This window comes from Eubalaena glacialis, chromosome 11, assembly GCF_028564815.1.
Source record: "Eubalaena glacialis isolate mEubGla1 chromosome 11, mEubGla1.1.hap2.+ XY, whole genome shotgun sequence".
NCBI lineage: Eukaryota > Metazoa > Chordata > Mammalia > Artiodactyla > Balaenidae > Eubalaena > Eubalaena glacialis.
In genome coordinates this window covers 109208061-109352239 of record NC_083726.1, presented here as the reverse complement: position 1 = coordinate 109352239, position 144179 = coordinate 109208061, and the positions used below count along the sequence as shown (strand labels likewise).

The 144179-nt window shown below is 38.0% G+C and overlaps 3 protein-coding genes and 1 pseudogene across 4 annotated transcripts in view; 1 reads left to right on the top strand and 3 right to left on the bottom strand.

Moving 5' to 3' along the window:
* KLRG1 (killer cell lectin like receptor G1) overlaps window positions 1–48581 on the top strand; it is a 48875-nt gene extending 294 nt beyond the window's left edge. The window contains exons 2-6 of one of the 2 annotated variants that reach the window (XR_009702574.1): window positions 3191–3295; window positions 5205–5374; window positions 14356–14456; window positions 14787–14957; window positions 48504–48581. Coding sequence is in view for 1 of the 2 variants with exons in the window: in XM_061205547.1 (XP_061061530.1) it covers window positions 3191–3295; window positions 5205–5374; window positions 14356–14456; window positions 14787–14898 (488 nt within the window). In the remaining variant the exon portion in view is untranslated. Of the gene's footprint in view, window positions 1–3190; window positions 3296–5204; window positions 5375–14355; window positions 14457–14786; window positions 15581–48503 lie in introns of those variants that run through there. The other variant, XM_061205547.1, reaches the window with a different exon arrangement.
* Window positions 36987–52546, bottom strand: LOC133101756 (alpha-2-macroglobulin-like). The gene is given in 14 exon segments (XM_061206684.1): window positions 36987–37117; window positions 37910–38014; window positions 39161–39227; window positions 40207–40297; window positions 41311–41438; window positions 41609–41827; window positions 48561–48784; window positions 49567–49600; window positions 49602–49748; window positions 50371–50445; window positions 50786–50941; window positions 51789–51886; window positions 52087–52263; window positions 52477–52546. Coding segments are annotated over 13 exon segments (1605 nt in total). The 5' UTR covers window positions 52217–52263; window positions 52477–52546.
* Window positions 52547–63515: 10969 nt separating this feature from the next.
* A2M (alpha-2-macroglobulin) lies at window positions 63516–103595 on the bottom strand. The gene is made up of 36 exons (XM_061205536.1): window positions 103451–103595; window positions 101034–101217; window positions 98283–98442; window positions 98069–98121; window positions 96388–96408; window positions 95955–96123; window positions 95424–95508; window positions 93974–94094; window positions 93091–93205; window positions 92836–92945; window positions 90837–90998; window positions 89210–89437; window positions 88904–88967; window positions 87640–87782; window positions 86462–86611; window positions 84393–84560; window positions 83336–83444; window positions 81619–81739; window positions 78321–78549; window positions 77463–77589; window positions 76989–77110; window positions 76538–76589; window positions 74498–74581; window positions 74049–74225; window positions 73637–73724; window positions 72504–72660; window positions 71637–71711; window positions 71012–71192; window positions 69517–69740; window positions 67893–68111; window positions 67606–67733; window positions 66622–66712; window positions 65444–65512; window positions 64469–64571; window positions 63988–64029; window positions 63516–63651 (listed from the first exon to the last, which is right to left on the bottom strand). The coding sequence occupies exons 1-36, from the start codon at window positions 103534–103536 to the stop codon at window positions 63635–63637; spliced, it is 4434 nt and encodes a 1477-aa protein (XP_061061519.1). The 5' UTR covers window positions 103537–103595; the 3' UTR covers window positions 63516–63634.
* Window positions 99937–100322, bottom strand: LOC133101005 (non-histone chromosomal protein HMG-14-like; annotated as a pseudogene).
* Window positions 103596–144179: the final 40584 nt, after the last annotated feature.

The following is a 144179-nucleotide window of genomic DNA, read 5'->3' as shown; positions in this document are numbered from 1 at the left end:
AACCATTCACTTCTATGATCTCATCTATGAAACACAAGCTGGGGCAATTCTGTTACTCTTTACTGCTTCTGAACTAAATAAAGCAAGAATTTTGTTGGGAGAACTTAATCTCTTTGGTAATGTTTGGAGCAACCTTGGACCAGCTGTGTGAGTTCTAGGCATCTCTGTTTTTCTGACTATGAAATGAGGAGAAGGCACTAATAATTTTGCTACTGGGTAATAGTAAGATTTTGTCAGAAAAGCAGCTAATTCATATAACTAGGTTTCCCCTCCACCACAGTGTTGCACCAGAATGGTGATAGGGGTAGGAAGAAGGTATTAAGAACACTACAGATTAGTAGACCCTGTGACTTTTTGGGAATTTGAAGATGAAACAAACCATTTTTACATAGAGCCCTGAGAAAATACTTTCTGAGACAGGCAGATAACTGTGTAAGTGCCAAAATTAATATTTGATTTTATATCTTAGGCAGTAAACTCCCATAATGTATGTTCTTTAGTGTAGCTTCATAAGCTTTCTCTCTTTTTGCTTCATAGTCTTATTATTACAATTTTTAGTATTGTCCTTTGAAAGCATTGCTATAATTTGCTAAATCATTCTAGTATACTTAGACATTTAGAATTATTTCTATTACTATAAATTATACAGCATTTGACATTTTAACTTGTATATGTTTTTCCTTCTTTGGAGTTATATCTGTGCTAATTTCTAAATAATAGAAATGTTAAGTCAAAAAGAATGTACATTTTATTTATTTATTTATTTATTTGGCTGTGCCGGGTCTTAGTTGCAGCACGCGGGATCTTCGTTGTGGCCTGCAGGATCTTTTTTAGTTGTGACATGTGAGATCTAGTTCCCTGACCAGGGATCGAACCCGGGCCCCCTGCATTGGGAGTGCGGAGTCTTAGCCACTGGACCACCAGGGAAGTCCCCACATTTTAAAGTATAAGTGCAAGATCACACAACTGGTGATAAGTTGGAACTTGACTGTAATTATTTTGATTTCTAGGCAGGTGGTTTTTAATTTATATACCATGCACATTGCACATTCTTATTTATTGCCAGTATGTTCATTCCGACACCAGCTTTGTGGAGCGCTCTACTTAGGAATGGGAAAATAGATTAGGAGCATTAAAACAATATTAAAAATCTCTTTTCAAAAGTATTACATGCTCATTATAGGAAGTAGAGAAGCTATAAGAACATATATAAGAAAATAAAAATCACTAATAATTTTACAATGTGGTGATCATCACTATTACTATATTGATATATTTTTGCTTTTTTGTGCTGACTTTACTATACTAAAGTACTCCACTAAGAAGCCTTTTTAAAAAAAAATAAATTTATTTATTTTATTTATTTATTTTTGGCTGCGTTGGGTCTTCGTTGCTGCGTGTGGGCTTTCTCTAGTTGCGGCGAGCGGGGGCTACTCTTCCTTGCGGTGCGTGGGCTTCTTATTGCGGTGACTTCTCTTGTTGCGGAGCACAGGCCCTAGGCGCGCAGGCTTCAGTAGTTGTGGCACGCGGGCTCAAGAGCGCAGGCTCAGTAGCTGTGGTGCACAGGCTTAGTTGCTCCGCGGCATGTGGGATCTTCCCAGACCAGGGATCGAACCCGTGTCCCCTGCACTGGCAAGTGGATTCTTAACCACTGCGCCACCAGGGAAGTCCCTAAGAAGCTTTTAATATGCATATTTTTTAAAGTACATTAAAATTTTTAAATTTCACTTAATTTTTTGAATTGGATTGTGGTTACACATATGCAACTATTTTTGATACTTTACATTTAGTGTAACATCTAAAATCAACATTTATTTCATTAAATATTCTTCTATAGTACAAATGTATTTTTTTTATGTCACTAAAAATCAAGTGTTTTCGGATTTATCAGTCCGAATATTTATCATGCAGAACTCTCTCATTTTAAGGTATCTTTCACTATGAATTTCTTTTAAGAAGTTCAAAATGCTTCATAGATACACACATCTACAGTATAATTTACCTAAAATTTAAATATGAAACTGAGGCCCAAATAGGCAGAATTATTTTCCAATTTCCAAATAAAGGTTACCAAATAAAGGAGTCAAAACTAGAACTTAAATATCTTACTTTATAGGTTTTTGCTCTTCACCCTTAATTCTTACACTATCAGACTATGAGACCGCTACAATTTTAAAATAAAAAATTGGGGTAAAAAATGTTCTATTTTCCAAATGAAAAAAAAAATACCATTCTTAGCTATGCATTGTATGACACACAGTTAATATGAGGTAGTGTCCCACCCTTAAAGTTATCAACCTAAACTCATCGCTCTTCCAATTACAGCAGTTTCCAAAGCACTTTTGAGATATGTTATTTTATTTTCATTTAAATTGTATTTATTTCAATCCTGAATAGGTAATACATCATATAGTTCAAAATTCAAAAAGTACAGAAGAAAATAAAGTAAAAGGTCTTCCTCCTATCTCTGTCCCCATTGACCTATTTCCCCTCTCCAAGGCCAACAACGTTATCAGATGCATGTGTCTATTTTCAGAAATGCATATTAGCATACACTGTTTCACAGAAGACTGTTTTCTTAACTGTTTCCCTTAACTATATACCTTGAAAATCACTCCATATCTGTGAAAAAAATCTTGTCTTTATTCTTTTGTTAAAAGCTGCATATTCACTTTATGGTTATGTCAGAATGTATTTGACACATCTTTTATTGGTAGACATTTAAGTTGAATTCAATCTTTTCCTCCTACTAATATTGTTGCCATGAGTAACCTGAAAAATATGACATTTTGTACATGTGTGAATGTCTACAGGAAAAATTTCTCAAAGAGAAATTGCTGAGTCAAAAGGTAAATGCCTTTGTAATTTTGGGACACTGCCAAAGTGCCCTCCAAAGAGGTTGTTCCAATTTATATTCTCACCACTAAAGCATGAGACTGTGCAAGCTACAGTTTCAAAGGAAAAAGTATCTTTAACTTGGTAAGTAAAGTATGTTCCTTGATAAAGATAATGGTGGCTACCCTAGACTTCAGAGCATGTCCCTGACAGATCCTGGAAAGGAATCATTAAGGCCTGGATCTCAGTTCCAACCAGGCTGAATTACTTCAAGATCCCAGATATCCTTCCCTGACCTTTTTTCCTTCAACTTTTATTCTGACTCAGGATTTTTCTTTGAATTCTATTCTTACAGCTTCTTCTTCAAGATCCCCTCTCTCTTACTACGTGGCAGTAGCGTTGGGGCTTCTGTGTGCCATTCTAGTGACTTTGCTGCTTTTCCAGTGGATTCTGTGCCGGGGTAAGTGCTAACTTAAACCAAAATTTGTGTTATAAAAGCAACATAACATAACAGAAAATTTGAAAAATGAAGAACAGTCCCAACAAAATAAATCACCAACCAACATACACAGCATCTCCCAGGCATAGTCTTCTAGTCTTTGAGTACACGCATTTGTGTAAGTATTTATTTTTTTAACAGAATTTCAGTCAAGTCCTCTAAAATCTCCCTCACTCCACTTTTTTTTTTTTTTCAATAAGGCTGGGTATAGTTCTGATCATAGTATTTTATCTCTGGTGTATGTATCACATGTGCTTATAATTTTGTGTATTGCTTTTTTTTTTTTAACATCTTTATTGGAGTATAATTGCTTTACAATGGTGTGTTAGTTTCTGCTTTATAACAAACTGATTGTGTATTGCTTTTTAATTTGATATTGTATCATAAACATTTTCCTACGTACTACCATATTTAGTATGAAAATCAAATTGTAATTATAATATTGTGTTTAACTTTTCATATAATGTATCATAATTTAATTAAACCTATTCTAATTTTTTTTCCATTTACTGAGCTTTCACATTTTCTAAAATGAACTTTTCTAGATTTAGTTCTTCTAAGTCCTTAAATATGATGATCCAGAGAGGCTTCTGTTTTTGTTTCACAATCCAAAGTCCTAACTTAGGTTTTGTTATCTGGGGATGATTGTTAGTGACAGGTTTGACAGACTTTATTAATTAGGATTCTAAGGGTTCAGTCCTAGGACTTCTATCTCAGACCCAAGTCCTACTTTTGACAGAAGGAGACTCCTAGGGAAGTTGGGAATTTCTCCTTCAGTCTGGGTAAGGTCACAGTTGTATGGAAAAAGCACAGATCTATAAGGCATCAACTTTATAGCTCGATCTCCAGAATACTATGTCGCCCCCATGTCAGGACTTCCTACAGAAAGGTTATCTAATCTTTACATTAAAAAGGACTACTTTCCCCACTTTTTAACTCCCAAATCTAGAATAGATATATAATCTACTCTGCAATTATGTACCTACACGTGTGCTCACTTGACAGAATGGCTCACACTTGCCTGTTGTGGAATTGTGCTTATGGTGGGTTTATACAAATGTGTTTCGTGGAAGTAGAAAATCAATAGAATTATGGAATTTTGGTTGAAATTACCTCAAAAGCTTATTCAGTTCCCTGTCATTTTCACAGAACTATAACCCAACCATTTTACAGGAATGAGAGTGTTCTGTATTTAAAAGCTCTCAGTGAGGAGAATTGTATCACTTTTCACTTTAGCATCTGACATCCTTCTCTGTCAGGAAATCTTTTTTTTTAATATGTAGAATAAATTATTTTTGCTGAAGTATAAGTCTTTTATCCATTTTACAGTGAATTTTAGCCCATTTGTTATAAAAAAAAAACCCAAACAACCTTTCATTCTAGTTAAGTTTGCTTTTCTAGTTTCTGTCCTTTTCTTTGCACTATTATGGAGTGTCAGATTGAGGTTGGATATTCTAAAAGATTCCGCCTGATTTAAGCAATGTACATTATGCAGTTATACAATGTATGCACTGAGTCTATATAAATAGTACACTGATACATTCATGGAAATAACACAGTTATTTTATCTGTTGTGTATATATCACATGTGCATAATGATCTCTAGCACAAGTAAGGGACTCTCCTCCCAGTCCTCAGCCAGATTGCACCCATTTCCTTCCCTGTTCCTTCACATCCTTGCTTAGTGGAATGTATAGTAGTAGTTACAGAGGGTTGGACATTGTGAGGTATTTAATTTGAGGCCATGCATTGTACATTTCTCTAACCCTTAATCTGAAAGGCAGTGGGGAGGGAAGACATTTTACCTCCGATTTCATTGCCAAGACTGAGTGGTACATAAAGATGTGACCCAGGCGCTCTTTCTTTCCAGGTTCCAAGTTCTCCACTTGTGCCAGCTGTCCTAGCTGCCCAGACCTCTGGGTGAGGTATGGTGACCATTGTTATTACTTCTCAGTGGAAGAAAAGAACTGGAATTCTAGCCTGGAATTCTGCTTAGCCAGAGATGCACATCTCCTTATGTTTAAAGACAACCAGGAAATGGTAAATGCAAGCATTTAGCAAATGTAGGCTGTTTCGTTGGTGAGTGCTGTTCAAATGTATCATGTATCCTCTTTTGGGAGCAAAAGGAATATTATTTCCTTTCCCTCTCCTTTTTTCTGTCTTTCCCTTCTTTCCCCCTCTTCTGCCCCTGCCTTCTTCCCTCTCCTTCCCCTTTCCCTGCCTCACCCAACAACCCTCAGTTATAGACCTAGACGCTTGCATAGGCATGTATGCGTATATGTATGGGTATTGGAGGTGAAAGGATGGTGAGTATTACAGAAAGGAATTAGACCAGAAATACAGGTCTACTTAAAAGAAAGCATTAGATCCAGAAACACACGGGTCTGATAATAAAGAGGCAGCAGATTCCTAAGCGAGAGCTGGTGGAAGTTGGGAGGGAGGGAGGGGGAGAGAGAGCATGGGGACAAGGAGCAGGGCAAGGACTTAAATTCCTTCTTTATTACGTTCGCCCTTCATGCACTGGAATCCAGTAAGTTGTAGGCTAGGAAACCGTTGGGGTTGTGGAGAGGGCATGGGGAAGAAGCAGTTCCAGAAGGATGAGAAAGAAGGAAGGAAAGTGTGTGTGTGTGTGTGTGTGTGTGTGTGTGACTTTAAACTCCTTGCCGAGCTGAGCTGGTGGGCTCCACTTCCTACCGGACTCTTAGATCCTTCCTGTCCGGCCAGCGGTCAGGAGGAGAGCTCTGTATTAATTCTAGAGCATCTCAAAGGGACATAAGGAGTTGACATCCTGAGGTAACCTGGTACAAAAATCAATCACATTCTAACTTGTCAACTTAAATAATGTGTACAAGGAAAATCAGGAATCCTAGTTAGGTTTTTGTGCTAATTTCATGATGGTTTTTGTGTTTTGATATTGCTTTACATCTTCTTTTTGGAGTAGCATCACAGAGAAGAGTTTGTTAAGAATTCAACTATATTAACATCCCTTGGGGAAATTCTGAGAGGTAATTAATTACTCTAAAGCAGTTGGAGAGAACATATAGTCTGTAAATTCTGTAACTTTCTATTTTAAGAGAAGATTAAAGCATCTAGATTCTTGTTGTCTGTCAAAAGAATACTCATTCCTTTGAAATTCTGCATAGACTCTAACTTCAAATCAGTCCACCTCTGTAACTTACTTTTCCTTTATGCCTTGTGTAAACTAGGTGGCAGAGTGCACTGGGGTCTATTCATTAGACATATGAAATTGTGGTTTTATGGCATCTAGTAATAATAACCTTGCTTTCTGGATCTTTTTGCAGCAACTCCTATTCTCATTCTGATATAGCCGCATCTAAGTTCTTGGGCTGACTGAAATCAATAGCAGAAGTGAGCAAAGAGCTTGAAATACTATTGGGCAAATGCTGATAAACAGAGTAGTGAGTCATAATGCAAGATACTGCCTCAGAGATTGTGGTGTGGCAGCTACTACAATTGCCCAGTGTGGTAATGAGAGATGAGGCACTGGGTATCTGGGAGATGGGGATATTTCTGTTTCTCTGAGGCCCCCTGGAGGAATGGATGAGTATTAAAGGATTTTGTCTTTCCATTCTTTCTTTACTTACTCTAAATCCTGCTCTACTGTTGAGTAAGCTGAACAGAGTTTAGCAGCATTTCCAAAACTGGTTTATTTTCTCTTAAGACCCCTTGGTTCAAGTCAGTACTGGAGAGGATATCCTACCCTCTCAGTAGAATATCCCTGAGATATTTGATAGCAACTACAGATAAGTCTTGCTTCTGACTTTCCTGTGGAATTTTGCTTGGTTCTCCGGCCTAATTCTTTTTCTCGCCCACAGCTTTTGTCAGATCCTGTAGAACCAACTTGACTTATATCTGATTTGCTGACTCTCTTGTACTAGTGTTGTTATTCTTTTGTTCTCATGGCAAGATGTATATACTATTTTAAGATATGCTTGCTATTCCTAGTATCATACTTAGGTCTAAACAGCTACCCAAAAAGCACATGGGTCTATTAAAACTGAAGTTTTCTAACTGACATTCTGCTGGTGGAGAATACTGCTAGGGAATTAGGCTGCTATATGCTAAAGGCTACAAGGCTATCAGAAGTGTCCCTCTTATGCTGTTAAATAGTTCTTTTGGGACTTCCCTGGTGGCGCAGTGGTTAAGACTCCATGCTTCCAATGCAGGGGGCCCAGGTTTGATCCCTGGTCAGGGAACTAGATCCCACATGCATGCTGCAAGTAAGAGTTCACATGTCACAACTAAGGAGCCCACGTGCCGCAACTAAGAAGTCCGCATGCCGCAACTAAAGATCCCGCATGCTGCAACTAAGACCCGGTGCAGCCAAAATAAATAAAATAATAAATAAATAAGATACATAACTATAGTCCACCTCTATCTTAGATCAGTTATAGCAAAGTTTATAGCAAAAATAATAAAAATAGAAGCTACCATGTGTTGAGCACTTGCTATGTGATGGTATTCTATTATTCTTAATCTTCACAGCATATCCTATGAAGTAGAATTCAACCTCTCCATTTCATTACTGAGTGAATAAAATTCAGAAGAGTTAATGAGCAAGTCCAAGGCTACAAATCTGGCAGAGTCAAACTTTTTTCAGAGCCAGATTTTAAACTCTGCATCAACCCACCTTTTAAAGTCTTACAGAAATACTGTGTTTGACAGCTTCCAGAATCCACCTCATGCATGCTGAAAAATGAGATAACTTTTCCAATTATTTGTCTTCCAGTGCCTATTCTTTTCTATAGTCGTTTAGAAAATTATTTGATTTGAATCTGGAATGTATACTATATGGCCCTTGGGATTTAAATATTTTTAAAATAGTGAGGTGTTATTATCTTATTATCTCTTTTTTCTGTCTTGGACTTCAAGATCTATTTTATTTTTGAGAAAATAAAAACAAAATTGAAATTGAGAGCTTTGTTATTTCCTCAGTGTTCTGTTTATGTTACGGCACCTCTGCCCTTTGTTGCTCTTCTTGCTCTTTGAATTTATCTTTAGATCTTTAGATATGTTTACATTCTTGATTTTTGTTGTCATTTTTCCCCCCACATAGCTAAATTTATTTTGGATGTTAGCTTTTCTTTCTTATAGTTGGTGGTGTGTTATTTTAAAATATATGTTGACTAGAGAGTTCCCCGTGGAAATACTTTGGTTGCTTTACATCTATCCTGATGCTCCTCACCCCATAACATCTTTCTTCCTCATTATCCTAATTTGAGATTATATCATTAGACTTTATGGTTTAACAATCTCTCATTCAACTTGAACCATCATCCCTGTTAGAGTTCATGACTTTCGGATTGTCCCTATCTACTCCCTGAAATTTCGATATTGTCTTTTCTTGTATTTAGGGTTTACATCTAATTATTTCCAAGGTTTCCTGCTGTGGATACTGCAGTACAAACACTATGGTAAGATGGTTACTTTTCCCCATAATTTAAAGTCGATTCAGGTGATGGAAAGAGCTTAGTTTCTTTCAGACAGTCATGAGTTTGTTTTTACTAAATTACTTACTAGCTATGTGAGCTTCAGCAATCTTCTTAACCTCTTTGACTCTCAGTTTCCTCATGTACCAAGTGGAGAAAAAGATTTCCAGAATTGTTACAAATATTAAATGAGAAAATCTATGTGAAATTTTTTTTTTAACATAGTAGAAATCACTTAATTTTAGTTTTTCTTCTTTTCCACTTTAACTAATTCTCCTTGACACTCAAAATAAAGCCCAGAGTCAAAATAACTTTTGTTTTTCTCTTCTGTCTCACAGGATGTGAAATTTCAGTAAAATACGTATCAAAAGTAAATTATTATTTGTTGAATTGAGTAGTTCCCTTATGAGGAAATCTGAAATGATATGTCAGAAGATAGGACTAAATGGCTGGAAACACATGGTAGATGGTAGAAGAACTGTTTTACTGGAGGTCTTTGTAGTCTGGTAACGTGTGTGCCTTTTGTCATCCTTCCTTCATAAACGGATCAAACAGCCATTATGAACTTCACCCCAAAGCATACATATGTAGGTAGCTTAGGATATTTCTCACTACCTTTTATTTTTAGCTTAAAAAAATTGTGGTAAAACATGAATAACATAAAACTTACTGTTTTAACAATTTCCAAGTATACAATTAAATGGCATTAAGTATATTCACATTGTTGTGCAGCTGTGACCACTATTCATCTCCAGAATTTTTTTCATCATCCCAAACAGAAACTCTGTACCCACTGAACAGTAACTCCCTATCCCCCCTCCCCCCAGGCCCTGGTGACCACTCTTCTATTCTTTGTCTCTCTGAATTTGCCTATTATGTCCTTTTATAAATGGCTTATTTTATTTAGCATGTTTTCAGGGTTCATCTGTGCTGTAGCAGGTATCAGAATTTCATTCCTTTTTATGGCTGAATAATATTCCATTATATGGATAGGACCACATTTTGTTTACACATTCATCTGTTGATGGACAGTGTTTCACTATCTTTTTTCCTTTCATAATTGAAATTGTATTTTTTGTTTTGAGGATTAGTATACAGAAATTTAAATTTGCACACAATTCTTAACATACGTACCAAAAATCTAAAAAATCATGTAATTGTGATTCTTTTCTGAACAATTATCCCAGTGACTTTCCAGTTTCAAATCTGGAGGCAAGCTTTTCTTAACAGGATATCAAGTACCAATACCTTCAAGTGTTGATGCACTGTTACATCATAAGTCCCACTGATTCACAGTTTAATATCATATACACTATGTATGAATTTTCAGTTGTCCACAGAACATTAACAAAGTTACTAGGAAAACTGGGCTACCTCCACTAAAGATGTTACAGAGTACACAAAATTCTGACAGGGAGAGCCCAGATCAAGGAGTGGTTTTCTTTAGGAAACAATTCTACCAAAACCAACGGGAGAATGAAAGTAATTCAAAGTGTTCAAGACATATTAAATGCACGACTGACTCCAAATTGCCATTTAGTATGCTTTGTATTAGAGGGTGTCAAAACTACCCCCATCTATGGAATGTTAAGCTGACACCCAAGGCAATCAAAGCCCCTGTATGCAATATCCCACTATTTTCTGGTGAGACCGCCCAAAAATAAGCAACCAGCAAATGATTTCACCTCTTAAATTAAAACATTTAGCACTTAAAAAATGGGATGAGGTGGGATTCCCTCCTTCTTAAAAATGTGTCTAGAGCTACTAAAAAATTTGCATTTACGAAATACTTGATAAAAATATTCCTCTGGATTGTACAAGAAGGGAGACAGGAACCACTGATAAGGCCGGGTGTATGATATTAATCAGACTTGGCTTCTTTCTCTCCTGCTTCATCAGAGGCTGGGCTGGACTCTCCTCGTTTTTAGTTTCTCGGTTTTCTGCAGGTAAATCTTCGGCCTGTTTTCCTTTTGCTCCTCTTTCTCCTTTTGTTTGCACTTTTTCTGTCTGAAGATTTACCCTTTCCTGCCGCCTTTTTTGGCTTCCACTGTGGTTTCCACTTCTGCAGGAGCAGATTAGCTGACAACCTTGCCGATCTCTTGGGCTCCTGCTTCGCTGCTCCCTCGGCGGAGCCGACCTTTTTCCTGGGCATCGCGGGGGAGGGCGCGTGCTGGGTGCCTGTGGGCAGCAGCGCCCCGAGAGCCCTAGCGAAGCTGGGCTGAGGGTCCTCCTGCCGCCCGAGCTGCCGGGAGCGCAGCGTTTCATTCTCTTTTTAAAGGGAGTGTTCCGGTTTACAGAGCAAGGCTTACGAACTTTTAGTATTGTGAGCATACACAAAATTATAGGGAAAATTCTTATCAGTATTAAATTCTAGTAATTTGTAGCCTGTCACGTTTTCCTTAAATCTACTAATGTATCTGCATGTTTTTATATGATAGTAATCAACGTTTACATACTGTAGGATATATCTGAAAGGTCTGGAAACATAGGATAAACTTATTTTTAAATAGTATGTTAGTTACGTTTTCAAGTACTATGCTCAATGTGTTTTTATTCAACCTTCTGACACGTTTTCATGTGAAATACCTCTAAATTTAAAGCAACAGATCTAATCGATTTTAGACTTTATGGGTGCTCTGTACTGTACTTTTTTTCCCCCCTAATTAATAACTACATGTATTGTTTTAAATACTTCACCTGAAAAGGTGTCTGGAGATTGAAGAAAAAAATGTAAATGATACTATTTGAAAATATACTGTTTAAAAGTACATATTTACCCTAGGTTTCTAGGCTTTTTGGACACCACGTATTTATGTTTTGCTTTTATCCCATAGCATTATTTCATTCCTTTTTTTCCCAAACATTAAATTATTTTAGATATTTATCTTTAAAAATTCTGTATTATTCTATTATTGCTTAACTGTTTTCATATTCCTAGACAAAGTTTTGCTTATTTCCAATTTTTATGCAGCTACAAGCATATTTATATGAATTACTTTTCGTGAGGTTAGTTCTTTAGTATATAGTCCCTGAAATTAAGTTAGCCAATCAAAGACATGTCCAGTTTAGTAGCTTTGATATTTTATTAGTGTATCTCCATATGGATTGAAATATCTTAGATATATCCTATAAACCATGTTAATTTTGGAAGTTTAAGGAGCATGTTCTATACCTTAGTAATATTTTAATTACAATTTAAAAATATTACCTGCAAAAGCCTGTGTGTGTGTGTATGTGTGTGTGTGTGTGTGTGTGTGTGTGTAAGGCATAAATATTGACCTTAAAAATAAAATGGAAAGAAAAAAATGTATCTGATTTCATTCGTTTGGGTTCTGTCTTCATCTTGCTTTTAGGCTTTACATTTTTCTCTCTAAAATATAACCAACATTACTAATTCTAAAGTGACATAACACCTCATTTCTCTAGTTCACACCCTCTCTGGAGTACAAGGGTTCTGAGGGAACACCCTTGCAACAAACACCTTTGTTTATGCTTTTATGCTGCTTCTACAGTCACACACACACACACACACACACACACACACACACACACTATCCATGAGTACTAGAACATAGATAACTGCACTCTGGTTTTAAAGGCTTCTTTCAAGTGGGATGATTTTCAAGTGAAAGTGATATGTAAAAATTTGCACTGTCCAGCCTCACCAGTGAGAAGTAGCAAACTGGCATGATTATGTGATGTAGAATTGTATGGGTCTTGAGAGTAGTAGTTAAGTGTAGGGTTGGAGTTTGTAAGTGAGTATTATCTAATCCCAGCTCTTCAGACTCTAATTGAGGTTTTTGAGCAAGTCTTTATTCATTTCTGTGTTTTATTAGCTGTCATTCTTCCCCTTGAAATGAGGAAAAGAAAGAAATGGACAGTTTTTCTTATAATTCCAGTGGAAGAGTGAGGAAAACCTCATTTTTTCCTAATTTAAATTATCATTTTAAGCAAGTTGTTTAAGAAATGCATGAAAAGTTTTGAGCTGTTCTGAAAATTAGGATGTCATTTCATCGATCCTACCCAGCCTTTACTCTTCAGCCTACCTCCCTACCCCAACATACACAATTAAGTACCTGATGGGAGTAAAGGATGCAGAGTTTGTGTTCAAAAGGTTTTAATCTCTTGCAGCATAAGAATTGACTCTATATTCTTTAATTCTATAAATATTATTGAACATAACTTCATGTATTTTTCTAGGTGCTGAAGATACAGTGGTAAGCAAGAGTTCTTGCTATTATGGTGTTATATTTTAGTAAGAGGAAAGACAGACAACAAACAAACAAATATAGTGACATGTGCTTTGAAGAGAGTGAAACGGTGGGTTATGTTAGTGAATGTAGGTGCTGCTATAGATTGGCCAATTATGCAAGGCTTCTCGAGGAGATAACAGCTGAGCTGAGACCTAGACCTGAATAGTAGCCATGTGAAAATCTAGGAGAAGGGTATTCCAGGCAGAAGGAAAGATATGTAAAGACCCTAAAGTAAAAATGACCTTGGTGTGTTAAAAGAACAAAAAGAAGGCTCATGTCTCTGGAAACTAGTAAGTAAATAAGTGGTTGGCAGGGGCCAGATCATGTAAGACCTTGTAATACATAATAGGGATTTTAGATTTCATTCTATGTGAAAAGGGAAACCAATGGAGAGCATTAATCAGGGGCACAGTGTAATCTTATTTATTACTGGAAAGGATGAGCCTGATATAATGCAAAAGCTTAGCACTAGGAGAGAAAACTTGGATGCTTATTTAGTAAGGAACCTTGGGTAAACCCCTTCACCCATGTGAACCCGTTTTCTCTTCCGCAAGATGAGGATGATAATATTTGCCTACCTTCCAGGTTGTCAATAATTTTATAGCTGGAAAAAATCCTAGAAAATATCTAAGCTAAATCCTCATAAGGAAACTAAGGCTCAGCCAGATTAAGCAATTTGTTCATTTTCCAATGGCAGGAACAGAGCAAGTGGTAGACTCAGGTAAATTGTTTTTTTGTTTCATTTTCCTAAATGCCATACTGTAAATCCAGCATTTCAAATGATATTAGGAATGAATGCAGAGGGATTTTGTAAACCTTAAAGTACCATACAAATGTAAGACATAATTGTTTTCAGGATACTCTATCCTGAGAGAACAAAGCTATCACAGGAGATAGATTATTGGGGAAGGAAGTATTGATAAACAAGCTGAACTGATTTTTCAAATGCTTCATCTAGAAGCCACCACAGCCTTGTGTCCTGGCTTGCAGACAGCTGCCCTCTCGTTGTGTCCTCATGTGGTGGAGAGAGATTGAGCTCTGGTGTCTTCTTATAAGGACACTAATCCCATCATTAGTGTGGTCCCCACCCTCATGACCTCATCTGATCCTAATTACTTCCCAAAGGCTCTACTTCCAAATACCACATTGTGGTGTCAGAGCTTCAACATATGAATTTAGGGGGAACACAAACATTCAGTCCATAATAATGGTGTGAGAGAGGGTGTAAGGAATAACGGCTTGACCATGACACTAAATCTCTTCTATGACTTTCTGCATTTTTCTCACCTTTCTTCATCTTCTTCAACCTCTCCCTTAGTTCCCGCTCCGAAATTTCCTCAGTCAGGACTTTTACTGGGTTGGTCTGAGAAACAATTCTGGCTGGAGATGGGAAGATGGATCAGCCTTAAACGCCTCAAGGTAAGAGAAGAAAAATCAAAAAAGAAAAGGGGAAGAGAAATTATGTCTGGGGAAATAGATCAAGGATAGCAGATGGAGAGGAGAGGAAAGGGTGAGGAAAGGAAATAGGAAGCAAGGAAGGAAATCAACAGTGGATAAGGGCAAAAAAAAAAAAAAGGATGACATTTTAAGGAGAGGATAATGAGCAATTTTTATTCTGCTGTTTTGGGAGCTGAGAGAAGTGAGGTCTGAATAGGAGAAAGAATTTGCTCACTTTTTATCCCTTCATGCCTTAGAACTCGTTTACTCTGCATGTCACCTTAAGTGATAGATTTTTCTGGTTTCTTACAGAATATTTTCAAACAGCTTGGTACAGAAGTGTGGTACCATCAGCAAAAGTGGTCTCCAAGCCTCTAGCTGTGAAGTTGCTTTACCGTGGGTCTGTAAGAAGGTCAGACATTGATGAATGGTCAGTCTGTCATGTGGCTCCCTAAAAAGAGGGAGCTGGCCTCTGGGTGTCAGGTTAGTCATGGGTACATATTTAGTGAGTGCTACCCTTCTAGGATATGCATTAGATGTGAGATTAATGCTGCCTCCCTGGGATTGATGGTTTCTTGCTGGACTTTCTGAGAGTATTTAGATATTATCTTAACAACTTAAAGACTGGATGTAGGCAAATTTGTGAAATAGATGTGCCTTTAGTATTTCTCACTCTAGTGACTAAGGTTGCCTCCTTCAACGCCATCATCTCTGTCAAAAATGTACTTTTTCTACGTTATATTCTGAGCTCGGCTGATGAAATCTGTGCAGATATGTACTATTGCCAATGTACTAGAGGGTTTTTATGTGTGCCAGTGGGTTGACATGCTACTCCTCGCTGATAATATATTTTTATCCTAACAGTGGTCCTTTGCAGATAAAGCTTTATTCTAAAGAATGATGCAAATGGTGAGAAAATAAGCTGTGGAAGGTGAATGAGAGCAGGGTGGTGCTTTGATTCTCAGCTCTTCACACTTCCTCAAAGAGCTGGCCTTGACGGATTTTAGTTTTTCTGAGAACACATAGGTGTGGTTGAATAAACCAATGTGTGACTGTCTTTTCCATGTTTTGAATGCGATTTGCACATTAATTTCACAATAATGGTCAATCTGGTAAGGCATTTTTACAGAGGAAAATTTACAGAAGCAGTTTATGAGGTTGATCCCCCAATTATTTTTGGCACAAATTCCTCAAAAATGAGAAAAACTTTATTATTTCTCCTTAGTAAGGTTGGGCATAGATAAGGAGGCAAGGTGTTGTTTAAAGATATAGGAGGGAGTGATGAAGGAAACCATAATTCTGTACTGTTGATGACACTGGATTGTGATGTTTACTTGTCTTTCCCTTTTGTAGTATTTTTAGGACATGGGCTGTATCTTATCCACCCTTGTATCCCAAACACCTAAAATAGTGTTTGCTTGTATCAGTGAATATTCAATACCTGAATGGACAAATAAAAAAATAAGAATTAAAAAATTCTTATTCTAGTTGTTTCTATTAGCCCACGAGTTAATTAGGGGAACGTGAGCAAAAAACACCGTGTATCCGAATCCTCCCTTAACCCTACTCATGTGAGCATTCAACAGCTGGCTCTAAGAAGGCAGAGGACCAGTTTAATCTAGATATAGTCAACACTATATACATATATGTTTGGGAACAACACCCTTTATTCGGCACTAGAGACACTGTGTACAGCACTAGTCCTGGAGCCCATGCCGTGAGGATACTGCGGGACAACTGTGTAATGTTCGTAGAAGGAAGTAGTGGAAACAAATTTCTATCTCCTTATAATCTCTTACCTTTGGTTCTGGGGCCGAGGGGTATCTCTTGGTTATGCATATAATGGTAGTGACTCCCACTTGGTTAAGGATGTCATGATTCTGATTCCATTTGGGCCTTAGCTTGGCAACTACCGGGTGCACAGTGCATTTACTTACTCAAAGAGAAACACAGGAGTACAGCATTCACTTAAATCCTCCCCTGAACAGATGGGATGTGGACAGCTTTCCTCTGTGTCTAGGGTTCAGTCCTCTTGTAAGGCTTTTTGCCACCTGTCATCAGAGCTGGGGCTAGTTCCTCACTGTTTGTCTCCCTTAAGGATGTTACATTAGAAATAGCTTGTTTCCTAGTCAACCTGGACTCTTGTCCATTTTGTTTTTTTTGCTATATTATTGTACTTTAATAAATAATTTTTGGACCATAGGTACAGGGATTAGAGTTCATCAAACCATCCCTATCAGTTCATATACGCCCCTCTCAAGTTCTGTTCACCTTCTCCTTTTTCCTGTATCCCTGCTTCCATTCCTCTTTCTTCCACAGGAATATACTTTGATGTTTGATACATTCCTTGAGCTTATTTGTATCCTTAAAAAATATGTAGTTTTAGTCTTTGTTTCATATTTAATTAAATGTGTTTTCTGTATATCTCACTGCTTTACTTTTTCCACCAGCATTGTGTTTTTGAGATCTGTCCACGTTGCGCTATGTACTCGTAATTCATCCTTTTAGCTGCTCTACAGTCTCCATTTTATGTACCCATTCCCTTAATACGGACACCTAGTTTGTTCCCCCACTGTCACAAACAATGAGGGGATGAATGTTCTCTTACATGTCCCTATTCCCGAGTCTTCCCCATCTCAGGAAACGGCCCTACCATCCATTCAGTTGTTCAGATTCCAAACTGCGGAGCTTTCTGATACCTTTCTTTTTCCACTCACTAGTGCCTCAACACATTTTCTTATCTCTACCACCAAAGTGTATTCTAAATCTCATCACTTCTCTGCATCTCCACTTTTAACACTAGTCCAAGCCACAGTGGTTGTTCACCTAGCTTACTATGACAGCTTCTTTTGTTACTGCCCACCCTCCCAAAAAAAACAGTTTTATGGAGGTACAATTGACACACAATAAACTGAATTTATTTAAAGAGTAAAATTTGTTAAATTTTGACGTAATGGATATACCCATAAAACTGTCACCACAATCAAGATAGTGAATATATCACTATATAATCCTCATGCTTTTTGTAATTCCTCCCTCTCTTTCCTTCCTGTCCCCCACCCCAGGAACCCCTGACCTACTTTCTGTCATTAGAGATTAGATTGTATTCTAGAGTTTTACAGTACATAGAGTTTTACAGAGTCATTAAGTATGTACTCTTTTTTTTTTTTTTTTTTCTGGCTCCTTTCACTCAGCATAATTATTTTGAGATTTATCCATGTTGTCATGTGTATCAATAGTTACTCCTATTTATTGCTGATATTCTGTTATATGGATGTGACACATTTATTTATCCATTCACATGCTGGTGGATATTTCCAGTGTTTGGCTACTAAAAATAAAGCTGTTATGAACATTTAGATACAAATCTTTGTATGGAGATAGGTTTTCTTTTCTCTTGAGTAAAAATACTTAGAGGTGGAATGGCTGAATCATCTGGTAGATATGTGTTTAACTTTTTAAGAAACTGCCAAGCTCTTTTCCAAAGTGCTTGTACCGTTTTCTATTCCAACAGGCTATGAGAGTTCCATTTCCTTCACATTCTCAACCATACTTGGTATAGTCAATCTTTTTTTTTTTTCTGGCATTTTGGCAGGTATTTATTTTTCCAGGGTGAACATGCTTTCAGAAATTGACAGTAGTTGCTAGTCAGACTTCTACAAACACAAAGGATATTACCCAAGTGTCCACCAGGCTGGTTTCTCAATTTAAGCTTTGTGATCCTAGCTCAAAATGTTGTAAATTCTATTACTGTTTGAATTTGGAATACAGAATTTTGCCAGCGATTGCACTGGCATTTGAGTCAGTAGTGAAGTGAGTTTTCTCCCCAGGAGGCCAGGTGACTGACTTGAAGCAAGGGCGTGCTGTCCAAGATTGTGGGCCAGGTCATTTGAACCTCCTCAAAGGTGAAGGGAAACGATGTAAAGAAAACAACTTCATCTTGCCAGGAACAGTTGCCTTTCCCTTTGGTTCTCTCCTCTCTGACGACTGGATTTTCCTACTGTCCTTTTGTATCTTTCTCTTTCTTCTGGCAAAGGAACAAAATTTTCACACAGGTACACTCAGTCCTTTACTTAAGTAGCTTTTTCTAGATGAATTTGGAGCAGTGCCAGTGAAACTGAAGAAATACATGTTTTTCTGGACTAGTGATTAGATTTGCAAAGCTTTTTAAAAATAATTGTTGAAAACATAGGTCTGTCCATTTACTTATTTTTGTTTGTCTGACTCTCTGGGCCAAGAACAGTACTGTGCTACAGTCTTTTTAATTTTAGCTAGTCTAATAGGTACTTAGTAGTATCTCATTGTGGTTTTAATTACCATTACCTTAAAGATTAATTATGTTGAGCATTTTTCATGTGCTTATTTATCATCCATACATTTTTCTTTGGTAAAGTATTTCTTCAAATATTTTGCCAATTTATTTGTTTTCTTGTTATTGAGTTGTCAGAGTTCTTTATATATTCTGAATACAAGTTCTTATCAGATATATACTTTGCAAATATTTTTTTTCTCAGTCTGTGGCTTGCCTTTTCATTATCTTAACAGTGTTTTTCAAAGAACAGAAGTTTAAAATTTTTATGAAGTCTAGTTTATCAGTGTTTGTATTCTAATTTGTATTTTTTGTGTGTTGTCTAAGAACTCTTTGCCTAGTCCAAGGTCACAGATTGCCTTTATGTCTTTTTCTAGAAATTGTGTAGTTTTAGGTTTTGCATTTAGGTCTGTGATCTATTTTGATCTTACCTTTATGTATGGTATAAGTTATGAGTTGAGGTCATTTTTTTTTAATTCTTAAAGATGTCTAATTCTTCTAGCACCATTTATTGATATAACTACCCCTTTTTTCATTGAATTCCCTTGATACCTTTGTTGAAAATCAATTATCACATACATGTAGGTCAATTTCTGCATTTTCTCTTCAGTGCCATTTATTTATTTGTTTTACTTCTACTCTAATGTAGCTTTATACTAAGTCTTGAAATGGGGTCATATAGTTCCCCAATTTTGTTTTTCTTTTTCAAAATTCTTTTAGCTGTTCTAGGTCCTATGGTTTTTCCTGTAGATTTTAGATAAATATCCTGTTCATATGTTATTTGGTACATGTATGAATATATCAGAGGGAATTGCTGGGTCAATGGGTACTTTCAAATGGGACCACCAGTTTAAAGTCTCCAGCAATGTATGAATTAAAGGGCCTATTTCTCTATACCCTCATCAAGCAAAGGTGAAGTGAACCACAGGATCCTCAAGATCATGATGACTTTTCACTCCTGGCTGTATCCTGGAAAGGTGATGAGTTTTTACTTAGGAGAAGGTCTTTCATCTTCTTCACATTAGAACATCTATAAAACAAATCTTTTCCTTGCTAGTAATGGTCTTCTCTCATAGCAAAACTTCGATGATAATAAGGCCTTTATTTCAATATTAGTACTGAGATGGGGAAGGAAATGAAGGGGAGGGGAGAAAACTCCTGTGCTGGCATACGGGAGAGAGTGTGAAAAAGATGTGATAAAAGCTAAGGAAGGAGTGATTTTCAAGGTGGAGGGAGCATTCAAAGTATAAAATGCTAGAGATGTAAGGTAACATAATGAGAGGAGACTATTCAATGAAATTGACAGTGTGGAGGTCATTGTTCACATCCTTCATTGGTGTGCCGGTGAAAGATGTGAAATTTCAGTGAGCTGACTAATAAGTAGAAGGTAAGGAAGTGGAAACAATGAGTTTAGAAGTCTCTTTTAAGAAGTTTTGTGATGGCAGGAAGGAAGGCGATGTTATCTAAATAAAGGGTTATATGTAAGGCCAATATAGTTTTACATATCGATAGGAGAGAGTAGCGCACGTTTAGAGCTTGAGGTGAAAATTTCAGTTGAATGGGAGAGACTAAAAATACATGCAAGACAAATCCTTGAGGCAGTAGATGAATATGAGACCCAACGCACAACTGGAAGAAATGACCTTGGGTGGAAAGGGTGCCCCCTTTTCTCAGGGAAGTGGAGAGGATGGGTGAGGATGTTGATAGGGTTTGTGTGAGGCGTAGGGAAGAAAATGTAGACTGTTCTTGTCTGGTGAATTCCATCTTCTCAGTGAGATAAAAGACAAGGTCCTAAAGCTAAGAATGAGGGAGGTAGTGAGAAGTCTGGGATCTGTGGAAGGCAGCATTTTAGAATAATCACAAAGGGAAAAGACAGACATCCGCTTAGAGACACAGCATTTGCCGGTCTGCACCAAGCACTCAGGTGAAGCAAGAGGCCACACATTTTCAGGGATTTCAGTCTGCATTATTACATGATTATTGGCAACAGCCCATGTCAGACTAGTTGTAATAACAGAGAAGTCAAATGGTAGGAATGATGAAGGGTGGGGATTTTACAGGGTGGTTTCAGGGGAGAAACAATGTGTCAGAAAATAGAAGTCGCCAGAAGTAGACAAGAAACTTAAAGAATAGGGACCCCAAAGTAATGAACATACTGGATGGGAAAAGATTTGGGAGTAATAGTAGAGAAGATGAAATAAATAGTACAGTGAACATTTTTGTACATATATCCTTTTTCTCTACAATAGATTCATAAAGGTGACACGAATCATGGGCCAAAATGTATAGCAAGTTTAAATTTTTATAGATATTACCAGATTACGAAAAGACTGATGCAATTTTACTCCCATTAGCCATGGATGAGAGTACTGGTCCTCCTCCCTTCTCAGCTCCGCATATTCTCAATGTTTTAAATTTTGGCTAGTTATTATCATTAGTGTGAATGTGTGGGCTGGGGGAGTGGTGTAGCAACGGTATATCCCTGTTTTAGTTTGTGTTTTCCTAACTGCTAGTGTCTTTGAGAATCTTCTTATATTAATCTGTTATTTGTATTTCCTCTGAATTACCTGTTTATATCCCTTGGCCATTTATGCTATCATTCTTTTTTTTTGTCTTTTTCTTATCAATCTGTAGGCACTCTTTGTATATTAGGGATAACCTTTGGTCAGTCATATGTCTTGCAATTATTTTCCTTCTGTCTGTTATTTGTGTTTTTAAACATTATGGAGATCTTTTTCTTTCTATTGATGCATTTTAAGTTTTAATAAAGTCAAGCCTCTCATTTTTCCCTCATTGTGGATTCTGGTTTTCCATCCAGAATCCCCTACCTGGGATTATACATACATTTTTCCAAAATTTTTTCTAATACATTTACATAATTATTATTATTGTTATTGTGTTTTACATTTTAATCACGAATACATTTTTTGCTGTTCTGAGTAGAGGTCTAACTTGGAATTGAGAGGATGACTGAGTTCTGGGCCTAAGTCCTGGATCATTGTGAGGGAGGGAACAGGTTTGAGAACGATGGTGACAAGAAGGAGTTGAGTATGAGGTGGGCAGATGGCATGTGCCTTAAAGGAGCCATTTTTAAAAATTGCAGTAGGGACTTCCCTGGTGGTCCAATGGTTAAGAATCCGCCTTCCAATGCAGGGGACATGGGTTTGATCCCTGGTTGCAGAACGAAGATCCGACATGCCATGGGGCAACTAAGCCCACGCGCTGCAATGGAAGATCCCACGTGCCACAACTAAGACCTGACGCAACCAAATAAAATAAATAAATAAATAAAATATTTAAAAACATAAAAAATTGTAGTAAAGTATTTAAAACATAAAATTTACCATTTTAACTATTTTTAGCTGTACAATTCAGTGGCATTAATTATGTTCACAATGTTGTGCAACCATCTGCCACTATCTATTCAAGGAGCCATTTTTATATGATTAAAAAATAATGGTCTGGAATCAGCAAAGGGAACAATCACACAACAACAGCAAGATGCAGACCTTCCTCTTCTCGCCACTTGCACTCCCCTTCCAACTCTGTGGGAAATTTAGCAGACTCATCATGAGAGGACATGATTTTTTTAAAAAAACAGTTTAAACAGGGTTGCAGTTAAGGCAAAGAAGCATGGGAATATTCTGCATAAAGGGTCATAATACAGGGTAATCTGTTTTCGATGTCCAAGGGTTATAGTGAGCACACCAGATAGGGTTTACAGACAGGGGCAGTGAGAGGATGGTCAAACTGTGTGGGACCCAGATCAGGATGGGGACAAGGGCGTGGGCAAGTACCAAGGACAGGCATGAGCCTTTCCCATAGACTCAGACTAGACACTAATGGTATCTCATACCACGTTACTCTTCCTGCTTTTGGCCTGGTCAGTGTGTAGACGTGTTACACTGCTAACAATAGATTCTAAAAATTGTTTGTACAAGTGCACAGAGATTTATGTACAAAGAACTTTATTATACTTCTACAGTAGGGAAAATTAGAAACAATTCAAATATCTATCAATATCAAAATGATTAAATAAATAACCTTTTTTGCTTTCTTTTTTCTTCTGGAGAACAAACCTTTTAAAATGAGAATGTTTTTATCTTTTAACTGTGCAACTAGAAAACAGTAGTAATCAAGACAAAACGAAACCAGTCTGCACCCTCCAACCCCACTGTCAAGCTCTTATGTTGGTGAGGTAGCTTGGCCTTGACAGTGTGTTAGGCTGTTCGCTGGGGCTTCTCTGAGCTCATCCCAGGCGGAGGACTAGTTTGGTTCTGTTGCTCTGGGGATGGAGGCTTAGACTGTAATTGTGCTGCTCCATTTGTGCTTTGGATTACTGCTTAATGCACCTTCTCCTTTCTCCCCCGCTTTTAAATCTACTCGCAAAAGTTGCGTTTTCTTTCTTTGTCCCCTCAGACCAGGTCCTGCCTGTCTTGAAAAGGGCCACATCCTTGGTCACATGGACATAGGGTCAGTGACCTCACTGCACACATTCCAAATTTTGTCATGGATGCTGGGACTGCTCTTAGGTTTTGGTTTGTCTTAGCTACAGTGATGTCCCAAACTGTTATATATGTGATGTCTCTCCACAGATTGGCTAGAATGTGCTCTGTAGATCCCCAGTAAAGAGCTAGCGGGTTTCTTCCCCTTAGTTCTTCCTATTTTTTGCTTAAGTAATGTTCATGACTTGCAAGGCCCTGCATGACTTGTAACCAACTATTTGCATCTAAATGCTGCTGGCTGTGACAGGTATAGAATGCTCAAATGCTTTCCTGAAAATTGTTAGTTACACTGGTTCTTTGGCCATATATTTTTCCTTAGAAAATGCCTGTCCCCTCTTGAGAGCAGTGGGAACATAGCAGAAAGATCACTGATGCTGGAGTCAATAAGACCAACCTTTACTCAAATCCTTTTTCTAATAATTGCTGTGTGACTTTAGGCAAAATGCTTAATTTCTCTGAGCCTACATTGAGCCATACTGTATGATTGTTCTATCCAAAATAGCCAATCTCCTAACTCTCTGCAACATCCACTTGTTTAGTTTCTTCAAAGCTCTTGTCACAGTTTGTGATTCTCTTCTTTATGTGTTACTTCTTTCAAATTATTATTTAGCTTGTTTTGAAGATGTGCATGCTCACAGTATAAAATTCAAAAGTTACAAGGGATATATAGCCATGAAAAGAGTCTCTGTTCCACCTCCGATTGCCAGCTCACCACTTCCTTTTCCTGGAGAAAAATACTGTCGACTTCTTATGTTCTTTACCAGATATAACCTATTCGTAAGCATTTATGTACACGACTGTGCGCACACACACACACAGATACACACAAGTTGTAGTGTAGTATACACACTGTTCTGAACTTTACTCCCCATCCCCAATTAACAATATATCTTGACTCTTTCTATGTTTATACTCATTAGTACTGCCTTATTCTGAATTCTATTTTATGGATTTAACAATTTATTTAGCTAGTCTCCTATTAATGGAAGTTTAGATCATTTCCTCTCTTTTGTCTTTACAAACAATGCTACAATGACTATATTTCTACAGATGTAATTTTGTGCTTTTTGAGTGTTTGTAGACAGGCCAAATTGCTCTACATAAATCTGCAGATTTACACTCCCACCAGCAATGATAGTTTCATTTTCCTCTACGTCTTCACCAGTGCAGTTTTTCATGAAATGTTTTGATCTTTGCTAATAATTAGAGAGATGAAAAACGGTTTCTCATTGTGTTTTTTAAAATTAATTAATTAATTTATTTTTGGCTGCGTCGGGTCTTTGTTGCTGCACGCGGGTTTCTCATTTCTCATTGCAGTGGCTTCTCTTGTTGCGGAGCAAGGCTCTAGCCGTGCGGGCTTCAGTTGTTGTGGCTCGTGGGCTAAGAGTGCAGGCTCAGTAGTTGTGGCTCGCGGGCTCTAGAGCGCAGGCTCAGTAGTTGTGGTGCACGGGCTTAGTTGCTCCGCGGCATGTGGGATATTCCTGGACCTGGGATCAAACCCGTGGCCCCTGCACTGGCAGGCAGATTCTTAACCACTGTGCCACCAGGGAAGTCCCACTCAGTGTGGTTTTAATTTGTATTTCTCTTATTAAGAATTATAGTGAGCATCTTTTCACATGCTTATGAGCCATTTGTATTTCCTTTTCTGTGAACTGACAGTTTATAGTCTTTATCCTTTTTAAAAAAGAAATTGGGTGATAGATCTTTTCCTAAATAATTAGTGAGAAAAAAGTTTTTTATATACTAAATAAATGAGCCATCTGTGTGTGATACAGGCTGAAAATATTTTGTCCTAGTTTGTAATTTTTCTCTTTATATCATTTGAAATCCTTCATTCTCTGTTCTAAGATTAAATTAGTTAAGGGAAAGTATAAGACAGCTGACCTCTAGTGAAGAGCATAATTATAGAAGCACCAGGAACTAACTGGAATTAGCATTGTTGTGTTAAAAAGGATGGAAAATTGGTGCATTTGCTAGTGAAACACTGAAATGAGCACAGTGATTACATTTATGAAGGCTCATCCAGGAGACTTTAAGAGTCTGTAGTGTATAGCATTCACTGACAGACTCGGGGACTCATCACATATCCCTTGACTCAGAACAGAGCCACTAGTGGAAAATGTTGTTGAGAGACTAGAGCAGCCTGGGAATATTCTTTAAAGATACAGAATTCCAGATAGGAGCTCACCTATGAATAATCAATTTGTGTGAGAGTGCAAAAACTTCCCCCGTGATGAGAGAGACTTTTTTTCTGTGGTCTCAAAATTTTGGTTGAAACCTAAACCTATGTTCCAAAGAGAGTCTTTAGACACACCCCATAGGACTTTCCAAACTCATCTGGGGACAATTACCAACAGCCCATATAATGAAAAGTTCAAGACTAATTACAGAGGCAAATTCTTTGAAGGAATTTGTGGATGACGAGATTGCTGGCCTGTTTCCCCTCCTTCTGCCCAGGCCAAGTGGGGGAGGAACTGGAGGGCCCCTGCTTGCTGGAGGTGGACACAGTCTTACTCCCCAGTCTATGTTGCTCAGCTATGGAAACTTGTAGATCCGGGGCTGACTGGAGAACAAGAGAGTGCTTGGAAGAACTTGACCTAAGTACCCTGTTGTGGACGGCAGAGAAACTTCTGTCTGAATGTTGCTTGGAGAGGTCTGGTGGTGGGAAGCTAGCTGAAATTGCCCCTAATGCCAGGGTAAGGAGGGGTAGATGCAGTGGATGCACATCGCAATTTCACCATATGTTCAGTGGGTATAGGAGGAAGCAGAAGAAGGTAATGGGGTTTGAGTTGTCTACAAAGGGCTTTATTCTCAAGGGGACCCCAGAAGAAAGAGGTCCTGTGGAATGTTTCACCATAAGTTGAGAGTTAAGGTAAAGTTAAGAGGCCTTCCAGAGAGCATATCACCTGTATCAGGAAATGGTGCAGTGCAGAAATTCCTCAAGGGTGTATGTATCTGGGTGGGATCTCCTAAAACCCACAGAAGTGCCCCAAGAGAGATAACTAGTGTCTGGGTATTGTATCAGTCTGGGTTCAACAAGAGAAGCAGAACCAGTAGGGGATATATTTTTAAAAATTTATTGCATGGAATTGGTTCCTGCCACTGTGGAGCCAACGAGGCAAGTCCAAAGCTCAAATGGCAGGCTGTCAGGAAGGGCAGACTAGAGCTCTCCAGCAGGGGCTGGCACTGCTGTCCACAGGTGGAATTTCTTCTCTGTCAGGGAAGCTTCACCTCTGCTCTTAAGGCCTTTCAACTGATTGAACCCATCCCACCCAGATTATGATAATCTCCCTCGTTTACAGTCAACTGGTTATAGACTTTACTTACATCTAAAAAATACCTTCACAGCAACATCTAGACTAGTGTTTGATTGAATGACTGGGGACTGTTGCCTGGCTGAGATGACACATCAAACGACCATCGCAGGTATCCTCCATACAAAGTGAGGCCAGATAACAGGGTACCAGTAAGAGAGACTTTGCCTCTTTCTTCCAATCCCCATCTCCTGAGGCTAGAGGGATGCCTCACTTCCCCACTGCTGGTCTGTGGAAACAAGAATCAGACCTGAGAGGAGGGACTTCCCTCATGGTCCAGTGGGTAAGACTCCGCACTTCCATTGCAGGGGGCCCGGGTTCCATCCCTGGTAGGGCAACAAGATCCCACATGCATGCTGCAACTAAGAATCCTGCATGCCGCAACTAAACATGCCGCAACGAAGATCCTGCATGTCGCAACTAAGACCCGGCGCAGCCAAAATTAATAGATAAATAAATAAATATTAAGAACTGAGAGGAATGTAGGCAGAAATTTTGAATTGGTTATAAGATCGACATTTTGTTTTAGACTGGATTAAAGTTTTCAGGTATCAATTTGTATACACAGAAATTGAGGACTGACAGAATGGTCTTATTTGGTTTCTGCACATGTATAAATTTAGGGTTTTTTTAAAATTAAAAATTCATTTTCTCCTATCACAGTACCTTGTCCTTCGTTCCTTCTCTTTCCCCAAGTCATCCACTTTAAAAACATGCTTGATAATCTCTTGTGATTTTAATTGCCCTCTTGTGGTCAAAGTCGATGATTGCAGTGATCTAAGAGTTGCTAAAGCATTCAGTTCAAGGCCATTTCAGAGGGTACTGAGTTAAAGACCATCATTTCAGGTTTTTGTTTGTTTGTTTGTTTGTTTTGTTTTTAAATGGCCAATCATGGGTAGAATCTGTTATATCCAATCACTAGAGGAAGGAACATTTTCTTATTACCTTGATTCTAGAAAAATTCTTGTGTTGACTTCACTCAGATACGAAGAGTTCATTTGTGGTGAATCATTCCCTTTGTCACTGTACATTTTCAAAATAGAAATCTAGGATCATTTGATTAACAAGATTGCTTGTACACTGTGTTCAGGTCACTGCCAGTTAGAGACACTAGTCCTAGAATGACAGTGAGTGAATAAGAACAAAAAAACATGATTACATTAAGTAGCAAGGAAAGTGGAAGTATCAGTAAAAAGTATCAGTAGTGAAGAAAAGAACAGAAGAGGATAAAACAGAAACACATTATATTTTTAATAAAAAGATGACATTTGATTATAGAAAATAAAGCTTTCTGAAAAGTAGGAGAGAAAGAAGTAGGGTAGAATTAAGTGCTAATCTTGTTATGATTTTGGAATAGTTCATAGTCACATATACATAGTTCCAGTATATGGCACAGAATCATCACAGAGCCACAGACACAGTGCTAGGTCCCCAGGCCTTTTCTGTCCTTAAGGAATAAAATGTAATTTAACCCCCTACCCCATTTTGAAAGACAAAAGCCATGCTATCCATTTTCTGTTTGTTTAAGTGCCTTTTGTGTTGGGTTATCCAAATCAGGAAATCTTTCCTTAGTGTTCTGTAGAAAACACTTGGCTGGAAATCAGGAGCTCTTTCACTATTTGGCTGATACATAGCAATGACATATTTGGAGTGTCAGCTACCTTTTCTGTTCTGTGCCTCCCTCCCATACCTGCATCTGGCATTCAGTGTTCCTAAAACTTATTTTCATTTAGAGTGCATTTCTTCTGAATCACTTTTTTTTTTTAATGTTCTTTCCTTTGGGGGTAATTATTGTTTCACTGTTAGGAATTTTATTATTTATTTATTTATTTATTTATGGCTGTGTTGGGTCTTCGTTTCTATGCGAGGGCTTTCTCTAGCTGCAGCGAGCGGGGGCCACTCTTCATCGCGGTGTGCGGGCCTCTCACTATCGCGGCCTCTTTTGTTGCGGAGCACAGGCTCCAGATGCACAGGCTCAGTAGTTGTGGCACACGGGCTTAGCTGCTCCGCAGCATGTGGTATCTTCCCGGACCAGGGCTCGAACCCGTGTCCCCTGCATTGGCATGCAGATTCTCAACCACTGCGCCACCAGGGAAGCCCCCCTGAATCACTTTTATACTCCATGTTCTTATATACAATATTGTGTTCTGTGTCATCATGCGCTGCTGGTAATGCAGCATTTCCTCAAAGAGGGCCTCACTATTGTCTCTGAGATTGTTTGCCAAGCTGACAACCATTCAGTAGGTCTTCATGCTAACACTGTTTTGACCTTACTAGAAGATGTCAAGGGAGCGTTTCAAACAACAGTCAGAATTCCAGTTCCTTTTTCAAATGACTCATTAACTAAACCATTGAGAGATTAAAGTCATTTAATGGGAAGGTCAATGGGAAAACAACCAAGTTCATACATGAACAAGGAATGACGACCGCCTGACAGCTACTGTGTAAAATACTGTGGCAGACTGTGTTTCCAAAGGTGGCTGCATGTCTTCCATCAAACATGCTCTTTAAAAACAAACAAACAAACGCCTTTATTCAGATATAAATGATGTACCATAAACTACACATATTTGAAGTGTACAAAATAATGAGCCACAAGCTCTTTTGCACTGTGTCCTTGCCACATCAAGAAGTAGAGCACATTTTCCCTACTCTTCATTCTGGATTGAATATTTGTTGCACTTATCCTTTCTTTGTCTCACTATCATTTTTTGAGTTTTCGTGTAGGGCAGATGTCTTGTAAGTTCAGATTTCTTCAGGAACTAGGGAATTCCCTGGCCGTCCAGTGGTTAGGACTCCGGTGCTTTCACTGCCAGGGCCCAGGTTTGATCCCTGGTTGGGAAACTAAGATCCCGCAAGTCGTGTGGTGAGGCCAAAAAAACAAATTTCTTCAGGAACTATACTTGAGGAGTACTACCTAAGGAACTTCACCCCCAAACCCCATTCACACCTGATTTAGATGGTGAGATCCTAGAGCATCCATAATAGGATGAGATTTTCTGGGGAGAGGCTAAGTGTATTTTGTATGTGGGGGAGAGATGTGATTTTGTAGTCAAATGGCAGATTTAACAAATTGTGTTTCCAAAAGTGGCTACAACAATACCTCCAACTACATGCTCTTTTGTAATGTGATCTTGCTTCTTCTCCCTCAAGACACGGAGTCTGTTTCACTTTCTCTTGAATATAAGCTGGCCTTGTGATGCTTTTGATCAATCAAATGTGATAGAAGTGATTCTGCATGACTTCTGGGCTAGTTCATAAGTAATATTTCAGCTTCTGCCTTTGTTTCTTGGAACTCTTACTCTTGGGAGCACTGAAATGCCATGTAACAAGTCCAGGTACCCTGTTGGAGAAGCTACAAGGAGAAGCCCTGCGGCTACATGGAGAGGGGGAGAGGCCAAGCTGTCCAAGAATCCCAATGGAGCCTTCAGATGATTGCAGTCCCATCTGCTATCAGCCTGCAATTTCATGAGAGACCCCTGGCAAGACCATCAGAAGAATCACCTGGGTAAGGCCAGTCAATCCATGAAACTGTGAAATGTAATAAAATTTTTGTTGTTTTTTAACTTATTGAATTTTGGGGTGGTTTGTTATGCAGCAGTAGATAAATAAAACAGATGTTATCCACTGTCGGATGTGTCCCAGTTTCAGGGATGTTAAGGTGTGAAGAATGTGCAATTTAGAATTGATGAAATACAAAAATAGAAACATATGCAAATTACATGAATAAGTACTTTGGAGAAGAAGAAATGTTCATGGCTCATATGAAGAGATGCTCCACCTCTCTAGTAATCAGAGAAGTAAAAATTAAAGCAATCAAGAAATAAGAATTTTTATTTAAAAAAAGCGCAAAAATTAGAAAGTTGGTTAAATGTTGGCAAGACTATAATGGAAATGGGAATCCTTTATGTACTATTGGAGGGAGTATAGATTGGTTGCAGCCATTTTAGAATACTTTCTTGCTGAATTCTGAAATTAAGTTTGTATATATCCTTTCACCCAACAATTTCAATCCTAGCTCTGTATTTGAGAGAAATTATCACACAGGTCAACAAACTGGCATGTATCAGGATATTCAAAACACTTGTCAACAGAATTGAAAATTTCCCAAACTGAAGGTCAAAGAAAAAAAGATTTAAAAAAATAGAACAGTAAATCAACTGTACTTCAAAAAAAACAAAATAGAACAGAATATCTAAGAACTGTGGGACAGTTACAAAAAGTGTAACATACAGGTAATGGGAATACCAGAAGGAGAAGAAAAAGAGAAAGGAATAATTGATCTGCTAAGAGATGAGGGAAAATGGAATCATAAAAAATGCTCACTTAAAATCGGAGAAGGCAAAAAAGTGGATGATAAAAGATAAATAACAAGGGCAATAAATAGAAAACAGTTTAAATATTTTAGAGATTAACTATATGAAAAATCAACTTAAATGTGAATGGTCTAAATACATAACTAAAAGACAGATGCTACTACAGAGGATAAAAAAAAAACAAGACCCAACTATATGTTGTCTACAACAAACCCACTTTAAGTATGAAGACACAGATAGATTGAAAGTAAAGGTTGGATAAAGATATGCCACGCTAACATTAATTTTTTAAAAGCCTGAAGCAGCTATATTAGTTTCAGATAAAGTACATTTCAGAGCAAGGAAAACAGTCAGGGATAAAGAGGGGCATTCCATAATGCCAAAGGGGCCAATTCTCCCAGAAGATTGATAATTTGAATAGGTCTATATCTATTAAATAAATTGAATCAATAATTAACAATCTTTTGAAACAGAAAACACCAGGCCCAAATGGTTTCACTGGTGAATTCTACCAAACATTTAAAGAAGAAATAATACCAATTCTCTACAATCTCTTCCAGGAAATAGAGGTAGAGGGAAGACCTCCTAACACCATAACCAGGGCAAGACATTACAGGGAAGGAAAACTACAGACTCTCTCATGAACAAAAATTCAAAAGTCCTCAACAAAATATTAGCAAATTGTATCCAACAATGTGTAAAGATAATTCTCTACGTCATGAAAAGTGAAATTTATTCTAGGTATGCAAAGCTAGTTCACCATTTGAAAATCGTTGAATGTAATCCACCACATTAACAGGCTAAAGAAGAAAAATCATATGTTCATAACAATACATACAGAAAAAGCGTTTGACAAAACCCAACACCCATTTATGATAAAAATTCTCACCAAACTACAAATACAGGGGAACTTCCCCAACTTGATAAAATAAAATCTCCAAAACCCCACATCTAATTATATTAATGCTGAGAGACTAGATGCTTTCCCCTAAAATTTGAAACAAGAGAGAGATGTCCCCTCTAACCACTTCTCTTCAACATTGTCCCAAAAGTCCTAGCTAATGCAACAAGACAAGAAAAGGAAATAAAAGCTATACAGATTAGTAAGGAAGAAATAAAAGTGTCTTTGTTCACAGATTATATGATTGTCTATGTAGAAAATTTGAAAGAATTGAACCTCAAGGGAGGTTTGGGGCAGGGTTTCCTGTCTTTTGATTTTAAAAGAATAAACAGGGGAATAACAATTTAAGAAGGAAGAAAGCCAATTAAGAGACTAAGGTTTCTAACTAGAATGACTAAATGCTTAAAACATTTCCCCAGACCAAAACAGTTCTTTCAGGCTGGGCAGAGAGGTCAGTAGTTTCCTTGGGGGAATTACAGAGAAGGTCTGCATGGAGCACCTGGAAGGCTGGATCCCAGGCCCAGCCGCTTATTCTTTGTCAAATATTCCTATCCCTTTGAACAACAGGGAGGCCACAGGGTGGTGGATCTCAAACAGTCATGTAAACTAAAGACAGATGACTGCCATGGGGTGGGATGCAATACCTTGACCCTGTATTAGATCACCAGGTAGGAAGAACCCCAGAATATTTGAGATAAATTTCCTGTAGTCTAATGGGGCTGGGGTTTAGAGTCACATTTCATTTACAGAAGACAAAGAAATGTAATATTTCATGTAGAATATACTGATTCTAAGAAAACCAACCAACCTCCCTCCCCTCCCCTCCACCATACACACATACACACAAACAAAATCACTATTCCCAGAATGCAATTCTGTGGACCAGTAAGGACAATTTGTGTGCTAGTTACCTTATTTTGTTGTCTTCTTACTGTAAGTTTCCATGATTATTTTATTCCTCTCCTTCTCTCTTCTCTTTGTCTTTTTTTTACAAAGTTTTTTTACAGTTAATAAAGCAGCAGTACTCATATTTTTTAACCTTTGCTGCCACCCTGTGGCTATCTTTCATTACTGTACATGAAAAGAGGGCATCTAAGAACTTCTGCTAAGGTATCAGATCAGGGACAAGCATAAGGGAAGCACATTAAAAAAAAAAAAAAAATTGGCAGAACATCTGAGATGGTCTTTCACTATAATGCTCAGGATCTGAGGCATGAATCTAGTATATGCTATATGTGTCTCTTATATATCAATATTTGTCCTTTAAAATCCTTTTAGTTTGTGTCTAACCTTATCTTAGTAGTCCCGCATTCCTCCTCTTAGTTCAAACTAAGATGCATAATTAATCACATTAATTGTTGATCCTAACTTGCCATTAGTGTCAATTATGGCTTTTAATGGACTTGGAAAAAAACTGCATAGGAAGCTGAACCTATTTACAGTAGGCCCACACATTAAAATTTCTTTGTAGACTTTCATTTTGGTCTAGAACTTGTCATATTAATGCGAAGCATTCTGGCTTTCTCTAAGTGTTAAAAATGAAAGAATCAGTTTTAAGAAGTAGAATATATTCCCAGCCCATTTTCCACACACATTTTTCCTGAGAAATAAGGGCTACTGTAATTGTCTCCTTACCACGTGTCCCTACCACCCTAGCCCCTTTCTGCTGCTTGTTACCATCTTAAATCAAATATGATCATGCCACTATCCTGTTTTTAAAAGATTCCATTGGCTTCCTATTACTTATAGGATAAAACATAGACTTCTTTGAACACCCTTGATAAATCAGTCTCAACTGATCTGTCAAGCCTCATTTTTAATCGCTCCCATAAACACTGCCTTTTCAACATTCAACCTGGTCTGACTCTCTTAACACAGAATAAAATTGAAACCTGCTTCCACCTTCTCTCCTAGGTCTTATATTTTTTTCATGGCAACTGGGCAAAAATATTAGAGCATCAAGAATCAGAGACCAGTCAACAGGATTTTCCCCATTCCTCTCTTCCCCTCCAAATGCAATGCTAATGGTCTTTGGTTATTTATTTGCAGTGCTTCTAACTCATTGCATGAAGCTAGGATTCCCCATTATGTCCTTTTTTTGGGGGAAACCCCACAAATCTGGGCTCCAGGCGGATGCAGCGCTCTTGTGATTGGGGCATGTAACAGAGGGATAACAGTGCCTTGTATAAGAGTGCCTGTGGGCATGGCCAGATCCAGTATGAGGGTGGAGGGTCTCTGACCCTTTTGTTGTGATCATTCAGAGGAGGAATCTTGGATCCCATGATATTATCCCATCATAAGTTTACTAGTTCTTTCAGAATACTGAAGGGTTCTTTTCTTTTTTTAAAAACTTTAAAAAAAATTATATATTGGGTTGGCCAAGAAGTTCGTTTGGGTTTTTCCGTAAAATGGTACAGGTATAATTTTTAAAGGTTACTTTCCATTTATAGTTATTACAAAATATTGGCTATATTCCCCAGGGTTGTACAATACATCCTTGAGCCTATCTTACACCTACCTAATAGTTTGTGCCTCCCACCCACAAACCCCTTTATCGCCCCTCCCCCCCTTCCCTCTCCCCTCTGGTAACCATTAGTTTATTCTCTATATCTGTCTCTGCTTCTTTTTTGTTATATTCCCTAGTTTGTTGTAGTATACAGTATTTGTCTTTCTCTGTCTGTCTTTTTCCACTTAGCATAATGTCCTCCAAGTCCATCCATGTTGCTGCAAATGGCAAAATTTTGTTCTTTTTTATGGCTGTGTGGTGTTCCATTGTATATATATATACCACATCTTCTTTATCCATTCATCTGTTGATGGACACTTAGGTTCCTTTCATATCTTGGCAATTGTAAATAACACTGCTATGAACACTGGGGTGCATGTGTCTTTTTGAATTAGTGTTTTTGTTTCTTTTGGATATATACCCAGGAGTGGAATGGCTGGGTAGTTCTATTTTTAGTTTTTTGAGAAACCTCCATATTGTTTTCCACAGTGGCTGTACCAATTTACATTCCCACCAACATTGTACAAGGGTTAGGGCTCTTTTTTTTCTATACTCTAGAAAGAAAAATAACAAGTCAACATAATCTTTAAATAAAGAGGCTCTAAGAAAAATTTGTAGGTGTTACCTCTTCTCCTCTCTCAGTGTAGTTTGACTTTTGGGAAAGGCATATTCAAATCTTAGGCCACACTGGTCACAGTCTACAATCCCATAGGCTTCACACAAGAAAGGGACAATTGTTACATGGCAATGCCAGCAGGTATCATATGTGAACTCACCTGAAGGTCTCCCAGAAACCCTAACATCTGATTTTCCTGCTTCCTCTGCCCCATTTTTCTTACTTTTCCCTGCTTCCATATACATTTCTCTTCCTTTGCACACATCTCTCTTTTTGAATTCAGCCTCCTACCGTCATCTGAAATCTCAAAAGAAGAAATAAACTCCATCCACACTAAGTGATAGAGGGATGTGGGTAAGGGTATGGACTCATCACTAGAAAGCCCAGCTTCCAGCTTCAAATCTTGTCTTCCTCACACTTGGAGTTTGGGAAACTTTCTAAACTTCTTTCTGAACTTTCTAACTTCTCTAAACCTCTGTTTGCTCATATTTAAAATGGCATTAATCATAGTATGTACCTCATAGAGTGATTGTGAGGATGGAATTCCATGACACAAACAAAATGCTTAGAACAGTGCCTAGCAGATGGTAGACACTCAGTATTGGCTTAAAAAAATTGTCAACCCTTATACCTCTTTTTATGCTTCTACATTTTCTTATCTCCTCAGAAACCTTGTTCTCGTACTTATTTGTCACTTTTTCAGTGACATCAGACTCTCTCTTATACATGAAATTGAAATCTAGAGGTTAGCTGGTTGATTGAAAGTCAGACACATGGTCAGTGGCAGATTTTGGACTAGAAGTCAGGCCAGTGAATTCCTACTTCAGAGAAATTAGTGTAATAGTTTTCTGTCTCCCACCCTAACATAACTTATTAATGAAGTAATTTTTAGCATCCTACAACATGGAACTCCTGTCTAGTCAGGCCATTCATTTTACCTGGCATAAAGTACACTCTATGTCTTTGTAAAAAGTATACACCCAGGTATACTTTATACTCTTATTGTCACTAATCTAACCACCAAAAAACTTCTTTGGAGGTAAAGACTTCTCAGATTGCCGTTACATTTATTTTGAATATTCTGAAGTTCTGCAGGATTGAGGCTGTTTTGAATTATTCCAGTTTTTATACTACACGTTATCACCTCAACTAGAATGTCATCATTTGTTCATTAGAAATACAGGGTACAATGCACGGCACTAAGTGACCTTGGAGTAAATTTACATTAAATGAAGAAGGAATCAATGATAGATACTCTCTGGAAGTATATATTTATTTACCATCCTTGTTTAGCATCTGTATTGCAGACAGAAAACAATGCTTTCAAAGATTCCTGGTTCTGAGGATTCCAGCAAAGCCCTGTCTATAGATATGGGCCTCAAACATTTCCTTGCTCTGTGTCTGTGGAGAGAAGAAAGTAAACAGGATGATTTAGGGCTTGACAGGGGTGAATGTAATTCTAATTGGATATGAATGACAGGGCTTACTAAAGGAAACCAAACTGGCTGTGGTTGAGATTGGGATCCATCAAATATCCACCCTACAATCAATACAGACTCTTCTTCTTTTTTTTTTTTTTAATAAATTTTACTTATTTATTTATTTATTTTTGGCTGCATTGGGTTTTCGTTGCTGCGCACGGGCTTTCTCTAGTTGTGGCGAGCGGGGGCTACTCTTCGCTGCGGTGCGCGGGCTTCTCACTGCAGTGGCTTCTCTTGTTGCGGAGCACGGGCTCTAGGCGCGTGGGCATCGGTAGTTGTGGCTCGTGGGCTCTAGAGTGCAAGCTCAGTAGTTGTGGTGCGCAGGCTCAGTAGTTGTGGCTCACGGGCTTAGTTGCTCTGCGGCATGTGGGATCTTCCTGGACCAGGGCTCGAACCCGTGTCCCCTGCATTGGCAGGCGGATTCCCAACCACTGCGCCACCAGGGAAGCCCAATACAGACTCTTCTGATAAAGGAATTAGAAATAAATCTTTCAGAGAGTTAATGCTCTTCTCCCAAGGTGTATATTTCTGTGTTATTATGCAGTATGAGGAATCTGAGATCAACTAAAAAACGATGTAGATGATTTTGTATTTAGGAGGACTGGCTTTAAGAGCAAAATAGAGGCTTGACACATGGAACGCAGACTGCTTATCTGTGTTGCTGGGGGCACTGTACTCAGCCAAAGCTGCTTCATCTGAAAGACACGATGGGGGAAAACCTTGAGAATGGGAGCTTCAGTGGGACAGGGTTTCATGGAGAGGTTTTGACATATCAGGACTGCACACTTCACTGAATCAGGAACTGCATCATTGCAGAAATGTCGGCTTGCTGGGGAAGTAGACAAGAGTGGTCTTGGGATTTCCACTCTTGGTACCATTGACATAATCCCCTTCTCTGTGAGAGAAGTGAAGGGCTGACCACACTGCAGTTGTTCAAGCAAAGTACAAGGGGGATAACTGTAGGTGTGTGTCCTTTCAGTTCTGCTTTGATATTTGCTTCTTTCCCCCTTCATGCTATTTTCTTATCGTTTTCTCCTAGTCTACAACATTCAGCAGGTTCCTCTCCACTAATCAGAATAACACCCACGTTTTATCTTACAACTCAGATTTTATTTTCTTTGTTTGGTCTTCGTAGACCATTCAAGGGATTGTTCTCTTCCTATCTCTAATTTCCTCGCCTAATTATCTGTATAATTCTCCAGGCTCTTATTTATTACTTTGCATTGTTATAGCATCTTTTAAAGGAGATTTATATATCTCTTTATCTGTAAACATTTCTTTGTAAAACTCTTAGTCCCTTGGAAGTTTTTGCATGATTGGCAGACTTATGTTGTAGGTAGTTTTTGTAGTAGTTTTATAGGCCAAGGTAGCAGGAATAAGGTAACAGAATATGTTGAAAACAGGGCTTACTTACAAATGTCTGTCACACTCTAATTCCTTTATTATGGATTGAGGTTACTTAGCGTTCTTAGTCCTCTGTTACTCACCAGTCTCATAGTAGTCATAGACTTTCACAATAGCAGGTTGCAGATCTCTTACAGGGATGTCTTGTAGAACTGAGAAGGAAAAGCTCAGTGTCTGATTGGTTACCTGAAAAAAGAAAGGGAGAGTAATCCAGAATCAGGGAGACCTCACCTCTTTTCCTTTGGCACCATTCAATCTTCATCCTTTGAGGAACAGTTCTTAGTTGGCTGACAGAGTTCAATCTCAAACCAGCTGTGCTCCCTAACTTCTCACCTAGGAGGATGGCGATAAAGATTTTAGAGTAGGAACCTGAGGAGCTAGAGGAGAGCTCCTTAGAGTAATGAAAATTTACCAGATTTTTAAACAATTAAAACAATTCATATTCCTCCATGATGTCCATACATGGCTCTGCTCATAGTGAGAGAAAAATTCTTTTCACTGGCAGACTGACTCTATCCATAGTAATGTTTCCAAATATTTAGAAAACAGACATTTTTCAAAGTATAAACATACATGTACAAAATCACAGTGGTTTCTTGTGTTGCTAATGAAATCAATTACATTATGATAAAACTGACTGTGATGAATACATCTAGACTGATAACATATATGTCTATATCTATGTATCTATGTATCTACATATCTATCTACCTACCTACCTATCTACTTGTCTATCTGCCTTTCTATCTACATCTAATTTTTTGTATACATTTATGTTAAGGTGAGGTTGACATAATCATTGGCCAACTCCTGGGAACACGTCCTACTCTAAATCAGCAACTTTTCAAGTAGGCTTCTAGATGATCAGGCGTGTTTGTGGAAAAGAGCGTCTACCTGAAGTAAGCAGAAATACTCATATTCCTATTTTAGTACAAACAAATCCATATCCTCTGGCCCCCCCAACCCCCATACTTCTGACACTCCAAACTCCAGGGAAGCCTGCAATGAGGAAAGAGAATTTAAAATATTATCTAGGGACTTCCGTGGTGGCGCAGTGGTTAAGAGTCCGCTTGCCAATGCAGGGGACACGGGTTCGAGCCCTGGTCCGGGAAGATCCCACATGCCGCGGAGCAACTAAGCCCGTGTGCCACAACTGCTGAGCCCGCATGCCACAACTACTGAGCCCAAGCACCTAGAGCCCGTGCTCCGCAACAAGAGAAGCCACCGCAATGAGAAGCCCGCGCACCGCAATGAAGAGTAGCCCCCGCTCGCTGCAACTAGAGAAAGCCCTCGCACAGAAACGAAGACCCAACACAGCCAAAAATAAAATTAATTAAAAAAAAAAAAAAAGACATTGTTGTTGCTCACTTCTGTCCTGCTCATGTGGCGTGATAGCTCAAGCTGAGGGAAATGAGAGAAATCACCAGTGTTACTGAATAAATGAAGCCCTTGGGGTACTAAGAGACAAGCGGACTGTGGGACTGAAGTATGTACAAAGAGGAAGCTGGGATTAAATTCCTTGAAATGAGGTTTGCAGATACTCATCCAGTAGAATGGAAACATATATAGAAAATTGTGAATACCAATACATCAGATGTAAGATTGAATATTCATATGACTCAGTAACAGGGGTCCTTGGCTTCAGTTTGAAGGTAAGGGAGAAGTAGCCTCAAGTAAGATAACTACTCATCTGAGATTATTTATGAAGGTATCTTTTTTTTTTCTAAAGTTACAACTAATAATAATAGTTTACATTAATTCAAACACAGCTCTGAGCATTCACTGTGTCTTTATCTCGTTCAGTCCTCCCCGCTACCCTATGAGACAGGCACTTGTTACGCCCATTTTACAGAAGAGGGGACTGAGGCATAGCAAAGTGAAGTGACTTGCCCTAAGTCACACAGTAAATAGCCAAACCAGGATTTGAACCCAGGAAGTCTGGCCCCAGAGCTTGTGTTCTTAGCTGCTAGGCTGCCCCGCTCTCTGCATGGAAAACTTACTCATGGGTGTGGAGCTGAAGATATCTTTATCTATTCTAACTAACACTGATCTCAATTTTTTCTGAATTCCCACAGTATTTGAAGACTATACCGATAAGTTTGGTACTTAATTACATCTTGTCCCGAAATGTTATTTGACGGTTTCAGTTACCCATTTCTAAATATTCTTAACTAGAATGTAGGCTCAATTAATTCAGACATCTTTCTTCTATTTCTTGTATTGGTACTTAGCACAATGCTAAACATATGCTGGGTACCAAATAAATTCAATTTCTTTAATTAGGACCAATGTTGTTTTGACAAGTTGACCTTATAAGGATGCTGTTGGTATGGTCCTACGCTGGGGATACAGAAAATTCAAATACCTAGGATCTACTTACCATTTTCACTGTTGGTTTCAGGGGAATGAAACCAGATATCATCTTTACATCAACAATCACTATGTTGGAGACCGGATGGTTCCCTTTGTATCTACAGATACAAGGAAGGGAAGAAACAGGCCCCTCTATATTTGAATCTTGCCCTCCTTTAAGGTCCAGCATAACCCCTAGCGTCTTCAAGTACTTTTCCTAATGATTGCCTTGTCCTCAGTGATCTTTCCATACCCAGAAATATATAACCTTTATAGTCAATATGAGTGGTTCTAAAAACTGACTGTATGGCGGAATCAGCTACAGAATTCATTAAAAAAGTGGATACCTGAGCACAGCTCCAGAAATACTGAATTAAATCTCTGAGGGTGGGACCTGGCAATATGCATTTTTAAACAAATTCTGCAAAGGGCAATAATCAGATTTTAGAATCTCTGGCATATGCTACATCTTTGTAACTCATACATTTTAGATTAATGAGTATCATTTTTTTATTTGAAAATTATCTTCACAACTAGACTATAAGATTCCTTTAGGTAAGAGACCCAGTCTGTATTTATATTCACTATAGCTACTTGAGTGTAATTTTTATTTTTGCTTAATTAACATATCTTGCTTTTATGAAGTACATTTAACTTATTTGTCTATTGATGATAAACCAAATTGTGAATATTATTTTTTCTTTTCATCTGAGACTCATTAGATTTGTCATTATAATCAGTCACTTGTTCTATTCCAAGTAAAGCTCGGAAGAGTGTTATTGAATTGTGAATTCTTTCTCTCTAGAAACATGAAATTTTAAAAGACTAGAAAGCCTTTCCTTTAGAGATAAGGAAGAAAGATCCCGTGTTAAAGTATTATTGAAAGGAATTATTTATTCTTTAACAATAGTTGTGGGTAATAAAATAATCCTGGAGGCAGACAAATTGAGCTCATAACACTATAAATTCTTCATTTTCCATGTTGGTGAAGACATTCTTTTTTTTTTTTTTTTCATTGACAAGGCAAAAAGTTAGTGAAGAGGATAACTTTAGGTCGTTTTGAATCTATGTACTCGAGAGTACTAGGTAGCTAATATTTTCAGAAGTAGATAACAGAGACAGGTATTCTTACCTGACTTCCAGTGAGATTTGGAAGCTTGTGTGGGCTTTGAGTCCGTCACAAGTTTGGAGTATTGTCTGTACATGTAGATTGAATGCAGATTCTTTCTTCTCCAAGAAGACATTGTATTTCAGAGCTGTCTGTGAAACATTATGAATAAAAATAGTTTCCACTCCACAGGATCCTTCGGTCTGTCACAATTTCATTTCTCCTGATTTTTGCTTTCACAGCCCAAGTAAGAATAAATAGTTTCCATTTCCAGAAGGAGGGTTTACAGTTGAATCTCTCCAACTTTCCCCAAGAGCCTTACCTGAATATACACACATGCTTCCCCTGACACATTTACGCTGTACTCCCCAGGAATGTCTGGTAACGAGACCTGCTGTAGTAACAGGCGGTTGGTGTTGTCCACTTTGAATTTTGTGGAATATGTCCCTGAAGACTGGATGGTCACCTGTGCTGCCTTCCCAGTTCTGGCAAAGATGGCTGCTCCGTATCTGGACAAAGCATGGAGAGCCACAACTGTGTCCTGGAAGAGATGTGTGTGAAAATCCAGGATAGGGTCAACTTTTGGGGCCTTGGGTTCTTCCCAAAGTTCATTTTTACTATTACAAAGGTGTCATGAAATTTTCTCCCTCATTATTTGAATTCTGGGATCTTAATTCCAAGACTGATTTCAATCTTTGATATATCTCAGGATCTAAATTTTACATAATTTCTGTATACAGCTTGCACTAGAGCAAGCAAATTCTCTCACAGCAAGTGGGAAATTTATATATGAATCAGGCTCATTGCCTGGTATTTGCTATTCCTCTTTCTCTGCCTCTGACACCCACCATCTCTTCCCACAAAACTACAATCTTGCTCTCTCTCGTTACCAAACATGTACTTTTAAAAAATTAATTAATTAATGGATTTTTAACATCTTTATTGGAGTATAATTGCTTTACAATGGTGTGTTAGTTTCTGCTGTATCACAAAGTGAATCAGCTATGCGTATACATTTATCCCCATGTCCCCTCGCTCTTGTGTCTCCTTCCCACCCTCCCTATCCCACCCCTCTAGGTGGTCACAAAGCACCAGCTGATCTCCCTGTGCTATGCGGCTGCTTCCCACTAGCTATCTATTTTACATTTGGTGGTGTATATATGTCCATGCCACTCTCTCACTTCGTCCCAGCTTACCCTTCCCCCTCCCCGTGTCCTCAAGTCCATTCTCTACGTCTGCGTTTTTATTCCTGTCCTGCCCCTAGGTTCTTCAGAACCATTTTTATTTTTTTTAGATTCCCTATACATGTGTCAGCATACAGTATTTGTTTTTCTCTTTCTGACTTACTTCACTCTGTAGGACAGACTCTAAGTCCATCCACCTCACTACAAATAATTCAATTTCGTTTCTCTTTATGGCTGAATGATATTCCATTGTATATATATGCCACATCTTTTTTTTTTTTTTTTTTTTAAAGATTGATTGATTGATTGATTGATTGCTATGTTGGGTCTTCGTTTCTGTGCTAGGGCTTTCTGTAGTTGCAGCAAGCGGGGGCCACTCTTCATCGCGGTGCGCGGGCCTCTCACTATCGTGGCCTCTCCTGTTGCCGAGCACAGGCTCCAGACACACAGGCTCGGTAGTTGTGGCTCACGGGCCTAGTTGCTCCGCGGCATGTGGGATCTTCCCAGACCAGGGCGCGAACCCGTGTCCCCTGCATTAGCAGGCAGATTCTCAACCACTGCGCCACCAGGGAAGCCCCTGCCACATCTTCTTTATGCATTCATCTGTTGATGGACACTTAGGTTGCTTCCATGTCCTGGCTATTGTAAATAGAGCTGCAATGAACAATGTGGTACATTACTATTTTTGAATTATGGTTTTCTCAGGGTATATGCCCAGTAGTGGGATTGCTGGGTCGTATGGTAGTTCTATTTTTAGTTTTTTAAGGAACCTCCATACTGTTCTCCATAGTGGCTGTATCAATTTACATTCCCACCAACAGTGCAGGAGGGTTCCCTTTTCTCCACACCCTCTCCAGCATTTGTTGTTTGTAGATTTTTCTGATGATGGCCATTCTGACTGGTGTGAGGTGATACCTCATTGTAGTTTTGATTTGCATTTCTCTAATAATTAGTGATGTTGAGCACTCTTTCATGTGTTTGTTGGCAATCTGTATATCTTCTTTGGAGAAATGTCTATTTAGGTCTTCTGCCCATTTTTGGATTGGGTGGTTTGTTTTTCTGATATTGAGCTGCATGAGCTGCTTGTATATTTTGGAGATTAATCCTTTGTCCGTTACTTCATTTGCAAATATTTTCTCCCATTCTGAGGGTTGTCTTTTCATCTTGTTTATGGTTTCCTTTGCTGTGCAAAAGCTTTAAAGTTTCATTAGGTCCCATTTGTTTATTTGTGTTTTTATTTCCATTTCTCTAGGAGCTGGGTCAAAAAGGATCTTGTGTGGGAGTGTTTCTCCCTCTGCTATATTTTGGAAGAGTTTGAGAAGGATAGGTGTTAGCTCTTCTTTAAATGTTTGATAGAATTCGCCTGTGAAGCCATCTGGTCCCAGGCTTTTGATTTTCGGAAGATTTTTAATCACAGTTTCAATTTCAGTGCTGTGATTGGTCTGCTTATATTTTCTATTTCTTCCTGGTTCAGTCTCGGAAGGTTGTGCTTTTCTAAGAATTTGTCCATTTCTTCCAGGTTGTCCATTTTATTGGCATAGAGTTGCTTGTAGTAATGTCTCATGATCCTTTGTATTTCTGCAGTGTCAGTTGTTACTTCTCCTTTTTCATTTCTAATTCTATTGATTTGAATCTTCTCCCTTTTTTTCTTGATGAGTCTGGCTATTGGTTTATCAATTTTGTTTATCTTCTCAAAGAAACAGCTTTTAGTTTTATTGATCTTTGCTATCATTTCCTTCATTTCTTTTTCATTTATTTCTGATCTGATCTTTATGATTTCTTTCCTTCTCCTAACTTTGGGGTTTTTTAATTCTTCTTTCTTTAATTGCTTTAGGTGTAAAGTTGTTTATTTGAGATTTTTCTTGTTTCTTGAGGTAGGATTGTATTGCTATAAACTTCCCTCTTAGAACTGCTTTTGCTGCATCCCATAGGTTTTGGGTTGTCGTGCTTTCATTGTCATTTTTTCTAGGTATTTTCTGATTTCCTCTTTGATTTCTTCAATGATCTCTTGGTTATTTAGTAGTGTATTGTTTAGCCTCCATGTGTTTGTATTTTTTACACTTTCTTTCCTGTAATTGATATCTAATCTCATAGCATTGTGGTAGGAAAAGATACTTGATATGATTTCAATTTTCTTAAATTTACCAAGGCTTGATTTGTGACCCAGGATATGATCTATCCTGGAGAATGTTCCATGAGCACTTGAGAAGAAAGTGTATTCTGTTGTTTTTGGATGGACTGTCCTATAAATATCAATTAAGTCTTTCTTGTTTAATGTGTCATTTAAAGCTTGTGTTTCCTTATTTATTTTCATTTTGGATGATCTGTCCATTGGTGACAGTGGGGTGTTAAAGTCCACTACTATTATTGTGTTACTGTTGATTTCCCCTTTTATGGCTGTTAACATTTGCCTTATGTATTGAGGTGCTCTTATGTTGGGTGCATAAATATTTACAATTGTTATATCTTCTTCTTGGATTGATCCCTTGATCATTATGTAGTGTCCTTCTTTGTCTCTTGTAATAGTCTTTATTTTAAAGTCTATTTTATCTGATATGAGAATTGCTACTCCAGCTTTCTTTTGATTTCCATTTGCATGGAATATTTTTTTCCATCCCCCCACTTTCAGTCTGTATGTGTCCCTAGGTCTGAAGTGGGTCTCTTGTAGACATCATATACATGGGTCTTGTTTTTGTATCCATTCAGCCAGTCTGTGTCTTTTGGTTGGAGCATTTAATCCATTTACATTTGATGTAATTATCGATATGTATGTTCCTATTACCATTTTCTTTATTGTTTTGGGTTTGTTTTTGTAAGTCTTTTCTTTCTCTTGTGTTTCCTGCCTAGAGAAATTTCTTTAGCATTTGTTGTAAAGCTGGTTTGGTGGTGCTGAATTCTCTTAACTTTTGCTTGTCTGTAAAGGTTTTAATTTCTCCATTGAATCTGGATGAGATCCTTGCTGGGTAGAGTAATCTCGGTTGTAGCTTTTTCCCTTTCATCACTTTAAATATGTCCTGCCACTCCCTTCTGGCTTACAGAGTTTCTGCTGAAAGATCAGCTGTTAACCTTATGGGGATTCCATTGTATGTTATTTGTTGCTTTTCCCTTGCTCTTTTTAATATTTTTTCTTTGTACTTAAGTTTGATAGTTTGATTAATATGTATCTTGGTGTGTTTCTCCTTGGATTTATCCTGTATGGGACTCTGCACTTCCTGGACTTGACTGACTATTTCCTTTCCCATATTAGGGAAGTTTTCAACTATAATCTCTTCAAATATTTTCTCAGTCCCTTTCTTTTTCTCTTCTTCTTCTGGGACCCCTATAATTTGAATGTTGGTGCATTTAATGTTGTTTCAGCGGTCTCTGAGACTGTCCTCAATTCTTTTCATTCTTTTCTCTTTATTCTGCTGGGTGGTAGTTATTTCCACTATTTTATATTCCAGGTCACTTATCAGTTCTTCTGCCTCAGTTATTCTGCTATTGATTCCTTCCAGAGAATTTTAAATTTCTTTTATTGTGTTGTTCATCATTGTTTGTTTGCTCTTCAATTCTTCTAGGTCCCTGTTAAACGTTTATTGTGTTTTCTCCATTCTATTTCCAAGATTTTGGATCATCTTTACTATCATTACTCTGAATTCTTTTTCAGGTAGACTGCCTATTTTCTCTTCATTTGTTTGGTCTGTTGGGTTCTTACTTTGCTCCTTCATCTGCTGTGTATTTCTCTGTCTTCTCAATTTGCTCTACTTACTATGTTTGGGGTCTCCTTTTCGCAGGCTGCAGGTTCGTAATTCCTGTTGTTTTTGGTGTCTGCCCCCAGTGGGTAAGGCTGGTTCAGTGGGTTGTGTAGGCTTCCTGGTGGAGGGGACTGGTGTCTGTGTTCTGGTGGATGAGGCTGGATCTTTTCTTTCTGGTGGGCAGGACCATGTCTGGTGGTGTGTTTTAAATGTCTACTTTTGATGTGCCTTCCAGAGACACCAAGGCAGTCAATAGTTATTAGTCTCTGATCTGCACTCTGATCAAATAAAAGGAAAAACTTTTTAATTCCAGTCTTTCCTGTGGATTATTTCTCTATTGATACCATTCTATTAGAATGTACTTCATGCCCCAGAAGATCTCTCTTTTAGAACTCCTTCTTTCTTCTTATTAAAAATGAGTCTCAGGACTTCCCTGGTCGTGCAGTGGTTGGGAGTCCGCCTGCCAATGCAGGGGGACATGGATTAGATTCCTGGTCCAGGAAGATCCCACATGCCGTGGAGCAACTAAGCCCATGCGCCACAACTACTGAGCCTGTGCTCTAGAGCCTGGGAGCCACAGTACTGAGCCCATGAGCCACAACTACTGAAGTTGCGCGCCTAGAGCCTATGCTCCACAACAAGAGAAGCCACTGCTTGCCGCAACTAGAGAAAGCCCATGCGCAGCAACAAAGACCCAATGCAGCCAAAAATAAAGTATAAAGTAAATTAATAAATTTGTAAAAAAATGAGTCTTGACACTGTCTTTTGGACAATGGGACTGAAAGGAAGAGAAAACAAACATGAAGAGGGTATTTTAACATCAAAATGAAGATTATCCATTTCAGAGGGACGAGAGAGACAATGAAGTGAGTTGCAAACCAGGGTGGCACACCGGTCATTGAGATTTCGCTTCTCTATATTTTATTTATCTTTTAGAAGAGTCTACCATTTCACCAAATTTCTGTGAAGATAAGTTCTGCAATGTACACTCAGAATACTGAGAGTGGAAATTACAAGGTATTACGTTAGATGTGTTTCTTTAGAAATAATATTTGATACGGCTGGATGTGGCTGGACGATTAAAGTTAATGGTTTATAGTCCTGATTGAACCCACATGTAGAGAATGGAGAAGGGAAGCATGAGTTTGTGTTACTTTTAAGAAAACTCAAAGAAGTTCTGTGGCATAATAAGAAATATGTATTTGGTCTCTGCCCCTGGATCCTGATACAAGAATTTCTAGGACCCTTGAAGTCTTTGGAGTGATGAGTTTCTTTTTGTATGCCAATGAAGTGACTCTCGGAGGATGGGGGATGGTTGCCAGAGGAACTAGCCACATGATTAGAGGATTGGAACTTTCAGGCTCAACCCCCCTCCTACTACCCACCCTCTACCTCTGGGGATTGGAGAGGGGCTTGGGATTGACCAGTGGTCAGTGATTTAATCAGCCATGCCTATGTAATGGGACCTCCACAAAAACCCTAAACAAAGGGGTTCAGAGAGCTTCCAGGTTGGTGAACAGGTGGAGGTGCTGGGAGGGTGGTGTGCCCAGAGAGGGCATGGAAGCTGTGCACCCCTTCCCACAAACCTCGCCCCGGGCATCTCCTTCATTTTGCTGTTCCTGAATTGCATCCTTTATAATAGACCGGTATTAGTAAGTAAAGTGCTTTCCTGAGTTCTGGGAGCCATTCTAGCAAATTATCAACCTCAAGAGGGGGTTGTGGGAACCCCTAAATTATAGCTGGTTGGTCTGAAGTACAGGAGGCCTGGACCGGTGACTGGCACCGGGAGTGAGGGGCAGTCTTGTGGGACTGAGCCTGTGAGGTTTATGCTAACTCCAGGTTGTTACTGTCAGAAGTGTTAAGGGTAGAGGAAAACGGTTTTCCCTTTAGGACCTATTTGTAAGTAAAATTAGGAGAGTCTGTCAAGAGGGGAGGGAAAGGAGAGGCTAGCTGGTGCAGTGGGACAGAAAGACGTGGGTGAGCCCCTTTTGTTCGTACATCATACTTTAGGCAATTAACCTCTCTGGTTCAGTTTAAGGGTCTGCTTCTAGGTTTCTAGACATTCCAGAATTTTAGACGTTGTCCGTAAATTAAGGTTGTGGTTTCTGAGCAAAATGTGGTGTGGTACAAAGTGAGGTATAAAGAGAACTCTAGTTCGCTAGCACAGGGATTAGGACAATTTATTTTGGGAAATGTTTTAGACTCTTTTCCTTATTTCCTACAGACTCAAAATGATAACAGATATCCTTTCCCTCATTTCACGTCCTCTTCTCCCTTTTCCTTGCTCTTGTCACTACAGATTTGTCTGTTGTTCAAGCCTCCCAGCTGCACCCTAACCGAAAGGGGAACCACACACCTGGGTGGAGGAGAAGCCCCCGTGGGAGTTCTGCTGCTTTGAGATCCACTTCACGATGTGCGTGGCGGGGGTCAGGTCCTCCGAGGTCAGGGCAGGCTGGGCCGTGAGGTAAGCGAGGAGCACATAGGCTGTCATCTCCACTTCAGCAGAGGGAGCCTGGTGTTCGTAAAGATCCTCCACTGGTGCCTTGGGTTTCTGAGGTTGCTCCCAGTGCATTGCATTGTCTTAAGGATAAGAATAGAGAAAGAATGAAAGCTATTGGTGTTTAATGTATGAGAGTATGTTTATATTTAGTAAGAAATAAATGTAGCAAAAGCTGAAGTAAGTTTTTTACTTCAATCATAATATCCCTAGATTTCTTATTTCTGAGTAAAAATCTGAACTTGCTATGGTCTAGTGTGGTCGAGGGAAATATTGAGGACAGAAATTTATAAGATATGAACTGAACTACTTTCTCAAGTGTTGTTCTGGTAGAACTGGTGGTGAAAAGTCAGACATGATTTCCTCACTTGTTGGTTCCTTTGCTCCCAATCTAAAATGATTTGGTCATTGTTTAGGTTTTTTTTGAGATGAAATATAAAATCTTCCATCTTATTTCAGAGAGTTGTATTAGAAACAGTAACATGGAAATTGTTATTATGGATGACATTGTCTTTGCTATGGTGCTTAGTAGCTTCTCCTCACCCTGATACACATTCATTTACCATAAAGAAAAGTATAAATGTCAACTATGTTTGTCTTTGTAAATAAAGGGAGACTGAACACCCCCCCTCCAATTCACTCTGTGATGTTACTTTTATCTATCTTGTTTTCTCTATAACAGAAATTCCAGGGAAGATTTGTGTGTAAAAGGAGCATTAGTCTCTTAATGGATTAGTCTGCATAAAAATGTCAGCATTTGTAGTGGTATAGACCAAAAAGGAGGTTATTTTCAGGAATTCAACATTCTTCCCCTTTTCTATCCAGTGGAAGTGGATAGGGAGAACAGCTTGATGTGTGCTCTCACCTTCTTTTATTGCTTCCTCATCAAGTGATTTCAGTTAACTCTCTCCTTTTGGCCTGGTCACCTGCCAGGGCAAAAGCATAGGCCAACAGTGCCCTGGTGTAGATGTGGCTGCCTCGGGCCTCTGCCTGTGTTCTTTTCTAGGCTGATTCGAGGCAGACCAGGGCCTTGTGGACAATAGGGTGCTGTGAAGGGAGAGCAATATTATCCTGAGTTACGTGGAAAGGGGTCCTGGCATATCCCAGAACAAACATAAAGACAGTAAGATACGTGGGACCAGTGCTTTTCAAATAAAAAAAATTAGATCAAATGGCTTTATCTAACCATCTCCTGATCATCTTTTTAGAAATCACTGTTTTTTTTTTTTTTTTCTGGCCACACCATGCAGCTTGTGGGATTTTAGTTCCTGGACCAGGGGTTGAACCCGGGCCCTCATCAGTGAGAGCTCAGAGTCCTAACCACTGGACTGCCAGGGAAGTCCCTCACTCTTTTTTTTTTTTGATTGTAAAAAAACACACAACATAATTGAAATCACTCTTTAAAAAATTACTTTCTAAGTAAAATAAACTGATAAGGGCAGGGCTAGAGGCCATGTGTTTTAGGATTAGCTTTGGCACATAGTCCAGGTCTTTACTGAACAAATGAATCCTTCTTGATGGGTCAATCGGAGTCTCTATCATTTTGGCAGATGCATCAGCACTGAGCACAAGGAAAGCTGTCACTGGGCTTTGAGAGGAGTATTATTAGAACAATAGGGCAATGGTTTCATGGCGGTCTGGGAAGCTGAGGAAGTGATGTGGTGCCTACAGTGACAGGGAGTGGAATCTCCAGAAGGGCCATGGCAATATAGGCAGAGAGGGTCACTTCGTCGTCCACTCCACCCTGTAAGTACAAGGGAGGGAAAGAGAGATTATTTCCACTTCAGGAAACGTTTTGAAGATATCTCCTCTCCTCATGGTCAGTCCTTTCTCTTGCATGGTCCCTGGGAAGTTCTCCTATACATCTCTCCCCACCGTACAAAGTGCTACTCTCAACTGAGATTCCATTTCTTTTACCTCAGTGGTACGTGGGTTTATTCTCCCACCCTAACCTTCTCCCGTACTTCCTAGTCCTTTCCTTTAGGAATTCGTATGTGCCTCCTTCTTATGTGCCTTCACCCTTGGACAGGTTGCCATGGAATAGTGAGGTCAGGAGGTTCAGACTAGCTTACAAAAGCAATCACCTTAATGGCACTGTTGAGCAGTGACCCAGAACTCCTGAAACAGCCATCACCCTTTTGCTTCTCAGAGAGCCAGGTAAGGGCTTGGGTAATGTGGGCTGCATCAATGAAGATGAAGGCTCGAGGCTGGGCGAAGGTCTTGAGAACAAAGGCTGTGAGCTTGATGGAGGAGGAAGAGTGGGCTGATGAGGCCATTTATTTTCATGCAGCACATTCAGTGCCCAGGCTTCACGGGGACCCCTCCACACTCGTGAGTCAGTATGAGGGGTTCGGAGTGCTTAGAGCTGGGGAATCTGTCTTTGTTCCTCCAGGACAAAATGGTTTCAAGTGGTCCTTACTACCTTGTTCACGTTCTCATTGCTTCAAGGATTCAGGCTTCATCTTCCTTATTCAGGTGATTGACTCAGACATTTGCACTCTCATGCTAGGTTTTCTCCCTCTCTCTGATTTTCTATTGTAGATGAGACAAACCTTTTCTGCCATCCCTGATATATGGACTAACCTCTTGGTGATGTTTGCATTCTTCAAAAAATGAAATACTCCCCCCTGAACCTTCCTTCCCTCTCCTTCCACCAACTGCCTTTTCATTAATTACCTCTCTTTTCATTAATTGCCTGTGTGTTTTGTCTCAGAGGAACAGCACTTTTTGATACAGGGTTGTGTGAAGAATGGCAGCAGTTTTTCTAGTCTCAGTTTCTATCATCTCTGGGTACTGGAAAATAACTTAAGGTGGCCAGATTTTTTTTTACTTATGATGGTATTAGACATGAGAAAGTACATCTTAATTACTGTGTTGAATCAAAAATGCATTTGGGAGTCAAGGTAGATAAACCTTGAGACCAGTCCCAACTCTGCCACTTATTATTTGTGCCACCAAGAAACATTTACTTAACAACACTAGGTATAAATTTCTACCTTTATAAAATGAGGTTCATAATATCTAAGTTGTAGGGTTTCCATGAGGAATAAGAGTGGCTATGCTTGTGCAAAGTTTGTCCTATAGGACCTTTTCTTACCAAGTGTTGCCTTCCTTTGTGACATGTTGGTTCCCAAAGGCACTATAGGAGCCACCTCTGTGTTTGTAGTTCAGCTGCCTCTGATAACCTGGAACGGAAGGTTTCAGATGGCGCGTGAAGTAGCAGTGGCACATCAGAGAAAGAGGATTCCCTAATGGGCAAGCTGATGCCCATGACGTGCCCTGGCCTCTCAGGCACAAAGGACCCACCAACAGCACTGCTCTTCATGCCCAGTGGATGTCACGCCTGTTTGTGGAGAGAACACCTACAATAATAAAGTGGACTCACCAGCATTGAGATGGCCAATGGCCTTGGATTTGACCTCCTGAGTCAGTTGTTGGGTTTCATTCAGATATTTCAGTACATAGATATTAGGAGCAAACAGGACCATGTTCTGTCCTCCACAGCCATAGGGCATCTGGAGAAGGTTTTGTGTGTTTTTTTTGGCAGAACCTAGTATGTCACCTGGAAATGAAAGATGAGATGTCAGAACAAGGAGTTATAACTTGAATGTTGGATCAGATATGCTGGAAACCAAGTAGCAACTAAGGAAAATATAGAGGTATGAGAAAGAAGTTGAAAAGCTGAAGTGCTGTTAAAAGCTATATTTGAAAAAAAGTAGGGGGAATGGCAGTGGTGGTTGTCCCACGTTCTCCAGGGACTGAGTGACTCAGTCACCCAAAACAGAGAAAGAGGCTCTGGCTGATTCTTTCACTACCTTTGGTGGGAGATTCAGGGACAATTTTTCAGATACCCCAACATCTAGATACACAAACAAATCAGATACAAAGAGGATTATGTGTGATGTCTACTTTTCTGAAAAGTTCTAGGGCCAGTGGTTTTGGGAATGCATCTTAAACTTGGACTTGTTACTTCCTCAGAAAATGTCCCTGATTTTAATATTACAAATTTACATTTACTGGTACTGGGTGGCTTGCCAAGCTATGTCTTATCCACTTTTATTATCCATAACATTGGATTGCACAGCAGCCATCTAAAAGAAGGCTCTGAGTTTTCTCTGATATATGATTATTTTTATCGAAGCCTTCTTTTTTTTTTTTTTAAACGCATTGTTTATTTATTTATTTATTTATTTTTGGCTGTGCTGGGTCTTCGTTTCTGCGTGAGGACTTTCTCTAGTTGTGGCAAGCGGGGGCCACTCTTCATCGCGGTGCGCGGGCCTCTCACTATTGCGGCCTCTCTTGTTGCGGAGCACAGGCTCCAGACGCGCAGGCTCAGTAATTGTGGCTCACGGGCCTAGTTGCTCCGTGGCATGTGGGATCTTCCCAGACCAGGGCTCGAACCCGTGTGCCCTGCATTGGCAGGCAGATTCTCAACCACTGTGCCACCAGGGAAGCCCTCGAAGCCTTCTTAAAATGTTTTATAGCCATATGAAGATAATGCATTGTTTGGCCTCAAGTTTTAGCTGATGTATGAATAGACACCCAGCATGTAAGAATAACTAAATGGATAAACTAAATATGGTTCTTTGCTGTTCTAGGGTAATTCTTTCTGTTGCTGTGATATCAGTAGTGGCTACTCAAGGATATTACTTTCATGGAAGTCCTTGTTATGGGTGTGTGTGGCAGGGGTGCTAGGTAGATTAGTTTGTAATGATGAAGCCTCAGAAAACCAAAACTGACCAGGTAGTAAGAATATATCCTTTATATTCTACTCTCAGGAATTTCAGAGAAAAACAAATCTCATTAATCTCCAGTGACTCCCTTCAATACCTTCCACCTTTCACACAAAAACTCTTCATAACTTTCAATAATTGTAGAAACAATTTTCTCAAATTTCTACTTGTAAATATGATGCTAGTTTGTCACTTGTGGCAAAGTCATTTACTTTATCTCACCTCTGCTCTGTAAAGTTTCTTTTTTTTTTTAACATCTTTATTGGAGTATAATTGCTTTACAATGGTGTGTTAGTTTCTGCTTTATAACAAAGTGAATCAGTTATACATATACATATGTTCCCATATCTCTTCCCTCTTACGTCTCCCTCCCTCCCACCCTCCCTATCCCACCCCTCTAGGTGGTCACAAAGCACCGAGCTGATCTCCCTGTGCTATGCGGCTGCTTCCCACTAGCTATCTATTTTACATTTGGTAGTGTATATATGTCCAGGCCACTCCCTCACCCTGTCACATCTTACCCCTCCCCCTCCCCATATCCTCAAGTCCATTCTGTAGTAGGTCTGTGTCTTTATTCCCGTCTTGCCACTAGGTTCTTCATGACCTTTTTTTTTTTTTTTCCTTAGATTCCATATATATGTGTTAGCATACTGTATTTGTTTTTCTCTTTCTGACTTACTTCACTCTGTATGACAGACTCTAACTCCATCCACCTCACTACAAATACCTCCATTTCATTTCTTTTTATGGCTGAGTAATATTCCATTGTATATGTGTGCCACATCTTCTTTATCCATTCATCCGATGATGGACACTTAGGTTGCTTCCATGTCCTGGCTATTGTAAATAGAGCTGCAATGAACATTTTGGTACATGACTCTTTTTGAATTATGGTTTTCTCAGGGTATATGCCCAGTAGTGGGATTGCTGGGTCGTATGGTAGTTCTATTTTTAGTTTTTTAAGGAACCTCCATACTGTTCTGCATAGTGGCTGTATCAATGTACATTCCCACCAACAGTGCAAGAGTGTTCCCTTTTCTCCACACCCTCTCCAGCATTTATTGTTTGTAGATTTTTTGATGATGGCCATTCTGACCGGTGTGAGATGATATCTCATTGTAGTTTTGATTTGCATTTCTCTAATGATTAATGATGTTGAGCATTCTTTCATGTGTCTGTTGGCAATCTGTATATCTTCTTTGGAGAAATGTCTATTTAGGTCTTCTGCCCATTTTTGGATTGGGTTGTTTGTTTTTTTGTTATTGAGCTGCATGAGCTGCTTGTAAATCTTGGAGATTAATCCTTTGTCAGTTGCTTCATTTGCAAATATTTTCTCCCATTCTGAGGGTTGTCTTTTGGTCTTGTTTATGGTTTCCTTTGCTGTGCAAAAGTTTTTAAGTTTCATTAGGTCCCATTTGTTTATTTGTGTTTTTATTTCCATTTCTCTAGGAGTTGGGTCAAAAAGGATCTTGCTGTGATTTATGTCATAGAGTGTTCTGCCTATGTTTTCCTCTAAGAGTTTGATAGTGTCTGGCCTTACATTTAGGTCTTTAATCCATTTTGAGTTTATTTTTGTGTATGGTGTTAGGGAGTGTTCTAATTTCATACTTTTACATGTACCTGTCCAATTTTCCCAGCACCACTTATTGAAGAGGCTGTCTTTTCTCCACTGTATATGCTTGCCTCCTTTATCAAAGATAAGCTGACCATATGTGCGTGGGTTTATCTCTGGGCTTTCTATCCTTTTCCATTGATCTATGTTTCTGTTTTTGTGCGAGTACCATACTGTCTTGATTACTGTAGCTTTGTAGTATAGTCTGAAGTCAGGGAGCCTGATTCCTCCAGCTCCATTTTTCGTTCTCAAGCTTGCTTTGGCTATTCGGGGTCTTTTGTGTTTCCATACAAATTGTGAAATTTTTTGTTCTCGTTCTGTGAAAAATGCCAGTGGTAGTTTGATAGGGATTGCATTGAATCTGTAGATTGCTTTGGGTAGTAGAGTCATTTTCACAATGTTAGTTCTTCCAATCCAAGAACATGGTATATCTCTCCATCTATTTGTATCATCTTTAATTTCTTTCATCGGTGTCTTATAATTTTCTGCATACAGGTCTTTTGTCTCCTTAGGTAGGTTTATTCCTAGATATTTTATTCTTTTTGTTGCAGTGGTAAATGGGAGTGTTTTCTTAATTTCACTTTCAGATTTTTCATCATTAGTGTATAGGAATGCAAGAGATTTCTGTGCATTAATTTTGTATCCTGCTACTTTACCAAATTCATTGATTAGCTCTAGTAGTTTTCTGGTAGCATCTTTTGGATTCTCTATGTATAGTATCATGTCATCTGCAAACAGTGACAGCTTTACTTCTTCTTTTCCGATTTGGATTCCTTTTATTTCTTTTTCTTCTCTGATTGCTGTGGCTAAAACTTCCAAAACTATGTTGACTAATAGTGGTGAGAGTGGGCAACCTTGTCTTGTTCTTGATCTTAGTGGAAATGGTTTCAGTTTTTTACCATTGAGGATGATGTTGGCTGTGGGTTTGTCATATATAGCCTTTATCATGTTGAGGAAAGTTCCCTCTAAGCCTACTTTCTGCAGGGCTTTTATCATAAATGGGTGTTGAATTTTGTCGAAAGCTTTCTCTGCATCTATTGAGATGATCATATGGTTTTTCTCCTTCAATTTGTTAATATGGTGTATCACGTTGATTGATTTGCATATATTGAAGAATCCTTGCATTCCTGGAATAAACCCCACTTGATCATGGTGTATGATCCTTTTAATGTGCTGTTGGATTCTGTTTGCTAGTATTTTGTTGAGGATTTTTGCATCTATGTTCATCAGTGATATTAGCCTGTAGTTTTCTTTCTTTGTGACATCTTTGTCTGGTTTGGGTATCAGGGTGATGGTGGCCTCGTAGAATGAGTTTGGGAGTGTTCCTCCCTCTGGAATATTTTGGAAGAGTTTGAGAAGGATAGGTGTTAGCTCTTCTCTAAATGTTTGATAGAATTCGCCTGTGAAGCCATCTGGTCCTGGGCTTTTGTTTGTTGGAAGATTTTTAATCACAGTTTCAATTTCAGTGCTTGTGATTGGTCTGTTCATATTTTCTATTTCTTCCTGGTTCAGTCTCGGCAGGTTGTGCATTTCTAAGAATCTGTCCATTTCTTCCAGGTTGTCCATTTTATTGGCATAGAGTTGCTTGTAGTAATCTCTCATGATCATTTGTATTTCTGCAGTGTCAGTTGTTACTTCTCCTTTTTCATTTCTAATTCTATTGATTTGAGTCTTCTCCCTTTTTTTCTTGATGAATCTGGCTAATGGTTTATCAATTTTGTTTATCTTCTCAAAGAACCAGCTTTTAGTTTTATGGATCTTTGCTATTGTTTCCTTCATTTCTTTTTCATTTATTTCTGATCTGATCTTTATGATTTCTTTCCTTCTGCTAACTTTGGGGTTTTTTTGTTCTTCTTTCTCTAATTACTTTAGGTGCAAGGTTAGGTTGTTTATGCAAGATATTTCCTGTTTCTTGAGGTAGGCTTGTATTGCTATAAACTTCCCTCTTAGAACTGCTTTTGCTGCATCCCATAGGTTTTGGGTCATCGTGTCTCCATTGTCATTTGTTTCTAGGTATTTTTTGATTTCCCCTTTGATTTCTTCAGTGATCACTTCGTTATTAAGTAGTGTATTGTGTAGCCTCCATGTGTTTGTATTTTTTACAGATCTTTTCCTGTAATTGATATCTAGTTTCATAGCGTTGTGGTCGGAAAAGATACTTGATACGATTTCAATTTTCTTAAATTTACCAAGGCTTGATTTGTGACCCAAGATATGATCTATCCTGGAGAATGTTCCATGAGCACTTGAGAAAAATGTGTATTCTGTTGTTGTTGGGTGGAATGTCCTATAAATATCAATTAAGTCCATCTTGTTTAATGTATCATTTAAAGCTTGTGTTTCCTTATTTATTTTCATTTTGGATGATCTGTCCATTGGTGACAGTGGGGTGTTAAAGTCCCCTACTATGATTGTGTTACTGTTTATTTCCCCTTTTATGGCTGTTAGTATTTGCCTTATGTATTGAGGTGCTCCTATGTTGGGTGCATAAATATTTACAATTGTTATATCTTCTTCTTGAATCAATCCCTTGATCATTATATAGTGTCCTTCTCTGTCTCTTGTAATAGTCTTTATTTTAAAGTCTATTTTGTCTGATATGAGAATTGCTACTCCAGCTTTCTTTTGATTTCCATTTGCATGGAATATCTTTTTCCATCCCCTCACTTTCAGTCTGTATGTGTCCCTAGGTCTGAAGTGGGTCTCTTGTAGACAGCATATATATGGGTCTTGTTTTTGTATCCATTCAGCCAGTCTGTGTCTTTTGGTTGGAGCATTTAATCCATTTACATTTAAGGTAATTATCGATATGTATGTTCCTATTCCCATTTTCTTAAATGTTTTGGGTTTGTTATTGTAGGTGTTTTCCTTCTCTTGTGTTTCTTGCCTAGAGAAGTTCCTTTACCATTTGTTGTAAAGCTGGTTTGGTGGTGCTGAATTCTCTTAACTTTTGCTTGTCTGTAAATGTTTTAATTTCTCCATCAAATCTGAATGAGATCCTTGCTGGGTAGAGTAATCTTGGTTGTAGGTTTTTCTCCTTCATCACTTTAAATATGTTCTGCCACTCCCTTCTGGCTTGTAGAGTTTCTGCTGAAAGATCAGCTGTTAACCTTATGGGGATGCCCTTGTGTGTTATTTGTTGTTTTTCCCTTGCTGCTTTTAATATGTTTTCTTTATATTTAATTTTTGATAGTTTGATTAATATGTGTCTTGGCATGTTTCTCCTTGGATTTATCCTGTATGGGACTCTCTGTGCTTCCAGGACTTGATTAACTATTTCCTTTCCCATATTAGGGAAGTTTTCAACTATAATCTCTTCAAATATTTTCTCAGTCCCTTTCTTTTTCTCTTCTTCTTCTGGGACCCCTATAATTCGGATGTTGGTGCGTTTAATGTCCCAGAGGTCTCTGAGACTGTCCTCAGTTCTTTTCATTCTTTTTTCTTATTTTGCTCTGCAGTAGTTATTTCCACTATTTTATATTCCAGGTCAGTTCTCCGTTCTTCTGCCTCAGTTATTCTGCTATTGATCCCTTCTAGAGTATTTTTAATTTCATTTATTGTGTTTTTCATCGTTGCTTGGTTCCTCTTTATTTCTTCTATGTGCTTGTTAAACGTTTATTGTGTTTTCTCCATTCTATTTCCAAGATTTTGGATCATCTTTACTATCATTATTCTGAATTCTTTTTCAGGTAGACTGCCTATTTCCTATTCATTTGTTAGGTCTGGTGTGTTTTTACCTTGCTCCTTCATCTGCTGTGTGTTTTTCTGTCTTCTCATTTTGCTTATCTTACTGTTTGGGGTCTCCTTTTTGCAGGCTCCAGGTTCGTAGTTCCCGTTGTTTTTGGTGTCTGTCTCCAGTGACTAAGGTTGGTTCAGTGGGTTGTGTAGGCTTCCTGGTGGAGGGGACTAGTGCCTGTGTTCTGGTGGATGAGGCTGGATCTTGTCTTTCTGGTGGGCAGGTCCACGTCTGGTGGTGTGTTTTGGGGTGTCTGTGGCCTTACTATGATTTTAGGCAGCCTCTCTGCTAATGGATGGGGCTGTGTTCCTGTCTTGCTAGTTGTTTGGCATAGGGTGTCCAACACTGTAGCTTGCTGGTCATTGAGTGAAGCTGGGTCTTGGTGTTGAGATGGAGATCTCTGGGCAATTTTCGTCGTTTGGTATTACGTGGAGCTGGGAGGTCTCTTGTGGACCAGTGTCCTGAAGTTGGGTCTCCCACCTCAGAGGCACAGCCCTGATGCCTGGCTGGAGCACCAAGAGCCTTTCATCCACATGGCTCAGAATAAAAGGGAGAAAAAATAGAAAGCAAAAAAAAGAAAGAGGATAAAATACAATAAAGATAAAAAGAAAAAAATTTTAAAGTTAAAAACAAAAACAAACAAAAAAAACGGACGGACAGAACCCTAGGACAAATGGTGAAAGCAAAGCTATACAGACAAAAATCTCACACAGAAGCATACACATACACACTCACAGAAAGAGGAAAAGGGGAAAAAATAATATATCTTGCTCCCAAAGTGCACCTCCTCAATTTGGGATGATTCGTTGTCTATTCAGGTATTTGACAGATGCAGGTACATCAAGTTGTTTGTGGAGCTTTAATCCGCTGCTTCTGAGGCTGCTGGGAGAAATTTCCCTTTCTCTTCTTTGTTCGCACAGCTCCCGGGTTTCAGCTTTGGATTTGGACCCGCCTCTGCGTGTAGGTCGCCTGAGGGCGTCTGTTCTTTGCTCAGACAGGACAGGGTTAAAGGAGCAGCTGATTCGGGGGCTCTGGCTCACTCAGGCGTGGGGGGGTGGGGAGGAATACAGAATGCGGGGCGAGCCTGCGGCGTCAGAGGCCTGCGTGACGTTGCACCAGCCTGAGGCGCGCCGTGCGTTCTTCCGGGGAAGTTGTCCCTGGATCACGGGACCCTGGCAGTGGCGGGCTGCACAGGCTCCCGGGAGGGGCGGTGTGGATAGTGACCTGTGCTCGCACACAGGCTTCTTGGTGGCGGCAGCAGCAGCCTTAGAGTCCCATGCCCGTCTCTGGGGTCCGCGCTGATAGCCGCAGCTCGCGCCTGTCTCTGGAGCTCGTTTAGGCGGCGCTCTGAATCCCCTCTCCTCGCGCACCAGGAAACAAAGAGGCAAGAAAAAGTCTCTTGCCTGTTTGGCAGCTCCAGACCTTTTCCCGGACTCCCTCCCGGCTAGCTGTGGCGCACTAGCCCCCTTCAGGCTGTGTTCACGCCGCCAACCCCAGTCCTCTCCCTGCGATCCGACCGAAGCCCGAGCCTCAGCTCCCAGCCCCCGCCCGCCCCGGCGGGGGAGCAGATGAGCCTCTCGGGCTGGTGAATGCTGGTCGGCGCCGATCCTCTGTGCGGGAATCTCTCCGCTTTGCCCTCCGCACCCCAGTGGCTGCGCTCTCCTCCGTGGCTCCGAAGCTTCCCCCCTCCGCCACCCGCAGTCTCCACCCGCGAAGGGGCTTCCTAGTGTGTGGAAACCTTTCCTCCTTCACAGCTCCCTCCCACTGGTGCAGGTCCTGTGCCTATTCTTTTGTCTCTGTTGTTTCTTTTTTCTTTTGCCCTACCCAAGTACGTGGGGAGTTTCTTGCCTTTTGGGAGGTCTGACGTCTTCTGCCAGCGTTCAGTGGGTGTTCTATAGGAGCAGTTCCACGTGTAGATGTATTTCTGATGTATCTGTGGGGACGAAGGTGATCTCCACGTCTTACTCTTCCGCCATCTTCTCCTAGCCTCTTGGTAAGATATCTTTAATTGTACTTTATAGAGTAAGTATTCTTTCTCGTTGTATAGATTGGCAGGTACTGAATTCAATATTTCTTCTTAGACTTAAGCTTCTTATTCACTGGATTTTAGTTTAATTTTCAGAATAGTAAATATGTTCAAACAGTTCAATAGTGAAATAATTTTAAATGGTATTCTCTAAGTGGTCTCCTTCCCATCCTTGAAAACTTCCACTTACTTTACACTGTTCTGTAGGAAGGTAAATACTTTCTTAGTAGTTTTTTTTTTTTTTTTTTTCTGATGGGTATCATTCTAGTCTTAGTTTATGTAAGTGCAAAAAGAAAAAAAAAAGGACATGCTATTTCTGCTCCCACCCTTTTATTATAATATGAGTCCATAATATGTACCCTGTTCTTAGCTCTACCGTTTTCTCTTAACAGTATAATCCTGGGGATATTTCTTTAATGATACATAGAGTGCTTCCTCATTCTGTTTCCAGCCACATATTTTGCCATCATTTAGATGTTTCCTATATATTCTGAATTCTTGTGACCTCTTTCATACAGTAAACTGTCATACTCTAATCTTCCAGGGTTAACTTTTGATTTATCAGTGGGGTTTAAATAAATATAAAAGTTATTTATTCTTGCAAGGTGGATCAAGTATTCTATTTCTTTCTCTTTGAATTCCTGCCATAACCACCCAATTTCCCTGAGGCACGGGGTTGCCTCTGACCAACTCACTCAAGGTGGGGAAGGATGAGTTTGGTGATGAGGCACATGTGAGAAAATGCAAGCATATAGCACCTTATTATTTTTAAAAATAAAATATAAAACTCTATATAAACTGACCCCTGAACATCTCTATCTCATTTACTGTCATGTCTCCACATCCTTTTACAGAAAGAGTAAATCTCAATTCACAAAATTCGATGTAGTCAAGATATGTCACTCTTTAAAATTCTACCCATACCAGTAGGCTGGTGGCAAATCCATTTTCAATTATAATTAGACCTTTCCCCAGGGTAAAGAACACAATGTGAAAATTCATGGCTCAAGAGGATGCACAGGTCCAGGTCTCCCTGGTCACAAAAATAGTGTCCAAAATCTTACAATACAAATGAAAGAAAAATGAAGCAAATTATAAATGAATTCTTAGAGAGTGCTTGATAATTACCAGAATATCAGAACTTGGATGTGGTATGTCAAAACTTGAGAAGGTCTCTGTGCCTGGAGTCCATCTTGGTAATAAATAGTTTGCAGTACTTATCATGTAGTATTATAATAAGGCAAATATGTATCTTTTTCTTTTACTCTGCAGTGTAATTTCTCTAAGGAAGGAATCCCATTTTATTGAATTCTGTATCATAGCATGGAATATAGTGCCTGACACACAGGAAGTAATCAGTAAAGGTTTCTGGAATGAATCTTGGTCCAAGGAGACACAATGATTGATTTGCAACAAGTATACTTTTCAAGTACATTTGCAGTCATGATTTGCAATGAACAAAGAAAAAAAGGACTAGAACTAACTGATAGAATTTATTTTAATCCTGTTAGTTTATTTCCTTTCGTCATACCCCTAATTTTTTTTATATTTCATGCCCTGGATGGATGCTTAATTGATACTAATTATAACATTTATTCAGCTCTGAAATATGTTTTTTTCTTGGCTTTCTTTTCTGAAGTGGGCTGGAGAGACAGCATGGTTTGAGGTTATGAGTGTGGACTTGGAAACCAGACCTCTTAGTATTAAATTCTGGTTCAGCCCTTTACTAGCTGAGTAGCTTAGGGCAAGTTACACCTCTCTGTGCCTCACTCTCCTCATTTGTTATAAGAATACCTATTTCATAGAGTTGATATATTAATACCTATGAGGTGCTTAGAGTAGAATCTAGCACAGAGGTGATAACATGTATCTTTTACTTTTGCCTAGCCTGGAGACAGAGCTTAGGGTGCTTGAACTTCAAGTCCTTTAGAGTTCTTAGTTTATAGCATCCAGGCTTCTGTCAGACTCAACCAGATGAAGACTAGGACTCTAGGACTTTTCAGGGACCTTCTCTTCAAACTCCAGAAGCTTCTGCCCCTCCATCCATATAATGGATGATTTTAATACTTAATGCCTCTGAATACCTCCTTGAGTTTGTATCCATCCTTTGGTTCTGGCTCAAAGTTGCAGAAAAAAGATGTAACAGTCCTATTTGGGCTTTGAATCCTATATATTCTTTCTTCTAGGAAAATTCACTTCTACTTGAATCACCTCTTCAGCATTTTCAATCTGTCATCCTTTCTTGAATCTGAAACCCAAGGTTAACTGACTGATCACTTGTATTGGTCAATGGCAGATTTGGTTCTGAGGTCACGTAACTTCCAATTCAGATCAAGTCCCAATTAATTATGCTGCCTCCCAATGTTGGACATATCCAACTTTCTATTTCATATTTCCCTTTAGTGTGGAAAGTCTTTCCTTGTCAAGTCAGCCTTTTATTCTCTCATAAATCCACTCTGGCTTTTTCTTAGGGTAATCCTATAACCAAACTCACTTTACATGCTCCTAGTACATAATCCAATACTTTCTTCTTTTCCCTGCAACCTCTAAATGAAGCCTACTGTGACCACCACCTCTGTAATGTTTTTCAGTTTTTGAAATCCTTTAGCCCTTGATTGCTATGAATTTTTATCTCAGGAGTCTATTGGGAATCACATGGAAGTGTAATAAGTGTTTACTGAATAAATGAGTAAACAGTGATATGGGCTGACCAGAGAAAAAGGTTTATTCAACAAGCCTTCAGAAATATAAAAACTCTTTTCTTCCATGGAGACCTGAGTCTGTGGAACAGGGACTCCAGCAAAGCAGTTTTCATTGATGTGGTCTTTAAGCATTTCCAGTGTCTGTGATAGTGGAAAGAATAGAAAATTAAGATGGACTTGGGTTTCCGGAACAGTGAATATTCCTTCCTTTAGATTTGGGTAGCATGGTACCTGAGGAAATCCAATTAGTATAGTGGGAAATGAGATCCATTACTTAAAATTGTCTAATATGCCATTCTGTGAACTGAGGTCTGACTATCAGGGGCCCTTTCCCAATAAATGTATTTTTCTATAATAAGTTGCACTGTGAACAGTATGATGTTTATGAGAAATATTTAGCCAGAATTTTATGGAGGAGATTTGAGGGACAAGCCAAAGCGGTTCTGACTCCATCTGGAAGGAGTATGAATTGCTTACCTTTGCTGCAAGGAGCATTGTACTCAGCAACGGCAAACTCATCTGAATAAAAACAAAAATAGTCAGGAGAAGTGAGAGGGAAAGCGAACGTCTATGTTACAGGTCAGTGAAAGAATCTTTATTGTGGGAAGAATTGTATCGGAAACCTCAGCATCATTCATTTGATGTGCTGCTTTCTGTCTTATATTTTCAAATATTGTATGTTATGCTTTCCTTTACCCTAAACTCCTGAAGGGTAAGAGTGCAGATGTTATACTTATTTAAATTTCATATTGTCCTACAGTTGATTTTATCTGAAGAAAAGGGAACTAAATATCTTACAGGTGCTTTGTGTTGGTAATAATACATTTATATCAGACTTGATAGAGACAAAATGAAGTGATGAGAGTGATCAGTGTAATGAATTGCCCCAACACATCTCTCAAATCTAAATTTCTGTGATCAGGTATTTAATTTCTGTGTGAACTTTGCTTTCACTCACCTGTCTCATAATAATCATAGACTTTCACTATGGCTGGTTTCAGATCCCTTACTGGGATGTCTTGCAGAACCGTGAAGGACAAGCTCAGGGTCTGATTTGTCACCTATAAAGCAAAAGGGAATTAAATGACTCTCCAGGGAGCTTTCCTGTATCTTCTTTGAGTGAATTTAAGTATTCATCTATTTTGGGGAAAAACTTTTTGTCAACTAACAGGGTACTTAAATTGGGCTAAAAGCTCTCAGAGTAGGTGAAAACTTCCCCAAATTGTTTCTTAAATAACTAAAACTATTCATATACTCCCATCAATGTGAGTGCGTGGCTCTGTTCCTAGGGGGTGAATGAGGCAGGCTTTTTATTGTTTGAATAGCTATGTTTAGTTTTAAGTATCAGAGATTCAGTACAGCTTCACTACTCTATCTTGTAGAAATACTTGTGTCGACTCAAAAAGGAATATAAAAAGTGAATCACTGCAGCCTATGTTTCATAAAATTTGTAAACTATAATATCCGTCAATATAGTAATGAATAAACTATGCAACAACACACAACTATAAAATCAGATTGGTTTATTGGTGCACTGATCTTGTTTTATGGTCTAAGTCCTTGCTGAGATTGATAGCATATTCCCCTTTTGTCTTTTTGATGTGCTGTTGATATAATAATTGACTAATCCCAATGGTTACTTCCTTATATGTATCTTCAAAATAACTTGTGCATAACATAATGAGCACCTTTTGTGGAGAATTTCTTGCTTATGGGGTCCTAGAAATATTCATATCCCAATATTATAACAAGTCATTTCTTCCCATAGTCCCAGATGAAATATAAATAGAGAAGGAGAGGAGAATATTCACTGGACCTAATGTTAGAATTCTCAAATTTTTAGCTTGGAGGTGATGTCTCCAAAATGCCTTCATTCACTTCCCAGGTAGCTCATTATCCATATTTTTTTTGGATAGAATGGCAGGGCTCTCACCTTATCCAGGTAAATCAAAACATGGTTGTTGCTGACTTCTGTTCGGCTCACGTGGTCAGATGTTTCAAGCTGAAGAAAATTAAGACATCACAAATATTAATAAACAGAAGAAAACCCTGGGGAACCAGAGAAAAGAAGAATGTTTATTACCAAATTAAGCCTGAGGGTAAAATTTCTTCAAATGCTTTTTGTAAGCAAAGGCAATAATTTAATTTAAAGGAATTAAAAATGAAAGATAATTGGGATGCAGGGTTTAACATTAGTACGACACAGGACCTATGTGTAAATTGATTTATTTGAAGAAAAGGGAACTAAATGTCCTAAACTTGGAAATTACCCATATTTCAAGGTTCAATTCACATTCCATTCCTTTATGAAGGAGGTTTTTGGTTTTTTACTTTTTTTGCTTATTCTAACTTGTAGCAATCTCAGTTTCCTCTGTACTTCTGTAATAGTTCTAGTTTATGTCAATCAATCTTTCTCATATTTTTTCACTAGTTCATGTGCGTATGCTTTATCTTCTGAAGATTCTAAGCTCCATTAAAGCAGTAGCCTGCTGACAATTTTTTCCCAGTAGATGTGGCTCCTAGCAAAGTGCTGTTCGTGACAAGAGATAGACCGTTGCTGTGGGTGTCCCTAAAGCAGTGAACAGGAAGGCTGCTGGAGCTGGCAAGGTCACCAGGTCTGCGCAGAGAGTTCAGAAGGCTAAATGAATATGATCCCTAATACCTGCCACCCCAGTCTGATCAATGGTGGAAGCCCCGTCTCAAAACCGTCTGAACTGACCATTGAACTTAGTAGTGAAAGACTGGTTAATGATAACAATGTATCGTAAAACTAGAAGAAAAGGAGAATGTTTTATGGATCATTTGTTTTTCTGTGGGCGGCAGTTTTGAGTTATTAGTTTTTAAAATTAGTATTTTTATTAATACCTTAATGGAAACTTGACCAAAAATCCATCATAAAATTTTGAGACCCATTTAAACAAAGTTAAATGAGAAAACAAACAAACAAACAAACCCCCATATAAACGTGCTAAATTATATTTCTGCTTTTGGAGACAGTAATGTCTTTGACAGAAGTTCATTTAATAGTATTTTTATATTAATGTTGTCTTCGTCTAGAGATACATAAAACATTTAATAAAATAGGGTCTCCTGGGCTTATAGTAAACCTACCATTTTCACTGTTGGTTTCAAGGGAATGAAGCCAGATACCATTTTCACGTCAGCAATCACCATGTTGGAGGCTGGACGGCTTCCGGTGTAACTAAAGATCCAGAGAAGAAAGGAATTAGGATTTTCTGTGTTATTAAATATTTTTTTTCGATGTCCACAGTAAGCACTCAACAGCCCTGAAAAGTACCAGAAGTCTTCCTAAATTTCCTACCAAGTAGCTCAAAAAACTGGCTGTGCATTAGAATCTTCAGGGGAGCCTGTTAAAGCCACAGAGACCAGGCCTATACTCTAGACCTGATGAATCAGAATTTCATGGGTGTGAACTCTGAGGATCTCCATTTTAAGAAAGCTCTGTAAGTGATGCTTACCTGGGCATGAGACTGCTAAGCTATCCCAGTTATTTGTTACATATACTTTGTCTTTTTTCCTGAATAGTATCCCCAACCAGGTTATAATATTCTTGAGGACAGATACAAATAGCCCTGTAGGTATTTGAATATGGCTGCTTATGTATGTATTTTCCCCAAAATTGATTATTTTATATATAATCTGAGATTTAATTATTACCAGGAGGAATTCTAACTAGAGAGTCACTACTTCCTTCTATTCGTGCTTTTCAAGAAGTCTCCACCTCTGTCCCAGATAAAGCAAGAATAATATAGGATTTTATTACAATAGAATGAAATCGGGATGATTAATTACATTAGAGTAAAGTCAGGAATTCAGGTTAGAGGTTCTTTATTTATTATTGAGGGGAATTAATAAGCTGTAAATAATGAGACTAGACACTAATAGATCCTGGAGTTGGGGGATGTACAATGTAAGCCCCAACACTGAGAAATTCTGTGTCAACACAAGAACACGTTGCTTTTTCAGTAAAGGTAGAACAAACATTCACTGTCACCCTACTCTGCTTAACGCGGAGTTCCAGTAAGAAGATTGGTTGTTATACCCGGAATCGCATGATGCAGTCAGAGATCTTACCTGACTCTCAGTGAGATTTGGAAGCTGGTGTGAGCTTTGGGTCCCTCACAAGTTTGGGGCAGAGTCTGCACCTCCAAAGCAAATGGGAACTCTTCCTTTTTCGGGAGAATATTGTATTTCAAAGATGTCTGTGGAACAGACAAAAATCTGTGATTTTTCCCTTGTCCAGGATTCCTCCCAACTTCCTCAACTCTTTCTTTGATTTGCCCCATCATTTGCTGCGTTAGGCCTTCTCAGTGACAATGTTACTCTGGACCTTTTGTCCCCACCTGCCCCTGGAATCTCACCTGGAGGTAAACACATCCTTCTCCTGTCGTTGTCATGCTGTACTCTCCGGGCACCTCTGGCAATGAAACCTGCTGTAGTAACAGGAGGTTGCTGTTGTCCACTTGGAATTTTGTGGAAAATGTCCCTGAAGATTGGATGGTCACCTGTGCAGCCTTCCCAGTCCTGGTGAAAGTGGCTGCTCCATATTTGGACAAAGCATGGAGAGCCACCACAGTGTCCTGGAAGAGACAGGTGAGGGAACCCACTTAGGCATGATAACCCTTTGAAGACCCAAAGGCCCATGTTAGCTGCCACAAAAGGGGCTTTGATTTCCTATTTCCTGTTTCCCTCACTGCTTAAATATTGGGGTTCTCATTTCAAGATTGATTATAATCCTTAGACAGATGACAGAACCATAACCTTCACATATCTGCCTTGGACTATATGCTTTCGAAATTTATTTCTCAGAAAATCAATTCTCTTCTCTCTATAAATATATGTGAGGTATGCAATGTGGAGAATATATATGAATGGGAATTATTTATTAGCATTAGCTATTTGCCTAAGATGTCTTTCTTGACAACTGTGGTCATATCTGTCACCACCCAACCAAAGTTCAGTTTGGCTCTCACCCCAGGCTACACTCTGCTCTGCTGCTGAGGTCAGTGCCCTGAGAAAACCCAGGGTCCTTTGCAGCCATGATCAGGGTCATGCTTCAGTTTCTCCAGAGGAAATAAAAAATGAATAATTATAATTATATTCTCGATTTGTTGACATTTTTATTTGGTTCTCTCTTTTTCATCAGAAGTTTGGATCCCTCTCCACTGGGCAGGTCATATTCTCAATTCTCATCCACATTGAACCTGGCATCCTTCAAATAATAATTTTCTAAGAAACGAATGATAACTTTTAACAAAATTATTTTCTCCATTTATATGGAAAAATAAGAGATTAAATACAGTGGAAAAAGGATGGAATGTCTTTCTGTCACATTCTGCTTCTCTTTTAGGGTGCATACGCTAACCCCTGAATTCTCTGGAGATGAAACTCCCTGCTCTGTCTATATTGATGAATTTTTTAGATATAAGACTGTATAGTTAGGCTCAGGAGGTTGGATGAATAACGACAGTTCTTTATGCTCCCAATGAACAAATGTTTGTATATTAAGAGGTGGATAGAGGAAGCATGAAATGTGTCAGCCTTAAAAGAAGCCAGTCAAAGTGGACCTAGAAATGGAGAGCTTTGCAAGGAGAGGTGATTGGTTTCTGAATAGTGTTTCTGGGAACAACTTGAAAGGACTCTTAGAACTTCCAGAAGAATGGTGGATTTTTAAATTCGTTCTGCTGTGGCCATTGTGTGTAGGGTCCTGGTGCCCCACTATTGCTTTAGGGATGTAGAGTTGTTACTGGAAATAGGAGCCTGTGATAAAAATATGGGATGGGGGTGGGGCAGAATTGGCATTTTCTTTTCAGCCCTCTTTGACTCTCATTTTTTCTTATTTCTCACCATCCTTGAATACTAATCACATTCTTCTCATTTCAAGTTATTCTTATCTTCATTTCTTTTCTTCTTGTATGTGTTTGCATCTTGTTCAAACATTTTTCTACCTGAAGGTAAAGTAAAAGGCTCTCGCTAACCACAGACCTGGGTGGAGGAGAAGCCCCCCTGGGAGTTCTGCTGCCTTGAGATCCACTTCACGATGCGCGTGGCAGGGGTCAGGTCCTCCGAGGTCAGGGTAGGCTGGGCAGTGAGGTAAGCGAGGAGCACATAGGCTGTCATCTCCACTTCAGCAGAGGGAGCCCGGGGTTGGTACAAACGCTGCACTGGTGCCTTGGGTTTCTGAGGTCGTGTCCAGTGGACGGAATTATCTGGAGGTGAGAAAAAGATCTGCAAGTGACCACATGTTCATATTTAACTTCAGGTAAAAGTACAAGGGCCAGTGGTGAAGTGCGTGTTGCCTTCCAGTGATAATCTCTTAAATCTTATCTGGCGGCTTCCTGCCTACAGACAGCTGAACGAGGCTTGTTTCATCTGGGCTAAGGAGTCAGAAGCTGTGCCATCTAGATTTTCAAATGGTTGCGGTGGTTGCATTGGTGGAAGAGAGAAATGGCAGAGCAAGTTCTCTGACTGGTTGTGGTAATTTCCGACGTCTGATGTTATCCAGACCCTATCTAGGGCTTGTTCAACTTTCTATAAAGCCTGTCCTCGGAGGTTTCTTATGAGGATCACAGATCACATGAGATAATGGAGTTTACACTCATTAGGTTAAAAGAAAAATAGAGTAATCCTCAAAATAGCAAAGGCTGACAGGGTGTGAAATAACGGGAACGGATTTACACTGCTGTGGGAAGAAAACAGCTCTTTGGAGAGTAATCTGATGATATCCAGCAAAGGGGAAGATGTGTTTAGCCCGCTAATCAGCAGTTACTCTTTCTAAGTACAAGTTAGAGAAACTCACACACCCCCTCAAGGAGATGGGTATATGAGTATTCATTGCAGCATGGTTTGCAATAGAAGTAAATAAGAAACAAGAAAAGATCCACGAGGAGAGGCTCTCTAAATAAATTATGGCCTTTTAAATATATTGTAATGTATCATGCAGCAGTGAAAATTAACATACCCATACAGGAGACTCCTATCAGCCTGCCTAATGTTGAACTTAAAAAACAAAAGGCAGACAGACAGACAAGGATCAAGCAGAAATACTCAGAAGGATGATACTTCTTATCTAAAGATGAAAAATGTAAACATTCTGAATATTATTTAGGGATACATATGCAGTAAAAAGATAAAGAAATCCATGGAGTTGTAATGACAAATTCAGGATAACGATTACTTTTGCAGGTAGGAATGGTACACAAGGGATTTTTCCAGCATTGATAATATTTTGTTTCTTAAGCTGGAAGGGAAGTATTAAAGGTGTTTGCTTATTATTCTTTATGCCTTTTTGTATATATAAAGTACATTGCCTCTTATCTTTGGGTGTGTGACTTGAGTAAGAAATCCTTGAGTCCATAATGACATAGACAAAAGAAGAGAGGGGAAAGGGGTCCTGAGAGGTAGTCATGGGGTATTTTTGATATGGAGTCCTTGATCCAGAGACTGTGGGATGGGAGAAAGATCCCGGGTGTGCTCTCACCTTCCTTTACGGCTTCCTCATCAAGTGACTTGAGTACTTCTCTCCTCTTTTCCTGGTTACCTGCCAGGGCAAAGGCATAGGCCAACAGTGCCTTGGTGTAGACGTGGCCGCCTCGGGATCCTTCCTTGGCTGACTTCCAGGCTGACTCCAGGCAGAACAGGGCATTGCGGACGACGGGGTGCTGGGAAGGCAGAGCGAGAAGGGAGCGAGCTCTGTGAATAGGGGGGCTAGTGCTCCCGGGTAAACACAGACCACAGCACAGAGGTCAAGAAGTTGTTGGAAAGCATTTGTCTTTCTAGCCTCATTCTTACGGATAGAGAGAATAGTATTTTTTTTAATCTGTTAGTCTCACATTCATAAGGCAGGAATATAGGCCATATCTTTAGAATTCATTCTGCATGTGTGGTGGTGGTGGTAGTGGGGTTGCTAGGGGAAAATAGACTAGGGGCATCACTGGGGAAGTGTAAATCTTTCTTAATGGACTGACTAAATTCTCTACTGATCTGGGAAGCATTGACATTGCATAGAAGGAATGCCGACAACTGGTTTTTAGTGGGGTGTTGTTTCAGACATCAGGTCAGCAGTTTCATTGCATCTAGAACGAGGCTTCAGCAAGGGCACCTACAGTGACAGGGAGAGGAATCTCCAGAAGGGCAATGGTGATATAGGCAGAGAGGGTCACTTCGTCTTCCACTCCACCCTGTAAATATGAGAGAGAGACAGATTTGAATAATTTGAGGGACATTTATAGCGATACAAGCTTACCTCGGGAAGCCAGAAAAATCTCAAATAAACAACCTAACCTTATGCCTAAAGCAACTAGAGAAAGAAGAACAAACAAAACCCAAACTTAGTGGAAGGAAAGAAATCATAAAGATCAGAGAAGAAATAAATAAAATAGAAACTTAAAAAAAACAGAAAAGATCAGTGAAACTAAAAGCTGGTTCTTTGAAAAGATAAACAAAATTGATAAACCTTTAGCCAGACTCATCAAGAAAAAAAAGGGAGAGGGCTCAAATCAATAAAATCAGAAATGAAGAAAGAAGTTACAACTGACACCACAGAAATACAAAGGGTCATAAGAGACTACTACCAGCAACTACAGGCCAATAAAATGGGCAATCTAGAAATGGACAAATTCTTAGAAAGGTATAGTCTCCCAAGACTGAACCAGGAAGAAATAGAAAATATGAACAGATCAATTACCAGTACTGAAAATGAATCAGTAATTTAAAAACTCCCAATAACTTTTGAGAATGCTCTTAATCAGCTCCTTGTATTCTGCTGTCATGGAATTTGTCCTTACCCATATACATGCCCATGAAGCAAAGTATCACAATCACTCTGAGTTCCAGCCCCTCTTTCTTGGTGCTATCCAGGTTTTATTTTCTTCTGATACCTGCCTTAAGGAATTCTTATGTTATCACTTCCTCTCCTCATCCTTGTAGACAGTGTAATGGACAAATCAACACTAGTTCCGAGAACACTTCACCTTAATGGCATTGTTGAGCAGTGACCCAGAACTCCTGAAACAGCCACTGTCCCTCTGCTTTTGGGCGAGCCAGGTGAGAGCTTCGGTAATATGTGCTTCATCAATGAAGATATAGGTTCGAGCCTGGGCAAAACTCTTCAGTACAAAGGCTGTGAGCCTGAAGGGGAGGAAGTGATAATCACATTTATGCTGTTACAATGGTTTTATAACCACGTCACAGCAACAGGCTTCATAGGACACTTCTCACACTGATGTGAGTCATCTAACAGGAATTCTTTACTTAGAGCTCCCATTGCCTTTACTTGATGAATCTCCTAGCTCTCGTACAGCTGACCCTTGAACGACATGGTTTGAACTGCATGGGTTCATTTGCACGTGGATTTTTTTTTTTTACTAAATATGTACTACAATACTACATGATCCCCAGTTGGTTGAATCCGTGGATGCACAACTGGGGATACCGAGGGCCGACTGTAAAATGATATGTGAATTTGCTACTGCTGAAGGTCAGCGCCCCTAACCCCCATGTGTTTCAAGGGTCAACTGTACTAATGTTACTTATTTTTTTATTTTATTTGAGTAAGGCTTTAAATCTTTTCTTTAGCGATTTTCTTCTGTAGATGGCAGAATCTTCTCATACACAGCTCTTACATGCAGTAACTTCTGACATTGCTTTGCCTCAGGGATTTTAAAACAGTGTTTCATATCACTGGGTCCATCTCATTTCTTTCCTCCTATTATTGAATTTATTAGTGATTAAGATGAATATGATCTAAAAACATAAACTGAAGTGAACATGGTTTATCTAGAAGTTATATGTTATGTTTGCTGGCTATCTTATTAAAAAAATCATGGTTATGGGGGCTATTTTAGAAAAAAAATAATAGCTATTTCAGAAAGAATACCTTGGTGTATTATGAACAGGATGAATTCTGGGGACAAATCTAACATACGTGTATTCGAATCTCAGCTCTTTTGCTTGTTACCTTGCTAGTTTTGGTATATTTATCTAGTATAACCAACTATAGGTTTAATAATACATATCTGATAGGGTTCCTGGGAATATAATTTTGACAATATATGTAAAAGACCTGACACAAAAATAGGAGCTCAAAAAACTGTCTTTCCCTTACCAGGTATTACCCTCATTGTTGCCATGTTGCTCCCCAAAGGTGCTATAAGAGCCATCATAGTGCCTGTAGAGCAGCTGTCTCTGGTAACCTGGAATGGAAGGTTAATGAAGCAACATGACGGGTTGTACATTCTGTAGCCAGAGAAATAAACAAAATGCCTTGGCATCTTGTGATAGTTCCTAAATTTTGCTGCAATATGTTAGATGGTTCTGAGTCCTAAACATTTTATTGGAGGTTGGACACTGGATAGGTACCATGAAATCAACTGTCATAGTATTCTTATTATTGTAACTATCATAGTATGATAAATTTACATATCATAGAGTTGATAAGTAACTCAAGCCTATTGTGGATTCCAACCTATTGTTAAAATTGCACTGTGAAATTTTCGCTCCCTTATTCAGTGACTCACCAGTGTTGAGGTAGCGAATGGCCTTGGACTTGATCTCTGCGGTCAGTTGCTGTGTTTTATTTAGATAATCCAGAACGTAGATGTTAGGAGCAAAGAGGACCATATTCTGTTCTCCACAGCCATAGGGCATTTGGAGGAGATTTTGTGTATTTCGCATGGCAGAGCCTAATATGTCTCCTAGGAAATGGGAGAGATGGGAAGTCATAAAGCTTATAGATTATAATCTATCAGAATCATTAAGAAGAAATGAATAATTAGCTGAGGTAAAGAAATGAGGAATTTTAGGAAGGGTGTCTTCAAGGAACAGAAGTATGATTGGAAGCAATAAGTAAGTCCAAAGAAGAAAGAAGTTAAAAGTATAGCTGTTATTTTGAGAAAGTATTTGTGGAAAAAATATAGTAGACATTGTCTAATATAGTACAGTAGTCCCCCTAGGGCTGGAGACTCACCCAAAACTGAGAAGGAGGCTCGGGCAGATTCTTCTACCACATTTGGTGGCAGCTTCAGAGATAATTTTTCAGACACCTCGGCACCTAGAGAAAGAAACAAATCAGCCACAATGAAGATGATTTCTGCTGTATATCTTCCTGAAGAGCTCCAAGACCCAGAAGCCAGAACTATGCCTTGTACCTAAACTTCTTCTGAAAAGTTGTCCCTCTTTTAATATTCCAGTTTTAAAAAATACCTTCAACATATATGAATGGGATTCTGAGATTTCTAGAACTTTTCCTTCCCCAACCTCCTTGTATGTGGAGTTGCATTCCAAAAGAAGGCTAAAAACTGACAAGTACCCGTGATGTTGTGATTCTGTTGTAATCATCCTATGGCTAACACAAGATTGTTATCACAAGGTGATATATTTCATGTCCATCCCCAGCCTCCTTACACAACAGTTGTATGCAAAAAACCCGCTATGTATATATAAGCAAAGGAAAAATCTTCAAAAAGTTCCTGAATTCTACCATAATGCTCGGTCTTTACTTCCATCAAATTTCACCAGATGTGAAGACAGTATTTTTAATGGAAGTGCTAGACATGGGGCTGGGGGTGAAGATGAACAGTATTTGACTCAGTGAAAATAAATTAATTGCTGCTGATAAGCATACATTTGCTGGCATTTTAATATTGGTGAATTACATGAAGATGAAAAAAGAAAAATGTAGTATTTATCATTATACTGCATCCTGTCCTCATAAGATTAATAATAAAACTTTTGTCAAAGGGTACAACCTATCAGTTATGCAAGATGAATAAATTCAAGAGGTCTATTGTAAAGCGTTGTGCCTACAGTTAACAATACTGTATTGTAAACCTAAACATTTGCTAATAGGATAGATCTTATATTACAAAAATATAATAATAAGAGAGTGGGAGGAAACTTTTGGAAGTGATGGATAGGCTTATGGTATAGATCGTGGTGACAGTTTCACAGGTGTATACTTATCTCCACACTCGTTAAGTTGTATACATTAATTATGTATGTATTATCAATTATATTAATTACCGATAGTTATGTAATTAAATTTAATCATGTAGTTAAATACATAATATAATTATGTGTTAAATACATACATAGTTATATTAATTATGTATGTATTATTTGTATGTCAAAAACTTCTCTTACCTTCAAAAAAAGTTTTGTAAGAAAACAGATGACATATATGGATTTGGTAGTAAGGACTAAATTCACTTAAATGTAGAAATAAGGCTAAATAATAAGGCAATTATGTTTTTAGAATACATTTTATATACTTTAAGTATTGACATGACAAAAAAGATAATAAACAGAAATTAGTAGGTACAGAAAGGTAAGGAACACATGATGTTGATTAGACATTGGTTTGATATGAGAACACACTGTGTTGATAAATTTCTTAGTGTACTAAATTTCTATAAATGCTTTTGTTTAGACTAGGAAATTCTCCACAAAGATAAAGCTGTATCTTTTACTGTAAGCTTCTTTAGTCCCTTCCCAATGACTGATAGGATACTACGTATAGGATTGGCACCAAACAAATATTGACATGACAAATGGTAAAGGCTATGGCAACCTTTTCTTCTGGAAATAGCATAGTCTCATTATCCAGTGTGGTTAGCTATGCAAAACTCAGTGTTGAAGGGGCTTGAATTCAGCTACCCATGTGTGGTATTACTAAATATCCAAGGAAATATCCCCTTTGGCAGTATTCATTTTGAATCTACCCACTTTCTACCTATAACCAGATCATACACTGGTCAGAAGGACAATTTGATGTTTGCACAGGTGCTTAAGAAATAAAGACTCAGAATTCCTGGGATACGGATATTCAGCTGATCAAATTACTTGGCCTCGCTAAAAACCAGTTTCCTCACTTACCAAATGGGTTGATGGTTCTTCAGGTCTTGCTTACCTCATAGGGAAAGTGTAGGAATGGTATATATAAAATACTTTGAACTTCAAATATTATATTCTAGTCAATGTTATTTTAATTATGATGACTCAGTCTTACCTGATGGACAAAGCAGGGAGTTGAATGTTGCTTCCTTCTCTAGTCCTTCAGGCTTTAGGTGGAAAGAAAGAAAAGTTAGAAGTGAGAATGGACTGACTTTCAGGACATGTGTGTTAATAGGGGAACTACAGGTTTCTTGATGAAGAGAAGAGTTGGAACTGATTTTCAAATGTATTATAGAAGCAAATTCTATAAGTGTAAGTAATATGAAGGAGACAGGTTGATAGATGAGAAAGGGAGGAGAAAATTACAAAGTAAAATCAAGAGAGAGAGACACACACACAGAGAGAGAATCATACTGTGAAATATCCCATGACTATATGTATATATATATTTCTTTTTTCATATATCTATTTTTTAGCTCTTCTTACCTAAAAGCTGGGACCCCAGCTGGATTCACCATTGTTTTTCTTGACTCACTGTGACTTATCAAATGGGCAGGCTTACTTACTTCCACCAACAGGGGCTTGATGACTGTGTCTTTCCTTCCATGTTCAGGGACCACAGCCACCTCGGTCCCACACCGCTCTTGAGACTCCAGTGCCTCTGCACTCACTGTGAAATTCACATTCCCTGGAAAAAGGGGCCAGTAGAGATGAGCACCATCTCTCTCTTCCTCCATGCCTCCAAACCCCAAGATTTATAAATGTTTAATGCTTTGTGACCTTATTTTTTTGTTCTATAAAAACATAGGAGCAGGAATGGAAGCAGCATAGACTAGAGGCTAATGATACTGAGAATCCAAGGTGGAGCCAGAGGTGAGGGAAGGGGGTATATCCTTCTAGACATCCTAGAATGAAAGACAAAGAAAAAACTTCTACCATTTGGCAGGGGGTGGGGGCATCTTTGCCTGGATATGAGGATCCCATAGACAGACACACACAGTCTTTGAGTAGAGAACTGCCTCTAGGAGGCTGTCTCTCACCTAATGACTTTGGGGTTACTGCCCAGGACACGGTTTGCCGGCCATTCCCACAGATGCACTGAGTCTCTTGTTCCTTCTCTCCTGGGACAGCTAGGAATGCAGGAGAGGCTTCTAGGTGCACTCTGACCTGAAACCACGCATGAGACAAAGAGACAAATAGACCAGAGGGAAAGGGGGCCAAAGGAAGAATGGCTTGAAATAAAGCACATTGAGGGATTGGGTAGATTTCAGGTTGCCTAATATTGAAGATAATATAAATGAAGACTGAGCATCTTATAAGTGGATCTGACATCTAAACGTTAGTATTTGGGGATAATCTGCTCTTTCACGTGGTTGGAGCAGAGGAGAGGAAAAGTCATGATGGTATGTTTGTTGCCTGTAGAAGCTCTACTCCTTTGCCTTAGGATCTTGACCATACCCTCAGCTCTCCCAGCAGAGTATACAAGATTTATAAACAATTATGGTAAGATGCACATAAATAACTTTAAAAGTTAAGTTTAATACAGTTAATCATATAAGAAAAGTTAAATATATGGGAATGTAGAGGTTGAAACCTTGGAGAGTATAAGACATGAGAATCAGCATACTGGTTTTTGTTGTTCATGTCAGAAATCTTCATGTTACACAAACTTCCTAACTTTAAAGGGTTATGATAAGGGTCAGAACCTTGTTTTAAGTTGTCATTTGGTATTTGGAGATATCAGCAACCATAGTCATATAACATATGAGTATCTCTGACAGTATTATCTCCTGGTGAGCCCATCTTATACACAGGAGTTTGTCAGTATTCCCAGGAATGCAGTTTTTAATTTACTTGACTGTTACCTTGTGTTCAAGTTAATAAAGAGAAGTCCTTACCCGGATGCATTTGGGAAGGTAGTTTAACACAGTGGCCTTGAGTGTGAAGGCTTCTCCACGGATCACAGAGTAGGGCATCGTGAGATCCACAAAGAAGGGCTGGAAGGCTCGGAGAGAGGCAGTCGGAGAGAGACCAAGTCCAGTGTCACTGGACAGGCAGAGGGCCCCTGCCTTCCACTCAGTGATGGTATCGGGGACTATTACTCCTACTTCAGCCACACCCGAGGAGCTGGGGAGGATGGCAATGTGCAGAACAAAAAGTAAGCAGTTAAATACAGGCATGCCTCATTTTCTTGCACTTTGCTTTATTGTGCTTTACAGATACTGTGTTTTTTTTTAAACAAGTTAAAGGTTTGTGGCAACCCTGCGTTAAGCAAGCCTATTGGTGTCATTTTTCTAATAGAATTTGCTCGCCTTATCTCTCTGTGTCACATTTTGGTAATTCTCTCAATATTTCAAACTTTTAAATTATTATTATATTTGTTACAATGATCTGTGATCAGCAATCTTTAATGTTACTATTGTAATTGCTTTGGGGTGCCATGAACTGCACCCATATAAGATGGCACACTTAATAGATAAATGTTGTGTGTGTTCTGACTGCTCCACTGACCAGCCATTCCCCTGTCCCTCTTCCTCTTCTTGAGCTTCCCTAGTCCCTGAGACACAACAATATTGAAATTAGGCCACTTAACAACCCTACGATGGCCTCTAAGCATTCAAGTGAAAGGAAGAATTGCACACTTCTCACTTTAAATCAAAAGCTAGAAATTATTAAGCTTTGTGGTGAAGGCATGTTGAAAGCTGAGATAGGCTGGAAGCTAGGCCTCTTGCACCAAACAGTTAGCCAAGTTATGAATGCAAAGGAAAGTTCTTGAAGGAAATTAAAAGTGATACTTGAGTAAACACTTGAATGATAAGATAGCATAACAGCCTCATTGCCGATATGGAGAAAATTTGAGTGGTCTGGATAGAAGATCAGACCAGCCACAATATCCCCTGAAGCCAAAGCCTAATCCAGAGCAAGGTCATAACTCTCTTCAATTCTGTGCAGGGTGAGAGAGGTGAGGAAGCTGCAGAAGAAGAGTTTGAAGCTAGCAAAGAATGGTTCATAAGGCTTAAGGAAAGAAGCCATCTCTATAACATAAAAGCTCAAGGTGAAGTAGTAAGTGCTGATGTAGAAGCTGCAGCAAATTATCCAGAAGATAATTAGTGAAGGTGACTACACTAAATAACAGATGTTAAATGTAGATGAAACAGCCTTATATTGGAAGAAGATGCCATCTAGGACTTTCATAGCTGGAGAGGAGAAGTTAATGTCTGACTTCAAAGCTTCAAAGGACAGGCAGACTCTCTAGTTAGGGGCTAATGCAGCTGGTGACTTGAAGTTGAAGCCAGTGCTCATTTATCATTCCGAAAATCTTGGGGCCCTTCAGAATTAGGCTAAATCTACTCTGCCTGTGCTCTATAAATGGAACAACAAAGCTACAGGCTTTGTGACAGCACATCTGTTTACAACATGGTTTACTGAATATTTTAAGCCCATTGTTGAGACCTACTGCTTAGGAAAAAAGATTCCTTTCAAAATACTGCTGCTCATTGACAATGCACCTGGTCTCCCAAGAGCTCTGATGGAGATGCACCATAAGATTGATGTTGTCTTCATGCCTGCTAACACAATAGCCATTCTGAAGCCCATGGATCAAGAAGTAATTTTGACTTTCAAGTCTTATTCTTTAAGAAATACATTTTGTAAGGCTATAGCTGCCATATATGGTCATTGCTCTGATGGATCTGGGCAAAGTCAATTGAAAACCTTCTGGAAAGGATTCACTGTTCTAGATGCCATTAAGAACATTCTTGATTCATAGGAAAAGGTCAGAATATTAACATTAACAGGAGTTTGAAAGAAGTGGATTCCAACCCTCATGGATGACTTTGAGGGGTTAAGACTTCAGTGGAGGAAGTAACCGCAGATGTGGTGGAAACAGCAAGAGAACCAGAATTAGAAATGGAGCGTGAAGATGTGACTGAATTGCTGCCATCTCCTGTTAAAACTTGAATGGATGAGGAGTTGCTTCTTATGGATGAGCAAAGAAAGTGGTTTCTTGAGATGGAAGCTACTCCTGTGGAAGATTGTTGAAATGACAACAAAGGATTTAGAATATTACAAAAACTTAGTTGCCAAAGCAGTGGCAGAGTTTGAGAGGATTGCCTCCAATTCTGAAAGAAGTTCTACTGTGGGTAAAATGCTATCAAACACCATTGCATGTTACAGAGAAATCGTTTGTGAAAGGAGGAGTCAATTGACGTGGCACACTTCACTGCTGTCTTGTTTTAAGGAACAGCCCCATCCCAACCTTCAGCAGCCACCATACTGATCAGTGAGCAGCCATCAGCATCAAGTCAAGACCTTCCACCAGCAAAAAAATTATGCCTTGCTGAAGGCTTAGATGAAGGTTAGCATTTTATAGCAATAAAGTATTTTTGATTAAAGTCTTTACATTTTTAAAGACATAATGCTATTATACACTTAATAGACTACAGTATAGTGTAAACATAACTTTTATATGCCCTGGGAAACTAAAAAATTCATGTGACTCACTTTATTGTGATATTCGCTTTATTGGAGTACCTGGAACTGAACCTGTAATATCTCTGAGGTATGCCTGTAAATCCTTTCTAGGAAGAGAACCCCTACATAAATGATTCTATTGTCATGACTTGAATGCACTTAGTAGAAATACCAATAATGGAGAGTATAATCAAGGCTTGAAATGGGAATGTATAAGTCCCTTTTTTCCAACTCTGTTTTCAATTCTAGTCTATATCAGTCTCTCCTTAGACATGTAGTTGTAGTATAATCTATTATAGACAATATAGTGATAAATATGTAGTTTTAGATTGTTATTAAATTTTTTTCTCTAAAATACTGTTCCACTGAGGGAAGGTTTATAATTTTAAATTCTACTACTACTGTGTAGAGCTGGCTTGACTGACCCTGTGCTTAACTCAGGACTGCCGAGCAATGAAGGATCTCTTACAGGTGTGAATCTGTGCAGTGCTTGGTTATATTTAGTCCTTACGCTCATTTTCTGGAAATCTTAGAATGACAGTTGTGCAAAATTTCTGATACAATTAGATTAGTGAGATTTCATAACAGAAGTATTATACTAAACCTCTCCTGAACACAGCAATGTGTCCAAAAGATATACTTGGATATTGAAAAACTAGCTAAAAATGGAAAATTGTGAGGAATCTATATTGTTGCATCTTATATATGAAAGAAGTTACTTACTCTACTGCCACCAAATCCCAGATCCATGTCTCAGGGAAGTACTTTCGCACAGTCTCTGTGGGAGGCTCTGAAACATGTATTATATGCATAAGTTCATGACCTCTTCCCATTTCAGCTACGACTGCGGAGGAGACAGAAACAATAAATATAAAGATAAGGCTTATGAGAGATTGTAGTAAGTGCTACAAAAGAAATAGGGTGATGAAATAGGTAGGAACCAGGAGAGGACACTTGGGTATTAAGGGAAAGCTTCTTGGAGGAGGTGGTATTTTTAGATGAATTCTGAAGCATTACAGTGAGCTAGGAGTGAGCTGGGGGAAGAGAATCACAATCAGAGAACAGTGAGACCTAGAGGCAGAAAGAGTCTTGGATTGCCTGTGAAAGAGACCTAGAGGCAGAAAGGAGGCTCTGCAACTCCTGCGCACTGTGCTAAGTGGTGAGTGCTGTGACTTGAGGTCAGGATTTGGTCTGCACCTCTGCGGGAGCAAAGAAAAATCATACCCAGACATTTTGACAGTGGCTTTGAGAAACCGTTTGTAGGAGTGAGAGGATCAAGAATTTAAAAAGCTCTTTATTCCCAAATGTGTCAGAAGATAAGAGTTAGGATCTCTCACCCTATTTACCTTCTGTAAATATTTAACAACCGGCTCACTGGGACAAATCTTGTGCATCTATACACTTGTTCATACATAAATTTACTACAAATCTTATTGATAAAGGATTAAAGGATATAATTTATAAATACTAATAAAAATATACAATGATCTTTGTTTAAATTCCGTGTAGCCATTTGATTCTCACTGAATGTTTACCTTGATTTTTGACAAACTTTTGTTTGTACCCAACCTATATTCAACCATGATTTGACAGTATCAGACCATAAATAAATAAATGATTGATTACTATATGATTCATCAAAGAAGTAGCCCATATCTTTGACAGATGAGTGTGATTTCAATATGGATATTAGCTGATGTTTTGGGGAAGTTAAAGAGCTTCTTTTCTTGACTGGTGAGAATATAGTCCCAATTTGTGAACATTTCTGTTTCTGTTTACATTATCCTATGCCTGGAAACTTTCCCTTCCCTTTTAAAACTCACACATCTCCATTTACTAGAAGCAGATTCTATATGAATGACTTCTTGATTCCTCAATCAGAATCAATCCTTTCTTTTATTCTTCATATCTGCACCTGTCTTATAATGCTTTTTACAGCCTGCCTTGTGTTCTTTCCAGCTGCATACGTGGGACTGGACACAAACAGAATTTTTTGATTTGTATCACTATGTGACCTTGAGCAAGAACCTTAATATATCTAAACCACAAGTTCTTTTTTTTTAAATTGAAGTATAGTTGATTTACAATGTTGTGTTAATTTCTGCTGTACAGCAAAGTGACTCAGTTATACACATATATACATTCCTTTTTATATTCTTTTCCATTATGGTTTATCTCAGGAGATTGGATATAGTTTCCTGTGCTATACAGTAGGACCTTGTTGTTTATCCATTCTAAATGTAATAGTTTGTATCTACCAATCCCAAACTCCCACTCCATCCCTTCTCCACTCTTCCCTCCCCCTTGGCAACCACAAGTCTGTTCTCTATGTCTGGAATCACAAGTCCTTTTTAATTAATTTCATCACATTTTATCTTTTTTAAAGAATTAGTTTATTTGGTTCAATATATTAGGCAATTAATTTTTCTTAATTTCTTACCTGGAGAAGATAACAGTCTTTGAGATGACTGTATTTTATATTGTTGGGGCTGTGGACATATTTTGGGTTTATGAATTTTTGAGTTGGTGAATACCTTTAAGCCCATATCCTGTAAAGGAAATCACAACCTAATCAGTACACAAATATCATAAAATATGTATATACACATACTTGTTTTCATTGAATTTAACAAACAATCCAACTAGCTTAATATTAACCTTTTTTGTGTTTTTGGATTTGGAAGTTGTTTCTTTCAAACAGTGTCCCTGCCTCTTGTCACCCCAGCGTTACCTGTAACTGTTACTCTAACACCCGCTCTAACACCCGTCTTTACTGTGCACTGAGGAAGCTCAGTCAGAATCCAACTTTTGAGCCTCACCACTAGCATCCTTAATCATGGGAAGCTAGCGCCATAAGCCCTGGTGCTGAGTATGTGTGGTTTAAGCACATTTCAGAGTAGCTGAGGTCATTCTCTCCTGCAAAGACTTTTTTCTTTGGAATACAAAGGCTTGCATTGTTTCACTTGATGTGTAAATATTACAGTTTTTCAGCTGTCTAATGATTCTAGTCAGGTAGAACCATATGAAATTACTGATATTTGACCATTTTTTAAAAACTTTAATTGGAGTATGGTTGCTTTACAATGTTGTGTTAGCCTCCACTGCACAACAAAATGAATCAGCCATACACGTACAGATATGCCCTCCCTAATATTAAACTTTTAATGTTCACATGAGTAGAAAGGAAATTGATATAGAGATAATTTCATTCTGTTTTTAAACCTTTTTCAACAGTAATTATTTTACATGTGTAATATTTATAAATGAATGAAATGAATGAAGAAAAAAAAACTTGCTTAATAATCCCAAAAGTTCCAGTCCTGGCTCTGTTGTTATTAGTAGATCTGCTACTATTAGTGACCTTGGAGAAGTCACTTGACCTCTCTATGTCCCATTACCCTCAACTATAATATGGAAGCATTAAAATAAATATATTTTTCCATATATAATATTTTGTGAACCTTAAGAACTGACCATCAGCAATATAACGGACTTACCTTTAGGAAGCTATACATATCTTTTTCATTTGTATTTGATACTGGGGAATACATGATCCCATTGATATAGATATTATGGTGACTGATGCAGTCTTCATTGTCTTCCTTCTGTTGATTTAAACGCTCAGGGAAACCGCTGAGGTCCTTTACTGGTAGCAGGTTATAAACCTGTACAAATGCAAAGGGCAAAAGGAGAAACTTACTTGTGGCTTATTTTTCTTAAGTGCAAGGAGACAAGAAAAGAATAATCACTACCAGACTTTCTTTGAGTGGCTCCGTTGCCTAGATAATTTACAGAGAAGATGATTTTGAAAACGTTTAACAATTTTAGGGAAAAAAACAATTAAAACATTCCTATCTAAGCACTCAGGATCATAATCTTTTGTTACACAATTCAGAGGCAAACCCTAGACTCTATGCTGGAATGAAATAAAACTTAATTAAGAGAAATTGAGGTTTGCTATATTTGAGACATTGTGCAACGCTTCAGGATGACAGAATTAGGTAATAGTTTCGTCTCTATCTGGTGGTTAGCAACTGACTCAGTGTTTAACAAAGTAAATGGACAACATGTTCTAAACAGGCACATGGATAAGCATGTATCCTCTGTATAGGTCAGGACAGTATTTTCTTAGTATTATTCATGGGAACTAAATGCTCCATATCTTTATAAAATACATAAAACTTTAACTGTAGAATACTGAAAATGATACTTTCCAATTCACTTCAACGGGAAGAATAAGACAAACATAAAAATCCTGTAGGTGTTTTATATTTATAGGAGTTCAAAATTGTTTGATAAGAATAGATTAGCAAAGTGAGTAGCACAGTGAAATGAAGCACTTTCTCAAAGGCAGCTCCTTCTTAGCACTCTCCATCTCCTCCCTCTGCTTTATTTTTCTCCAAAGCATATCACATAATTATTGTCTGTCTCACCTATGAAAATGTAAGTTCCGTGAGTGCATGGATTTTTGTCTTTCTAGTAGTTCACTATGAGATCCCCAGAATTTAGGCGCACGGTACACACACCCAGAACACAGTAGGCACTAAATAATTATGTGTTGAATGAATGACTTATGCTACTAGGTGCAAGCGTTTCATCAGTGAAACATTATCAAAGATTGAGAGGAACCCTTGTTCTAACCCAGGTCTACTCCTAGATACATGAAAGCTTCTGCTTTATTATTAACAAACTAATAGAATTTTCTGCCTTATCTATCCACTAGGATTGTTATCATTAAAAAAAACTTTGAGAACTATAAAATTATGTTATACAAACATAAAACATTAATGTTATCGTTCCACATATTCCCTTGCTTCCACTATGCACTTAATATCTCCTTTAGAAGTATTCTAATATTTTTAATTAAATACCATTGGAAGGACCAAAAAGTAAGAGATCTTTTCTTATAAGTTTTTCTTGTAGGGAATTAAAAACATAACTTTCCCTTTATAAAATTTTGATAGTGAAAAAATCTTCAGTAAGAGGTTATTCCAATTGGCCTCATTGAAAATTTGAAGTAATGGGCAAACTACTATTAGGACACATTAAGTAGTTTCCTGTTGTTATACTAAGCATACCCTTTTGCTATTTTTCCTATTAACCCAGTATTTTAAAAGGTTTCATTTATTAATGTCGTTTATCACATAGTAATTAATTTTTCCTAATTTTTATTAATCAGAGACAATACAGATCTTCCTTCAGAAATTGTGTTCATCTTGGGCATGCAGTGTTTCAACTGATACAATTCTTATTAAAAGAAATTTGATATTTCACTTAGCCTGTGCAGTCTAAGTGCAGGTATATGTACCACTTCTGTTAGACTTTTTGAAATATTAAAACTAGTTTGAAAATGCCTACTATTGGTTTCATAGAGCTCTAGGATTTCAGGGATTTTGGATGGTGCATGATTTATATTTATATTCATATGTAGTATCTTCCTCACCAAAAAAAAGTGCACATGAAAGAGCTCAAAACTATTAACTCCTAGATAAATATAACTTTAATAGATTCTATCCCACTCAGGGTTTCTCCTTGCTCTGAGTCCCCTGGGGCTGACGGGACTCACCGTGGCCGCGGAGAGCTCGGCCTCGGGACTCATGAGCAGCACACTTTGGTCCACGGCGCGGAGGGCGCAGAGGGACTGAGGGGAAGCGGTGACTTTCAGGTGGGCGTGGGAGGCTGGGAGACTCTGTGCTGGGCTGAAGTTCAAACCCACCTGTGGAATTGGGGACAAAGTCAGAAAAACAAATTTCCTGAGTTACCCATGCATTCACCAGCATTTCCTGGGTGCTCCGCAAATTCAATGCATAATCACTTTGTTTGACTTCGTTGATGTTTGGCACCATGTAAGTCTTGAGGCCTTTGGTTCCCTATTTTGTCACTCTGATTCTCATCAGTTGAGCTATTATAATGGTATCTATTTTTATAAGTTATTAAGTTGGAGATGCCATTTTTTACCTTTGATACATAGCGAGGTGTTCATTAACTAACTGTGGGCAGAATGCAAATGGTTCTAGACGCTCTTGTATTTTTCTTTTGGCCCTTTTGTAGTCTTATAAACTTGGTTACATGTTTCCCAACATTTCATCATAAGAGAAGGGAACAAGGTACTCTGAACTGTATCATATGGTAAGAGACAATGCATGAGAATTTTGCACTAGGAGTCAAGTGACATGGATGGCTTCTTTTTTTTCTTAAATTGGGGTATAGTTGCTTTACAATGTTGTGTTAGTTTCTGCTGTACAACGAAGTGAATCAGCTATATGTATACATATATCTCCTCCCTCTTGAACCTCCCTCCCACGGGCCCCCCCCATCCCACCCATCTAGGTCACCACAGAGCACCGAGCTGAGCTCCCTGTGCTATACAGCAGGTTCTCACCAGCTATCTGTTTTACACACGGTACTGTTTATATGTCAATCCCAATCTCCCAGTTCATCCCACCCTCCCTTCCCCCCTCCTTGTCCACATGTCCGTTCTCTATGTCTGTGTCTCTGTTCCTGCCCTCTATTCCCAAATAGGTTTATCTGTACCATTTTTCTAGATTTCATATATGTGTTAATATACGATATTTGTTTTTCTCTTGACATGGCTTCTTAGTGTGATCTGCCATCACCTTGCTGAAAATCTCTGGGGAATTCATTTAACCCTTTTGGCCCCAGTGCTTGCATGTAGAAAATAATTGATAGTGATAGTAACTTCTAGTTTTAAATGTTGAAAAATTTATGATATAAAACACCCACCTTGTTGGCCAGACAGTTTTCGACCTCATATTTTGCAGAGTCCCCAACCACTTCCCCATCAGGTAAAATGGCATAGATGAGCATCCTAGCGACAGGAGCGATGTCTGACTCCACGGGGACTGACAGGGGAAAACGGCCTTTCACTGGAGCCCAGAGAGAATGAGAGGAAGTGGTCATGGGTTAGACAGCTCAGGGCTGAAATAACACTTTTCTGCTGTACAACGTCATTTTAGGAGCCTGGTCTGGTTGATGACTCTATTAGTAGATGTAACAGATATAAGAAATAGTAGATGTAATAAATGGATGACTATCTCTAAGAATCCTGGCTTTAAAAAAAAAAAACCGTATCAAAGCCCCCTCTTCTCTCAAAATCACATAATGATTTCTCCCCAGTTTTAAGCTTGAGTTCATCTATACAAAGTTCTGATGCTATCTAAGGATGTGGAGACATCCATTTGGCTACCATTTGATCTAGACTTTACACTAGAGAAGGGAAATAGAACTTGAAGTTGCGAGATGTAATAGTAAGAGTTTAACACATTGTATTTACCCTGATATCCTCTTTAACTTTCTATGAACCAAATATTCTATTCTTTCTTCTTAAGAGGAGTACTGAGCTCCTTTGCAACTTATTTTTTGATGCCTACATAGAATCGTTAGAAGTTGCATCAAACTTCTCTACTATAGTGCTTCTGTGTTGCTACAAAGTAGCAACAAAGGAGTAGTTCACTGATAATTTTCTTAAGGGAACTTTTAGACTCCCTTAGGATAGGTGAAACCTTCAGAGGATTATATTGTTCCACATTTGTTCCTGGGGAGAGTCCAATTTACCTCTTCATAAAATCATAACTATCTTCAAAAGGGAAATATGATGTAAAGATATAAATGACTCAGCACAAGACCTAACATATAGAAGACACTCCAAAGTTTTACCTTCTCTCCATTGTCTAAAACAATTTTGAAATGTCATTTTGAGAAGGAGATCCATGACTATTTATGGTTTGAAAATTTGGAATAAGCATAAATTATGAAACAACCAAACACTTTAAATAATCTGAACAGAATAACCCGAAAGAAAAGAAAATAAATATTTGATAAAAGGTTTAAAAAAAGAAAGAAACATTACTGCTTTCCCCTTTCAACTTCTTTATTGGGGTTAGATGAAAATTCTCTCTCTTTATTTGAAGCTATTCCTGGTATTTCTGCAGCGTAAGGTTGCATGTGACTGAGTAGGGCAGAAATGGGGAATTATGGAAATACTCACTGTCTCCCTGGTGCACGGGCAGTACGTGAGTCCCAGATCGGACAATGCCTCCCTTTGCCATTACCTGCAAAAAAGGAAATGAAAAGGGATTTAATGTGCCGGACAGAGATCTGACCCCAAGTCTTGCTCTCTATGTGATATGCTTGTTTTATTGAGCCCCTGCTGGCAATAATTAGCCCTGAGAGAAGTCAGACTTTCAAAAGGAACATGGATAAGAGGTCAAAGTAGTGATGCCTAAAGAGCTTCATAAATCCTTGCCCACACAGGAGTTAACAGATGAGTCAGAGTAGTGGCCTTCCTTCTCACCAGGTAATAGAACACGAGCTCCTTCAGCTCCTGCAGGACCTGTCCATTCAGTACATAATGTGCTTGGACTGTCTGAGCTCGGCCGCAGGGCAGTTCACGAGGCAAGGGCTCAAGGTGGACAAAGCTCTTGCTTCGGGAGAATACGAGGTTAGCAGTGTGATAAGCTTCTTCATGTTCTTCTGACAGCCACTGGTAGCCGTAACAGGGACTGTGATCCTTGTGTTTGACCTAATGAATTAGGAAAACAATATCATCTTGTAGGTTACGTGTCATAGAGAATCAGTGTGCTCACGGCATTGCATTCGTTTAGTATCCTACCTTAACTAGTACCTAGAAATCTTGTGCTCCACACTCAAAAGTGAGAGAGGAGGGCCCCTTATTTTGTTTATCTATATTGCAGGCCTTTACAGGGCGGAGGCTCCTTGAGTTGGTATTGAGTTTTACATTTGTGAAGAGCATAGAAGGAGGCATCCTTTGCTCTGATTAGCTTGGCTTACATTTCTTTGGCCACTTTACCTATTCAGACAGAGACACTGGAGCTATGAAACCTCACTGAGGAGACTAATCCTCAGAAATGGAAGAATTGCATTTCAGAGAGTAGATGCCTCATTTATGATGGGTTTCAAATGGGTATTATGAATAAGTGTAGTATTGCAACCTTAGGGGTCTGAGAACACTTTCTGTAAATAGCATTGGTTCAAGAGTTGAGTTAGTGAAGTAGTTGAAGTCTATACTCAACTCTTAGTTATTTGCTCTTAATATAGAGTTGAGCCAGGATTTTAATCTAATTTATCTGATTCTGGAACCTACACTTAAAAAAATTGTGGTAAAAAACACAACATAAATTACCATCTTAACCGTTTTAAAATGTACGGTTTGGTAGTGTTAAGTAATATGCAGCCCATCTCCAGAATTCTTTCATCTTGCAAAACTAAGACACTGTCCCCATTAAATACCAACTCCTCATTTCTCCTTCTTCCCAACCCCTGGCAACCACCATTCTACTTTCTATTTCTATGGCTTTGAGTACTTTAGATACCTCATGCAAGTGGAGTCATACACTATTTGTTTTTTGTGACTGGCTGTTTCACTTAGCATAATGTCTTCAAGGTTCGTCCACACTGTAGCCTGTGACAGGATTTCCTTCCTTTTTAAGGTTGAATACTATTCCATTGTACATATATACCACATTCTGTTTATCTGTTCATCTGTTGATGGATATTTGGGTTGCTTCCACCTCCTGGCTACTGTGAATAGTGCTGTTATGAACACGGCTGTGCAAGTATCCCTTTGAGATTCTGTTTTTAATTCTTTTGAAGGTATACTCAGCAGTTAGAATACTGGATCATATGGTAGTTCTCATTTGGGGGGACTGCCACGCTGCTTCCCACAGCGTTTGCACGATTCATGTCGCCACACGGGGGTGCACACGTGGAACCCCCACTTTAGCCACAACACTATACTGCCTCCTTTTAACAAACTTTTTCAAAATTAACCTTGAATTGGTTTTTAGTTTCTCATTTTTTGTTCCTAAGACTAAACACAACTTGGAAATGCCATCACTTTTCGGTTGCAACCTTTCTTCCAAGACTACTTCACATCATTGGTAACTTCCCTCCAAACTTACCCTGACAGTGAGGGAGGTGCCCGTGATGCTGGTGGTGTTGATGGAGAACTGCACCAGGCCGTGCTCATCAGTGGTGGCGTTGGAGTCATAGTGGGCTTCATCTGCTGTGATGAAGATGAGTTTATTTGGTATAGGGACACCTTTTCCATCCGCTAGGCGCACCTGAAGATTAAAAGCTGCGGATCAGTTACGTGGCTAATATCCAATAGGCACCAAATATTCATTTTATTACAAATATTTATTGAGTGTGTCCAATATGTCAGACATGGTTCGAGGCATTGAGGCTACAGCAGTGAACAAAACAAAGTTCCTTCCATCATAGAGCATACGGTCCAGTAAAAGAGATAGCTGCTAAATAAATGCGTAATATATACTTATTTAGTGGTAATCAGTCCTAAGACGAAAAATAGTGTAAAGGGGTGGAGAATGATGGAGATAATAGAGGTGACCTGAGAAATGTATTCTGTGGATATTTTGGAAACTCTATATATTATATATAACTTTTGGAGAGTCACAGACCACAGGAGCCATAATGAAAATTTTTAACCCATTAGTCAAATTTAGTTGAGCCTCAAATACTTATTTTATGGCAGACCATTCCCTTTCTACGGATTAGTGTTCTGAGGTTTAATATTAGCAATTGCTAATATATTGTCCTGTGTGCTCCTCTAGTTTTATATATGATATCTGCTTCTTGCCCTAGATTTGCAAACTTTTGGAAGGTAGGTAGATTTTATGAGGTACTTCCCATCTGAAAAATGTAAAATTGAAAAGAAGCATAGAATATTAAATAAGGGCCTCAAGTCAAATTACTGCTAATATTGAACACAGAAGATGAGTAGTCCAGTTCAGATTTTAAAGATGGTGATTTTTTTTCCTCAGTGTAAGCTACTTTTGGTAGAAGGAAGCACAACCAGCAGACTTGGATTAGTATTTGTAATTGATTAACGAGATCTAAGTTTGCTAATGAAATGTCAGCTGTATGTAGGAAGACCAGGATAGGTACAAAATTCTGATTCTTTCACTTTTGGTGAGAGAGTCTTGTGATAATAGGATAGTTATTTAGCAGGAATAAAATCTCAAAAAAGGACAATATACTTCTGAGAAATTTAAAGAAGTGAACTTTCATTTTAGGAAGCGACCAAAGTTTCTGAACATGTTTGCTGTCATAACATAATCAAAACATTCTAAAATTTATTCCACTACTCTTTTGTGGAGCCTGGTCCCTCTGTCTTTTACACTCTCCACAGCTGACATCTTATAGTATTTCCATTAAAAACAGGATGCACAGTAATTACACATGGAGGTACATATAACTCTCATCTCAGACTTCTGGAGTCCGAAAGCTCCATTAGCACATCTGCTTAAAACAGTAAGCAGAAAAATAACGGTAGCAGATTCTTTTGTAGATCTGAGAGAAAAAATTCATATCTTTAAAATCTGGGTATACTTTAAATAGCAGTATTTTACCCCTCTGTGTCCTGTTTTTAAAATATACTTGCTAAAATAAAATAAATATATTTGAATAAGTATACTTGAATAAAATAAAATATACTTGAAAAAGAAATGTATATATAATACCATGAAAGAAACACTAGGTACAGTAGAATCTTTTATATTTCAAAATAAAAATGAAAGCCACCTACTCACCCATTTCCATACCAAGTTAATGTCAGAAGGATAATGTGATTGGCCATCAGGAATTTCGAGACGCTTGTGAAAAAATATAAAAATCTAAGACTGCCTGGTAAACCATGGGAAAGAGACTGAGTGACATCACGCAGGGCTGTTCCCAAAACCTTCTAATTTTGATAGTGCTTTAGAATGGTTTTATAGATTTGATGTACAAATTTACAGAGGAACAAATCTATTTTATGTGGTTTTATACCTTTGATTATATTAATCAACAGATAATATTAACCAGGTATAGTTTTAGCAGAATATGTTGTGTGTATTAGGTGAGAGTACAGTTTGATTTGTGAATTGAAAAATACCTCACCTGCCCAAAGAAGGGAATCCCTCGTCTAGCGTCTGAGTCTACTTTCACAAATGAGAGTTTGGTTATGGTTCTTGTTATTTCAGTGGTCCCTTTTCCTGTTAATTCCACCTCTGAAAAAGAAGGAAAAAATAAGTTCTCTTTTGGAAGGATGCACTCCCTGAACTTATCCTACTTCCTCCCTTTCAGTTCACTGTTTGGCAAAGGAACTAAATCCATGTCCATGTTCTTTCTCCCATACCCATGAGGTATACACACCTGTTCCTTCTTCTTGGATCTTGGCCTCCACTTCAATTTTCATTTCAAACTCTTGTCTCTTCATTTGGAAGATCTTGGTCTTTACTTGCTGAGAGAAGCAGCCCTGGCTGTTTAGCTAGGAGGGGACGAAATAAAATACAAAAACATAAGACTGGACAAATCAGTGGTCAGTTAATCTGCTGGGATTTTTTTTTTTTTTTGAGGCAACATAACCTAGGAATTTTGTATGATGAGAACACAATAAATATTCTCTAGGGATTAATTATAATTACATCTCACAACAGTTTCTGGCTTATAACTGACAGGTGTATTCCTTAGTATCTGATATTCCCCAGAGTGAATGAGGTGAAGAAATGAAGAAATGCCTTAAAAATTGGGGAGTAATCTTACTGTAGCAGGCAGCTAACTCTTCACTGAAGCCTGGCTTCCCTTCCATAGTTTACAGCTGTGGCTGGGAAGCGGCTGCCCATCTGGGGACTGTGTTTCCCAGCTCCCTGCCATCTAGGTGGGGCCATGTGACAAGCTCTTGCTCATAGAAAGAGAGAAAAACTGACACCCTTCCCAGCCAAGGTGGTTAAGATGTGTATGTTTTTTTCTCCTTCCTTTACATAATTGGATGGATACTCAAGGCGGCTTTAGATACCACGTACTGGAGATGGTTCAACTTCGATCATTCTGGGTGCTTGGTACACCAAGAATACCCACACGGACAATTACAAGAAATAATTCCTATTGTGCTAAGTCACTGATTTTTAAAAAACGACTATAGCTAGCATAGAATTCTCTTACAGATTGGTCTCTTCCTGAGTTACCACCATGTTGTAACTCACTGCTCATCAACAGTGCCTGGGCTGTTAATCCCTAGGAGTAGTTTCCCACATACCTGCTGACTGAACTTCTCACAGACAGCACGTGATTCTCCACCAAAGCAGTTAGAAGGGTTACTGTACTTTCTGCACATGTTTATAGTCACACGTCCTGGGACAGGCTTCCCATATGTGTATCTGTCATAAGAACATTGCCAAATGGATCAAATCAGACATTGAACACCCCCATTTTCTACCTGTTTATATTTTCCCTTTAGCTATAGTATATTTTTAGACTCTGTGCTTCCCTCTAATTTCTGCAGGGCTCATATAGTGTTGAGGGCAAGTAAACTAAGTAATGAACCTTCTCTTTTAGAAATTTCCAGTGCAACGTGCTGGAATTTACTACAGTCTTCTCTTACCATGTCTTTTTTTTCCCCTTAATTTCTAATTTTCAGTTTCATCTTTTAAAAAATATTTTTATTTTGCCAAAGCTACACCAGATCTTAAGAGAAAAAACAATACCAACAAAACAAAACAAAGACAAGAAATAAATGCTCTCAATTCTACCTAGGAATATGAACTATTAATATGATGGTATCTCTCCTTCCATCATCCTCTTCCTATGTGTAGCCATCTCTGTTCATGTAGACTTTTACTTGTTTACTTTTTACAAAAATGGGATTGTGCCATAAATATGTCATTGATAATTGCTGTGGTTTTGAGGGTATTTGTTTCCTTCCCTATTCAAAATACCCTCTATATCTATATTTGCAAGAGTACTGGTTCACCAGCTCTGTGGGATCAGGAGCTTGGTGACCTTACTCTGAGATAGTGCTGGGGCAGGGACCCAGCTGAAGGTCTTTAGGACTGGTTTCTTCACTCTGCCTGTTCTCTCTGTACTGCTACTGTGGGCTACTGGAGATGGGAGGAATAAGAGCCTAGAAACATGAATTTTCAAGGTTGGAAAAGACTGACTGTGAGATCATGTCTACTCTCATCAGTGACAATGGCAGTTCAGAGAAGTATGTGACATGCCTTAGGTAGATAGATGAGTTAGACGAGATTTCTGTAATATGCCTATCTCTACAAATTCTGAATCTGAGCCATTTTTCCACTGTGTATCCAAGGTCAAGTAAATGATCTGTTGATGATTGAGTTTAGTTTACAACCTGGTAAAGGTAAAGTCACTACCCTTCAACACTATTTCATTTGTGTGTGTATGTGTGTACGTGCATGTGCGAGTAGCTTTATTACTTTCAGAATCAATCCTACTAGCGTAGCTTAGCTCTAGGAACAGTTGCCTGCCCCATGATAGTTATAATAATGTTGGAAAGGACATGAAAGAAAATAAGAAGGGAAATAGAAAAGCAACAGGAGAGGAAAGTTCTAGAGATGGGGATGCTCCCATGTATTTAAGGTATTTGTGCTGCACTGCTTCTAGACAAGCTAGTCAAAATATCCCAAAGGGTGAGTCTCCTTAAAATAATTCCCCTCACCAAAGATTTTTTAAAAGTATAAACTCACAGGCCACACACTGACACATTCATCTCTTCTTCCAAGATGGTGATTATCCTTGGCACTCTTACTTGCACTTCAAACTTAGGAAGCACTGTTGATTGGAGATAAAGGAAGTTGGTGATTGGTTTTCAACTTCTGGGGAATTGGTATTTCCAGGTTCTCATAACAATTCTCTACTCATATTTTAGGGCCCTGAAAAGGTAGCCCTCTTCTCCAATATATCCACTTTTCTCTCAAATGGAGATCCTGGTTGAAGGACTATGATGGGTCAATGTAACCTTAATGAATTATGGGAGACTCCACTGGACTAAGAATGTTTTACATTTTTTTTGAAGATTAAAAATTGCTACAAAAAATGCTATATGATGTCCTATTCACAAATCATTGATGGTCCTCATTGGATTTAGAAGTAATTGGTTCCACTCCAAGCCTAATCTCACCCATGGGAAATAGAAAGTAATTCCAAAGAAACTCAAATTCTAGGCCCTAGAAGTTTAAATATGAAAAAACCGTTCCGTGATTTTGCATAATCCATACCAAATTCCTCCACGGTGAAGGGGTGCTCTGCCATTTCACCTGATTCCTTCTGTACCACCACCTTATAGGAGCCCTGAAAGGGCTCTGATGAGAGGGGAAAGGTCAACTGCTTGAGGCCACTCTCTACCTTGAGGTTCTGCCATTGCATGATGCGATTTCCTTTGGGGTCCTGTGGACACAGTAATTGTAATTTACAAAAGAGCCCAGAGCATGAGAGACAATAAAGGAAATCTATGGGGACTCCTATGTTATCCACAAAGAGGTGGGGAGGGGTGGGGAAGGGAGATGACTTGGAACCATCTAGTGTTACATGAGTTTGAAGGCTTCTCCCTTAATGACAAGTTTCTGAAATATTTTAAGAATCTCTCAAATAAGAACATTTTCCCTAAGTTTATTATTTGTGTCTAATTATGGAATGTTTCACGTTGCTTACCTCAATATATACTAGTGGAATCTGAAAGACAAAAGAGAGAGAAAGGAGTTTAGAATTGTTCTCAAATATTCTCAGTTCTGATTTATAAGCAAGACAGCTTTATGCAGAATAACTTTATCTGTAGTAAAACACAGAAAAATTCCAGATTAAGTTTTACAGTACTTTTGATTAATCCATTACAAGCAATTAATAAGTAATGTTAAGTACTTACTGGGTGTGAGCAACAAATGCATATGTGCCGTTCATTAGGAATGGTATTTACTGATATTACTTAAATGCTTTTAGTATCCCAGTGAAGAACATTCCTTTGCTATGCCATTTTACAGATTGAGAAATCAACACTAATGGAATTATAAGTAACAATGTTCAGATCCAAATATTAAGGTGGGTCACAGAATTCTTAGGTAGTTCTAAGAATAAGGACGACTGGGAATAGCTCCTCTACTATCAACGCTTAGTCATTTTTAAAACGAATATTTATTAAGTGCCTAACATGTGCTGTGTATCATTCTAGGTGTTATGAATACAGCAATGCACAAAAGAACAACAGATCTGCTTTCATGGAGCTTACATTCTAATAGGGATGGATACATGAGAAACACAGACATATATGAAATATATATTTTTGATATATATAGATATATATTTGAGATATATATGTTTGACATGTATTTGAGATACATATATTTGATATATATATTTGAGATATAGATAGATAGATTTGAGGTAGTGGTAAATGTCAAGAAATAAAAATAAAGCAGAGTTAAGCTGATAGAGTGAAGGGTTAGGTGTTTGATTTTAGATACAGGAGTGTAAGTGGAAACCAGGAGACCAATTTCAAGGCTATTGTAGTAGTCTTGTTTAGAGGTGATACTGGTCAGGACAAGGTCGTAGCAATTCATGTGGTAAAACATAGTCTGGATATATTTTAAACTAACATGATTTTCTGATGAAATGGATGTGGGTGAGACGAAGGATTATGCCTTAATCCTTTGCCTGAGGGGCTAGAAGAAAAGAGTTGCTTCTTTCCCTCCCATCCCTTTCCCTTCTTCACCCCCTAGCAAAGATGGTTTTGATCAGGGTCAGCAGGGAATTGCAACCTCCATGGCAAGGGAAAGAGAACACTTTTAAGAGGGGAAAAGGAAGCTGGGGGCGGAGGGGCTATAGTCAACAGGGTCCCTGGCTTTTCATTGAAAATTGCCTCTTTCTGAGATAAGAAAATGTGGTTGAGGACTAGACCTAGGAGAGAAAAATTAAGACTTTGGTTTCTTGTCTACATTAAAATTGAGAGTGTTAGTCTTGAGGAACAAACATTGATTACACTCTCCTTCCTTTATAGGAGAGGTTTTGTGTTTAGAAAAAGTTTGAATCTTTGAGAAGTCATTTAAACCTAAGTTTTTTGATGGTTTATTATATAGTGTGTCTTTCTAGTTTGCCTAATTGAGAATTTTCTAAAGAGTAAGTTTGTGTGACAACTAAGTATCAGTACCAAGAAAGAATCAGCTACTCTCTGGACCCAGAATACTGTTTTGAATGAGGATCTTGCACTATGGCAATGCCAGAAAATACTGCTATCAGTACCAGATTCTTCCTCTCCCTGGTTCTCCCCCAACACCAGAAACAAACTCTCAGCCTGTTTATATAGATAATAATAATTCTAGATCGATATTAGGACACTTACCAACTCATTCAGGGGGTGAAAATTTTCATCCAACAAGACAACACGAAATTTCACTGAAACAGAAATATTTTTCATGAGTCCCAGAAACCTTAAGCCAGGCCTATAGGCTAGTAAGACAGACTATAAAGGAACCAGGATTCCTTTGACTGGGGAATACACAGGGGAGGAAGATCTTTCTTTTTTGAAGTTGTCCTGACCATAGGCCTTTTTGTACCTGTCTGCTCTGGTTTGTAGATAGGTTTGTCTGTCTGGACAAAGACCAGACTCTCTTCATTTTTAACCAGCACTGTGGTCCGCTTCTTGAATTCTTGGGTTGGTCCTTTCACTTGGATAGTGAGGAACATTACCTCCTCATTGGATGGAGCTCTTGGGATCTGAAATATAGGAGAGATCCTGAGAACCCGCTCATCTGCCAAGTTTCCTCCTCGAGTCCCTGTCCCACTTCTCCCTGGGGATCTTGTCCCTTTTACTTAATTTCACTCTCTCATTCTCATCAGGGAAATTTGGCACGGACAGGAATTCACAGACAGAATGACTTCTGTCATTTACAAATGGGAAGACAGAACACAGGATGGAGGAAAATACATCGGTGAGAGAGGTCATAAATGATACTCACATCTCCTTATAGATCAGCCAGTACAGGTTTTTAAAAAATATTTTTGCTTTATTTATTTATTCATTTTTAAATTTTTATTTTATGTTGGAGTAGAGTTGATTAACAATGTTGTGTTAGTTTCGGGGGTACAGCAAGGTGATTCAGTTATACACATACATGTATCTATTCTTTTTCAAATTCTTTTCCCATTGAGGTTATTACAGGATATTGAGCAGAGTTCCCTGTGCTATACAATAGGTCCTTGTTGGTTATCTATTTTAAATATAGCAGTGTGTACACGTCAATCCCAAACTCTCAATCTATCCTCCTCCCCACCCTTCCCCTGATAACCATAAGTTTGTCTCTAAGTCTGTGAGTCTGTTTCTGTTTTGTAAATAAGTTCATTTGTATCAATTTTTTTAGATTCTGCATATAAGCAATATCATGTGATATTTGTCTTTCTCTGTCTGACTTACTTCACTTAGTATGATAATCTCCAGGTCCATCCGTGTTGCTGCAAATCAGCTAATACAGTTTTTTTTTTTTCTTTCATAATTGAGATGTTTTATTGGTTGTTTTGAGGATCAGTACACAGACATTTCAATTTGTACACAATTCTTAACATACATACCAAAAATCTAAAAAATCATGTAGTTGTGATTCTTTTCTGAACAGTTATTCCAGTGACTTTCCAGCTTAAAATTTGGAGGCAAATTTTCCTTGACAGGCTATCGAGTACCAATATCTTCAAATATTGATATGCTGTTACATCGTAAGTCCCACTAATTCACAATTTAATATCATATACACTACATACCCAAACTGTCAATCGTTCACAGCACATTAACAAAGTTACTAGAAGAACTGGACTACCACGACCAAAGATGTTACAGAGTGCACAAAAGTCTGACCAGGAGAGCCAAGATCAAGGGGTGAGTGGTTTGCTTTAGGAAACAATTCTACCAAAAACAACGTGGGAAGAGAAGTAATTTAAAGTGTTCAAGACATTAAATGCACAACTGACTCCAAACTGCCATTTAGTATGCTTTGTATTATAGGATATAGAATATCCCCCCATCTATGGAATGTTAAGCTGGCACCCAAGACAATGCCTGCCACATTCAATATCCCACTATTTTCTGGTTGTACCAAAAAATAAACAACCAGCAAATGATTTCACCTCTTAAAAAAAAGCATTTACACCTAAAAAATGGGATGAGGTAGGATTCCCTCCTTTTTAAAAATGTTTCTAAAGCTACTAAAAAGCTTGCATTTACAAAATAATTGATAAAAATATTCCTCTGTATTGTACAAGAAGGGAGACAGGGACCACTGTAGGACCAAGTATGTGATATTCATTAGACTTGGCTTCTTTCTCTCCTGCTTCATCAGAGGCTGGGCTCTCCTCGTTTTTAGTTTCTCCGTTTTCTGCAGGTAAGTCTTCTTTAGTCTCTTGGTTAGCCACTTCGGCCTGTTTTCCCTTTGCTCCCCTTTTCCTTTTTGTTTGCACTTTTTTGTCTGAAGATTTATCCTTTCCTGCCGCTTTTTGGGCTTCGTTTCCACTTTTGCAGGAGCCGGTTTCGCTGACAGCCTCGCCAGTCTCCTCTTGGGCTCCTGCTTCGCCGCCCCCTCGGCGGAGCTGACCTTCCTCTTGGCCATGGTGGCGGCGGGGCTGGCGCGTGCTGGGGGGCCTGCGAGCCGCGCACGCCCAGAGCCTTCGCGAAGCTGGGCTGCCGGGCCGCTGCCGCCCCTCCCACCGCCCGAGCTCGCTAATACAGTTTTGATTCACTTATACACTGAACTTTACCAAACTGATGTTATGTGGTAAAAGAGCATGGTAGAAGCATCTCTTAAGGCTATGAGAAAGGAAACTGCAACATATTATTGGCTGTATGCTGTAAGGATTCTATATATGGACAACGCTGAAGAGCTATTGGATAGTCACTCATGGTAATTTCTACAAGTTCACTCTTAGAAAGAGTATGGGGTGATGTGTTCCTGTCAGCCCACTACTGGGGCTTATGTTAAACACTGGCCTAGTTTTCTTTGTTAGTATTTTTTCCATTTTAATTTTCAGGAGAACTCATATTTTCCCTTTGTCTAGTGCATACTGCTTTTTTTTTTTTTTTCTGGCTAATAGGAATTTTCTCTAATCATTAAGTTGATTTTAATATCTCTATAAATATTGGTCTACCAATATTTATATTGGAAATTCATGCATTGCTTCTTAATTTCTACACTTAGTCGCTACATTTAGATTCCTTCCTGAAGTCCATGCCAGCCTCTCAAAGTCTTATCTTGACTGAATTCTGGTTGCCTATCTTCCTGACCAATAGAAACAAGTATTTTAAGTCAAACAGCCATACTCACAGTGAAGGAGACACAGTGGAATAAGTCTTTCTCTGCCACCACATCAGTAAAGAGGCTTCTGTTCTCTCTGAGGGACTCCAAGGAGGCGCTTACGGTCACCGTCTCATTCAGGTGCCTCAGAAGGAGGCAGCCCTTCTCAGGGGTCCCAGTGTGGAGCAGGGAGGGGACCAGCACCATGTAGTGCCTGGGGATGGGGGAATCCAGTTAGAGGAGAGTGTAGGAGGCGAGGCATTAGTATCAGCAGCACTCTCTTCCGCCGTAATTCTTGTTACTATCGTTAGTTCTATGCCAAGAGAAGACATGTTGATAAGCATGAAATTGATCTCTGCCGTTGGAGGGCATGCATGAGAAGTACTCCCCTTTCCATCGTCAGTGCCATGGCAGTGAACATTTTACTTGAAGTGAGCCTTTAAGGGGTTAACATTTGCAGGTATACCTCACTTTAAGGAACCCAAATATCAATCTGTGAGCATCTGAATTCAAATAAAAATATGCTAATTATATATATTTATGCTGTAAATCTATTTTACATTAGGGTTGCTGTAAAAAGCAAGCAAGTTCTCATGTGGAACACTACAGAAACCAATCCACTTACAGAACATATATATATAAATATAAAACAAGCCTGTAAAAATGGAATGGCAAGTTCTTGCTTTCCACTTTACAGATATGGACTCTGAGGCTTAAAGAGAGTCCTTAGTTTAAAGTCTCAGTGTGTTAAGCAACTAATGAAATCTTAGTGTGTTACCTAACCCTGGATGTTTGCATATTAAATATTTGCCTTTCAACTCAGGGTAGACAAAAACGGTCTACTCAAGAATGGTCTTCTAGAGATTGAATCTGGGGTCCTCACGAACAGAACAGAAACTTTCTCAATACTCTCATATATAATTTTATTGACACTCGAGTTTTCAAACATTTTTGCTCACAGAATTCCTAACTATTTTTAGACACTATGCCCTCCTTACATATATTCAAGTAAACATCTATTTTTTTATCACAAGTTTAAACAATAGCAAAATATATTATTTTTGATGATATTTTAAATTAAAACTTACATTACTTTTTTGTACATCTCCCATGGAATCTTAAATATCATACTGATAAGATATCCAGTATGATCTATTTAAAAAATACACCAAAATGTTCTTTTTGTAATGATCAGAAATTTAGCATCTTTCCCCCTTTTCCTCCTTGAACTTGAATTTTCATGCCATTTACCACACAGAAGTTTGTCCTAACATTTCTATGCTTCAAAATATTTTATGGATCACTCTTCCTTCTTTGTTTATATATATATGTGTGTATCTATATACATATATATATATACACACACATGCATATGTTATATACACATATATATGAAATATTATATGTGGGTATATAAATTTAACTTTAACTCTTCTTTTAAATTTAATGTGACCCTAAAGTTGTAAACATTAAACATTTTCTTCTGGATTGAATTGTTTTCAAAAGTCTTACTAGTATACAACTGATCAAAACAAAATAAATATATTACAAATTATGATTCATATTTATTATATATAAAATCAAAATACTTTTGAAGTACATCTTTAATGAAAATGAAGAGTTGTTCTTATGTATCCATGGATGGATATTCCTTATTGCAAGAATTAAATAAGGTCTAACATTAACTCTGTTGCTGTTTTTGGTTTGTGCCATGAAAAATTGGTCACATAAAAGTAAATAAATGACAGATGAAACAATTGTATCATTTTTACCAGTTCTTGTAACTCCTTCTGCATTACATGCCAAAGATCACCCAGTGCCCTATTATCAAGAATTGCTTCTAATTATTTATCAGCTGGTATTTCCCTTAGAACTTCCTTCAATTTTGTTGAAACAAAGAATTCGTCACCACAAGATCTGCAAAAGGATTTTTTCTCCTGTCATTAGAGTCCTTTGCTTTCTCAACATCAACATCGGTATTTCAAATTGCTCCTTTATTTGGCACCCTAGAGATTTTTATACTCCAGGACAGTGTTCCACAGTAAAATCTGATTGAGGGAGGTTTGTCTTTCTCTTTTAAAGTGAAAGATAGGAAATTAAGAAAGGGGAGGTAAGAAAGGATAAATAGCATGGTCTCAAGCAGATCAATATGAATGTGAGGATCTGAAAATTGATTCCTTTAAAAGTATCAATTTCCAATGCCCTTTAGAAAGTCTTTGTATATCCCCAGAGAATTTAGAGATTCAGAGATTCAGAGATCCAGAGAGTTGGAGAAAAATGGTTAAAAATAAGTGAAGACTGAATAAACCAGATTTGTAAAATCTCATCATTGGAAGACACCTTAAAGATAAGAAGGTGACAGTTCCATAGGGAAGACAAATGAATGATAAGGAGGATTTGAAATAAAGGAAAGGACTCTTCAAGTTTATGCTCTATGTGAAACTCACGGTATTCCAGAGACTGAGGCATCTGTAGGCAGGAAGACCAGAAGAAGGAGAGTAAGGCTTGGATGGAGAAGTTTGTTCTTCCCCATGCTGTAGGGAGAAGGGACCAGAGGAGACCAGACTGTATTGTGCCTTTCTCCCTGCAATTGGTCTGGTCCCAAACATTCCTCAGAGCAACTAAGCTTTATGCTGTTCTCTGTGTAAACAGGAAGTTCCACCCACACAAGGTGTCTAAACAGAGTAGAGGTCTTTGAACATTCTCTGAAAGGGTCATTGCTCTCAGGGACTTAATTACAGTCAAGGTTAATTCCTGGTGGGCTAAATAGGATTCCTGGAGGGATAAAATCCACATTCCCATTAGTGCTCACTTTCCCTGGGTTTTACCGTAAAGCAGCTAATCGGCTTTTCAACCCCTTCTCTCTCTTACTCCCTCCTTCCCACTTCCCCATAGTGCCTTTTATGGCTTTCCTCACATCTCTTGCATGAATAGCTGGCAGGGGAAGCTATAATTTAAGCAACACAGGACAGGCTCAAAATAGATATTTCACTACAAGTCAGTCTGCCTGCAAGTCCTCCATCAGATATGTCTACCTCAAATGTTGAAGCAGTTTCAGAATTTAGCAGTCCTCTATGGAAAAGACATCGGGTTAAAAGAATAGCTTTTTGACCTTGGGGATATTACTGGATTGCAGATAAAGAGCTAGGTTCTAGAAGAATGATAATAGAAATATTTTCCTCTATTAAGGAAGTGAAAAGATGAAAGGAGAAGTAGCAGGACCTCAAAAACAAGCTTTGACTTACTGTGCCTAACAAAGATACCAATTGCCTTTACCATCTACTATACAAACACATTTTGTTACTGCCTTCTAAATGTGCAACTCCCCTTCAATCTTTAATCATATTAACTATTTTATTCATCCATCCATCCGTCCATCCATCCACCCATCCATTCATCCATTCATTCATCCAACTGTTTGATTGTTTTCTAAGTGTTTATTGAGCCTAGTTGGTCTAGGAATCATACAAAATCATGGAGATGGAATGATCAAATATGTAGAAACAGATTGCACATTCTTGCAGGTGTAAAAGCAGACAAATAAGCAATAAAAATGCAGTAGCCAGACATTATTATTGGAGAAGTTCAGGATGCTCTGGGAGCACTGGACAGGGACACACAATTCAAACCTGGGCCTTGGAAAGGAAATCTAAGGTAAAGCAAAATGTAAATCAAGTTCTAGAGTGTGGGTGGTGGTTAGCCAGAGGGAAGTAGGAGATGAAAAGTGCATTCTAAGCACATAAGGAATGACATAAACAAAGGCACAGGAGGTAAAAACCATCATGAAATATTTGGTAAAATGAAAAGTGTTTGGTATGAAGAAAATGCCTGTACACTTAGAAAAGTGGTGAAGCAAGCTTGCTTCAAATAAAAAAGGAACTTGTTGGTACTACTAGGGTATTTGGGGAGTAATCAGTGAAGTGACTTCCCCAGATTTGTTTCTTGGGAAGATCACATTTACTGAAATTTGGAAGACTGATTGGAAGGAGGCAATCCAGGAGGCAGGGTAGGAGTTGCACAATTACATGGGTGAGAAATGATGATATTTTGAGCTAGGGTGTTCATAATGAGATTGGATAGAGGTTGACAGATTTATATCATATTTAAGAGGTAAAATTATAGTACACAGTGAATACATGAATGTGATGGGTAAAGGAGAATGTGCTTTTCAGTTTTCCCGGTTGGTCACTGAGTGACTTGCGTTGCCTTTAACTGGTTGAGTGAAACACAGGAAACAGGGTGGGAAGAGAAGGAGAACAGAGGGCTGAGGGTTGGGAAGAGAAAGAGTCTAGTTTTAGAAAGTGCTTGTGGGATAGTCCAGTAATAATATTCGTAGGGAGTTTAACATTTGCATCTAGAGCTTAAGGCAGTGTGATCTAATAAAAATATAAGGTGAGCCTCCTATGTAATTTTACATTTTCCAGTAGCCACATTGAAAAACAGAAAGAAACAGATTACATTAATTTTAATAATATAATTTACTTCCCTCAATATTGCCCGAACATTATCATTTCAACATTTAATCAATATAAAAATTGTTAATGAGATACTTTAAATTCTTTTTTCATACCAAGTCTTTGAAATCTGGTGTGAATTCTACACTTACAACACATATTAATTTAGACTAGCCACATTTCAAAAGCTCAATAGCCCATGTGGCTACTGGTTATCAGATTAGACATAGCAGGTTTAAAGCAATGTTTTTCAAATTATGGGTCACCATCTATAGTGAGTTATAATGTCATGATCAGTGAGTCATGACCAAGAGTTTTAAAACTGTAATAGAATACAATAAAATGGAAAACACAGTGTACCGAACCGAATAAGTGAAACTATTGATTTTGGAAATATTTGTTTCAATGTTGTGCAGCAGAGACTTTGGTTGTGTCCTATTACCCCTTCTCCAATTCTGTCTTTAATAGTAGAACACCTGAGTTTTCTCTGGGCACAAACTGCCTCACTGAAAACTTTCATTTCCTAGCCTTCTCCTTTAAGGCTGGGCATGGTATATGGCTAAATTCTGGTGATTGGAATGTGAGTGCAAGTGATGTATGCAACTTTCAGTTCATGATTTAAAAAGGAAGGGCTAGGTTCTGTGCCTCCCTTTGCTTCCTACCACTGGCTGGAATGTGGATGTGTGGACGGTTGTCCGATCTTCCATTGTAGGTAATAAGATGGAAGCCATGTGTCAAGGGAGGCAGAACAACAAGCAAGATATAGACTGAAGAGGGAGGGGATATCGGGATGTATGTATACGCAGAGCTGATTCACTTTGTTACACAGCAGCAACTAACACACCATTGTAAAGCAACTATACTCCAACAAAGATGTTAAAAAAAAAAAAAAAAAAGAAGGCATAGACTGAATCCCTGAATCATCCAAAGGCCATTTTAGCTTGGACTTTCATGTAAGAGAAAAACGCTTTCTCTTATTTAAAAGCCTTTGCATTTTGAGATATCTTTGTTCGAGCAGTAAAACTTGTATCCTAACTAATATAATTTCTCTTTCTTTATTACTATCTCTATCATCTCTGTCTTTAACTATGAGTGTCCTGAGTCACAATGTAAAGGTTACATTGTGAAAATGTGATTTCAGTGTTACATTGCAAACTGATGAAAATATACAAAATTCTTATTGTAGGTGAAAGTTAAAGCAATCTGAACACCACCAGTTTACTGAGATCTGGCCTATTTGTACAGATTAGAGATTTATCAGCTTATAGGGAGAGCTGATGCCATGGAAATAGATAATACGGGATGAAAATGGAAAATAGTTCAGGACAGAGCTAGGCAAGGGCACCCAAGTGGAACCCGAATGGCTAGACAGAGAGAGAGAAACACAGGAGAGTGTGGGATCTCTGAGTCCCAAAGAAGGGACATTTTAAGAAAATAGTCAAGAGAAGGCTTTTACTAGTCAGAGTGATTGGGGCTTTATGCCAACACATCAATGTTAATAGCATACAAAATTGAAAAAAATCATTTCGAAAGTTTGCATGATTTTATAATACATTGATTCAAAACATAACAGAAATTAAACGGTTTTTAAGAAACTAGAAATAACTAAACACTTATTTGCAAGGTTAATTACTTAAAGAAATAATTAATAGCATTCATTTGGTGCCTTATCAAAAATTACAAAGAGCATCTGTAAAGATTACTGCTGAATCCCTGGCTATTCATGTCAAATGCCACTGTGAAATCAAATAATAGATCGAATGATCTTTTTTTTTTTTTTTTTTCTGAATTGAGGGACAAGAAGAATATGGGACCCAGCTTTAAGGGTCTGTGTGGAGCAGAGCCTGACTGCAGCTCCAGGGGGAGTGAGAGGGGGGTTCCTGAGTTTACGTGAAGGGAAAGAGAATGATAGGGCAGTACTCAGCAGAGATGTCGGGCTGAGAGGGAGGTTTCTTTAAGAGGAGAGAGACTTGAACAAGTTTAAATGAAATGTTGCTTCTGTAAATGCCGAGGATCAAATAAAAGGGAGAGGTTGAACACTGTGAGTGAGAAGTGATAGTCCCAAGAGAGAGAACTTTGAGGTTGCGTGAGGTGGACGTATTAAGTAAGTGGATGGCGGAATTATCCTCAGGAGAAGCGACACCTCTTCAGTATAATCGCAGATAAAGAGGAACGTTTTATCTAAAATGCTCCCTTCACGAAGACAGAGCTTTCTCTTCTTGGGAAGACAGAAAATGAGCTTGAGGGGGGAAAAAATGACTGGATCAGTTGTCAGGGTACCTGAGTCCTAGTTCTGACTCATTATAAGGTCCTGGGTAACTCATTTAACTGCTCTGAGCCTCAGCTTCCTCACCAATAAATATGGGGTTAATAATATCTGTCCTGTCAGCTCCAAGGGGTACTTTTACAAAAGATGCTATATGGAACAGTTTTAAAAACTGTGAACCTTACTGTACCAGTCAAAATTAATATTTATATTTTGAATCTTAATGACTGAGAAAGAGGTCTATTTCATCTGTCTGCTGTGGGCTTTGATATAGGGCAGCATCCAAATAAAGAAAGTTAGGTTACCTGCATAACAAGTCCTTGACAGAAATGATAGCACACAACTTGGACAAGTTCTGTACAGTTTTGAAGCATTTAGCAAATAATTACTGTTAGAAAGCTGAGGTAAAGTGTTAAGAGAAAAAAGAAGGTAAGGGAAAGAAGGAAGGCAGTTTATGGAAAAGAAAGTAAGGGAGCAAAATGCAGGAAAAAGCCATTTAAATAGAACAAAGGAGAATCATTTGGGAATTGAGAAAAAAGATTAGGAGGTATTGGGCCTTAACAAAAATAAACAGAAAAAAATGTTTCCCCTGTATTGCTGTAGTGCTTGCTGGGGACTGAATGTAGTTTCTCTAATGGCACCACTGGTTACACATACGCTACCCGTAGTTCCTAATAAGTGATAATGAAGGACATTTCAGCTGGTTACATATTAACCACTTTCAAAAATCAGAAAGCTCAGTTACTGGCATACCACATTCGCTCTATCAGACAGTATACTTGCTTTACCTTTCCGTAAATATCTAGGGCAAACTTGGAGTTAGGGCAACGTGTTATCTACAGAGATGTTCTCAAAGATCAGAGTGTTTCTCATTTGTGCTATCTCAATGCTCCTTTCTAATTTTTAATGAGAAAAAATATTTGAATGTACAAAGATAAAAAACATAACAAATCCTCAGATCGTTTCTAAACAATATACTTGCCATAGTTTCTCAAAATTATCAAAATTTTAGTGTGTTATCTTTTAAATGTTTTGTTTTTTAAATTTATTTTAATTTATTATTTTTTAAGATCGATCTGATGACTCTCAAGTTTTATTTATCTATTTTGGCCGTGCTGTGCAGCATGTGGGATCTTAGTTCCCTGACCAGGGATCGAACCCGTGCCCCCTACAATGGAAGCGTGGAGTCTTAACCACTGGACTGCCAGGGAACTCCCTAGTGTGTTATCTTTTAAATTAAACTCCACTTGTTCCTTTAGGTTTCTAAAGAGTACTGATATTCACAAATCTAATCTATTTTACTAGACCCTACATTGTGATGCAGAGGAATTAGTGCCCGAATTAAAACAATTTATTACAAACAGTAGAATTCAATGTCTGTCCTTACATATACATACTTTGGGGCATGTAGAAGTATTTTTGTATGATGAACCTGTGCTGTAAATTTGCTATGTCAAAGAGTAAACACATTTAAAACTTTTATAGTACTGTTACATCACCTTTCTAAAATGAATCTGCCAGAAATAGAGACACAGACATAGAGAACAAACATATGGACACCAAGCGGGGAAAGGGGGAGCGGGATGAATTGGGAGCTTGAGATTGACATATATACACTAATATGTATAAAATAGATAACTAATGAGAACCTGCTGTATAGCACAGGGAACTCTACTTAATGCTCTGTGGTGACTTAAATGAGAAGGAAATCCAAAAAAGGAGGGATATATGTATACATAGAGCTGATTCACTTTGCAGTACAGCAGAAACTAACACAACATTATAAAGCAAATATACCCCAATAAACAAATAAAATAAAATAAAATAACTCTGCCAATTATCTTCTACCAGCAATGTCTAAAACTGCATTTTCCCCATGCCTTTAAAAAATTTCCCAATCTGATAGGGAGTGGTGCATGACATATATTTTTCTTTTTCAAATTTATGATTACTAGGGATGTATTGTATCATTGTTACTTGTAGGAACTCTGTTGCTTGTATTGTAACTTTGTCTTGGGGTTTTATTTTCTGATTAGGAAGTCCTTTTGTACCCCCAAATTGTAAAACTATGCTACATGTTTTTCCTAATTTAAATATTTGTGCTTCATATTTTTATCTCTAACTCTATACAGTTTATTTTTGAATATGAGACTAGGTAGGGAATATGTTTCAGGGTGAGTTTTCCTTTGGCGAATGAAAACTGTGTGTGTGAGTGTGTGTGTGTGTGCGTGCACACACGCATAGGGTTGTTCCATGACTCTTTACTTTATGAACCCACTTTGTTCTCTGTGACTCTCATGTTCACTCTGGAACTTTTCAGTGTCAGAACTTTTGTTTTAGAGAGTTATATTTAGTCTGGGAGCAAACAATGGAATCAGATTTTAATAGGAAAAGATGAAATTATTTGTCAAGTTTTATTTAATTACTTAGATGATAATGATGATATTGACAACAACAGTAATGATAGCTCGTAATTACATAGTGCTTACTATTTATATGACTGTGCTGAGTACTGTTCTAAGAGCTTTAGATGCTCTAATTTATTTGATTTTTGTTATGCCCAAATGTTATTGAATCGCAGGTTCTTAAAATAACACACAATTTCTAGTAATATAAAATTTTGTAAGAAAAATTATGGAATATATTTTGTAGGATACTATTAAAGCTGTTAAGTTTTAAATAGTATTGCTTTTTAAATTCATGTGTTTTCATAGCAAGTTATAAACACACAATCTCCTATTACTTCATTTGAAATAATCAAGTATAATATGAGGTAAAATTGTTATTTATGAAGCAAAGGGTATGAAATCAGGGAGTGTGATACCTCTAGCTTTGTTCTTTTTTCTCGGGATTGCTCTAGCTAGTCTGGGTCTTTTGTGGTTCCATATAAATTGTAGAATTTTTTTGTTCTATTTCTGTGAAAAATGTTCTTGCGATTTTGATAAGGATTGCACTGAATCTGCAGGTTGCTTTAGATAATATGGACATTTTAACAATATTAATTCTTCCAATCCACGAACATGGAATATCTTTGCATTTCTTTATGTCTTCTTTAATTTCTTTTATCAACGTCATATAATTTTCAGTTTACAGGTCTTTCACCTCCTTGATTTAATTTATTACTAGGTATTTTATTCTTTTTGTTGCAATTGTAAATGGGATTGTTTTCTTAATTTTCTGGCTCATTTCTGCTAGCTCATTGTTATCATGTAGACAAGCAACAGATTTTTGTATGTTGATTTTGTACTCTGCAACTTTACTGTATTTATTATTTCTAATAGCTTTTTTTGGTGGAATCTTTAGGGTTTTCTGTATATAAAATCATGTCGTCCTTAAATAGTGATAGTTTTATTCTTCTTTCCAATTTGGATGCCTTTATTTCTTTTTCTTGCCTAATTGCTCTGGCTAGGACTTCCAATACTATGTTCCATAAGAGTGGCAAGGAGTCTTATAGTGTTCAAGGAGCAGGGTGTGATCAGCTGATGGGCATTCTTCTGATTGGTTGGTGGTGAGGTAATTGGGAGTCAACATCATCAACCTTCTGGTTCCAATCAGTCTGGAGTCTACATGCTTTGTGGGCAGCACACAGTTAACTTCTTTCACCTGGTGGGGGTTTCAGTATCTGCAAAACAGCTCAAAGGACATGGCTCAGAATATTATCTATAGTCCTTGAGGAAGAACTAAAAGTCCTTGACTTTGTTTAATGGCTAAAGTATTATTATTTTGTCTTGCTTGACTGTTTTCCTTTCTGCATTTTCTTATTTCTCTGATTAAATTTATTCTTTGACTAAAGTTTTTCTATAGACAAAAGGCAGGTAGAGGACATGGGTGGGGGTCTATTCTGGGAAGGCCTCATAGGGTCCTGCTCAGTTACATGAATTGAATGAGTTAAAGAATGTGCAAGTTCTTGGTAAACTTAAAGCGCTACATAATGTTGGTGTGAACTCCTTTTGTTGTAGATGGCAATTTACAGAGCTCCCCTCTTTCCATAGAAGTGGGTGCCTAAAAGTCATGACTGTACCTTGATCGTGTCTATCTGACCACAGTGTATCAGAGCAGGGGTGGACGCCTGACCCAAACAGGGCTATATGGATTCTCCACCTTGAAATTTGAATTTGGACCAAAAGATGACTGTTCTGGCCTTGCTGATCTAATGTAAGGATATTAGAAACCTAGGAAGCTTTAGGGCAGCTGTCTTCTATTGGGTTGGCCGAAGAGTTCATTTCTTTTTTTCTGTAAGATGGCTCTAGTAGCGCTTAGTTGTCTTTAACTTCATTCGAAACAATTTTGTTAGATTGTATTGTGACAGCTGTCATAACAGCGTGCATTTAAAAAAAAAAAAAAATTGGTGAATTTTTGTGTAGCCATTTTAATATTGAAGATGGGAAAAAAAAGCAACATTTTTGGCATATTATGCTTTATTATTTCAAGAAAGGTAAAAATGAAACTGAAACACAAAAAAAGATTTGTGCAGTGTTTCATGATTCAGTCTTGGTAGGTTGTATGTCTAGAAATTTCTCTGTTTCTTCTAGATTGTCCAATTTTTTGGTTTATAATTGCTCATAATAATATCTTAAAATCTTTTTTATTTGTGAGAATAATTGTAATATCTTCTCTTTCATTTCTGATTGTATGAATACTCTCTTTTTTTCTTAGTCTAGTTAAGGGTTTGTCAATTTTATCTTTTCAAAAACACAACTCTTAGTTTCATTGATTTTTAAAATTGTTTTTCTTTTCTCTATTTCAGTTATTCCTTCTCTAATTTTTATGATATTCTTCTGCTAATTATGGGTTTAGTTTATTCTTCATTTTCTGGTTCCTTGAAGTGTAAAGCTAGATTGTTTATCTGATGACTTTCTTCTTTTATATCATAGGCATTTATTCCCATAAATTTCTCTCTTAGTATGGCTATTGCGGCATCCCTTAAGTTTTGGTATGTTGTATTTCATTTTTGTTTGTCTTGAGATAGTTTTCAATTTCCCTTGGATTTCTTTTTTTGACCCAATAGTTGTTAAAAAGTGTGTAGTTGGGACTTCCCTGGTGGCACAGTGGTTAAGAATCCACCTGCTAATGCAGGGGACACAGGTTCGAGCCCTGGTCCGGGAAGATCCCACATGCTGCGGAGGAACTAAGCCCGTGCGCCACAACTACTGAGCCTGTGCTCTAGAGCCCACGAGCTACAACTACTGAGCCTGCGTGCTGCAACTACTGAAGCATGCGAGCCTAGAGCCCATGCTCTGCAACAAGAGAAGCCACTGCAGTGAGAAGCCTGCTCACTGTAACAAAGAGTAGCCCCCGCTTGCCGCAACCAGAGAAAGCCCGTACGCAGCAACACAGACCCAACGCAGCCAAAATATAAATAAATAAATAAATAAAATTTATTTTTAAAAGTGTGTTGTTTTATTTCCATGTATTTGTGAATTTTTCCATTTTCTTTCTATTATTGATTTTTTGTTTCATTCCATTGTGATTGGAAAAGGTACTTCTTAAATTTGTTGAGTTGTTTTGCAACCTAGTATGAGATCTATCCTCCATCTTTGAGAATGTGCCATGTGCACCTGAGAGGAATGAGTTGCACGGTGTTTTTCTTTTTTTGCCCTGAGCACCCATGGCAGTTTTATTTAAATTTTTATTTTATATTGGAGTATAGTTGATTAACATGTTGTGTTAGTTTCAGGTGTACAGCAAAGAGATTCAGTTATACATATGCATTTATCTTCTGCATGTGTCTTTTAGGCCCAATTAGTCTATGGCGCTGCTCAATTCTGCTGTTTCCCTGTTGATTTTCTATCTGGATGATCTGTCCATTTTAGGGGGTGGAGTATTGAATTATCCTGTTATTATTGTATTGCTGTCTGTTTCTCTGTTTAGTTTTCTCAATGTTTGCTTTATGTACTTAGGTTCTCTGATGTTGGGTGCACATATATTTTAGTCATTATATCTTACTGTGAATTGACACTCATCATTTTAGAATGACCTTCTTTGTCTCTTAAGACAGTTTTTAGCTTAAAATCTATTTTGTCTGATATATAGCCACCTCTGCAGTTTTTGATTAGTATTTGCATGAAACTTCTTTGTCCACCCCTTAACTTTTAGCCTTTGTATGTCCTTAAATCTAAAGTGAGTCTTTTGTAGACAGTATACAGTTGGGTTTTGTTTTTTTAATCCTTTCAACCACTCTATGACTTTTGACTGAAGAGTTTAGTCCATTTACATGTAGAGTAGTTACTGATAGGTAAGGACTTACTATTGCCATTTTGTTTATTCTTGTCTATTTTGTATTTCTCTTGTTCCTCTCGTTGTCTTTCTTTGTGGTTTGATGATTTTTTGTGGTGGAATACTTTGATTCATTTCTCTTTATCTTTTTATATACCTACTGTATTGTTTTTGTTTTTGTTGTTACTGTGAGGCTTGCATTAAATGTTTTATAGGTATAGCAGTCTGTTTTAAGCTAATTAACAACTTAACTGCAATCACGTAGTCTACACTTTAATCCCACTCACATGTTATGTAATTCATGTCAGAGTTTACTTTTTTCTATATTGTGTATCCATTAAGAAATCTGTGGTTATAGTTATTCCGCTACTATAGTTATGCTTTTAATGTATATACTAGGGTTAAAAGTGATTTATGTGCCACCATTACAGTATTACAATATTCTCTATTTGTCTTTATATGTATCTTTAGTGATGAAATTTGTACTTTCATATGTTTTTATGTTGCTGTTGAGCACCTTTGTGTTTCAGCTTGTAGAACTGCCTTTAGTACTGCCTTTAGTAGTATAAAGTGGGTCTAGTGATGATGAACTCCCTCAGGTTTTTTTTGGGGGAAAGTCTTTATTTCTCCTTTATTCTTAAATGACAGTTTTGCTAGGTAAAGTATTCTTGGCATTTTTTTCCTTCAATACTTTGAATATGTCACCCTCCTCTCTACTGGTCTCCAAGGTTTCTGCTGAGAAATATGATGATAGTCTTATGGGTACCCCCAGGTATGTGACATGTTGCTTTTTCCTTGCTGCTTTCAAGGTTCACTCTTTGTCTTTGACTTTTGATGATTTAATTATAATGTGTGTCTATGTAGACCTCTTTGGATTCAACCTATTGGGAATTTGGGGGTTTCATGAATCTGGATGTTGTTTTACCTCCCTAGATTGGGGAAATTTTCTGTTATTATTTCTTAAATGCCCCTTTATCTTTCTCTTCTCCTGGGACTCTCATCATGTGTATATTGTTTTACTTCAGGAGATCCCATAACTCACATAGGCTTTCTTCACTCTTTTCTATTCTTTTTCTCTTTTTGTTCCCCTAACTAGGTAATTTCAAATGACTTGTCTTTGAGTTTGCTGATTCTTTCTTTTGCTCGATTGATTTTACCTTTGAAAGTCTCTTGAATTTTCAGTTCAGTCATTGTATTCTTCAACTCCATGATTTCTGTTTGGTTCTTTTTTAATAGTTTCTATTTCTTTATTGAGTTTCTTATTTTGTTCATGTTTTGTTTTCCTAATTTCATTTAGATATCTATCCGTGTTCTTTTGTAGAAAATTGAGTTTGTTTAAGAAGATTATTTCAAATTCTTTGTCAAGCAATTCATGAATTTCCATTTTTTAAGGATTGGTTACTGGAGCTTTATTTGTTTCCTTTAGTAGTGTCATGTTTGTCTGATTCTTTGTGATCCTTGAAGACTTGAATTGGTGTGTCTGCATTTGAATGAGCAGTCACCTCTTCCAGTCTTTACAGACTAGTTTTAGCAGGTGAAGACCTTCTCCTACCAGGTTCCTGGACTGATGGGACTATCACTGAGGTCATGGTCAAGTGGGCTGGAGGCAGGTCTCAGGGATGCTTTGGATCTTCAGTTGACTCCAGGGTCACCAGACCTGTTACCTTGGGGCACAGACAGCTGTTGCTCCTCCAGAGTCCCTGGATGGACAGGAATGCCTTCGGGGCTCTGGTTGAGTGGGGCTGAATCTGGATCACAGGGATGCTACCAGTTTCAGTCAGGTCCATGGTAGGTACGCCTGCTACTGGAGTCACAGTTGGGCATAGTTCATGCTGGGACACATGGGTCTGGTAGCAGGACCATGGACAAGGAAGACTGGAGCTGAATCCACAGGGAGATAGGGCTACTACCAGATTACAGCCAGGTCCGTGGTCAGTGGGTCTGCTCCCAGGGTATGAGCCTGCCTTCTCAAAGCAGCTTTCCTCAGTCTTGGGCTCCACTGGGGTGCTACAACTTTCTACCTGGATTCCAAAGCTCCCCCAAAGACATTTTTATTTGTGCATGGTTTCCAGATTGGTATTTCTGTGGGAGGATAAGGGCTGGGGACTTCCTGTTCTGCCATCTTGCTAATGCACTCACATATTTTATTTTATTTTATTATTTTTTAAAATTTTATTTCTTTATTTATTTTTGGCTGTGTTGGGTCTTCGTTTCTGTGCGAGGGCTTTCTCTAGTTGTGGCAAGCGGGGGCCACTCTTCATCGCGGTGCGCGGGCCTCTCACTATCGCGGCCTCTCTTGTTGCGGAGCACAGGCTCCAGACGCGCAGGCTCAGCAATTGTGGCTCACGGGCTTAGTTGCTCCGCGGCACGTGGGATCTTCCCAGACCAGGGCTCGAACCCATGTCCCCTGTATTGGCAGGCAGATTCTCAACCACTGCACCACCAGGGAAGCCCACATATTTTATTTTTTATTAGAAAGTTAAAAAATGTTAATTTTTATTGGATGAAATAAGTTGATGATTTTTTGTTATTGGTATAAATATTTTATGATATAATTTTATAAATGGAGCTTAAATGACCTGATTAAATCTGCTGCACTATCTTGCATAAAGCGCATCTTAATAGATTGACTACATTTCTAGTTTCAGGTTCTCTCTTGTTTGTGAATTAACTGGAGTTAAGAATCTTCCTAAATTCTTTACACTTTTCTTTAAAATTTATAGTTATTTCCTCTAGGTCTAATAAATGGTATTTTAAAATGTTAATTTCCTTTGAGTCTTTCCAACAACTTCAACCCAATTTTTATGTAAAAACTGAGATTTTTTCATATTTATACTCTATCAGTTTGTGTAATTATTACTAAAATTTGTAATTGTAGTAATGCAGATTTGGCAATAAACCACAATGATTCTGAGTAAGCATGTAAACTTGACTGTTAAGAGCAAAACTGTGTGAGGTTTTGAGAGATTATTATTTGCCACAAGCCTTTAACATTTCACTGGTTTCGTTTTCTGAAGTGAAGAATGTTATTTCATCTGGTGAGTCTCTTAAGTGAAGACTAAAGTTTTTACTATAATTCATTTAAATGTTATGTAAACATGATATTCCATTGAAACTTTATTTCAGAGGAGTAACAAGTGTTAAGATTTTATGTTTAGAACAAAATTTACTCTATGAAGCAGCTTTTCATGTGACATAGGACCTTTTGGGGCGAAAATTTGAGTTTTGTCTGCTGTTTCTCCTGTGGCTCATCTTTGTATTAACCTGGTCTTAACATAGACTCCTTAATTTTTACAGAAGAATGCATAATTTACCACAAAAATTCTTATAGTTCGTTAAGAATGCAATTAATTTTTAAGTCAAGAGACAGTTATTCTTCCACCGGTTTTCTTTGGCAGAAGCTGGGGTGGAGTGTTTGGAGTCAGAAGATATTTCATCCTTTCAGTTACACTTTTTAAGGATGTTGAATCTATTCGCTTCCCTATATATTTATGCTCTAACTTTTGTGAAACCAAACCGCTGGAAAACTACACACCTGGACTATATTATCTTGGCTTGTTAACAGGATTTCATTAGGTGGCTTGCTATTTAATGTTATCAACTAGTCATAACCTCTTTTTTCTTTCTCTTTCTTTTTTTCCTCTCTTATTTCATCAGAAGATGGTTGCAAAAAACAATAATATTTAGTTACTTAAAACCTACACAGTCTGACTCATCATAGACATTTAATAACAATAAATATTTATTAAATGAAGAACCGTATTAAATTTAATTCTTAAATTGATGCTAAATATAGATTGTTGTTGAAGGCATTATTCATCATCACTAGTTGATGATAAGTTTATGAATTCATTCAGCAAACATTATATTGATAAATTCTGTTTGTGATAATGTAAGCACAAACAAACAGTCACTATTTAAGAAGAGAATTGGAGAGAAGAAAGTAACTTTTCATTTTTTCAAGTTTTTCAAATATTTCTCTGATTATAAAAATAATGCACATGTAAAAATATAGGCATGAAGAAAATAGAAAGCAACACATGATCTTCCACTCCATAAATTTCCAGTCTATAGGTATTATTGTATATAATAATATATATGAAGAGGCAGTTGTAAATTTTCCTTTTCCTTTTTTTTACCATTTTGACCTTTTTAAAATGTACACTTCATTAGTATTAAATTAACAATTTAACAATTAAATACATTCAATTGTTGTGAAACAGATTTCCGGAACTTTTTATCTTGAAATTTAGAACCTATACTCATTAAACAACCACTCCCCTTTTCCCCTTTGTCCTAGCTCCTGATAACCACCATTCTACTTTCTGTTTCTTTGGCTTTTATTACTTTAGATACCAAGTGAACTAATACAGTATTTATCTTTTTTGTGGCCGGTTATTTCATTTAGCATAATGTCCTCAAGATTCATCCAGGTTGTAAATGTGACAGGACTTCCTTTTTAAGACTGAATAATATTCCATTGTGTGTTTATACCACATTTTGTTTATCCATTCATCCATCAGTGGACATTTACATTGCCTCCACCTTTTGGCTATTGTGAATAATGCTACCATGAACATAGGTGTACAAATATCCCTTTGAGACCTCACTTTTAGTTTTTCTGGATATATTCCCAGAAGTGAGGTTGCCAAATCATATGGTAGTTCTAGTTTTAAGTTTTTGAGTTCTCATAGTATTTTTCATAGTGGTTGCACTGTTTTACAATCCCACTTACAGTGCACAGAGTTCTGATTTCTCCATATCCTGGGTTTTTTTTTTTTTTTTTTTTGATAGTAACCATCCTAATGGATATAACCACAATAATAATAATATCTTATTGTGGTTTTAATTTAGATTTATTTGATGATTAGTGATGCTGAATATCTTTTCATATGCTTATTGGCTATCTGTATATCATCTTTGGAAAAATGCCTATTCATATCTTTTGCTCATGTTTTAAAAATCCAGGTATTTGATTTTTTGTTGTTGAGTTGTAGAAGTTCTTTATATACTATGGATATTAACCCCTTATCAGATATATGATTTGCAAATATTTCCTCTCATTCCATAGGTTGCCTTTTTACTCTGTCGACTGTGTTTTTTGATCTATGGAAGTTTTTAAGTTTGATGTAGTTCCAGTTATCTCTTTTTGCTTTTGCTGCCTGTGCTTTTGGTGTCATAGTCAAGAAATCATTGCCACATCCAATGTTATGAAGATTTTCCCCTGTGTTTTCTTCTGGGAGTTTTATAGGTTTAGGTCTTACATGTATTTCTTTAATCCATTTTCAGTTAATTTTTGTATGTGGTGTAAGATAAGGGTCCATCTTCATTCTTTTGCATATGGATATCCACTTTTCCCAACACCATTTATTGAAGAGACTGTCCTTTCACCATTGAGTGGTCTTGGCACTGTTGTTGAAGATCATTTCATCATATACATGAGGGTTTGTTTCTGGGCTCTCTGTTCTCTTCCATTGATCTATTTGTCTGTCTTTATGCCAGTACCACACTGTTTTGATTACTGTAGCTTTGTAATGTTTTGAAAACAAGAAGGGAAAACCCTCCAGCTTTATTCTTTTTCAAAATTGTTTGGCTATTCAGGGTCCCTCAAGATTTCACATGAATTTTAGGATGGATTTTCTTTCAAAAGTGTGATTTTACTACACCATACATTTTGCTCTGCAATTTTTCCATTAAAACGTATATTGGAGATACTTCCCATGTCAGCATAAATATCTATATTAAGAGAGATATATTCTTTTGAATAATTACCTTATATATACATATTATAATAAATCAATACCATATAGATAATCAGTCAGTTTTCTGTTTTCTAGTTATTGCATCAAGGAGCATGCTTGTCATTGCAGAGTAGTCTGTACGGTAAATTACTAAAAGTAGAAATATTGGATCAAAAGGTCAAGGCTGGACTATTTACAATAGCCAGGACATGGAAGCCACCTAAATGTCCATCAACAGAGGAATGGATAAAGAAGATGTGGTACATATATACAATGGAATATTACTCAGCCATAAAAAGGAACGAAATTGGGTCATTTGTAGAGACATGGATGGACCTAGAGACTGTCATATAGAGTGAAATAAGTCAGAAAGAAAAACAAATATCGTATATTAACGAATATATGTGGAATCTGAAAAAATTGGTGTAGACAATCTTATTTACAAAGCAGAAATAGAGACACAGACTTAGAGAACAAATGTATGGATACCAAGGGGAAAAGGGAGGGTGGGATGAATTGGGAGATTGGGATTGACATATATATACTATTGATACTATGTATAAAATAGATAACTTATGAGAACATACTGTATAGCACAGGGAACTCTACTCAATGCTCTGTGGTGACCTAAATGAGAAGGAAATCTCAGTGCTCTGTGATGACCTAGATGGGTGGGATGGGGGTCGGGTGGGAGGGAGGTCCAAGAGGGAGGGGACAGGTATGCATATAGCTGATTCACTTCGTTGTACAGCAGAAACTAACACAACATTGTGAAGCAACTATACTCCAATAAAAATTTTTTTAAAAAGGTCAAGGCTGGGATGGAAGTTCCACAAGGGAAGGGATTTTGCTCATCATTGTATCCCCAGTGCCTATAACAGTACCTGGTATGTACTAGGTGCTAGGTGCTAAATAAATAGTAAATGAATAATAAACCCAACAACCAAATAAATAAGTAAACAAATAAGTAAATAGATAAAATATAACTCTTGAGCTAAGTCTCAAAAATTGAGAAGATATTTGCCAAAATATGGCAGACGATGCTCATTGGCTTAACTACCCACACAGCATCTTTCTCCCTAGCCATCTTCAAACCAAGGGTAGCTATTTGATCTAGTCTGGCCAGTGACATATAAATGGAAAACTTCTGGGTGGGGTTTATGGAAAACTTTTGCTCTCTTAATAAAAAAGAGCAAGTCTCAGTAGGCACACCAATGAACGTTTTAATTTATTCTTCCTGCATGGAAAATGGATGTAATGCTTGAAGTTTCAATGGCCATCTTGAGCTGACAAAGCAACAGGCAGGAGGATCAAGGTCTGCATGCTAAGCAAGTCCAAAAGATAGAAAGGGCCTTGGTCTCTGCCAGTATTGTTGGGTAATTTTGTCAACCTTGGAATGTCAACCTATGGACTTCTTCCCTATTTGTTTAGCGATTGCTAGTTGCTTTTCTGTTATTTATTGCCAGAGGGATTCCTAGCTGATACACAGACAGATGCAAAATTCATTCTAAATGGATAGAGAAAGCAAGGACTTAAAGTAAATTTGCAACAATAGGGAGAGGGAGAAAAATATGGATTTGAAGTGTACTGGACATGACTCAATTACTAGTTTAATATTGATGAGCATATTGCAGAGAAAAGTTACAGTACTGCATTTTATCTTGTCTGATACACTATTGATATAAAGGACACCATTATCTAATATGCTACTTAAACAAACCTCATCTGATTAAATTATGATACACTACTGATTGTAAAATATGTCATGATTAAAGAGATGTGAAAAGATGTGTATCTTAGAATCATTAAAAGCTGGTAATAGTTAATATTTGTAGGTACTATATGCTAGGCATTGTGCTAAGCAGTGTATTTCAGTTATTTTTCTCAGAAATTTATAAAACAGTTATGGACTTATCCATTTCAGAGATGATAAATAGAGAATGACTATAGGTTTCTCACTAGGGCTCTAGTGGATGATCTTGCTAGTAACAGATGTAGAGAAACTATCAGGTAGAGTCTTAGATATGTTGGATTTGAGGCTCTCTCGTGAAATTCAGCAAAGCTATTCAGTAGGGAGTTGGGGATAAAGTTCAGAAGTGAAGGAAAAAAAGAGATTGATTAATTGGGTCATTCATCCATTCAGTCAATATTTAAGCCTGCTATGAAACAGACTCTGTATTAAGTACTGGGATATTGTGAAGCAAAGCAGTCAAGTGGAGAAGATGGATATTATTTAGTCAGTCCACATATATCTTAATGCATACTTTGTACCAGACACTGTTCTGTGGTTAACAAAGACCATGTGTTTCTGCCATTGGGGAGTTTACATTCACTTGCATCAAAATTAAGAATGTGGCTTGTGAAAAGCATGTGAGCATGCTGACAGATCTCACTTTAAATTCACGACTACAGACTTTGGTACAAACACAGCCTCCATGCAGTGCTACTATATTGCTCAAGTAATTTTATCCTCTCACTCTCCCATGTCATTGTTTTTGTAAACAATGCCTTCTTTTCTCTCAACTGATAACATCGCTTCTTAATTTACTGAGAGAATAGAAGCGATCAGAAGTAAAACTTCTGATCAGCTTCCACCAATACTGAAACTACCAGCTCATCTGCATCTGTACCTATGTACTCTGTCTTCTCTTGTGTTGCACCGGATGAACTGTGTATGCATCTAATTCCAAACCATCATTTTCCTTTTTTTACTGGAACTTATTCCTTTTTGCATACTCAAAGACTTCATTACTAGATTGATTTACCTCTCTCTACTACACCATAACTTTATTATTTTCATTAACATATAAATATATATTTCATCTGTGAGAAAACAAATTCTTGACTATACATATCCCTCTATCTACCTCCCCATTTTTTGTTCCCTTTTCCACAGATCTCCTCTCAATATTTGTCCAAACTTACTACTTCCACTTCTTTTCCCATTATTTCATGAACTGACTCCCATCAGGCTTTATCTCCACCCGTCAGTCACCTGTGATCTCCATGTTGCCAATTTCAGTGGTCAATTCTCAGTTCTCATTTTATTCTATCTTTCAGAAGCAACTGACATAGTTGCTCACTCTGTTCTTGAAATCTTTCCTGAAGCAATTTCTTCACTTGAATTTCAACATCCTGCACTTTGATTCTGTCAGTCATTTTCAGAATCTTTTACTATTTGTTTTCCTGACACTTAAACGTTGTCGTGTCTCAAAGTTCAGTCTTCTAATTTCATCCCTTCTCAAGTCACATTCTCTCCAAAGGGATCTCTCCTTGTCCTAGGGCTTTAAATGCTGTATTTAGAGAGTATTTAAACTCTCATTCTCAAACAATTTCTCATTGCAAAGTATCTATCCCTGATTGCTCCCTTCTGATTCAGAATTGTATTTAGAACTGCTTACTCTGACTCTCCACTGAAGTCTTATAGGCACCTCAGATTCAACAAGTTCAGAATTAAACATCGGATTCTTCTTCTCTTCCCAGTCGTTTTCCTCTCAGTAAGTGGTATCTCCATTAAACCAATTGCTCGGGCCAAAAATATGTGGATTCATCCTTGGTTTCTTCCTTTCTACTACTTCCAACGTAAAGTTTAGCAGCAAGTCAGAATATATCTTTAGTATGCTCACTTTTCTTTATTTCATCTCTGCCATTCTAGTCTAAACAACTAGCATCCTTTGCCTCTACTAGTGCAAGGGTCTCCTAACTTGTATGCATGATCCTACCACTGCTCTCTTACAATCCACTCTCTCACAAAAGCCAAAATAAATCCTTTAAAATAAAAATCTAATTACATCATGCCCTGGGAAGCTCCTCTAACAGCGCTCCATGATCCTGAAAATAAAGTCCAAAATTTTTACCAAAGCCTACAAGACCCTACAGGATTTGGCTATGGTCAGATCTCATTTTTATGGCTTGACCCTGTCATTTTTTTTTTTTTTAAGTTTATTTAGTTATTTAACATCTTTATTGGAGTATAATTGCTTTACAATGGTGTGTTAGTTTCTGCTGTATAACAAAGTGAATCGGCTATACATATACATATATCCCCATATCCCCTCCCTCTTGCGTCTCCCTCCCACCCTCCCTATCCCATCCCTCTAGGTGGCCACAAAGCACCGAGCTGATCTCCCTGTGCTATGTGGCTGCTTCCCACTAGCTATCTATTTTACATTTGGTAGTGTATGTATGTCCGTGCCACTCTCTCACTACTTGACCCTATCTTATTGACTCTGCTGCACTCACGCTGGTCCCTTTCCTGTTTCTAGAATACATAAATCCTGCTTTTTCTCAGGACCTTTGTACTCCCTGTTTTCTCTTCCTGGGGCACTTGGAATATGCATGACGTTTTCTCCTCTACTTCATTCATTTCTCTGTACCAGTGCCTCCACACAAAGGCCTTTCCTGACCACTCTACCAGAATAGCAGGCCTCTGCACACTGTCCTCTATTTCCTTACCCTCTTTTTTATTCTTTTTTTTTTTTTTAAATAAATTTATTTACTTTATTTATTTTTGGCTGCCTTGGGTCTTCGTTGCTGCGTGCAGGCTTTCTCTGGTTGTGGTGAGTGGGGGGGAGGCTACTCTTCGATGCGGTGCGCGGGCTTCTCATTGCGGTGGCTTCTCTTGTTGCGGAGCACAGGCTCTGGGCACGTGGGCTTCAGTAGTTGTGGCACGTGGACACTAGAGCGCGGGCTCAGTAGTTGTGGCACACGGACTTAGTTGCTCCGTGGCATGTGGGATCTTCCCGGACCAGGGCTTGAACCCATGTCCCCTGCATTGGAAGCTGGATTCTTAACCACTGTGCCACCAGGGAAGCCCCTCTTTTTTATTCTTCATAGCATATTTCATTACACATATATATGTGACCATATAACACTGTATATAAATATAAATGACTATATGACATAAAATATATTACATGTAACTATATGATACTATGTGTGTATATATGTGCATATATATATATATTATACTATTATACTATACTATTATATAGTATATATATGTATTAATGCCCAGAACAGTGCCCAGTTGTTCATATTAGGTGCTCAATAAATAATTGTTGAAGGAAAAAAGGACTAAAATTAATATATAAAAGAATACTGTTTTGGCAAATGTTGGTCTTTATATTCAGTTTTTCAAATGTGATTCCAATGTCCACAGAGTTGTCTTTCCCAGCACAGTTATTTGCAAAACTGATAAGCATTCCTTTTGTGTGTTTAGTCACTGATAGAACATGTAGAGCTGAAAAAGCTAAGTATTGAGGACTTGATGTCTTCTACTAGAGAACATTTTCCAAGTTAAAATGTATTTATTAACATTCTAGGGACAGTAATTTGATTGTGAATTAAGCTATGAATTTACTAACAGCTATGTAACTCACATTTCTGTTTTTTATAAAGACATCATGGTTTCTTTAGATTCCTTGCCAATATTACATTAGACAATGGCAACTTCATCATCCAATGCTATCAGTAATTTATTCCTTTCCTTTATTTCTATCTATCCTTCCATAACATTAATTGCACACACACTGAGTTCAAGGTGAATAACTCTTCCTGAAAATGCAATGAGGTTCTTTCTTTGTGAGCTCATGTGGGTGTAAAATGTTGACATAAAGAAAGCACTGACAACTGGGGCCTGGATATTACTTGAACAAACATGACAGTCAATGTGACACTGCTGGAGCAATTTCTTACAGCAAAGTAACAATGACACATCCAATAATATCAAAATTGTTTGAGGACAGAAAAACAAGGAACTCAAAATTCTTTTTATGAACTGAGGATAGCATTGATTTCCAAACCTGGCAAAGATAACACAAAGAGACTAATTTCACTTATGTATACCAATTAAATGTCTTAAATGAAAATTTAGTAAACATAATCCAGCAGCACATTAAAGAATTACAGATTTTATGCCATGACCAAGTTCATTTTATTTCCATAGATGTAGAAAGGCATTTGACAAAGTTAAATATCCACTGAAAGTCAGTACCATGCTTAATAAGAAAACATTAAAGTATTTATAGTAAGTCAGAAGTAAGACAAAAAGTGTATCTCCACTACTCTTTAAGTTTGTTCTACAGGTTTCATTCAGTACAAATAAAATAAAATAAAATAAAATAAAATAAATAGGTAATAAGTATAAAGGAAAAGGTAAAGTTAGCATTATTTAAATACAAGATAATTTTATACTTGCAAAATATAAAAGAACTAGAGTTGGATAGTTCTCCTAGAATTTCTTCATTTTTTAAAGATCTTACTTCTCTCTCCTCTTCCACCTGTATCATTTCTAGATTTCCATCTTTGAGCTCACTAATTCTCTCTTCCATATGGTCTGCTCTATTTTCAGTGCTTTCTAATGCATTCTTCATCTTATTTATTGAGTTCTTCTGCTCTAGTTTCTGTTTGGTTCCATTTTAGACTTTCAGTCTCTTTGATAAAGTATTTCTTCTGTTCATTCATGTTATTCCGGGGCTCATTGAACTGCCTTTCTGAGTTTTCTTGTAGCTCCTTGAGTTTCTTCGTAACAGCTATTTTGAATGCTTTATCAGTTAGATTGCAATATTCCATGACTTTCAGTTTGGTTCTGGAGCATCGTCATTTCCCTTGTCTGATATCACGTTACCATGGCTCCTCATGGTACTTGATGAGTTGTTTCTCTGCCAGGACACGTGAAGTAGCAAACGCCTTTCTTCTTTAGGTAAAACTTTTTTCTTTTTAACTTAATTAGAAAGATTCAATAGGTTAATAATTCGAGAACTTTCTTTTGTTTTCCAGTGGGTGGCGCTATAGCACAAGGTTTTTTGGGTTTTCTTACCTGAACTATTGCCTCCAGTTGTATCTGAGAGTGGGCACTTTCCACCCTCCACTGCCTTTGTCAGAGGTGTTGCCTGGTGCCCTCATTGTCGCTGCTCTCGCCTCCAGGATCACGGGTGCCTTGCTGCTCCAGTGTCACGGGCATCACCACCTGGAGCACCAGGATGGCAGGTGCTTCTGACACATCCAGGGCCTCCTGGGCTGTAGGCTCTGGTGCTGTGAGGGGAGGAGAGGTGGGGATCCAGGGTCATGGGTGTCTCTGCCATGGCTGGGATTCTTGGGTCGTGGGTGCTGCCACTGTGTGTGTGTGGGGGGTCGAGCTGCAGGCACCTCTGTGGCTGGAGGAACAGGGTCACTGGCCCTGCTGCCACTGTTGTCCGATACCCTGTGGCTGCGGGTGCCTCTGCAGCCAGGAGGCCAGTGCGCTTCTTTCCCTGATGCTACCAGGTTGTCTGGGGCTGCGGGCTCAGCCATTAAGGCTGACGGTCCAGGATTGCAGGCAGTGCTTCCAGTGTTCCCTGGCTCTGCCTCCTTTATGTGTCCCACTCCACCCACCTTTAGATGTACAGATGTTTGAAATTCTCTGATGTCCTGGTTTGTTGGACAGAAGCACCTTTGTTTAGCTGTGGATGTTTTACTGGTTGTAGATTGAAGGGGAGAGATAAAGAGAGCATCTCACACCACCACGATGCTGATGTCACACCAGAAAGATTGTTCTTGCACTGGTGGGAGATAATGGTGCTTCAGATTAAGATTTAGAATGGAGGTAGGGAGAGCAAATTTAGCTGATTTAGTGATGATAATGCCATTGCCAAGATAGTTCATACAGGAGGAAAGGAAAAGTGAGAAGAGGGCAAGAGTTTGATGTGGTTATAAGACATCCAGGTAGAAGATGTCCAGAAGGCGTCTACCTCTTTAGCAGGGATATCCCAGGGTGATGCTGTGTTCTTCTTATTGTAACTATCAGGTGGCACATGTTTCCATTTCTCCCATTTTGGGTGATATTAAATTCAATCACTTGATTAAGGTGATATGTGCCAGACTTCTTGTCTATAAAGTTATTTTTTTCCTTTGTAATTAATAAATATTTTATGGGGAGGTACTATCAGACTATGTAAATGTCCTACTTCTCATCAAAATTTCAATGAATTTATTTATTTGTTTATGCCAGTATAGTCATGTTTTCCTACTTTATTTATTTATGGGTTATCATCTGTTATTTCGTTATTTATTTTGATGCTCAAATAGTCTCAGATTTGGCCAGTAAAAGTCCATTTAAGCTGGCTTCTGGGTCCTTTTGACATGTCCTCATCCTTCTTGAGCAATTGTCTTCTGTCCCAAGATATTTCAGGCTAATCTTATAATTTTCCTCCTCTTTTTTTTTTTTTTAGCAAATGACATTAGAAATCAAGAACTGGGCTGTAGGTATGCCCATTATTTTTATGGTGTCCCTACTGGGCTTTCTCACCAAATAGAGCTGCAGAGTTTATGTATGTTTAAACACATAAACATGTACATACATTCATACATACTCCGCTTGGCTTCTGATGTCCCACACATAGACTTCCCCTCCATAAGGACACCCTCCTCCTCTTGCTCTGGCTCTGACAGCTTGAGCCAGGCTGCCCTCCTTTGTGAACCTTCTTCTCACCCTTGTCCGAGTTGTACACCCCACCATCTACTTACTGTCTTAATTCTCTTCAACTCCGTGTGACATCTATCTTATCTAGCCCCATCTAGTGGTGTTGGGCTGGATTGTTCAGAAAATGAAGGGAAGAGGTAGAGAGCTGACTTTTACTTCTTTTGTGGCTTGCTACATTTTTCAAATTTACTTTAGTAGCCATGTGCTGTTTATAAAATAAACAAAATGAAGGAAAAATAAACAAACAGACAAGCCTAGACAGATAAACAATGGTAAATGCTATTTATTCTGTGAGGAAATTAAGTTTAATTCCTTCAGGGAATTAATTAGTATTAATTAGTATCTAGTTTAATTAGTAGATAATACTAGCTTAATTAGTATCTAGTTAAAATAAATAGAAAAGCCACTTTGTGGCTTGTCTTCTCATTTTCTTGATAGAGTCTTTCACAGAGCAGATTTTTAATTGTAATGAAGTTCAGCTTATCAATTATTTCTTTCATGGATAGTGCCTTTGGTGTTGTATCTAAAAAAGTCATCCCCATAACAAACGTCACCTAGATTTTCTCTTATGTTGCCTTCCAGGGTTTTATAGCTTTGTATTTTACATTTAGGTCTATGATACATTTTGAGTTAATTTTTATGAAGAGTGTAAGGTCTGTGTCTAGATTCCTTTTTTTTCTTTTCTTTTCTTTCTTGTTTTTGCATATGGATGTCCAATTGTTCTAGAATCATTTGTTGAAAAGGCTATCGTTGTTCCATTGTATTGCCTTTACTTCTTTCTCAAAGATCAGTTGACAATACTTATATGGGTCAATTTTGGGGTTCTCTATTTTGTTCCACTGATCTGTTTGTTTCTTCTTTCACCAGTACCACCCTCTCTTGATTACTGTAGCTTTACAGTAAGTCTCAAAGTTGGGTAGTGTCAGCCCTTTAACTTTGTTCTTTTCTTTAGATGTTGTGTTGGATCTTTTGCCTTTCCATATAAACTTTAGAATAAGTTAATTGATATCCAAAAAGTAACTTGCTGGGATTTTGATTGGGACTGCATCGAGTGTATAGATCAAATTGGAAAGCACTATCATCTTGATAATATTGAGTCTTCCTAACCATGATCATGAAATATCTCTCCATTAATTTAATTCTTTGATTTCTTTCATCAGAGTTTGATAAGTTTTCGTCTTATAGGTTTTGTATACATTTTATTAGATTTATACCTAAGTATTTCATTTTTGGGGGTAGATAATGTAAATGATGCTGTGTTTTTAATTTCAAAGTTTACTTGTTCATTGCTGGTATATAGGAGAGAAACTGACTTTTTATATTAACCTTGTATCCTGCAACCTTATTATTGCCACTCTATGTAGCTATCTGATATTAGTCACAGGAGTTATTTTGTTGATTCTTTCAGATAGCTACATAGGCAATCATGTCATCTTTGAACAGAGTTTTATTTATTCTTTCTCAATCTGTGAAACTTTTAGTTCCTTTTATTGTCTTATTGCATTAGTTAGGACTTCTAGTACGATGTTGGAAAGAAGTGATGAGAGGGGATATATTTCTTTTGTTCATGTTCTTAGTGGGAAAGTTCTAGTTTCTCACCATTAAGTGTGATATTAGTTGTAAGTTTTTAGTAAATGTTTTTTATCATGTTGAAGAAGTTCCCCTCTATTTCTGTTTTGCTGAGAGTGGGTTGGATGCATGGGTGTTGGATTTTGTCAGCTGCTTTTTCTGCATCTATTGATATCATGTAATATCAGTTTCTTCTTTAGCCTGTTGATGTGATAGGTTACATTAATTGATTTTCAAATATTGAACCAGACTTGCATACCTGGGATAAATACCACTTGGTCATTGTGTATAATTCTTTTGTACATTGTTGGATTTGATTTACTAATTTTTTCTGAAGATTTTTGCACCTATGCTCATGAGAGATATTAGTCTGTAGTTTTATTTTCTTGTATTGTTTTGGTACAGTTTTAGTATTATGTTAATGTTGGCCTTATAAAATGAGTTAGAGAGTATTTCCTCTTCCTCTATCTTCTGGAAGAAATTGTAGAGAATTGGCGTAACTCTTTCCATAAATGTTTGATAAAATTCACCAGTGAACCCCTGGTGGTTTTTGTTTTGCAAGGTTATTAATTACTGATTCAACCTCTTCAGTAGATATAGGTCAATTTGAATTGTCTGTTTATTCTTGTGGGAGTTTTGGCAGAAGTGTCTTTCAAGGAATTAATCCATTTCATCTAGGTTATTAAATTTGTGGGCATAGCATTGTTCCTAGTATTCCTTTATTATCCTTTTAATGTCTGTGAGATCTCTAGTGATGTCCCCTCTTTCATTTCTTATATTAGCAATTCATGTCACCTCTCTTTTTTTCTTAGGTGGCCTGCTAGAGGCTTATCATTTTATTGATTTTTTCAAAGAATCAGCTTTTTGTTTCATTGATTCTCTCTATTGATTTCCTCTTTTCAGTTTCATTGATTTCTGCTCTAATTTTTAAATATTTCTTTTCTTATGCTTGCTTTGGACTTAATCTGCTCTTCTTTTTCTAGTTTCCTAAGATGAAAGCTTAGATTACTGATTTTAGATGTTTATTTTTTTCTAAAGAATATATGCATTCAATGCTATAAATTTTCCTCTAAACACTGTGTTTGCTGTGTCCTACAAATTTTGATAAGTATATTTTACTTGTTCATTGCTGGTATTTTAGGAAAGAAACATTATACTAATTTTTTTCTCCTTCAGAAACTCTTTTGTGTTCGCTAAAAGATGCAAAGACTACTAATGCCATATAGAAAATTTATAAAAGTCTTTTCATTTATCAACTTTCTTACAATATATTTCTAAAGTAGGAATTCTAGGAAGAGCTGATCAACAAGATATTAGAATTGGCCACTTAAAATCCTAAGATTCATATGGAGTCCTAAGAGATTCTGAATAGCCAAAGCAATCTTAAGCATGAAGAACAGAGCAGGAGTCATCATATTTCTTGATTTCAAACTATATTACAAAGCTATAGTTATCAAAAGAAGATGGTATTGGCATAAAAACAGACACATTGACCAATGGAACAGAATAGAGAGCCCAGAAATAAACCCCCACATTTACAGTATATTGATCTTTGACAAAGGAGGCAAGAATACACAATGGGGAAAGGATAGTCTCTTCAGTAAACGGTTTTGGGAAAACTGGATATCCATATACAAATCTTACACCATAGAAAAAAATCAACACAAAATGTATTACAGACTTTAACATTAGACCTGAAACTGTAAGACTCATAGAAGAAAAGATAGAGAAAAAGCTTCTTGACATTGGCCTTGACAATGATATTTTAGATATGACATTAAAGACACAGGCAACAAAAGCAAAAATAGCTAAATGGGACTACATCAAACTAAAAAGCTTCTGCACAGCAGAGGAAACCATCAGCAAAATGAAAAGGCAATCTATGGAATGGGAGAACATATTTGCAAATCAGGTATCTGATAAAGGGTTTATATCCAAAATATATTAGGAAGTCATAGAACTCAATAGCAAAAAAACAAATCACCTGATTAAAAAATGGGCAAAAGACTATTTCTTCAAATAGACATTTCTCCAAAAAAGATGTGCAAGTGGCCAACAGGTATATGAAAAAGTGCTCAACATCACTAATCATCAGGGAAATGCAAATCAAAATCACAGTGAGATGTTACCTCACATCTGTCAAAATGGCAGTTATCAAAAAGAAAATAACAAGTCTTGGTGAGGATGTGGAGAAGAGGGAACCCTCGTACACTGTTGATGGGAATGTAAATTGGTGCAACTACTATGGAAAATAGTAGGGATAGTCCTCAAAAAATTAAAAATAGAACTACCATATGATCCAGCAATTCCATTCCTATTTATCCAAAGAAAACAAAAATACTAATTTGAAAAGATGTATGCACCCCTATGTTCATTGCAGCATTATTTACAGTAGCCAAGATATGGAAGCAACCCAAGTGTCCATCAACAGATGAATGCATAAAGAAGATACGGCATATAAATACAATGGAATATTACTCAGCCATAAAAAGAATGAAATACTACCATTTGTGACAACATGGATGAACCTGGAGGATATTATGCTAAGTGAAATAAGTCAGGCAGAGAAAGACAAATACCATATGATTTCACTTAACTGTGGAATTTGAAAAAAAAACGAACAAACAAAACTGAAACAGACTCATAGATACAGAGAACAAACAGTTGGTTGCCATAGGGAAGGGGTGTAGGGGGATTAGTGAAATAAGTGTGGGAGATTAAGAGGCACAAACTTTTAGTTAGAAAGTAAATGAATCATGAGGATGAAATGTACAACATGGGGAATATAGTCAATAATATTGTAAGAACGTTTTATGGTGACAGATGGTAAGTAGACTTATCATGGTGATCATTTTGTAATGTATAGAAGTATCAAATCACTGTGTTGTGCATCTGGAACTAACATAGCGTTGTAGGTCAACTAAACTTCAATTTAAAAAAGAGAAATATACTACTGCAGAAATTGCTTTAGTCTTTGCTTGAAACTGGTTACTCCTCATATGACCATGCCATTGTCCAACCCCTCAGCCACTTTGAAGCCTGGCTGCTTGGCTGCTTCTATGCTATATTTGGACACAGGAATATTTTCTGAGACTGGGATCTCTGTGGTCGAGAGTTGGCCTCACACAGCCATTTAACTCAGAGGTCCTGGCTTTTACCCTGGGTGCAATGATGGAGGGGCCCCAGGTGCCCACTACCCTGGGTCCCATAAACCTCCACCCACCTCCTGGTTTTGAATTCTTCCTGCCATTGGGGCTTCTCCTCTAACCTCCCTGCAAAAGGCTTCTTTTTCCTCTTCCTCAGGAGCACCTAGAGTAATTTGCCCAAGTAGCCAGGGTTTTCACAAAGTTATCTTTAAGCAACCTCTGCTTCTAACCTTGAAAGTTCTTTATGCAAAAGACACAAGGATTAGGCTACACTTTTGAAACAGGGAAGGGAAAAGTACCAGAGGATAAGAATCAGCACAGATCACATTCTTTCCAAATCCTTTTCAGCAGTGAAACCAAAACACTGGCTAATACTTTAGTAAATTATTCTTCCACATTAGGAAGGGGAAAATGCTGGGAAAACTGAGAGATGTTTTGTTTATTTTGGGAAAAGAAAAGTGGGCTTGTATACTTTCAGTTAAGGTTTGTTTGTGTAACTTTGTTTTTGGAAAAAAAAAAGAGAAAAAAAAGATAAAGGGACAAGGAAGAGCAGGCTGGTCTTGTTATTATTTGGGAAATTACTGTTTTCATATGTATATATCTCCATAACCTTGTATTATTGAATAAAAACATGTAGAGACTTATGTTGTTCTGTATAATTTTTTTATACAATAGTGAATAAAATGACCCTTCTCCCAGTTTCTTCTTTGGTCCTTGTTTGATAATGCCATCACTGCCCCACACATATATATTCTTTCTGCTTCTGCAAGCAAAAATATGGTTCTGGAAATCTGGAATTTTAATCCCAGGATTCAGTAAAGAGCACTAGCATTGAAACGTAACTGTTTTTTCTGGGAGCAGCAAGATGTTGGGAAAATGTGTTTATCTTTGTTTCCTATTTCTACCATTCTTTATGAAAAAATGCATGAGCAATATTTGACCTTATGAAAAAGGGATCAAAATACATAGTAATAAGTAGTACTCTGTGTCATTTGAGGGAAGGGACTAGTACAGAGTCTCTTCTCTCTTTGGAAAATATGAAGATGAAATTTAAAAAGTGGTCTGAACTGGGGAGAGAATTCTTAGACTTCTGGCTGACCTGCCCTCCTACCCTCCCTCCTGTTGGCCTATGTAATCCCTGTGATTGAGAATCCATTGTTTTATGCAAAATTCTTTCTCACATTCTAAATCAGATCTTTTGGATCATCTTCAAAGATTTCTTCCAAGTTTTCCGTTGTGAAACCTGTGCCTTGTGATTATGGTCTACAGTAAGGCCAAGGAGAATAGTTTCTTACATTGCTTCTGGCTCTTTCTGTGGAACAGTTTAGATAAAATGAGATGTATAGAAAAGTCTCTGAGATGTTTAAAATACAATGCAAATATAAAATCACATCAATATTTGATTTTCCTCCCCAGAAAAAAAGAAAGAAGAAAAGAAAACCCATATAAAAATTAAAAATGAATGGATAAAATTCCTTCACAAGTATGTTGTGTAGGTTGAGAATTCTCTGACCAAAAGCATAGCAACTGAAACAAAACTGGACTTCTGAATCAAATGAACATCCATTTCTCTCCTTTTCTTTTCCTAATGGCCCATTTAAAGGATGCTGAAGACAGAGATAGAAACCCACAGAAGGGCTGAAAATGAGAGACAACCTCATCAGGTTGATGGATAAGTTTCTTGCAAATTAACTGAAATGAATGAGGAATTATACATACCAAGGATGAAACAGCAGGGGGCGCAGCAGCCCAGAACATTGAGGTGTAGAGATTGAAGCCATTATTTTGAGCAGGAACAGATTCTAATCATGGCTTGCTCTTTCTGGTGACCAGACCCCATCCTGAAGCTATCCAGGAGCCCACTAAAAGTTGCCTCATTAGAAGAAAAGATCTCCTATCACCTAAAAAATTCCAGTGGATTTAGGAGGTCTGTGTCAGAAACTAGGGTCAAAGACCAAATATTCGAACAAAAGATTCTCCAAGTACTCTTATACAAGGGTTTTAGGAGCACTGTGCCAGGAACCAGGGATATATATATAGGTTCAAATATCTTGTGTGGTTTTTTAAATATGAATTTTAGAATCAGCATCTCTGATCCTAATGTTATTTGAATTGATTACATAAAATTTATAAATAAATTTAGGGAGAATTGACATTTGACATTTTTATAATGCTAACTTAACCTATCCAAAAATATAGTGTTTTAACATTTGTTCAAGTCCCTTTTTGTGTTCTTCATTACTAAAGTTTTTCTTATATATGTTTTAAACATTTCTTTAACATTTATTCCTGGGCATCATGAAAAAAATCAAATCCAGGACAATAAATGTACCCTTGGAATAAAAATGAAGTCAGAGTTTTGACTGTAGCATCCAACATTAACATTCAGAACTAAATAAGGGTATGCCTAACCAGTACTTTTAAGTAGAAAAAAATGACTTTAAGAAATTTAGGAATATTCCTCTCAGACTGTATTTGCTAGAGAATAGGAATTCTAATAGTCTTGGTCACAGAAGCCTCATAGGTAACCTAAGGTAGAGGTGCCTGTGTTGGAGCGATTTGTGGGTGTTGCTTTTGTCTCATGGAATAAATCTCATTAAGACTGATATGAAACCCATGACATTTTAAAAGACAGTTGTAGTAACAGAAGCACTGCCAGATGGGACATTAAAGAACAGACACAGTTCAAAATGAAAAGAGATTTCAGAGCCCTCGAACTTCTATAGACAGGAAGAAGACTGAGAATATATCTCAGCTGAAAACATACGTCCTTTCTCGTGGAAAATAAAGGATGAATTAGAGTGTGGAGTGGATTCTGGAGCCACAGAGATCCACTCTGAGGAAGCAAGACTGAACCCTAGTTAGAGAACTGACGACATGTGCCTGGTTAGATTTCAGAGTGGCTATGGACCATTAACTGATGTGTTTTTTTGAACAGAAATATCTGTTACAGTTGTCTTGTGATTGTCCCCAGCAGAGTGGCAGCAGATAACTTTTCTCTTTAGGTCACAGATCTTCAGATTGAGATGAACTATGCTTGAGGAACTGAAATTAAGGCAGATGACCCCAAGAAGTCTCATCTGTACTTGGACCTAATTTAGATGACAAGATCCTGCATTTCAAGCCTGAAGCTGATGTCATAATATGACAAGACATCTAATGTTGGAAGGGAACATGGATGAGTGGTTTTTACACATAAGAGAGATGCAGATGAGTAGGGGCCTTATGGAAGATCATGAAAGCTAGTGGCTAAAGATTGTTCCTCAATAAACCACACCTTCCAGTATTCACAGCCTTATGTGGTTCCCTTCCTTTGAATCTGAGCTTGCCCTATGGCTTGTTTTTGAAAAAGGGTCAATGATGGAAGTGGTACTATGTGACTTCCAAAGCTAGGTCCTAAGAGGCTTTCCAGTTTCTGCCTTGGTTCCCTAGAATGCTCGTACTTAGGGCACAGTCTCTTGGAATCCTGCTGCCATGTTGTGAGAATCCTGAGCCATCTGGAGAGGACATGTGTTGGCACTCTGGTCAACATTTCTAGATGAGCCACCAGGTGATGGCCAGCATGAACTGCATGCCATCTGAGGAGCCATACTGGATACCCAGTCCAGTCGAATCTTCAGAGGACCACAGCCCTAGCCAACATCTGACTTCAAGTGCAAGAGAGAATCAAAGCAAATACTGCCCTGTAGGGTGAACTCAGTCAAACCATAGAACCATGAGAGAAAAATAATAAACTATTGTTTTAACTCATTACATTCTAGGTAGATTACTGGAACACATAGCTACATAGACACACATACACATACACACACTTGACTTGTAGCAGAGACTGGCTAGTTCTGCACCAAGTTTCTTTCCTTTTCCTTCTGAATACACATATTAACTGTCTCATCATATGACTGAGTTCTGGCTAATGGAGTGTAAGTAAATGTGATGTACATCATATCCAGGTTTGCCATATTAAAACTTCCTGTGGGTGCCTTCACTCTCACTGTTTGCTTGCTGGATGAGTATTTGGAAGTGACACATTGAAAATGACAAAGCCTCCATCTGCTTGGGTTACTGTGCTTTGTCACTGAGTTTTAGGGTTTACTGTTAAAGCAGCTAATGTAAAATTAACTAAATACATAGCTGAAACAAATTGGCAATATTTTATTTTGCATTTTACGTTTGTGTTCATAAGTGAGATTGATATTTAATTTTCTTTTCTTTTTTTGTGTGATTCTTGTGATATTAGACTCTTAAAATGATTTGTATAGGTATTCTTTTTCTGCTCTCTAAATAGTGTTTTTAGGATAAGGATTATCATTTTCTTGAAAGCTTGGTGAAAATTTTCTGTAAAGTATTGTTACGCTACTCTCTTTTGTAAGTGAAGGAATACTTTTTACTCCTAATTCACTTTCATTTATGGGCAATGGTTTATTCAATTTTTCAAAATAATCTAACCTCAATTTTGATAATTTGTATAATTTTTTATTCTTCTAGATCATTATAATTTTCATCGAGGCTTTCAAATTTACCAGTTATCTGTTTTAATAATCTTTAGAATACTGACTTTTTGTTTTCTTGATTCTATCATTTTGTTGACGTCCACTTTATTAATTTCTGTTCTTCACAATTTCTGTCAACATTCTTTATATTTATCTTTTTTCTCATTTTTCTAGCTTTTTTTCTAACTCATTTCATCCATTTAACAATCTTTCTTGATTTTCCCATACATATAGTTAGTTTAGGTTTATAAAATGTACTTCTATGTGTACCAGGTATTTAAACAAATAAATTAGGTATTTTGATATGTATTGTTTTAATTTTTGTTCAATTCTAAATGTTTGTAACTTTTATTGTTATTTCCTTTTAATTTTAAAGTTTTTATGTGGAGAATTTCAAACATACATAAAATTAGACAAAACAATAAAATGAATCAAAAATTATCCACAATATTACATTAATATAATAAACTACTAGACTCACAATACTCAGTTCTAATATCCAACAATCTATGTACACTCTTGCCTTACCTATATCCCAGCCACATTCCCAGCTACATTCACCTAACCACTTCACCTTTCCCATTATAATTTTGAAGCAAAACCTGTAAATATTTCAATATGTATTTCCAGAAGAAAAGGATTATTTTTTAAGCAAAAATGCATTATCATTATTATACATAAACATTTAGCAAAATATTTTAATATCATAAATATTTAAATATTCAGCCAGTAAAAATTTATAACTGCTTATTAAAATGTCGTGATGTTTTAAAAAATGTCTTTGGAATCAAGATCAAAATTAGGTCTATACATTGTGATTGATTGATTGATTGATGTGCCTTTTATACCTGCTTAATTCCATAGGCTCTCTCTGCTTCTCCTTCTGGGACATTTTATTTGTTGGATAAATCGAATTGTTTGTCAGTTTTCCACAGTATGGATTTTGCAAATTATATGCTCATGATATAATTTAACACGTTCATTACTTTCTGTACACATATAATCTACAATATGAGTTAAATTACTCCTGACTGTACATTTTAAGTATTTTTATAGTCAATACCTTCCATCTGAAAGAATGATTCTGTTAGGGTGGAGTCTGAGATTTTGGTGTCTAATCAAATCATGCTTCCTAATGACTACTTATTGTGTTTATGACTGTTACTGACCCAATGAAAAACATTATTTCAAGAATGTAAGATAGATGAAAGACAAAATGTATTACTCTATTATAATTTTAAGATATCTTAAGGAATGGAAGGGTAGCATTTAATAGGAAAGGCAAAGCAAAGATATAAGGGAGAGACTGAAATAAAAAACAGGCTCTTGAGGAAGGGACTTTGGGTGAGACTTACGGTTCTGCAGAATCTGAGGTGTTGGTAGAAAACAGGACGAGGAGAAATAGCATGAGACACGAATGAAGAAGTCTGCCTTTCCCCATAGTGAGGGACAAATCGCAGGTATCGTATTGTGCCCAGCTCCCAGCTCTCAGCCTGGTCCCTGAGACCTTTCGAATTTACCAGGCTTTATGTGGCTGTTATTTGCAAACAAGCTCCACCCCAGTGCCTCCAAACAGAGTTCTAGTTGGGCACAGGTCCCCTGAAAGGGTTGATGCTCTCAGCGATTGCCTCATTACTCTGAAGGCTAAACTCTGTCTGACAGGCTCTGAGTCATTTCCAGAGGATAAAATTTATGTTCTAGTGAGAATGAACTTTCTTTAACTTTGACAGCAAAGCTCCTGATGAGGAACTTTCAATCCACCTTTCTTCAACGCCTTCAAAATTCTGATAAGCAGGTGTCAAAGAAAGCTACCTTTGAAGGTCACGGGACATGTCACTATGCCAGGAACTCATAATACAGATTCATGTCTGGGATTGAGTGAGGTATAACTTTAACTTTAGGGGGATTTCTTTTTTTTTTTTTAAGGAAAGAACCATTGTTTTGTTTGTTTTTAATTAATTAATTAATTAATTTTCTTTGGCTGTGTTGGGTCTTCGTTTCTGTGCGCGGGCTTTCTCTAGTTGAGGTGAGCGGGGGCTACTCTTCGTTGCGGTGCACGGACTTCTCATTGTGGTGGCTTCTTTTGTTGTGCAGCACGGGCTCTAGGCATGCAGGCTTCAGTAGTTGTGGCACATGGGGTCAGTAGTTGTGGCGCACGGGCTTAGTTGCTTTGCGGCATGTGGGATCTTCCTGGCCCGGTGATCGAACCCGTGTCCCCTGCATTGGCAGGCGGATTCTCAACCACTGTGCCACCAGGGAAGTCCTAGGGGGATTTCTTGACAGAGGATTGAGTAGGAGGCCCTGGGAGAAAGTAATTCAAAAGAAGTGTTTGTGCGTGACTAAAACTGCAGCTGTCCCCCACAAGCCCCCCACACCCCTCCCCTCAGCACTCTCTCCTGGCCTCTCTCAAGCTTCAGGCAAGCTCTGCTCCCAGCACTTGTCCCCTGCATCACTAAAGCTGCAGATGTGCCCCACCCTCAATGCTCTCCTGCAGCCTTGCTAAGGCTGGGGTCGGGATGGGGGTAAGCACAGTTTGCACAGGACGCCTCTTGATCACCTGGTGCTGGTGGCCAGAGGCACTAACCTCCCCAGGCCCCACAAGTCTATGACAATTAGAAAGACAGTTCTAGGCAGGCTACCACACCCGGGCACTGCACAGACAGCAGAAAGAAGCATACCCACAGTCTGCTGTGAAAAAGGCATTTACTTGTCCTGGAACTTCAACCTGAGGGACAGGCTTCAGGATTGCCACTCATCTAGAGGCTGCAGATGCACTCGTGGGGAACATAGGCAGGAAGACACCATTGTGGCACCCTCCCCTGGCCTTGCCATGGCTTGCTGGTACCTTCAAGAAGTGAGCATATACACTCATATGAAACCTCAATTTTGCAACTGTTGCCTAGGGAAATATCCCCAGATCTCCTGGTCTGGAGGTCAGCAGGGTCAACAATTGCAGACCCACAGAACTATATATATTTACATAGTTTAAAGCTGCTGCCCGAGGATCTGGCTTTTGATCAGCCTGAAACTAGGTGCTGACTGAGATCACTCTTTTTGGAACACAGACAGGTCTTGAAACACCCTCAACAACTGGGACCTATCAAGAACAAAACTTAGACAATCACACAGGTTTGAGAGACAACCAAAAACTAGGGCAAGGATAAATGTTAAGTCTCATCTCCTACACAAGGCCACTCCTTCCAGACTGGGAGAGTTAGCTGTTTAACTTAATATGTAGACTCAAACACAGAGAGTCAAGCAAAATGAGGAAACAGAGGAAGATGCTTCAAAGGATAGACCAAAACAAAACTTTAGAAAAAGACCTTAATTAAATGGAGGTAAGTAATCTATCTGAAAAGAAGAGTTCATATAGTCAAAAAATGCTCACTGAACTTAGGAAAGAATGGATGAACATAGTGAGAGTTTCAACAAAGAGATGGATGATATAAGAAAGTGCCAAACAGAAGTCACAGAGCTGAAGAATATAATAAATGAACTGAAAATAGGCTTGAGGGGTTTAACGGAAGACTAAGTGAAGCAGAAGATCGGATCAGTGACCTGAAAGGCAGCGCAGCGGAACTCACCCAAATAGAGCAGCAAAGAGAAAAAAGAATTTAGAAAGAGTGGACATAGTTTAAGAGGCCTATGGGACAACATCAAGCAGGATAACATTCATATTATAGGAGTCCCAGAAGGAGAACAGAGAGAGAAAGAGGCAGAAAATTTATTTGAGAAATAACGGCTGAAAACATCCCTAACCTGGAAGAAACAGACATCCAGGTTCAGGAAGCACAGAGAGTTCCTTATAAGAGGAATCAAAGAGATCTATACCAAGGCACGTTATAATTAAAATATCAAAAGTTAAAGAATCTTAAAAACAGCAAGAGAAAAAAAAACAAAAAAAACTTGTTACATGCAAGGGAACCCCCTAAGACTATCAGCTGAGTTTTCAGCAGAAACTCTGCAGGCCGGAAGGGAGTGGCATGATAGATTCAAAGTTGTGAAGGAAAAAACTTCCAACCAAGAATCTCTACCCAGCAAGGTCATCATTTAGAACTGAAGGAGATGGTGGTGTGCTGAATTGGGCGATTGGGATTGACATGTATACAATGATTTGTATAAAATTGATGACTAATAAGTACCTACAGTATAAACAAACAAACAAAACAACTAATACTAAACTTTCATTGGGTTATCTGTATGGAAATATGTTAATATAAATGTTTCAGACATTACGTGAAATTTCTAAAAATCTTATATGTTCTGGTATAATGTTATAAGTCATAATTCTAGTTATTACTTTAAAATGTATATCTCAGAAAAAACTAAATTTCCTTGTCAATTGCACTATTATGAACTTTCATCAAATCTTTAACTGTGGTCATTTTTAAGTCTTTTGTCATTTACAGACAGTTCTGGGTGTACTCTGATGCTTTTGCAAATATGTTCCTATAAAAGGGTTTCATCTTCAAGGAATTCATAGAAAAGACTCTGACAAGTACACGTTTCTGGTAACTGTACTGCTGAACTGAATGAATAAGCATTTTCAGAACTCTAATGAAAAACTGATGAACTCATAAAAGTGCTAACAAAAGATCAAGATGAAAAAAAAATTAATTACATGGGACTGAGTGAACTGATGAGGATGATTATAATTTTTGTGACTTTCTGTTTGAATTAAAAAAAAAAAATCCCACAAGGACTCAGAGGCAAAGAATATAGAAATCAATTTTCACTGCAAAGTAAAGGAGCTGTTACAGTGGAGGATTACTGGACTGAATGTCAATATTATGACATAATATGAGTGTGTTTCGTGTTTGGTAATTGCAATCATTGTTGCTTTTGTTGTGGTCATCCATTTACAATGCTTGGTGTCAGTCTATTTATCTCTTGTAAAAATAAAATACAGTGTGTGTGTGTGTGTGTGTGTGTGAAAAAAAAAAAAAAAAGAAAAAGAACTGAAGGAGAGATAAAGAGTTTTCCACAGAAGAAAAAGCTGAAGGAGTTCATCACCACTAAACCAACTTTACAAGAAATGTTAAAGGGACTTCCTTAAGCTGGAAAGAAAAGGTACTAACTAATAACAAGAAAACATATGTAAGTAAAAATCTCACTGGTAAAGGCAAGTATATAGTAAAGATAGTGGGTTAAGCTCTTGTAAAGCTAGTATGAAGGTTAAAAGACAAAAGAGTAAAATTAACAACCACAATAAGTAGGTAGTTAACAATAAGTTAAAGGAAACTCAAAATAAAAAGGTGTAAAATATGACATAAAGACATAAAGTGTGGGAAAGGGAAGTAAAAAGGTAGAGTTTTAAGGAATGTGTTCAAATTTAACTTGCTAGCACCTTGAAATAGACTGTTACATATATAGGCTGTTATATGTGAACGTCAAGTTAACCACAAGCAAAAGCCTATAGCAGATGTACAAAAGATAATGAGAAAGGAATCTAAACATAACACTAAAGAAAGTCGCCGAACCACAAAGGAATGGAATAGGAGAAGAAGAAAGGAACAGAGAAGAACTATAAAAGCAGCAAGAAAACAACTAACAGAATTTTAAAAAGCTTATGAAACTTACTATAAAATATTATATTAATGCAAAGCTAAAATTTGGGTTTCTCTTTGTTAAATGGTATATTGGTTTTAGAAATTAAATTGTGGTCATTTATCTGGAATATAGTAGGTATTATTTAAATATATTGTGTTTTTAATGAATCTGAGAAAAGTCCTTTTTCTTTTATTTATGCTGTATCTAACTCTCAATTTAGTAGATTTTGCTCTTAACAATGGTTGAGTTTATTATTTTTTTCTGTTGCAATGTGTCCAGATAATGTTTATTCAATATTGCACCAGAATATTTCTGCTTTGTGTTGGCTTTACAATCATGTTATCTTCTTTTATGTTAATTTAAAAATATTTTATCACTTTGATTAAATAATAGCTAATAAAGGATTGTTTCCCCTGTTTAATCTAGATAGCAGTTGCAATTTGGCAACTAGCTTTTTCCTTCCAAGATTGAATCCTAAATTAAAAAAAATTAAATTCAGCATACTTTACCTGGACTCCCTCCCGGCTAGCCGTGGTGCACTAGTCCCCTTCAGGCCGTGTTCACGCCGCCAACCCCAGTGCTCTCCCTGGGATCCGACCTCCGAAGCCCGAGCCTCAGCTCCCAGCCCCCGCCCGCCCCGGCGGGTGAGCAGACAAGCCTCTCGGGCTGGTGAGTGCTGGTCGGCGCCGAGCCTCTGTGCGGGAGTCTCTCCGCTTTGCCCTCCGCACCCCTGTGGCTGCGCTCTCCTCCGTGGCTCCGAAGCTTCCCCCCTCCGCCACCTGCAGTCTCCGCCCGCGAAGGGGCTTCCTAGTGTGTGGAAACCTTTCCTCCTTCACAGCTCCCTCCCACTGGTGCAGGTCCCGTCCCTATTCTTTTGTCTCTGTTGTTTTTTTTTTCTTTTGTCCTACCCAGGTACGTGGGGGAGTTTCTTGCCTTTTGGGAGGTCTGACGTCTTCTGCCAGCGTTCAGTAGGTGTTCTGTAGGGGTTGTTCCACATGTAGATGTATTTCTGATGTATTTGTGGGGAGGAAGGTGATCTCTGCATCTTACTCTTCCGCCATCTTGAAGCTCCTCCCTCCAAATAATGTTTTAAGGCGTGGAATTGTCTAAGTGTACAAGAGAGATATGTGTGCTAAACCATCAAAAGCACGAAAACAGCCCCGCTCTGCACAAATGGACTGTATCAGAAATTAGAAAGATCAAAAAAAATTTGCTTTCTTCTTCCGGCCATTGCTTGAAGATGGACTATCTATAATGCATCTCTGAAATAATTCTTTTTTTAA

Bases quoted from the DNA above. Each gene is read 5' to 3' on its own strand.
- A2M (XM_061205536.1), bottom strand. From the start codon at position 103,536: ATGGGGAAGAACAAACTTCTCCATCCAAGCCTTACTCTCCTTCTTCTG. The intron at 69,741-71,011 runs GTGAGAGCACAC...TCTCACCTCCAG, and splicing joins TGAGGAAGCCGTAAAGGAAG to ATAATTCCGTCCACTGGACA. The intron at 68,112-69,516 runs GTCTGTGGTTAG...TGTCTCTTCCAG, and splicing joins GGGGCTTCTCCTCCACCCAG to GACACTGTGGTGGCTCTCCA.